Below are 126,454 nucleotides of genomic sequence, written 5' to 3'. Positions count from 1 at the left end.
TCATAGACCATCATAACATAACGTTTTCTGCCAATCAACGAATGTTGGCTAGCCCCGCTCAGCCAACTTTTGAGCCAGAACTGTCGGTAATGAGATGGTCATAGCTACACATGATTTGAGACCACTATTCCATTTGATTTCCACACCACAAATTGTTAACGCAGTCGTCTGCAATTCTGCTTTTGAAGCTTAGGGAAGAAGCAGTCAATACATCAACATTGTATTGTCGTGGTAAGCTCAAAACGCGGCTGATTGGCTCCGACCAATCATGTCATTTATGTCGAGTATTGGTAACGTGACAAACCGTTTGCAGAAATGCTCCCAAGATGACAATAATACCAACCCGCGCCCGCGCCGGTGCTCGGCGCCAACCGCCCCGGGCCCTCCCCGTCTAACTCGGCTCCTGAGCCAGGTAGCGACACGCAGTAAAAGGCATTCGAAAGAGCGTCAAAAATGATGACGAAAATAGTTCGGTCATTTTCTAGCTAAGGTCAGGTCACTAGAGGTCATAAAAGGTAAAATGTTGCCTATTTTAACTTTTTTTTTCGAAGAAACAAAGGTGCATAACTCGAGAACCAATAGAGCTACGTTACCGCGGAAAAGCGCATTGGGTAGCCCTATTAACGCTCTTTTTGGAATAATTTCTTCGATTTGACCAAGGACCGATGTTTTTTTTTCTTCAGAGGGCAGTTAACTCGAAAATAACCGTTTTTACGGAAACTGGTTTTGTGTAATAGCTTTTGACTAAAAAGGGGGCACGACATTTGTTTGCCGGCACCGTGTTCCTCTTGTCGAGGCGCGTCGAATGAACTATAACTTGACCTCGAAAGGTCATTTTCAAAATCTGACCTTGGGTCAAGGTTATGATGTTGCATATCAGTCGATCCGTATCGAGACCCTGAACACACCTGAGGCGCTTTCATCGCTCTAGCATGTCTATCAAAAGCTATTGCCAAAAAAACTGCTAGGGCCTTTCATGACCTTAGATGACTTTGGGAAGATGAGGGGTCACAGGTGCAATTTTCCTATTCAGTGTGTCAGGTTAACTTGCATGCCGATGTTTGAGAAAGTCTAGAATGACGTTCGTCCAAACGAGACGCCTGTCACCTTTTAATTTTCTCCCATTGACTTGACTTATGATGGAGGGACGAAAAGTTAAACTGACCTTAGGTCACCGATATCGAAATTCCGAGCTATTTTTTTTTTATAGACCTTGTTACTCCCATCAATCGCTGAAAGTTTCAAGGTAATCGTGCGGTCGGTGTAGCTATGACCAGGATTCTATTTTTCTGAGGTGAGGTCACTTGACGTGGCCGGGTGACATGACCTTGAGCGACCTGGGTATGAAGTTTTCATAACATGTGCGGAAAAGATGCATGAACATGGATGCCAAAACAGAGCGCCAGAGCAGGGTGTCAAGAGCGCCGTTTTTTAATATATCTGCGAACAAACCGTAGGGCTGGTAAAAGGGCTGGTTCAGAAAGGGCTGGTCAACACTAAGCTTAAACCTCGCACCACTTGCACTGTTAAGGGAGATCGCCGCACAGGTTAGTTAGAAAAACCCGTTGCACTTCTACAAGTGCGTAGCTTGCTCTCTCGCTCGCTCGTTTCTCGCCCCAAAAGGCACCTTGCTGTGTTCAATTTCGTATTTCAAAGTAATCAAGAACGTAATACCACGGCAAGCTTAAGCCGATCAAACCTCATTGAATTCCCAGTTCACAATTGCATGTAAAGCCCCTCTGAATATCGTGAAAGTACGTGCAGAAAGAGTAATGCAACATTTGACAATGAAATGAAACCGGCTCCAATCGCAAGATAACATTACAAGGATCTGGTCTTGCACGTTTCCTGGTGATGTTTCACAGATGCTTTCCAAAAATAACGCCGTCGCCTTCCGACCCTGTTCAAGGGATATTTTCCCGGTGGCAGACAGTAATATCGGGTAATTTTCCCGAGAGCTGGGCTGTTCCGTGCGGCCTACGCCTACACGTGATCACTTTCCCGGCGGTGCCAGCAGGTGCGGCACGTGCCGCGGTGTGTAGCATGGAGAGGCACTAAAGGCACTCTCTTCAACAGCGTTCAACATGGGGAGGTACTAAACGGCGGCAGGTCCATAATGCAAGCTACGAGCGAATAGCATGGCCCGGTTCTCAAGCCCGATTTCATGAATGATATAATATTGATATATGATATGAAATCGGGATGATAATTATGAATGATATATGATATGAAATTGATGAGTAATGATATCTGAGAGCGAAACAATAAAAAAATGTAGGACGCAGCCATAGTCATCACAGAACAGCCCATTACTGCATCTCCCGCTTCTGTCATGAAATTTTCGCACGACATATAGGGCATATCAAAACACACTACACGATAGCGCTCCTACACGCCGTCGGCGGGTCAGCCGGACGGCCGTGACTCGTGAACACCCGCGTCGTGACCGTCGCGTGCCCTGCGTCTGAGCGGCGCGGCCGGGGAGGGGTGGAGCACGCCGGCCGGCCGTGCCGCCGCGGCCCGCCGGCCGTGGCCCGCAGTGGAGACAGTGAAAGTGACCAGTCCAGTGGGCACAGCGGCCACCGCCGCCGCTCTCAGGGTAGCCGTCTCGGGTTGCATCACGCCACGGACGGATTAGTCCTGCCGCGTGAGATTCACGCCACTCCGAGAGACGGAGATGGCGGCCCGACGACAGCTGCAGCTCCCAGAAGACCGCAGGCCGCAGGACTAAGGTCATTCAATAGTGAAACATACTACTTGCATCATATTCAAAGTTTTCATTCATGTTTTCAAGTTCGCCGAAGTATTGAATTGAAGGGCAATAAGAATGACGACTTGTATAGCAGGCTAGCCAACAACAGTGTGTGCGTTTCTAAAAACCATTGGATATTTGAATAATCCTAGACATCAATTGTAAGGTGACAATCCTTCTAATCAATTTAATCTCTGTACAGCCTAACAGATCCCAATCGACGAGGAAGCTGATGATGCCTTATTTTAAGGTCCTAGGTCGTTGGTTGACCTCCCAGGTCAGGTCAATGCCCCAAAGGTCGGGAAAATCGGGACCTGCTAAAACTTCGTAAAGTGAAGCTGTTATGTTTTTTTCGGGGTGCTGATCACGACTTTCATGTTAGTTTTGATCACAGATGATGTCTTCATGCATTTAGGCCGGGTCGGGTCGGGTCATGGTCATGTCAATGAGTAGGTGTCCTGCCGGCTATTCATAATAGGTGTCAACTGTCAGCCACTACTGACGGCGTCGAAACATGTTACAATGACACTAAAAATATTTCGTAACTGTTTAAATGAATGCTAAATTCAAAATCAGCTATAATAACTTCCTAAAAATATGCAAAACTCGAAGAAAAGAACCAAGTCATCAAAGGTCAATGACCTAGACCTGACCTTCACGTGACTTTGACACCAACCACAATGAATAGGACCAACACCATTTCACATGTTTTAGCGTTCACAATCACAAAAAAAAAACTGGAAATGCGCGCAAAATGTGATATGACATACGCCGAATCGCAATTCCGGCCAAACATGGTCCCAAAGAATAGGCCACAGGTCAAAGGTCATTGGGGTCAGGGTCTTAAAATTTTCAGAGTACCTACATGTAAAATAATACCTAAACTCGAGGGCGCTGAAAGTATCGTCGCGAACAGGCGCTTTTTGCGCGAGTTATTCGCAAAAAAAAAAACGAGGAGGGGAGGGTTATCCATCAAGTGCGGGGGTTATTCCAAAAAGAAATAACCAATATACGCTGATACGAATTAGGACCTGAAAGAACGAACCCAAACCTCCAATTTTTACCAAAACAGCAGGTTTGAGCAGATCCATTTAGCTAGCTTATATAACACCGACTACCGAGCTTCGTTGCCGTCAGTCTAATAGCTACCAAATTGATGTCATTTGTCAATGTCGCGTTTAACCCTATTAGTGGCAGGCTCCTGGCTACCCCTATTAGTGGCAGGGGGGGGGGGGCTGTTTACGACCCCCCCTTGTTATCTCGAGATCTAACGGGCCGATTTTCAAAATTCAAACGGCATTCGATTTCGCTCAACGTGATCTACATTTCTAAAAAATAAAAATTAAAAAAATGTCAATAGGGGTAGAGGGGGTAAAAACGGGGAAATTGCAGATACATTTTAGACTGTTTATAACGGCCAGGTTTCTGAACCAATCTTAACGCAACTTTTGCCGATCGATAGAGAATGAACCAGGAATTCACATGGATCCTAAAGATATGCATTTTCAAAAATCATAGGCGGATACAGATCATTGAGATTGGGGGTACACAAAAAGTATAGTAAATAAGTTTTTTGTTGGTACTGTTTCTAAAAAGGGTGGTAATGGTCTTGTTATGTTACAACTTTCTTATGAGAGAACGACTACAATTGTATTGGTCATGCATAGGCGGTGTCAGGGCACCTATGTTGGGAGGTAAAACATAACCCCCCTTTTTGGACGCCTGGATCCGCCTATTATAGCAAAAACGTGTCAAAAGAGGACGCACAATAGCTTTGTATATATGTTATCACATGATACCTTTCATTCACTGTTCGTAAAACTGGTGCATACAGTTATAATACATCAGCATCGTGATCTTCGCCCAAATGACTCGCTTCACGAATAGGACCCCCCAATTCACAGTGCTCTGGAGCCGCCCCTGGTAAAGGTATGACCTTGAAATTGTCAGGGAATGTGCACAATTTAGTTTTAGGAAAAGTCAGAAAATTTCAGCATCGTAGCTTCAGCGGTTTCGGAGATATTCCCGAAAAACCTGAGGGGTGGATGAAAACAACCTCCCCCTGCCACTAATAGGGTTAACCCTCGCATGTTGTTAATGGAAAAGCACTTAGACGTAAAACTTTGGTTTATTTTCTTAATTTCCATTTCTTGAGAAACGCAACAGTTTCGTCCTGTAATATAACGGAATGGTCTGAATAAACACAACAAACAGAGATAGGTACGAGCGTTGTCAATCACAGACACTTTACATTACATAATCGCATATGAACGAAACATATAGTCAAATAAAACAAATATGGTACTTACTACAGTGCGCTAATTTCAAATCTGACAAGATAAAATACTTAAAGGAAAAGGGCCACCTTCGTGAAATATGAAGATATCGTTGTTTTTCATTTTGACATTATTATTTTTCATTTTCTTTTTAAAACTGGTGCCAGAAGTGCACAATTCGCTAAAAAGTATTTAAAACTATTTAACATATTGGTACTATGTTGATACTCTCTACGCCACCTACTGTATGATGGCATAGCGATGACGTCACACTCAAGCCAATCAGCGTTCAGAAGACAGACTCGTCGGATTGTGTCAGATAAGCTGATTGGTTAAAGCTGAGCTGGTTGGAGCTGATTGGTAAAAAACCAAAGCCTCGCCGCGGGTGGCTGTATTGTCGGATAAGAACGCATTCCTGGGATAAGGACGCATTCCTGGCGTATTTTCTTTTAAAATTGCCGATAACTACGAATGGAGGCCGAAATCGGCCGTAAGGAGGTAAACAGGAAGGTTTTCGGACACGGGCTACAAGATGGCTATCTCAGTTTCAATCCCCATGTTAAAGGTGGCCCTTTTCCTTTAAGATAAGACAGGAAATTTGTACAACAGCGCGCGGAAATCGGGCACAGGCCACTGACATGTAAAGATATATGAAATTCCCGATACACTCCCCCCACCAGCGCCTGATCGGGTCTCGGACGCCACGACTAAGATGAGACGATGTGTCGACCTTTTGATCACGATGTCCGGGCGCCCCCGATATTCTTTGCCGTCTTGTTGTGCCTTGTATCTGAGAGATACATCTCGGACGTGGCCATCAGTGCTCGGCTCGATTCTATCTGGTAAATCGCCCTCGTAAGGGGTTTGGCTAATCGGCCAGTGTTCCCGCGACAAACGCAGAAATGGAGGCCCCGATTGCCAAACGCCACCAGCTTCCAGTAGATGCGGCTGAGTATATCGAGTTGTCATATCTGCCGGATTTCTACTTCCCTCTATCCACCACCATTGGCATTTGGCTGGGACTTGATTTACTCTGAATTTCTGCAATGCGCGTTGCCACAAATGTACCGAATCCGTAAGACTGTTTTTGAATTTGCGAGCGCACAATCATCGAATCCACTATGTATAATACTTCACGCAAGATTACTTTACTACTCAGGTTGGTTCACTAGGGAAATAAAGGCGCCGTGATGACGTCACGGATTTGGTAGCAATCTGGTAGCAATTTTTGCAGACATCAATGGCGCACGTGTTGTTTGATCGTCGCCAATACTATTTTACTGCACTATTTTGTTATTTCACTGCAATGTATTGAACATTACATTTGAAAATTAAAATAAAGAAATATTCGTAACCCAGCAAGTCAGTTATTCTTTGAGGCAGCACTCTGTCAGCATTGAGCCTTCAGAATGTGTTATTTGATAGACTTTCCCACATTTTCTACTCTTGTGGAAAACTTTCTTAGTCATCAAAAATGTATGCACATATGAATAATTATAACTTCATTTTCAAAGTTTTATTGAAATAAGATTTCACATTACATTATCATAAGGCTACCTGTCCATTTCGTCCAACCAATTAAATATTCATCCAGCAGAAGGCAGGTACCTCTGAGAAGGTACTGATATCTCTTATCTACTGTACACCAATATTTCAGGAAAATGACAGAGACTGAGAAGCTATTAAAACTTCAGCGTATGAAAGGGATGTTATGGCTTATGCACATTGAAAAACATCAGATAATGCTTTTGAACCATCTCATTCACCAGCACACATCAATCCGGCTCCTGGCTTCTGTCAAGGAAACATTCCAAAATAATGCATTATTTTATTTCATTGACCACCTTGCAAAAGACAAACAGCAAACACATCACCACCAAAAACAAAAATAGTCAACAGGTAGGTACCAGCTGATCTAGCCGAGCTGTGTCATGTGCCTTTGAAAAACTTGAGCAGTCAGGGTTGAATAAACACCCCAAACTTAGCCATTCATGCATGAACAAGTGCAAATTCTGGTCGAGCATTTAAATAAAAATGAAACTAACAGCATTGTAGGCTACAATTATAAAAAAGACAATTACAAAAAAAAACAGCAGAGCTTACTCTACAAGGCATAACCATTACTTTTATAACTGACATCCAAATTCGCATCTCCGAAGTTTAACCCACCTACCAGCCACCTGCACATTTCTGCGCACATGTGCTGCGCAGTGTGCAGTCACTACACATTACACAATTATGAGAATTAAAATAGTTTTAAACAATCAAGCAAGTCAGGACTGGTATGCAGATTCACAAGTTCTCTCCACATCTTCAATTACCAACAATCAAGAGCACCTTGTGATCTCAGTAACTCCGCAGATCCATCTTCTGTTTTCCATTTTCAGTTTTTAATTGAAATATAAGTTCCATCTGGGAGACACATGTTGCATCATTATGTTTAACCCGCGCCCTGGTGTGGGTCTGAGCCACCTTCGCCCTGGTGGGGGGGGGGGGGCCAAAATGACCCCCCCCGTCTAACTCGAAAACGAAGAGGGCTAGGAAGACGCGGAAAAAAGCAAACGAAAGCCCATAACAAGTACGTTCGAAAGTATTTCGGTCATTTTTTCGCTAAGGTCAATATTGAGGTCGCTAGAGGTCATCATAGGTCAAATTTCAGTGTTTTCGGTGTTGCCGGACATATTCCGCTGTAGCTCGGAAACTAGAAGAGCTAGAGAGCCGCGGAAAAAAGCAATCGATAGCTCTTTTCAAGCTCTTTCGCCAAGGTTCGTCAGATTTGACCTCAGCTCAACGGTTTGGCCTACAGAGGTCATGCAAGGTCAACTTGGCAAATTTCGTTGAAAATGTTTTTAACTATAGCATGCATTCACGAGAAAATAGAGAAACGATTCATGCACCATCGTGCTTGGCTCGTCGAGACGCGTCGAATGATATATAGTTTGACCTCGAAAGGTCATTTTGAAAATTTGACCTCAGGTCAAGGTCATGACCTTACCGAAATAGGTCATGCTGCATATCATTCGATCCGCATTGACGAGACAAACACGATAAACGTCGAACGGAGTCTCTATCTCTATTCAATAACAAGTAAGTGCAGAAAAACCGCTGGTGACCTCTGGTGACCAGGGAGATGACCTAGCGTGACCTCAGCGAGGTCACAAGCAAATGGTTTCACATGGGCTGTGATTTGCTGACCCAAGACACTTCAATAACGAAATATAGGAACAATCACGCCCGATTTAGCTGAAAAACAACTACTTTTCGATTCTCCCATTGACTTATAATGGGGAGCAGCGATGACCTGACCTGACCTTAGGTCACATTTATAAAAAATCCGAGATAGCCATTTTGTAGAGCTGGGTGACATCTTCAAGTACTGTAAATTTTACATCGATCGGATAAAAGCTGTGCCTTTGAGAGAGCTTTGAACTTTTTTAGAGGTGGTGTCAGTTTTGGTGACCTTGTGACCTGACCTGACCTGACCCGAACCCCCAAAAAAAGGACATGATGTAAAAATGTTGAATAAACAGCTATACAAAGTTTCAGGGCGCTAACTCAAGTGGTTTCTGAGTTATCGCTGAAAAACCACAGGGGGGGGGCCAAAATGGCCCCCCCCCCCCACCAGGGCGAAGGTTAAACAATTATTATGCTTGAACTTTTGATTTTTCACGTGAACTTCACTTCAAAAGTTGATTCAATTTTTAAAGTTGATATAGGTAATTTGTATAATGCTACGATCACGGCGCACCAAATCACAGATAACTTGAAAATAACCAAGCAAAAGCCACATTCTTCAGCAAACTATGAGAGCTATCTGATCCATGCTGCGTTGAAATAATTGAAAATCGCCAAAATCAGTCGAAATATGACAATTAAATTAATATAAACTTCACAAAACTCTGATTTGTGAGGCAATGCGCAACAGAAATGCGAGGGAATATGGTAGTAATCTGGTAGCAATTATGAAGGATTTCCCCTGTAGCTTATAAAAATCACAAGAAACAATTTTTTTAACGCAGAGGAAATCCTTCATTATGAGTTGCAAGGACCATTTGATAGGCCCATTTTAGTCAAATATAGGCCGATTTTTTTCGATTTCAACCCCATTTATCGTAATGAGACGAATCCATTGGCTTAGTGGTACGTCTTTTGAACACATGTAGGCCTTAGATTTCTCCTTAGCCCGCCTGAAACACACCATGCTTTGCATGCATTTCTATGGGTGAAGGAAAATACATGCGCCGTGATGACGTCACGGTAAAGGAATTCTGAAGCTCGTGAACGGGGGCTGACTTCACGGAACTTGTAGGTCATTTCCTTTACGAGTGTTTCAGCTTGTGTTTCAGCCAGTCGGCAACTCTACCCTATTTTTGAAGAACCTAGTAAGTGTCAAGGTGACGAAACGGAGAAAAACGAGGAAACGTTAACGTGTGCTAGCCTAAGCAAATGCGCATAACATGCATCAACCTGAATAGTGTTTCTGTATGTATTTTATGTGCGCAATTCAGAAATGCTATCCAAATTTTTCAAATGCTTACCAATAATGTAAATGTGGACTTGCTAGATTAGCTGTGGCATTGGACGAAGAGGGAAAACCTAGCATGGTTACTTACTACGTTTTTCTGTGCCAGATGTGCTTTATCTATGAAATAGGTTGTCAACAAAACTGAAAGTTGTCATTTCAAGAATGCCCCTATGAAGAAATTCTTTGTAGTTTTGTGCTCATCTTACCTTGCTGAACCATTTCCTGCTCTTAGTTTTGTATTTAAATCAAAAATGAAGATTTTTTCTTAAAAAAAGGCTGAAAAGTGGGTGGGGCTCCGCCCCCCCCCCCCCCTGTTCCTACGCCTATGGACCAGACGGCTCATAAAGAAGTGATTTTCACGAGTGCTGTTCACGGGCACCTGCCGTAGCTGCAGCTCGGTGTTTACCCGCGGCCATAGATCCCGCGGTTGACCGCCGAGCCGCAGCTACCGCAGGTCCCCGTCAACAGGGCCACGGTCATTTTTTTTAGCAGTTACACCTGCATATCTGCAGTGTACTGTAGGTCCACAAAATAAGTCCCCGCCGTATGCGGGTCACCAGTGGGCAGTTAGCGCCTGAGCGCTACTCAGGCGCCACCCGCCCGCATACGGAGGAGACTTATTTTGTAGACCTACTGTACGCCATCTCATCATCATGCTGGCTGACTACAGTGCCTCGGCATGCATCAGTATCTCTCGCTATACTTCAACACAACCCAAATCAAAATGGTTTATCCCACTAACGCACTTCACACACCCTGATATCGTGCTCTTTAGAGTAGACGCATTCGGTATCGCAGACGCAGACGTAGATTACACTGGGTCCCTCATAAACTCCTCGGGAACGTCAGGAAGAGGTGCAGGGATACTGGATCCGGCACCCCTGCCACTCGTACCACCGGGGCTCGGCGGCTCGGCACACGCTGCAGATGTCGGCCCGCTCAAGGACACCGCGAAAGTTTGTCAGTGTGGCTCTCCACAGTTCAAAAATCGGGGTTCACACTGATAAGTTGCAATAGGGACTCCGGGGCGGTGAAGCGAAGTTTAGGTTTTCTAGAGCACATCAAGTTGCTACATGCATAAACCTTGATGTGCCATCAAGCTCGCTCATGTAGCCAGCAGTAACAGACAGACCCAACCAGAGGAGTGGGCTTCCTAAAGCGCGTAAGTCGCGGATGGGCGAAAACCTAGTATGCGACACTTTATCACGATGCACATCAGCGCAAAATGGGATGTTCGGGTCTCTTTGGTCGAGGTAAAACCTAGCATGCAGCAACTTGTCACATGCTGTGTTTTTCTTTGCCAAACAGAAGACGCCACTGGACTTGCTATATTCTACCCCTTTAATATCTCAGTTTTGGAGAAAGTTATGAAAAAACCGATACCAGAAACGAATCCGTCGTTCCCGAAAACCCCCGTTAGCATCTCTAACTCATTTTTGTTTACATTGGTGCTTACTGTTTTTCCTTGACACGGTAGAACTATATACGATAAGACAGGAAATTTGTACAACAGCGCGCGGAAATCGGGCACAGGCCACTGACATGTAAAGATATATGAAATTCCCGATACACATGTGTAGGGGGGGGGTCGGATGGACCCCCCCCCCATGGTTTTTCGCGAATGACTCGCGTAAAAAGCGGCCGATCGCGACGAAACTTTCAGTACCCTCGCATTGATCAATTTTACACCGACCCTGAAAATTTCATGACCCTGACCCAAATGACCTTTGACCTGTGACCTCTTTTCCGAGACCATGTTTGGCCGGAATCGCGATTCCGCGTATGTCGGCTCGCATTAGCCGCGCGTTTGCAAGCTTTTCGTGGTTTCAAACGTTCAAACATGTGATTTGATGTTACTCCCATGCATTAGGGTGGGTGTCAAGGTCACCTGAAGGTCAGGTCAGGTCATTGACATTTGGTGACCTCGGGTGACCTCGGTTCACTTTTTCGAGTTTTACATGTTTCTAGGCTAGTTTTTGGAGCTGAATTCGAATTTAGCAACCATTTGAACATTAATGAAGCAGTTTTGGTGCCTTCGTAACATGTTACGAAGCTGTCAGAGGCGGTTGACACGTACTACGAATACCCGTCACGACGCCTACTGGTTGACCTGACCTGACCTGACCCGACCTGGTCTAAATGCTTAAAGACATCATCTGTGATCAAAACTAACACGATATTCGTGATCAGCACCCCGAAAAAACCCTTAGCAGCCACACTTTACGACTTTCCAATAGGTCCCGATTTTCCCGACTTTGGGTCATTGACCTGACCTGGAAGGTCAACCAATGACCTAGGACCTTAAAATTGGGTATCATCGGCTTCCTCTCGTCACGGGCAACACGCTCGTTTTTTTCCGCAAAGCTCTAGCTCGATCAGGGGCCAAACGGCAAGGGGGGGTCCAACCGACCCCCCCCCCCCCTACACATTAGAAGCTGGCAAACGCCGCACACATGCGAGGGTTAAGCTACGCTATTGCGTTATTTTCTTATAAGGGAACAAAAATTTGACGCCCTACACTCTACAGGGACCAGAGGTGAGCAATATCCACAAATATTATTCTGAGCCATGAGCACAAGGCTGCGGAATCAGTCTGAGTTGGAGTCGGTCGGAGTCGACAGTTCTGCCCGGAGTCGGAGTTGGAGTTGGTTTTTGGAGGTCGTAGTCGTAGTCGCCGAAAATTGATCTTCTCCGCAGCCCTGCTTGGGTACGTACTACGTACCGTGCCCTATTAGCACGACTCACCGGAGACAGCGATGCTGCATATGAAAATAGCACATCGCAGGCCGTCGTGCCATACCTATTGCCCGTACGGTGTGACGGCCCCACACGAAACTGAAGTGCTACGAAAAAGACAGTAACTGAGCCGACACACAGACGACAGACAATCGCAAAATACAGCATCCGAGAGTTTTCCAAGAGGGTCTTAAACAGTACAGTACGAGGAATTCGTAGGCGACCGACACGCATTTCTTCGAAAAGCATTTATGTAACATACGTCTGCGGTTGAAACTGGTTTATGGGTGATCATTACGTCGCTTCAAAATGCTGCTGAAAAAAACTGTGACCCTTAAGCACACAGGTATGAGCATCACCTTATTTAAAACAAAATACCGCGATAATGTTGAGCATGCACTGCAGCGTGCATGAACCGATCATCGGCATTATTAGCTGCAGAGACTTCATAATGAAATACAACCGAATCGTTTGACCTCTGTAACACCCGATTACCGATACCAGTGGGACACGGGCATTAGCGAGGACAGCTGACGTCGGTGATTTAGCGACGTCAGCGCGGCCCACCCCGAACACACGAGAGAACGGCGCAGTGGCTGGCGGCCTTGGACAATTTGTTCGGCTGTTGGTGTCCCCGAATGCCGTCCCGTCGGGTAAGAGATTATCGTCCGGCTGACTGCGGTCAGGGGTCGGCCGGGACCGCCGGCGGCGCCACGGTCACCGCAACCCTTCACAGGCACACCTGCGGCCGTCGCGGTCATCTCCATTGAGCGCTGACGTTACGTGACCAATCCCCCTGGGATGCGGGGTAGCGGGAGGTGGTCGCCTACTCTGGGTCAGGTGGAGAGATCAGTCGGATGCACGGATATGAAAAAGTTCGACACATTGAGCCGAGCGTAGTTGTTGCATGATAAATTACCGAATACCGAAGCTAACAATACGAGGCGATTAAACGATTCCAGAATTATCCAATGTATGTATGTTCAAACCTTTTGCTTTTGTCAATTATCTTGAAATACCTAATGAAGAAAAAAAATGGTGCATCGCGTGTGAGTAAATAATCTCTAACAGAAGAAGCAACCGTACAAGCTAGAAATTCTCCCGTCCAATCCTAGTTATCCTCGTGCTGGGACACTCTGCTATGACTTTTCTAGCCTTTTATGGATTTTTAGCCTGTCCTGTAGCTTCTTGTCGAAATCATTCCCTCATATGCGATGCATCTTTTTTTTTTGATAATTTCAAGATCACTGACAAAAGAACGTAAATTACCGAATGATTGTATAGCCTGTCTTGTCCAAATTTTCATTAATGATTGCTTATCATGGCGGTTCCTTCTCTACTTTTAGCAACGTATATTTCCTTCAAGGTGTGGTGTCCGGGAGTGTGGTATTCATTTTATCATTCAAGCAAGAGGTTTGAGTAAAGCAATAAAGCATGTTGAATCTGGAGCTAGAATAATCACCAGCTTTTGAATATAGTGCGATGTTTGGTAACCACCTTGGTGATATCTGATTCCTTGGTTATATCTGACTACTTAGTGATATCTGACTTCTGGAGAATGTGTGGGAGAAGCAACATGTACATAGAATGGCAACGGAATATGGGGACAATTCTTCTCAGACATTTTTTATGCCAAATAACCTGCAGTCAGCACTGCACCCAAGGACAAACCAATTTCACAAATATCAAAAGAAATGAAAGTCGTCAAAAGTGGTGGCATATTTCGTCAACCTGAAGGTCATTGCCTACGGTGTGCTCACAGGCCCATAACTCACTTTATTAATTTCAGCACGCATTTACCTTCCATCCCATGATGGATAACCGTATTGACAAATTCAATGACCGGAAAAAAGCAAAGCTTGCTGCGTTGACCATGACCTCAGGTTAATAAGTCGTTGCAGTCTGGAACGCTCAAAAGTCAATTTTAGCGTGCCCGAAATGGCCTGACCCAACAGACTAGCCATCCATTCCTCCAAGGCCTGCAGGCTCAACTAATGATCGACTTTCAGGTTAAGCATATCGTGTACCGAGTGCCGGAAGGATTTCAGCACTGGCTCTTCAAAAGGCGCCCAAACTCTACCAAGGAGTAGGTATGTACGGAACAGAAGATTGCCTGAGTGCTTTAAACATAGCTCCAGAAGCGTCATCCACGATTCGCGTTATCAGCTTTGACATAGCGCGCTCGTATAAGCGCATGCCTTTAATACCAAAACAGATAATTCCTTAATTTATCTTCAGTGTAGGAAGTACAATTACATTAAAAACATCAGGGTTTGGTGTTTGTTTATTTAAAAACAAACAAACAAACAAACAAACAAGCTGTTCACGAACAGTTGCGTTCGCGAAAAAGTGACGTCATCGGCCGAATTTTAGTAAACAAACAGCGAACAGTTCGCGAAAGCCCATGAACTGTTCGCGAACACGGTAAAGAGGGTCAGAGTCAGACCCTCTCCCTAGCCGTTTCGCTCCTAAGTCCTAACTGAGCTAGAACCTTGCAGAAAAACGAGCGTGTGCGTCGTTACGAGACACAGCGACTGGCATCCGATTTTTTAAAGTCTAAAGCCTGAAACACGCACCTCCCGCATGCGATTGATGCGGGCAGAATTATAATACATTTGAATAGGCTCTGGCAAGCGATTTCCTGAATGCGAAAAGAGTCTGTTTCAGCCTTTAGGCCAAATGGTGACCCCCGAGGCCAGGTCAAGTGTCCCAAAACAGGGGTTTGGTTTTTGGTAAATAGCTTCGCCACAAATGGTGGCAGAGTCGCGATTGTGGCATCATTGTGCTTGTCGTGGCCAGGCGCGTCGAATGATATACCTACTTTTTGTATGAGTTAGATCACTTACAAATGTTGACCTCAGGTCAAGTTCAGGTCAAAGCTACTCAGGTCACAAAGCTGCTTGGAGGATGTAACACTGCATATCATTCGATGTGGCAGTTCTATCTGAGTCAATTGCTGGCTCAACCGACTGACTAGCTCAATTTCATCGGGAGCTATCAGCGAAAATCCCCGATTGCACCAAACAACCTTATTGACGTCTTATATGACGTCATGCAAAGCTTGAACTCAGGGGCGTCGTTTTGTATAGGCCTGGTAGGGCCCGAGCCCTACCAATGTTTATTTGGGCCCTACCAGTGTTCGCTGAGCTCTACCAATCTTTTGTCACTTATCAGTTGGTAAAAAATCAAAATAAACAGATAAGCAAATAAGCATATATGTACATTCGTCACAGATGTGTGTGGCCTGTGGGCCGTAGGACTAGGAGCTGCTGTCGCGAACCCTTCGCTTCTTAGGGAACGGCAAGGTGTCCTCACTCCTCAGGCCGGCAAAGGGTCTTCAGAGGCCGGCAGCACCTTCAGAAGTTCAGTGGGGTCCATAGAGAACGGCACGGTACTCTCAGACTCCGGTGGGATCCTCAGAATTGCCGGTGTGGGCCACGCAAAAGTCACTGGTGGGTGTCCGTCAGATGCATATGTCGCCGGTGAGGGCCCTCTTAAGCGCCGTTTCGGGGCCCTCAGATACACTGGTTTGTGGCCATCACAGATATGCGTGGGACCCTTAGAGCTGCTGAGCTGAGTGCTGGTGCGGGCCCTTCATAGGACGACAAGGGGACCTCAGAGGTCGGTGGTGCCTTTAGGAGCGCCGAGGGGGTCCCTTTAGACCGGAATAGTATTCTCAGACGCCACTGGGACCCTCAGAGTCACCAGTGTGGACTCAGTGGAGCCGTCAGAGTCGCTGGTGTAGGGCCTTAGGAGCCTCTGATGAAGACCCTCAGAACTGGAGGAGAAGGGGCCTCAGAAACGCCGGCGTGGGCTCTCAGAAACGCCGGTGTGGGCTATCAGAGGCACTCCTCACAGTTATTGGGGCCCTAAGAGAATTGGTGTTGGACCATCACAGGCGGGCATGCAGCTCGTAGAGCCGGCTCCTAATAGGCCGGTAAGGGCCCTCAGAGGCCACCAATAGGCCCTCAGAGCCGAGGCCACCAATGCGCCCTCAGAGCCAAGGCCACCAATGGGCCCTCAGAGGCCAGCAAGAGATTCTCAGAGACCGTGAGGGGCAGGCTGGTAAGGGGCCCTTGGCGGCCTCTTAGGGCCTTACTGGTGACAAGTGCTCTAAGAAGCCGGCGTGGGGCACTTACGAAGATCTTAATACGCCACTTAGGGGCCCATGAGATGCTCTGACGAGTCCTGTGGGGTCCCTTTGAGACGAAATATGGCCAGCGTGGACCCTCAGCGGCCGATTGGCGCCGCAGGGACCCGAAAGGCCCCCTGGACCCGATGGGAGGGGCACGCGCCCCCTGTGCCCCCCCCCCCCACTTGGCTACGCCACTGGAATCTATCATGCTATGTTTAAGATCTCTGCAAGATGTATCCCCCGTTTGCTGACACTGCAGAGAAAGGCAAGCTCGAAAGGAGGCTTAGCGGGGTGTTTGGCCCCTCATCGAATATCTAGAAGATATTTATCATTGACTTGTCACCGTAAAGGAATTGTGGGCGTCACACGTTGACACTAAGGGACACCGTGCCGAGTTGCGCAAGTGGAAGCACAGTGCACACCGAGTAACGGCCACCAAATGAGTGGTACATACGAGTTGAAGTTAGTCGGCAAAGTGATAGTGGTTACATTTTGGTATGCCGACGGGGCTCTGCTTGTCAACTTTCTAAAACAGGGGCGCACAATTGATGATGTGCGTCCATTCGATAGACATCGAGGAGAGGCTATAGGGAAGCTGACATAAAGTGTGCACCTGATCCACGGCCACGCACCTGCGTACTTGCGCGGGGTGACGATAAGTTAAGTGATGAAATGTGGCTTCGAGTTGTTGTCGCATCCACTTTTTTCCGAACCCTGCACCCTCTGGTTGCCACCTCTTCCCCAACATAAGGAAATCAGCAGTGGCAACTTCGCTGACTGCAGGGAGACTAAAGCAGCCGTCTTGGACGTGGGATGGGTCCAAAACCCAATTGATTATGGGAGACTTTGAGGGCTCTCCCGAAGGCCGAAGCGCTGCGCGAAATGTGTTTGTCTTAGCGGTGGTTATTTGAATAAATGAACTTTTTTTGTCTAATAAGTCGATGACGTATCTCTCTGCTTCTTCATGGTCGGGCATGTAACTTTCTGAATGCCGGCTCGTACCGTCATCCTTTTATTTTGGCAAGCAGGTCTTTCTAACTATCGTGGTGTTTCGAGACCTCGTTAGTTGTCGAACCCTGCGATTGGCGTGGGCCTTCAAAGCCGTTCCTGGCCCCGTAGCCGTCTTTTTCATTCGGCTTGGGCCATCAAAACCGTCCCTGGCCCCTTTCAGCACAGCCGTGCTTTTAAGTCGGCGTGGGCCTCTTTCAGAATGGCGTGCATTCCTCCGACAATATTATAACTGCCTATTTAACTGCACGTTTTGTGCATGGAGCTCGTTGAGGACCTAGACTTCCAAAATGTTTTTTTTTTAGATTTTGGTTTGTCTTGTCAATGACCAGGGCGAAAAAATAAGTGGCCGAAATCCGATGAGAAAGGCAGATTTGGGGGTACCCTACCTTTTAAGCCCCGCCACATGTGGCCGGCCGCCGCCTTTGGGCCCTACCAATCATTTTCGGAAAACGACACCTCTGCTTGAACTGCACAATTTAAGCGTCAGCGTTGCAAGAATCATTATAAATCACGATTCCATGTGTTTGAAATTATATTGCCGCATTTTTATCGCGCATAAAACATGCCTGTAACCGTGTGTATCACTGTAAGAGAATGAATGATAGCTAGAAAGATATAAGAAATGGTGACTTGTTCAACGTTCATGACCGTTCATGAACATTCACGAAGTGTTCGTGAACAGAGGAGCTTTCGTGAACACTGACCTTGGATGACGGAATTCGTAAACTATCAAATAAACAAACAAACGTTGTTCGCGAACTGTTCATGAACAAATATACAAACACCAAACCCTGAAAAACATCGAATCCTCAGCTTGATTTACGCTCTTCCCGTTGATGCGAGATAGTGGACACGATGTGGATCATCATATTATGTCCCGACATCGGGGAAATTATGAGCTCTAAGCAAACATGCATTTATGACGTCACCTCATCATGACCTGACAACACAAAACACCTCAAGTCGCACGATTAAAGCCCCTCTCATATGACGTCACTTGCTTACCTGATGTTAACCTACTGTTAACGCCAGACCCCTTGAGACCCTAATTTTTCACGATTACTTTTAAATGCGTGAAGGAATTTCAACCAAGTTCAGGACATGGCCGTTTCAAGACAGGCCGAAACTTTTACAATTTAGATATTTTATCGCCATTTCAATATTTCAGGCACTTGTCATTGACTCGTAATGTTAAATTTCGAGCAAGTTTTTCATCCGGTGTGTAGAGGCTATCACCAGTCAGTCTGTGATACGTTATGACGTCACAGCTAAGCCCCGCCTCTGTGGTCTTGGCCTGCGGCGGTTTCGGGCCGGCGCGCGGTCACTCTCGCTGTGGCGGGGAGCGGGGACGGGCGACGGTCGAGCGGTGCCGAAAGCCGGCGGAGTTGTGCGTAGCGTCTTGGCTGACAGTGCCCAGAGAGCGACATGATGACTAAGGAGTCATAAATGCTCAATGCGCATTGCTTCTACAATGCTGATATGTTCGCTGATATTTTTTTTATAAGCTGCATATGACGGGCAGATGGCATATAACTGACATAAGGTTAGGAAATATTCACCTGTATTTAAAGCCTATGGCGTTGCAGATAATGCGATAATGGGATGTCGGATGTCACCAAGTAGCTGCCGATTTGTACATTGCTATGCAACCATCGAACAACGCAATAATAAGTTAATTGCCTGAGCTTCACATCATACGGCTCGCTCGTATTTCAAACAGATACCCTACATCGAAAATCGTATTTGTTAGGAATCGTTAACGTTTGTTCGAAGCACGACTGAGTAGTAGGCTGAGGAGTGATGGTCCTCTTGGTCCTATATACAAGAGTCAACAAGAGCCTAACATTTACTTGACCGTCTGCTGCAATTGACTCAAAGCACGTGAAGCGTCAGCGAAATTCATAGTCCTTCACAGATGGCAGGGGTGTCGTTTGTACAGAGGTCGCTGATGGGCACGGGTCAATGCCGCAGTCGTGGGCGGAGCCTAATGTCATATAACGTAGAAAGCCTCTATCCAGGATGGAAAAACAGTTAACATTACGAGTCAATGACAAGTGCCTGAAATATTGAAATGGCGATAAAATATCTAAATTGTAAAAGTTTCGGCCTGTCTTGAAACGGCCATGTCCTGAGCTTGGTTCAAATTCCTCCACGCATTTAAAAATAATCGCGAAAAATTAGGGTATCAAGGGGTCTGGCGTTAACAGTAGTGATGTCTATCCAGTCTTACATATGTGTAGGAATCTTTTTAGAACTATTATCATGGAAAATCACGGTCATGCCGAAAGCCGTCCGGCACGATCAGCCTGCCAAACAAGTGGTATGGTGCGGATAAGTCTGAGTCAGATACCGATGACTTAAGAAGTGACTCATCCAAAGATTTTCGCTCGGTCATAGCAGTGTCCGCACATACTACATGTGTTCGGCTCCCGCTAGAAGTACGTACGCCAGAATCTAAGTGCATTGCTCGCTTCAATTATCGTAAAAACCAGGGCTGCGGAGTCGCAGACGGCAACGACAGTTCTGACCGCAATCGGAGTCGTAGTCGGAGTCAATTTTGGGAGCCAGAGTCGGAGTCACCGAAAATCAATTGACTCCCCAGACCTGCCAGGGCTGTGGAGTCGGAGTCGGTCGGAGTCGACAGATCTGTCCGGAGTCGATTGATTGATCGGAGTTGATTTTTGGAAGCCGGAGTCGGAGGCGGAGTCACCGAAAATCCATCGACTCCGAAACTTTGGTAAAAACAACTGCATGTCACTATGGATACATTCAAATGCAACTTATTCAAAATAATAACATTGGCTGCTTGCCAAAAATGGTGACATTTCACAATTATCCGCCTTTGCTGGCTGATAAATTGACTTAGCATGATGCTTTCGACAACATACGGTTAAGGAAACTTTCCAATTCAGCATTCCATAAGAAATTAGCACGTTTAGTAGTGTAATTAATCACCATAAAAAGAGGCACTGTTTTTATGGTGCTATTTTTCATTTGCTTATGGTCTGCACGACACGAAATAGGCCTGACCTTAGGTCAAAAGTATAAAATCCGAGTTAAGAATACATATTAACTGTAACTGCTGCAAAGCATTTCATGGCCGGGGATGAGCACGTCGCTTTCACTTTCGAGATATCCACAAAAGTCGTTACAGCATTCGTGCCTGCAACGGCGCAGCCGCAGGTTAATTTGCAAATCATGCTCACTTTTCTGAAAAAATGAAGACTCAAAGAAAATGTGGGGAACCGAACCACATTCATGACTGAACCCATCAGTCGCTGTTAAACTCGAACGCTCATGCTCGGCCAAATTCTCGTGGCACAAAAACACAATGCCCCTTGTCTGCAAACAGAAGAAATCTTAGCCCAGGGCCAAGCGTGTTCGATCTCTGAACGAGCAATGACATAATTTGCTCCTTGTGCACACATGGACCGATACCTAGAAAGTTAGGAAGGACGCAAGCTCCTTTCACTTGCAACGCACAATTTCAATCAGAAAAATTGGCGTGTTAATCATTGAGAGACAGTTCGACCTTGGAAGTTCAGCCCTCTCGCTAACCCAAAACACGTTCGCTGGTTTCCGACTTAAGCGGTGGGATACTGCGCAGGTGCGTTGATTGATTCTCGTCATTTCTATTGCGCACATGCCTTTCAAGGATACATCACACATCTCGGGCCACATCTACGGGCTAAGGCCCGTTAAAGGCCCGCTCGTCGTGTTTCATATTGCAAAGCGTGTTCTAGGTGATGACTGTAGATTATGATCGGATTAACCTCTGAGGGCACCTTGTAGGCAGATGGCAGGATGAGTCATTAACGGATGCAAGTTTATGCGAAAAAGGCATTATTGTCCGTGGCGCATTGAAAAAGCATTTGTCCCTAGATCACTCAAAAACAAATGTTTGTTTGTTTGCGACACATGATGGAAAACCGTGAAGATGTGTCGTATGATGTATGCCTTCATTACGCTTGCACAACTGGGTTGAAACACGGGTTACCATAACCAAGCGAGTCAGCAGAAAATAAGGTGGCAAACGTCATATATTCGGATATTCGGATACGCAGTTCCATCCCATATCACAGCAATACGTATTGCAAAGGCCGGCATTCAATGCATCATCAAGCATGCATCAATGTCTTCAAACATCTTTAAATCACTGGACGTAACGTTATCCTAGCCTAAAAGCTACCTTTTTGTCGATCAACTCAAAGCTGTTGGCCTTGCCGCCCGGAGAATCCAGCATACTGGATAAGATTGTGCAATGTACAATGGGCATTCCGCAATGTGCATCGTTTTTGGGTGGCGGTTTTCCGTTATCACTTCGAGAGCCCTCCGGAATACCTGCACGTGCAAGCTCAGCATTCTTATGTGACGTCTCTTCGGATGATCTCTCAAGCACGAATCAACGAAATTTTACGTGAGATATACAGCACCGATTGATCTGATGTGAAATGATACCGTCCTATAAGTACTATTACGATCTTCGTTTCATCATCATGTTTCAGTCATGTTCTTAGCATATGCGATCGCTACTGGTGAGTCCGACAAAACACACGTAGATGAGAGCTGATGAGAACTGATGAGAACCGAGTGCTAGAAGAAGCATAAGGGTTAGTGCAATTAAAGGAAATCGTTTACTTTTAACATGGGGTTTTAAACCTCGCCGGCCGAAGGGGGCGGGTGCCGCCCCACCCCCATAGGTCGTATATCTCGGATTTTTCCTAAAGTTCATTAAGGTCAGGTCATTTTCGTGACCTCACCATTATAAGTCAATGGGGAAAAATGAAAACTACTATTCGGGCGCCGGGAACGATCTCCAACTATCTCAAGCACACAGAATCGTGATTTGATGCACTCCTTGCAAGGTTACATGCGTCACTTTTGCAATGTTGACCTTGCGTGACGTCATTTATGACGTCATCAAGGTCATATTAGTTTTTCGTGAATAACTCCCGATCCAATTAAAGGGACTATCCCACCTTTAACATGGGGTTTGAGTTGAGATAGCCAAGTTTGCGGCGAGGTTCAGAAACCACTATCTATCTAGGTTGCAACCCCCGCGGCCTCTTGGTGTTGAAGAAATTCGTTCCCTTCATTTGAAAATGGGCCTTGTACAAGGCCCTATCTTCAACATGGAGCGACCGTTAGTGTGACGTCACCTCGTTTAGTCATTCTGATTTAAATGGGTTTGTTCGTTGAAAAATCGCTTAAAACTTGGTCTGAACTTTGTTGTGGTGCCTACAGAGTAAAAAGAATCAGCTTTATGACAGTAATGTGGCCTGGGGAAGGAGGTAATTTTGGGCTGTGACGTCACATATTTGAAAGTTTGTGTTTGGATTATGGGAAGCCTAAGATGTTTAATGAAAAATAAATGCCAGAACCGTGTTCCTGGTCATCCAATCTATAAAGTCGGGCACAATTTAACTGGTTTTAACAACATTTTAGAAGGTGGGATAGTCCCTTTAAGCTAGCGAGTCGGGAAAGCCACCAATGGACTCAGGAAGACCTGCCGAATCGAATGATATGCGACATATGACCTCTTTCGACCAACTTCGTGACCTGGGGGCGCTGACCTGACCTTGACCTGAGGTCAACACCCTAAGTTGACCTGACCCAAGCAAAAAGTATATCATTCGACGCGCCTGAGCGAGGCAAACACGATGCTGCCAAAGTCGGCGCTCTACGCCCGTTTTTGCGAAGTTATTCACCAAAAACTGAACCGTACCTTGGGGCACTTGACCTGACCTCAGAGGTCACCGGTTTACCTAGGACCTTAAAATCGGGTACCGTAAAGTGGGGCTATTTGAAACGGATTTTACAGTTTTTGGCCTCTCCCTTTAAGACGGTTCATATTTCTTATAGCATGTAAATTGCAAAAATGTAGTTCTCCGTAAGCTCTTTCATATAGGTGCATTTTGGTTCAGCTAGTAATAATGATTAAGGATATTTCTTTAGTTGAAGCCTGTCTCAAATAGCCCCATAGGGTGGGGCTATTTGAGACAGTCTTAGTTACGAAGAAAGTGAAGAAAATCGGTCACGCTAGAAATAATTTTTTAAATGCCATGCGATTCGAAATTACATTTTGATCATTATGGCAAAAATTATTTTTGCAAAGACAGCTATATTTCCTTTATATTCAATCTTTTCCTTTTTCGTAGGATGCTTCATTTCGGTAGGTTATAGAATTGCATCACTATATGCTAAGGCTGTCATAATATGATGTGACCCTAAACTTTCAAATTTGCAGAATGATCATCAAGGACTATTTTAAAGTCAACAACAGTAAAATTTTGAAAGAAAGTTTTTGTATATGGCCCTGGTGGCGTGAAAACAGACATACTGAAAGTCGGTGGGGCTATTTGAGACAGGCTCGCTACCTAATGAAGCACACCGTAATGAATCAAACGAGCTAAAAGGTTTCCCAAAACATTTAAGTGAATGGTCTGCATGATTCCTTGTTCCATTGCACATCTTCATGCGAAGAAATAACAGAAAAATGTTAAGCGGTTTTGATTTTATGACGATTTCCTCGATCGCTGCATGCTGTATCAATCGGCCGGTTACCCTACCACATCAAGCCTACTTGCATAGGCTCACCTAACAGTACGTTCATGTGTTAAGTAATCTTCAATGGTGTTTTTTTGGTCAACCAAGGTAGACATGTGTTGATTGTCGACTAAGTCAGTGACTGATGAAGCACATTTTAAGCACATATTCATCAGAATAACTAGTTTGGTCACCAGCTAAAGGGTCGTCATGTTACACTACGAACATGTAAATATTGCTTGCTGCTAAATACCATGAACCCACTGCACGTTTATGACCACGACCGATTCATCGGTGTTGCTCATGTCGAACGTTCGATGCACTTCAAGTAGATGGTGGTAAGTCTTTTCGGGTGCAATCGCATCACCATTATCAGTAGCTATTTGGCATATCGGTTGAGGTTTGACCAAGTGGGCATCATCGGGATTCTGAGACAATGGGTTACGCAATCGGCAGTAACGTTAACAATGTATAACATTTTCATGAAAAATATGCTTAGCCTATAAGTAAAACGGTAGTAACGATAGATGCAGTGCCGAAGCTGTTAAAATTTCAACTATATTAAGCGGCAGGTAGGGGTCCTTTTCGAGCAACTTATATTGTGCGTTTTTCTGTATTTCGTATTTTACACCAAATTTCTTTCAAAACTTTTCGAAATTTTCAAAAAAGTTATTCAGGTCATTCATTGTTTAAATCCACATCAGCCTAAGCAAAAATGACGAAAAAATATCGAACGGTTTTCATTTTACAGGGATTTTTCTAAACCACTACCTTACTGTCTCAAATAGCCCCACTGTCTCAAATAGCCCCACTTTACGGTACCAATCTCTGCGTCTCGTAACGGCGCACACGCTCGTTCTTTCCGTGACGCGCTAGCTCCACCAGGGGCAAAACGGCGAGGGGGTCGTTCTCCCCCCCCCCCCCCACCCCTCCGCCGGCGCGTATGTAGAAAACCAATAAGTCCGGCGAGGGTTAAAGGTAGTGTGCCAGCTTTCTTGGACCGTATGGAGTTAATGGCCCAGATAAGGAGAACCGGATTTTTAGAACTTATCCATACCTTCAAAACTCATGGAAACGTCTTAAATTCTTCAAATTTTGAGTACCCCAGTGCGAAATTCGCCCCGACGGGTTGTCGGTCGTACCCCAACCACATTTCACACCACTATGAACAATAAATGCACACACTGAAATCGCTATTACCGATATGCTCATCCAATCAGGTTTCGATAAACCCGTTCATCATCATCTCCTGCAGTTTCGAACACGCCTGTTAGGTGGCTTCTGATGCTCGTCGAGGTCGGAATTTCCAAATACGCGTGGTGCGTCGGGCCGCGCGCTCTGACTTCGGCCAAGAAAAATGCGTCAGCTGATCATTGTCATTTCTGCCACTTGCGTGTGGTGAAATGGGGTCATAACTTATAAGACGGCTTTTTCATATCAATTATTTTACATAAAATCATATTTCAAACCATAAATAATGTTCGACAGCCAAATAAAAGAAACAATACAATACGGGCTTACAGCTTAAGGCTCGACATTGTGTTGTCTACGATTAGACAGCTGATAACTAATCCCCGTACGTCGTATGGTCGTAACACTATAATGACCTTTGCTTATTGTCACAAGTGCGCCGCATTCGCGATTGTTGCCCGACGCCTGTTTGCAGGTGAGCCCACTACAGTTGTTATACATATCTAAAAACCGAAAAACTTTTAGGCGAAAAAGGCACTATTCCAGGCCCATTTTTGATTTTTTTGCGATATTAGGTAAAAACAGAAGCTTCTTATCCTAGGAAAAATAAAATGGGAAATCTTTCAAAGGTGGCACACTACCTTTAAACTGGAATAGCAGTTTCGTAGCTTGAGCTAAGACTAGCACAAATCAGGAGCTATTACGGCCCAACGATCACCCTAGACGAAGATATTCAATTTCTCGTTCCGTAAATAGTGCCTTTGCAGAGGAATGCAGCCACGTCATCGTCAGCCAATCAGCATGCTGCTCACAGCGAATGCAGCATGCGTAGGTAGGTTTGAACAGGAATTACGCAATATGATTGGTCAACTCGTAAAAAAGCTTCGCGTCAAATAATATTTTATATAGAGTATAGTTCATGTTATACTTAAATATAGAAAATAATTTTATTCATAAAAAGGTGTTAATTAATTTTCTGGTCATTTTAAGCAAAATATCATAAATCCATTGCAAAAAACTAATTTGAGGAAAGTAAACTATTCCATTTAAATAATGCTGCCTTTTTACAAAAAGCACAGCCCGCGTTGCACCGTAAGCCGATAAGAGTCACGGAAGATACACCCAGAGTGTATCTTCCATTCATCCCCCATTCACATATATCCGCAATCACACTGATCTATGTTGCATTACACCCTCGCCCGTACTGACGTTTTTACAGCTGCTAACGTACTCGTATGTATGTACGGGGAATCGAGGTCGATCGAGTCCCGTTCCCAGCCGTTACGCCCCTGATTAGCTGGACCTCCGGAAAAAGGAACGTATTGCACGCGAAACTGATGGTACCTATTTCAACATCTTATGTCTTCGTGTACCGTCCAATGTTAATGATCCAAATGCAGGGAAATCAGAAACCGCTAGAACTCTTAAGTGAGCTTATAGATATAGATAGTGTTCCTATTTTCGAGTTCTGACTTCATATTCGCATCTGTTCTATGCAAACACGATGCATTCATGCATTTGGGATAGGTCGTCACAAAGAGACGGTTGACTAGCTTACATTCACACTAAAAAGCTTAAATTTACATTGTCTAAAAAGACTAGCTTACATTACATTCAGGAGGGGCGAGTCTACTATTGGTTGTAATAAGTGTTGAGTGTAAATTATTGCGCACTTTTCGGACATCTTTGGACAAATGGCTGGCTTGGACATTTTGGGCGGACAGTCGACGAAATAATTGGACACTGGGCAGACATTGGACATGCATTTTCTGAAACTGGCACCACTAATTGATACCTCGTACGAAACTCGTTTCAGTCGTTAGTGACTGGGCGTGGTTGGCACGGAACTAGGAAACAATTGCCGTCACGTGTGAAAACCCGTACGAAAATATGTGCCGCTTCTACAGCTGAAGAATGGCTGGGTCAGTGCATTTGAGATTGGCCTCGTCAATGGTTCCATCACGAGACGGACTTTTCTGTTTACCGTGACGGTACAGCTCATTCAATGGTTTTTCCAGATATAGGGAAAGGAACATGACTTTCGATTGTGACTAAGATAAAAGTTCATTTCCACTTCACTCATTTCCACATAAAAACACAATTCATCATCCATGACATAATATATTATTAATAAAGAGCACAAACACAGTCGACTGTTCAAAACAAAAAAGTCCCTACCGCCTGCCCTTGCCCCGCCCGCGTCCTCCGCCTTTGCTGCCGCCCCTTCTCGGCGCACCGCCCCCTCTGCCGCCACCGCCGCCGCGCGACTTTCCCCCGCGGTTCTTGCCGACGCCGACGGTGCTCCGCTTCCTCCGCCGTTCCAGCTGGTCACGCTGCTTGAGAATCTGGTCCTTGGAGCGCATCTCGGGCCGTTTGGAGTGCGGCCCGCCTGCGCCCAGGGCCGGGCCAGACTGATTCTTTCGGTGTCGGATGACTGCGGAGATTGAAATCATACGGTCACAAACGGCACTTGTATGAAACATACAAAGGTTTCACCAATCGTGTGCATTTGAAATGGACGCCATTTAATTGCGTCCCAGAAAAGCTATTTCTGGCACCTAAAAGCTGACTCGCCCCAAAATTGGTCCTCAGCACCTATTTGGTGGATACCAGCACCAATCATGGAAAATGACCTTCATTAGCTGTTTCTGGCACCTATTCATCGGTACGCCTTACTCTTTTTTCTGAATCTGGCACCTAAATGCTGAGCGTAGCACCAATCTAGTAGAAAAATGAACTACTGGCTGGTAGAATCATGTTGTTCTGGTATAATGACCCCTGGAGTCTAGCCTAAAGGTTGCCAGTGCAGCTACACTCTAAGACAGCCCCGTAGTGATCTCAGCATTGTATATGACGTTTAAGTAAGCAAATAATATTGATTTGTTTGAAAAAACAATGTCATTTAAATATTTAAAAGTATTTATTTGTAATGCTTAAAGGGAAACATTTTTGTGAGTAATTGTCTCGATTTTGACCATTAAAACGGGTATTGTACTTTTTGACGTCATCAAATAGCTCCAAAAAAGAAATGTAATGTTTTCATTCCGTTCAAAGCCGCTGAAGAAACGCGGGATCTTGCGTGGGACATTGTCCGTTGTTTGCCGCGCAGAGTTGTGCGGTGGTTGTGCCTTTTTCATCCGTTTCTTACTTATGTCATATGTGTGCATGAAGCTTTGATTTTGTTTTTGGTTATTGTATGGCCGGTCAGTCAAACGCCCCTGTAGAAACCGGATGCTGCGTTTGATCGAGATGGAGTCAGACGATGATTGCAGAAAGCTAATAATATTGAAAAGAGGGCCGGTTGCGTGGCATGTCTGTTCAGAGTTGACATTTTGCTTTACTCCAGTTTATGACCTGAGAGCCTGGCTGGAAGTGACGGATCCAAACTTTTCACGTTAAAATGGCTGAGGGTGCAATAATCTCTAGTCTCTTCTCTACATAGCGGGCTGGTATAGGAGCGTCTTGCTATGCTGCACCATAGCTGGCTAGTGATTCTCTTTTGGCTAGAAATGGCATTAATCATTATCTCCACTGGCGAAAATGGCACTTGACATCACCGAATGCAACGTTCATGTTGTTAGGATACATAAAATCAGGAAGATTACGCGAATTAGGTAGGCAAACGTGGAATAAAATAGGTGCTGGATGTTTTGGTTTTGGTGCTGAATCAGCAAACAGCAAATACGGAGTTCAACTAGACGATCTGGCAACTTTAGGCTGTGTGCAAGCAATTAGGTGCCAGATTCAGATATTAGGGTCGAATAAGCATTTTGGGGCTGATCAGCAATTAGGTGCCAGAAACAGCTTTTTAGGGACCAGAAACAAATATTCCCCATTTGAAATTATCACAGATAAACAAAAACGATTCTAACCAAACTCATCAATACGACTAAAGAACCGTCAAACGTAAGTTATCACATTTTCTACAGTTCCCAAGTCGACCGGTAAAAATGACACCCACCTTTGACGCCGCGGCCCCCGCGCCGAGCCGGCGCCGCGTCCTCTTCGTCCTCCTCCCGGGCGTCCACCTGCGTCTTCCGCTTCCACTCATCATACTTGCCCGCCTTCTGGAAGGTGGCCGGGATCCAGACGCCCGACTCCGTGCGAATCTTTTTGTTCTTTCCGTCCTGAGGAAAAACATACAGCGACATCTATCAGTGAACAGAAGTAGCGTTCGAGTGTAAAAATGACGTAAATGCCATACTGCCCGTCGTTACTTTCGCAGATGATTAAGCGGGCTGATTGGGAAAGCGAATGATAAGCAGTTATATTGGAAGCTCACCAATGCGTTTTAAAAACAGCTTAACGCATTTATCGATAGTTTACCGTCAACTAAAGCCGAGCCACTCACGTTAGACTGCCCGACGTATTTCTTTTTCTTGGGGTCCCAGCGTTTCGTTTGTGATTTGAGTTTGTGTCGCGTGTCGTCATCCATCGTGAGATCGAGTACCGCTTCGTTGGCATCGCGTTCGAAGGCGCTCGTCACCGAATACCTGAAAGAGAGGAAGATTATCAGTCACCCGAATTAATATCAACGATATCATATCAACGATATCAAAACACTTCACTTGTCCCCTTATCAGCAAAAACAAGATGATTGCCAAATAACTAAAAGTAACGAAGTAAATCACCGTGCCCATCACCGCCAAGTTCATTGATACCAAGCTGCAGCACATACCCGGCTTCTGTGTGATGATCCTTGGCCTGATAGGGGATATAGTTTTCCTCATCTTTGCCGGTTTGCACCATCTTGCGGCGTTTATTGCGATCTCGTTGTCGGTGGTCGAACTTGCGCTCCTGAACCACGCGGCTGAATGTGTCGCTGATGTCCTGCTCCGAGGACGCTGCTAGTGCCACCCGCTCAGGTTCGGCCGCTGCGGGGGCGAGGAGAGACGGCACTTAACGTTAAATGGGGCTGGGATAATCAAATGAGTACTGGAATACATTCGACCAGTGACAAAGATGCTTGCTAGAGTTTAGAGAGAGAGAAAAAATATGCTACAGGGTTTGGCTAAAAATATGCTCATAGTATGACCGATGTATGACTAGTATAGCTACTAGCTAGTATGACATCGATCACGACCCATGCATACAAGGTCAAGGGAATGCAAGCGTTACACGCCAAAACGACTAAACTGTCCAGAACACGGCTCTTGCATGTACTTACACTTCTCTTCAGCGGTTTCGTCGCCATCTCCTTCTTCCTCTAGTTCTTCGGCCTTCCGTTTGGCGGCAGCACGCTCAATGACATGCTCGTCTTTATTTCGCTTCTGCTTCATCACCTTGGCACCGTTCTGATGTGTGGTGACGCCGATTTCGAAGATCGTCTGTAATCATAACGTGAATGAGACGCCCTAACCGGAGACCAAAAGATTAAATCTGCAGTTCAGAAGTACCTACATGAAGGCGGTGCACAATTCAGGTAATAAAAAAGGTGTTCTCTGAACATAAACTTGCTAACAGGCATAAGCAGTTTCACACATGTCAACTGTGCATTGTAGTCACCAGTATAACGGCTTTTGGGGCGATTAACGGAGCGAGCGAGAGGGTGGGCCTTGCACGTGCGAAATTGCGAGGGGGTACCTCCAATTGACTTGTGCACGGCGCCCCACTAGCCGGTCTCTAGCGTTATGCCAAATTTGAGCACTATCGGCTCAGCCGTTCTCGAGATCTGGAAGCGGCACCCTGCACGTGCGCACGTGCAAAATGGGTGCCAACTGACTTGTGCACGGCACCCTACCAATTGCTCCGTAACCGTGTACTAAATTTGAGCGCAATCGGTCCAGCCGTTCTCGAGATCTGGAATCGACCCCTGCACGTGCGCACGTGCAGCAGCACCCCCACTCAAGCACATGGATATGCATTGCCTAGTGGGTGCCTACATACATGCTAACTTTCAGCGCAATCGGCCCAGTAGTTACCGAGGTACCTAACGGGTGGTCAGTATGAAACTGGACAAAATTTGATTAAGCATAGCGTCTCCAATTATGGACAGATTTTAATTATTTTTGGTAGGTGAATACTTCCAGTTATTTTGTATTAGCAGCTCAGATTTCAACTTTCTGCTATTAACTAGTAGGAAACATTGCGCCGATAAGTCAGCAAGCGTTCCGGGACCTGTTCGCGCAAGTTTGTGAGAATAACCCATATTACAAAAATGCTTCCATTATGCGTCACATTACGCCATAGGGTGTCACCAGATCTTAAGAATATGTGATCATCGATAACTCCTGAGGACTTGCAGATGTTTTGCATGGTGGGAACGGCAAGATTACCAAGAAAATGCTGATTCAGCTCCTGAAGAAACAAACCGGCGCCGTCACCGAACAGTTGGGGCTCTCCTAGTGATCTCTGGAAAGAAATTTTGGGATCTTCAAAACATATGACTAATTAATATGTCAACAAGCAGGAATCAAGTACAGAAATAGGATAAAGGTGACGGAGACACAATTTCGTACACAGAAAACCCGCCTGCGCCGTCTGTCACAGGGTCCAATGCAGAGTAGCAAAAACATGGAGGTGCATATGGATGATGAATCTTATTTCACCTACAGTGGCAGCCAAATGCCTTCCATTGCCGAATTTTACACCTCATCTGGTGGAGACACTATTCCACATGCGGATCTCACCTCCTTTTTCGACCTGAGAGCAAGTTATCCACCCGAGATGCCCGTCTGGCTTGCCACGAGCCCAAGGGGATCAAGCGTCCAGTTACTTGCCGAGCACAGACAATGTAACGGGCAAACTGTGCTATGAAAAGTGTTTGAATGGCGCGTTGTTACCACTATTGAGTCTCAGAACATAGAACATGATGCTCTGTTAGGTTCTGACCTTGCAACAGCCACAGTACGCGCGCTAGACCACGAAACTTCTTGAGGAGGCTGGGGTGCCCGAAATAGCACATGACATGAACCTGCCATGTACCCCTCAGATTTAGCCCATTGAGGATCTGTGGGGGCTCATCAAACAGAAAGTGTATAAGGGAAGGTGGCAGGTCAGCTGAGACGCACAACTGAAGCGGAGAATCCAGCAGGCCATCCGTCAAATCGACCCGGAGGTGCCGCGAAAGACAAAAGCGGGGCTGCCAGCGCGCGTGCGCTTGGCGGCTGACAGAGGTCCAGTGTCGCAGATCCATTAGGGCGAGCGTGATCACAACAAAATAATGGCACAGTAACGCGATTTCCGTTGCTTTCGCTTGAAAACTTTTGACACAGTAACAATTCAAACTTTGTCCAGTTTCATACTGACCACCCGTTATTGCAACTATTACAAAAGTGACACCTCTTCGTTTTGCACGTGGCACGTGCATAAGAGGTCACCCACATGCATCGGGAATAGTCCAATACTTGGTAGAAGGAATGAAGCTACCCTACAAAAATTACCGCATGTAAATCGGTCAAGTGGTTGCTGAGATATAAGCGTCGCAGAATCGTGACCACGGCTGGCCGGCCGGCCGCTCATACTCAGAAATTTCCGTTATTCTAGGTAAGACTCCGCTCGCTTCGCTCGCTCCGTAATCATGCATCGGTGTCGAAATGGGTGCTATCACGCAACTTCACACCTTCCTTGGCGATTTGTTCTAAAATTTCCATTACTTATCAGAAAGGCAACTCGACCTCATCTTACATTTGTTGAATTAGAAAAAAATCAACGTCCCATCGAGAACTCACGAAACTTCCCTAGTTCAGCTTTATGACAGTAAGATGTTCAAACTCTAATTGAAAAGTTAGACTTCGAAGTAGCCCAGTGACTAACCCGTGATGACTTGTAGCTTCTGACGGCGTCGAGCAGCTGTGCTCGTGTATCGTCCGCCGCCGTCGCCCCGGCCGTCCGCAGGAGGGGGTGCACGCCGAGCGAGCGCGAGCTCTCCTCCTTGAGCCGCTTCACGCTGGCCAGAGAGGCGGCCGGCCGAGAGCGCAGGTACTGCTTGAACGCATTCCGGCTGCTCTGGAGCGCCGAACGCTGGAAGAGAGGTGGCTGATAATAGGCTGTCCACTGTTTTTCATTATAAATCGTAGACCTGTGTACGTACAGGTATACAGAAGTTTACGCATAAATAAGTGCTATTATGGCGAACAATGCTATCGGGAGCACCAAAGAACGCTAAAGTCGTTACAATTATAATATATTACGTATCAAAGAGCACCAACAGAAAATGCATGGTAAAAGGGATGTTTGGCCAAGCTGGCTATCGAAACACACAACACCATCAGTTTTGGGTCAGCGTGAAAGGTAACAACGGTACATACTAGAACACGAGGTCACTTTTAAAGAGCCTAAGTAAGCACACGGTTACTTTTTATCAAATTCATGCTAATGCGCTTTTACAAACTACTTTAAAATCTTCAAGCATAAGTATCTCCGACAATGAGTAAGATACGAGATGCTCTTTGAATTGAGACTTAATATAAAAACACAAAAGGGCAGGAACTATTTCTTAGATTCTTATCTGAACAGCATGGCGAAAAACACTTTGAAGTCCCCTACACCTTTTCACTTTGTCGGTATTTGCGCACCCTTCATGATGCAATGCAACAGGGTCGTGAGTTAGAGCAGAATGTCGCCATATCTAACCCACCTCGATCTGTATCAAACGGGATATCCCACTCATTTCCAGGTTTACCTGACGAAGCAACATCATCTATGCAGTCAGAGAAAATGAAAAGCATGCCAAAAATGAGGGATTAGCCTAATCCAATAACAAAGAACTTTAAGCGAATGCTCTAGTTATTATCAGCCCCCAAAGCCTTATATGGTGATAATCTAAGGATCGAATACAGGGTCATCAAGCCAGAAAAACCAACACCATCAAAACAGCATGCAAAGGGAAACAAAATAAAACGAAAACCTTTCCAGATAACTTACCGTCGACGACTCAGCCCAACCACCAACATGCACTCAATAAATTCAAAAGCGGCATTAAGTAAGCGTGCCAGGCGTTTCCTTCCCTTAAAACAAAGGACGGCGGTAAAAAGCGGATAGCCGAACAACACCATTCTATAAAGCCACCAGTCACCACCCAAAGCATATTTCATACGATGGCACCACGCGTGTAACACCAGCCTGCAGCAGCCGCTAGTTTTATTCACTTAATTTCACAAAGCGAACCGCCCATTGTTAGTTGCATTACTAGTGAACAGCGTCTATACACGTTGTGCACGCCATACTAGTGAACAGCGTCTATACACGTTGTGCACTCCATACTAGTGAACAGCGCCCGGCACACCTGACAAGGCAAGCCAAACCAAAGGTCTTCCAACGCTCCAGCTTTTTATGAGCAATAACCGTATTTTTAATAATGCTTCAATGAGAAATAGCTACTCTACTCTGCTGAGACCAATTATTTGGTTATGAAATAAACAGCATTGATAGAAGTGTCCAAATGAGTCGTCACTTTTAGCAAGACTTGAGGTAAGCAGTAACCACCGCTCAATGGTTAGTTTTTCAGCTGACAAAAGTGTACTTATTGGAATAGAAGCCAGCACGAGAAACGTAATCCCGATGGAGCCCTGATGCCACATGCTCTTCAGTCCACCACCAATAAGTGCACTGCATACAGGGATAAAAGCACAACCGTCCCACGCGCCCCGCCCGAGGCAGGGCGGTTACTCACCAGGTCGCTGGAGCTGCTGTGCCACAGCTGCATCTGCTCCGAGTCGACGTCGACCAGCTCCTGGGGCACCGTGCCCACGTACCCGTGCCAGTCGACGTCCTGGGAGGCGGGTGGTACGCGTCAGTGACTGAGTGACTTGGTGCGATCTTATTCGAACGCGAATTAACCGCGATAAAGCAAATGCTTTAAAAACAAGATGCTCAAAAACGACATAAATAAAAGCTCGAAAGTAATGGGAATGACAACAAATGTTTACATATCTCCAATGAGATACTATTCATTCAATGCAGCAATTATCTGGCCGAACGGTATTCCCGATCCACCCACCTCGTCCAGACTGGTGTTGGGTGTGAACGTGAGCTTGGAGCCCAGAAACAGGTACAGATCCAGCAGGTACGGCATCTCGTTATGGATCAGGATCGAGTAGGCGGTGCCCTGGCGACCGGCACGCGCCACACGGCCTGAAAACATGCAGCAGGTTGGTCACAGTGTGCTGGAAACAGTAATTTGTTACTAGCATACTGCTATCCCCGCCATATAAATAGAAAAGTGATAAGACAGTGGAAACAAAGCAACCAAGAATGAAATCCTTACCAGCCCCCAGCCCTTCATCCCAACCGGCCACCGTACCAGCGACGGATAGTACACGTGATACAGCATGATGGAACAACCCTCCACTGGGACTGAACGTCACGTTGCACTCACCGACTCTGTGCACGAACAGTTTGGGTTTGGCCGGGAAGTTGTAGTTGATAACATTGTCCAAGTGGGGGATGTCGATACCGCGCGCCGCCACGTCCGTCACCACCAGCACGTCCACCTGAGGGGGATACAGGTAGACTCAGTCTGGGCCGGGCCGGGACGGGGCTCGTTATGGTTATCCAGATAAAGCATGCTGCGTTTGTTCTTCATGATGATAGAAATAAGTTTGTCTTTGCCTGACATGTTTAACATCATCGATCGGTCAGCTACACCAAAACAGAGGGCAATAAAATGTGTGTTGATTAATTCTTTATCCGATTTATCTGTTCTGATTCCGATTTATCTGTCAAAACCTTAGCAGCCTACAGTATAATTCCTAGGAATTATTCACCTACCCTCTTGTGTCGAAACTTGTCTGTGTTGATTTTCCGCGCGGCCGGGTCCAGGTCCGAGTACAGGAACGTCGCGCTGATGCCCGCCTTCTCCAGAAGCTGAGGAGATGGTATCAACCAAGGGGTGATGTTAGACGGGTCGACAATCACACGAATAACATATCTAACAAACATACAAATTACAGCACAATGAACGAGCCAGCAGCATCATTACACCAGCCTCATTAACTTTGCCCTGTTCTCTTCCCTCCACGACCACTCCGACCCACCCAGCGGCGGCCTCTACCACCCGATCACCGCTCGCTCACCAGCCGGATGTACTCGACGTGATGTTTGGTGGCGGCGAACACGACAGTCTGCTGTCCGGCGGGCACCACGTGCTGCAGCAGGTGCAGCAGCACCAGACTGCGCTCGTCCTCCCGGCAGCGCAGGTAGGCCAGCCGCAGCTGCTCAGACAGCTTCGACTCCACGTCCAGTCTGACGGACAGGGGGGCAGGCTGTCAGATATAGTCCAGTCTGACGGGCAGGGACATCGGTGGTCAGATATAGTCCAGTCTGACGGTGGCCGTCACAATATATGGTCCAGCCTGACGAGCAGCAATAGCGGTGGCCAGGCGAAAGTGTTTAGCCCGAACCATAAGTGAGCAGAACTTTAGACGTACTAGCTGAAAAGAGATCAGACTAAAAGAAGAAGAAGAAGTGATGCTGTTAACAAAGCCAAAGAATCAGTCGTTTGCGCTTTCTTCCGGTGAAAACATCGGGAAAAAACTGTAGAAAAGGGGAACTAATACAGCTAATAATTAACATGATTCAGTCGAAGCGTGGCCGGTCCAGTGACCACCCCAGACTACCCCGCACCATCATTGATCCTACTCGCCTCACCTGACTAGGACCGGGTCGGTGAGACCGGCGCGGGCGAACTCGACCAGCAGGCCGGGCAGGGTGGCAGAGAACAGCAGCGTCTGTCGGGTGTCGGGCAGGCGGGCCAGGATCTCGCGCAGCTGCTCGGCGAACCCCATCTCGAACAGCCGGTCGGCCTCGTCGAACACGACGTACTCGATCGAGTCCAGGCGCAGCTCCATCTCCACGCAGACGTGCACGAACCTGGAGGCGGATAGGGGCGAACGGTTAGATGCCGGGGCGCAGATGACAAGAAGGCAGATGAGGGTTGCAAAACCGAAGAAGTATTGCATACATCAGCGGCAACAGTCGAAGCAGCCGTGTGTTTGTGCCTTGACTATATTGCCGGTAAATGCGCCTTTCTCAATTTGATTGACCAAACATGCTGAAGAGCCATGCTCGAAGCAGGATCTCTTGTATCGTTACTTGCGAGCACGCGTCCATTATCCCGTATTACAGCTGCAGTTATTGGCGAGACGTTTCGCAAGTGCATTTGGCCAGCGATCATTCCAGCACCCTCACATTTCCCTCCCCACCATCTGACCTGCCGGGCGTGGCGATGATGATGTCCGGCTTCTCGTGCAGTGCCGAGAACTGTCCCTCCATCGAGTCACCTCCGAGCACAGCGGCCGCGCGCAGGTTCGAAAACCGGCCCAGCTCCTTGGTAAAGCGCAGCGTCTATAACGCGGGAAATACGTAAGCTACAAATTGAATTTGAAAAATACTATCGCAAATCAGTTAACCACGGCAATTGATAAAGTTATACCTATTGGTGAATATGAAACATGAAAAACGACGCTATGTTGGTGTTTCATGGTGAAAAAATAATAATTAAAAAGACTACAATCATTCATCTCATTCATCGTTTAGAACTTCATTTCCCGCAGTTTTGACGCTGTCAAATTGATACGTGATCGAGATCAGCCGTAGACGATGTTGCGTCAACTAATTTCACTCCTCGAATCCATGATACCCATTCCCAAAAAACACCAGTCACCACCGTCCGTCCCCGTATCTGACCTGCAGCGCCAGCTCCCGGGTGGGCGACAGGATGAGCGCGCGAGCGCCAGCCTGCGCCGAGGCCACCTGCAGCCGCTCCAGCATTGGCAGCAGGAAGCAGGCCGTCTTGCCGCTGCCAGTGCGGGCCATGGCCACCACATCCTTGCCCTCGAGGATCACAGGGATGCACTGGCGACAAAAACCCGAACACATGTTAGTGGCAGGTTCAATTTTTCCGAAGAAAGAGAACTTGTTCACGGTAAGTAGCTTTCAAAATACCAGATGAACATTCATCACGTCGCTTAAAGAGACGTCTTTGGCCGTCTTTCTCATTTGGCACACGACAAGACACGAGGGATGACGTGGACAAGAACTAAGAAGTGAGAGCTGTAGAATGCAAGCACGTGACTGCTTTGCATAAAAGATGATGGGAGGCTTACAATGCGTGCACTTTCTCTTGTCCAGCTCAAAAGCCATCAAAATGACTCACGTTGAGGAGTCTTACAAACTCGATAAGAACACGACTGAGCTGGTGAGCATTAGCCATATGATTACATTCAAACATGGCAGAATAGGATGGAAAAGCACACAACGCTCAAAAAGACACTGCTTGGAAGGGGGAAACATGTTATCTGAAACATGAACCCTAAAACCGACAGGCTGTATACATCACATACCTTTCTCTGAATGGGCGTTGGCACTTTGTATCCGCGCTTGGTAATGCCCTTGAAGACGCTGTTACTGAAGCCCATGGACTGGAATCCACCGGACTTCTTTTTATTTCTATTCTGCTCGGCCACCAGCCGACGAGTGTCCGGCTCTTCGGCATCCGACACGAAACCGTCCGGCTGCTCATCGTCAAAGCCAAATGACTTGTCATCCTTCTTTTTCCCTTTAGGCTTCATCTCGTCACTCTAAATCTGCAACATTCGGTGAAAGTTGTTAGGTACCTTAATGAAAAAGTGGGTGTTGTAATTTCTATACCTTACATACTGAGATGCGTGTCGGGGCAACTTTCGATATTTTTTGTCGGGCATATTTTCGTCCAGTTTTTTGGTCCGACTCTTTCTCTCCCATTATTTTTTTGTACTTATAAATTTTAAATCATTTTTTACGTCCTTTACGTTCATGTATTATTCCGTTCATGCATTGTTCATCTGGCTTTTTTCATCTCCACATTATTCATAGGGATGTTTTTGTATGTGCATTTTTTGACTTGTTACATTTATTCGTCTCCGCATTTATAATTCCTCTATGCTTCTTACGTCTCCTCGACACGGACAGCTTTTTCGGCAATAAGGTCACCTAATGTATCTAAACTAATATGTCATAGCCCAGCCTTCTGCGATAGGTAGGTGTTATTAAGCAGACATAGTCAGGTGAGGTTCCGCAAGGCTAAGCTAAGTACGACCGGCACCATCTGGGGCTACTTTGATACCTGAGTTCACTTTGATAGCAGCTCTCCTCTCAGTGAGTATAATAATGTCCTTGCTTGAAGACTATCTGATGGCAAGACCACAGGCAAGGCCAAGAAAAGGGGACCAAAAGTGTCACCTGGTGCTGCAGTAAAGGTCACAGACCTGATTGTATTCTCAAACTCAGGAGTAACCAGAGAAGCCACAATTAGACCCAAGAAGTGATTATTTTGTGGCAGTGAGTTCAGTAAAGACTCAGAAGATGATCTGTACACATGATCACACAGATGATCAAGGTGAACTGGGAGGAATGTGAGCGCTGCAACAGATGGTACCATCGCCTCTGTGTGGCCTGTGGGTAGAAAGCCTACGTGGAAGAAGTTTGTGATTGCCAGAGGGGCACAAGAGAGTTCATGAGAAGGGTACATAAAGGATACACAGCATGAGATGCCTCCTTCAGTGCCTTGAGTTCAATTTGTATTGTAAAGGCTAGATAAGTAACTGTTGTTTTGCACTATTCCAGTAATAATGCAGCTAACTCACCTGGTGCTGCAGGGCTTTCAGAAATATGTCATTTTTGTTATTTTATAAAAAAGCTCAAAAGTTATCAAAGATCCCCAAAAAATGATGATTCATTGGCCATGTTTCCATAGGCACTTGAGATCTGGATAGCCAACCAAAGTTCAACCATATAATTTTCCCCAGCTCCTTGTTTCAAGCTATAAGTTCAGACTTCAGACCCATCAGCTTTATATGATACCTAATCCCTTATTTTCATTTACATCTAGCAGCCAACTTCACTGGATTGGCTAATCCACTTAAAAATCTAAAAAAGAAAGTGCCAGCCAAAACAAACCATTGATAAAAAGGGCAGCTTAAGCCATTACAAAAGTTGCCTTGGATCTCAGGTCTTAAATCCCAGTTGCCAGCTATCAATTGGCAAAACTGATAGCTTTTTGGCCAAAATATGAATAATCATGGCAATTTCAAGGCCAAATTTCACATCCATTGAATAGGCACGAGCCCATTAGGAATACCTGTGAAGAGTGTTTAGCTTTCATTCTTAAGCCTCATCCTTTCTTGGCTAGGTGCAGAAACATCTCAAAAAGTTGTTGAGATGTTTTAACAATGTTTTAGAGACAAAAAAAAAACATCAAATTAGCCCTAGATGTCAGCAAAACTAGGTTGGGTCAGGAGGTCAGATACAGTTAAGTTTGGTGATTCCACCTCAATGGATTACCTATATTTGCTGCACTAGAATCAGCATCACTTTATGTTCAGAACAATAAAAATAGCCAAGAATATAACTTATCTTTAAAAGCCAATTCGACCTCAGCTTCAGTTTTACCAATTCAATGGTTATATTAATGAATGCAAGAAGCAACACAAAGAAAAAAGACAAATATATCCCCACAGGCATGACTTTCCAAAATTTATTGGTAAGGCTCTAGCTGTTAACTTTAGAATACCAAATCTATTCTAACCATTGCAGCTCCATAGGGCTTCATGCAAAAAATATGAAATTACTTTTAAGTTGTAGGACTCAGGCCCTACCAAGCCTTTGCAAAACCACACATGCATATTCCACAAATCAAAAATTAATCAAAGAATAAGAATGCAAAGAAATCAAAATGTTTGGTTAATACTAAGCGGACAAAATAATATCAGATTGAAATAATGCTGTACCAAGAAAATGGAATAACTGGAAAACAAAATATTAATGTAAAATATTCCAAGAAAAAATAATGAAGGAGCAAAAAAAAAATCAGACGTGCAGAAGAAAAATACGAAAAAAATACAAAAAAAAACATGAGGCCATAAAAATGCCGGACAAAAATATCCCAACCAAAAATAAGTCATAGTGATGGTACCTCCTACCTACCTACCACACAGAGATTTAGATGAGATGGAGATTGAGATGGCCTATCTGTGAATTGCCTAATAAAATCAGACTAGCCTAAGCGAGTTCATCAATTAAAAGATTGCAAAAACGCAACTGATTGAGTAATACCCACCAAAGCCAGCCAAAAGCAAATGCCAACTTATTTGTATATGAAATTTTAGATAAAATTCACGGCATATATAGAACTTGCTTGATAAAAATTTTACAATCAACATCGGGTGAGGGTCACCCGCCACACCGAAATCAACGCGAACTACCAACACGATCAACAGTCAACACGTGCTACACAGAACTGCATTCAAAATCGACAGTCTGAGGGCGAAGGAAACTTGTTGCCTAGCAACTAGCTGAAATATACGCACTTTACGCCAATCAGGCAGCAGATCGTCGAAACATCTACACTTTTTTGTTGAAATCATGTAATGATTGAACACATTTGGCTCGTGCTTTTTGAAACTTTTGCGCATTTTTGATGCTAGCTCAGAAGCATTTTATATTATTATCTCTTGGCTTTTGGTTCTAAAAAATATTTTCAGGGAATTTTCTCCTTTTTCTTATTTTTTCATCTTGATTTATGTCAGAAATTGAAATATTGTGAAACAGGAGTGAAACATATTCCAAAAAAATTAATAGATATAGCTCTTGATTGAGTTTTCTACAAGGTCGCAAAGGTTACGCACTTGTGCGCCACTTTTATTTTTTGTTGACGTTCTCCTCGCCGGTCTTCCCTTTTACGTGAAGCCCGGGTGTTGTTGGGCGTTGTGAGAAATTTGACGTGCAGAAAGGTGAGCATTTTGCATTATTCAAGTAAAGGTAACTAGTCAGATATCGACCCTGCAATTGGTTAAACACTAAGCTTATTGGCGTCATTCGCTGCAACCGGGAACCGGATGGAACGTCTTCGTTACTGTGCTGAAATCTACCACATTTCTTTTCCACATTTCTTACCACTTTCTTTTCTTTCTTATTGCATTTCTTCTGAAACGTTCATAAGCACATTCCATATTAAATCTGAAACTCACTTACCTAGTTACGAATAACAGATTTTGGATAGGACAGAGCCAGAGGCCTTTGGTCTTCTGAACCCTTTCTAGTCTTGTTCCTTGTGCGTCTGACTATTTGTCCGCAACTTGAACTGCGTGAGGGATGTCATGTGCGAGGTGTGCCCAGTGGGCATCTCTGGTCAGTTCCTGTATAAACTGTCTTCTGCAGCCCTACTTACATTTTTCATTTCTTTTTTAGTTCGGTCTAAACCTTTTGAATGGAAGGATTCTCAAGGACATTGCCCCGCTAAGCAGAGCTTGTTGCATTGGCCCTGTGGCTTGTCCTCTACCTTCCAATGGGGCAATTCCTTGTCTATGGCAGAATTTGCTGCATTGGCCCTGCTCGCAAAATTTAGAGTCCTAAGTTAAATGTAGGTACTCACAAAGCCATGCACAGCTGGTCCCCTCACTAATTTGATTGGCTACAGTCTGCCATGAAGTGCAACCATACCTATCAGGAGTCTCATAAAAATGAGCACCTGTCACGCTTGGAACTTAGACTTTAAATTCATAGTAGTTTTCAGACCGGTTTCGGTGTATTACCACCAACAGTGTCCTGATTTTCGTGAATTTGGGTGGAAACCCACACCCGAACAGATTCTCTTTGTGATGTCCCGGAAAGCCAAACGACGTCCCTGACAGATAAAAGTCAACAGGTATATCGAACACCAAAAGCAAACTAACAAAAAGAAATATCACCTCTGTGGCCTAAAAACACGGCTATGCAAAATGACAATAAATATATCTCAAGGCCTCACAAACCCACTCTTATACTCAACTCCCCTTTCCTACACCGCTGGCCAACTGCCGCAACAGTAAACAACGCGGTTTTATTCATATACCCTGGTTTTATTTTCGTTTTCTGTGCGTCAGATATGTATAGGTTTTTTCCTTTATCATGTGAAGGTAATAGCTGCCATATGAAGGAGAAAATATGTCGGAATAGAGGGATCTGAGGACGTCGTTTTCCACTTTTCAGTTTTAGTAACTGTCCAGTGTAAAGAAAAAAAATTAATCATGCGAATATATTACTTCGACATTTATCTATAAGCCCACAACATACCTATTGTATCAAATCACTGCAACATATTTAATTATTTTTTCCCCTCAGAAGGTCACAGTAACGGGGAAGCGCTGCCCCTTGAACCTACCCTTCAAAAGTAGTTAATTTTGCATATGTTGATAGTGGTTAGGGAAAAACTTTGTGTTTATTCATTTGAATTAAAATAAAGTTACCGAATTTCAACAGTTTTAATTAAAGTATGTCGTCCTTGGCTTAAAAATACACGCAATGTTGAGGACGTAGATTGACCTTGTCATTCCCATTAAATCGACGTCGGTACAAAACTGAAAAGTGCACAATGATTTCACATTTATTCCAGCCAAGAAAAATTCAGCGTCTACCTTGGAGTTTTCTTAATTGAATTTCATAACAGGAAGCTATGGAAATTAATTATCCTAACTGTTTTCCATCTCTTTGTTTGGACGTCTGTTTTTTACGTCACTCCTCTTTCTCGATATAATATCGCTCTTGTGACGTCACTATTTAGTGATAGCCGCTGGCTCTTGGGCTTATTTTTGCTGAAGCATATTTGTTATTGACTGTTGTGTACGATCATGGACAAGAACTAAACATCTTCAAAGTGTTGTTATGGTGTTTGTCTTACCTGGTTGACTTACCTGGTTGGGTTCCTTTTGCGTCCGGGGAGGAAAATGGTGGAGAAAGTGAGAGAGGAAGGTACAAGGAACCCTGCATTTAAGAGACGCGCCAGTCAGTAGGAAGTTTGTGCTGTAGATTATACATGTACAAACTGACTGGAGAAGTGAGTCTCCTTCACAGATTTACAGGAAGTAATTACTTAATGGCTAATGCACAAAAGTTCAGCATGGAGAAATGTTTGGAACTGTCCTAGTTCTTAGTGTAGGTAGAGCTTTCACATTGGGTAAGAGTACAACGCATCATTGATATCGCGATCTAACATAGATTTAAACGTGTTGACATCGTGAGCACACACAGTTTGAGCGGGGAGGGCATTCCATACAGAAATACATCTTTGAGAGAACGAGCGCTTCCTAATGTCAGTGTTTATGGCAGAGGGAAATATTTTGTGGCAATGGCCTCGTGTACGATTCTGAGGCGGCTGTGGAAATAAATCAGCCGGAGATATACAAGATTTTCCGTTAAAGATTTTCCAGTACTGTAGAAGATCTGCACGCAGTAGCCTTCCTTGGACGGAATAGAGACGTAGGGATCGTAGACGTTCACCATAGCTCATGGTCTCCAAGCCACAAATACGCTTAGTCCATCGGCGCTGCACTCTTTCTAATAGCCTCAAATCCTGAATAAAACCAGAGTTCCAGACAGGAGAGGCATATTCAAGCACTGGTCGTATGTGAGTGGTGAGCAGGAACACCATGAACTTTGGAGATCGACACACAGTGGATTTAAGGAAGCTATAGGCCAAAGCGCCAGCTTTATGAGTAGCCATACGGATATGGTCGTGGAATTTCAAACCAGAATCAACCAGTACACCAAGGTCGGAGGCAGAGTGGACATGAGGAATAGGTTTGCCATCTAGGGTATATGTTGGGCGGACTACATTAGTAAAGGACCTCGAGAAACGGAGGATTGAGCACTTCTTTACATTCATAAACAAGCCCCAAGAAGCAGCAGTAGAGTGAAGTCTCCTTCACAGTAGAAGATAGACGTAGGTCTGCACGCAGTAGCATTCATCTGCTCCAAGTACGCACCATCGATTCCCAAGGAGAACTTTTCGGCAGCTGCTTGTGGTGAATGATTGAAATTTATATTGTACTAGGGGTAAACTGGCATTACTTTGTGTCTATATATGATCAGTTGAGGTGCCTTGAGGTGCTATTAGTCAAAATTGCTAGTGAAAATAGCTAATTTTAAGAGATTTAAGGGATCTTCAGTGGCTGAGGCTCCGCACCGATATCGACGTCCTTTTGAAATACTGACGTCCTTGCGGCTTCAATCACACTCTCCGAAAAATCAATTTCAGGACACTGACCACCAATCACCATCATCAGTGAATGACTATAAATAAATACATAAAAATACAGCAAAGTTATTCAGTCGTTCAGATCGTAATATTACCAACTGAATAACTGTGATGTATTTGTATGTTTTTTTTTTCATTCACTGATAATGGTGTTAATACACCGAAACCAGTCTGAAAACTACTATGAATTCAATTCAGTGCCTGATCCTTGACATTATAACCAGGGACGCTGGTCCTCTACAGACTGACCTGTGGGACCGGGGGGCTCTACAAGGGCTGCCAACGAGCCACTCACCGCTGTTGTCGCTCTGTTGTCGCTCACCCTGTCTGACACTCTGTTGTCCGTCTCCCGCAGCCCCAGTGATACCACAATGGCCGCCAAGGAGCCTCTGCGTGTGTGCGTCACCGGCGCCGCCGGCCAGATCGGGTACTCGCTGCTTTTCCAGCTGGCCGAGGGCAACGTGTTCGGGCGCGACCAGCCGCTGATCCTGCAGCTGCTCGACATCACGCCGTGCCTGCCGGCGCTGAACGGCGTGGTCATGGAGCTGCAGGACTGCGCGCTGCCGCTCATCCGCGACGTCATCGGCACCGCCGATCCGCTGGTCGCCTTCAAGGACATCGACGCCGCCTTCCTGGTGGGCGCCATGCCGCGCCGCGAGGGCATGGAGCGCAAGGACCTGCTGGCCGCCAACGTGAAGATCTTCAAGGAGCAGGGCGACGCGCTGGACAAGGTGGCCAAGAAGACGGTCAAGGTGCTGGTGGTGGGCAACCCGGCCAACACGAACGCGCTCATCTGCTCCAAGTATGCGCCGTCAATCCCCAAGGAGAACTTTTCGGCCATGACGCGGCTGGACCAGAACCGCGCGCAGGCGCAGGTGGCTGCCAAGCTGGGCGTGCCGAACGGCTCCGTCCGCGGCTGCATCATCTGGGGCAACCACTCGTCGACGCAGTTCCCGGACGTGTCGCACGCCGAGGCTGAGGTGGACGGCCGCTGGGTGCCCGTGCCGGAGGCCGTCAACGACCAGCAGTTCCTGCGCGGGGAGTTCATCACCACCGTGCAGAAGCGTGGCGCCGCCATTATTGCCGCCCGCAAACTCTCGTCGGCCATGTCGGCGGCCAAGGCGGCCTGCGACCACATGCACGACTGGTTCGCCGGCACGCCGGCCGGCCGCTTCGTCAGCATGGCCGTCTTCTCGGACGGCTCGTACAAGACGCCCGAGAGCATCATGTACTCGTTCCCCGTCACCATCGAGAACGGACAGTGGAAGATCGTCCAGGGCCTCGCCATCGACGACTTTGCCCGGGAGAAGATGGACGCCACGGGTAAGGAGCTGTGTGAGGAGCGCGAGGAGGCGATCGCCGCGTGCGCCTGAAGGTCCGGCCGGGTCCTCAGCGGTCTGTAGCCTCTGCCGGGGGCCCGGCTGCGGCGGCCCGCGCCGGCGCCGGCAGAGTGTGTGCTGTAGCGCGTCTCCCGTGTCGGTGAGAGTAGAGCGTGTGCGGCGCGCTGGCTGGCGGCGGCGAACGAGGCTGGCAGTACGCGTCTGGCAGTGCCCGTCACCCCTACCATCGAATCACACCCGCACTGCCAGTCAGGGATGATTTGGAATTATGTTGATGCACACAGAGGTCTTTTTAGAAAAGTGATATTGTGATGTTGATTGCTTTGGAAATTTCTTTTACCACTTGTTAGCCCCCGATGGACCAGAAATACACGGAGGGAAATAGTCGTCAACATGTTTCAAGGATTATGGTGCATTTTGCATCATTTACAACCGTGCACAGTTGTGCACACCAAATGCATCGTAAAGCGGTATCTATCGCCGCAATCACCGTACGATACACACTTCCATTATGCTGAACTGGATCTTTCCAACCCTGCCACACCTATTGACGTCGCCGTTTGGCCCACGGACTGTCAGCGGGTGGGTGGGGCTCGGGCCGGGTGGCGAGTTTCCTAAGTGTAGAACTATATTTACTCACCCGTCGATTCTCGGGCTCTGATTGGTGACTTTGGTCGGGGGCTGACGCTTATAGCATGACGTCACTCACGTACTCGGCTGGACCAACGGCGCTGCGCAGACGCGCCGAGCCAATTCAGAGGCTCTCAAACTTAATTGTACAGATCCTGTGCATTGAATCGCGAAACTTCGGCGAGTTCGCCTGAGTTTGGAAGCCTCTGCCGGAGAACTGGAAAAGGCCGGATTATTCGCTGGACAGTGGAAAGCGCAGATGGCGATTGACGGTGCCAAAAAGATGATAGGGAGAAAGGAGTTCAGCAGTGAATTATATGCCTGTGCTTGTGCATAGCTGAGTGATTAATTGTAAAATGATTAGGTAGGCTTGGAAGAAATGCAGCGTAGTTTAGCCGAACCAGGGGTATTCTGCCGAGTGGCGAGTTAGGTATGTAAGGCGGAAGGGTCGCAAGTCATTTGTTTCCCTGAATGCACGAATGAAAATGTAAAGCGTAATGTTAAGTTGTTAATTCAGTGTGGTTGGTCATCTGCTCAATCTATTTCTTCTCTGCATAATGCATTCGCCACTAATTCATTTTAAGAGGCACTGGGCTGCGCCGCCTGTTGATTATTCCGAAACACCAGTGAATTCATTTGCTGTCGTCACCGGTCACAACAATACGAATCGTGCAGTCATGCGCTGGGGGTCCGCCAAGTTTGAGTGTGCTGCAGAGTGCAGACTGGGCCGCCGAGAATATAACATTCCCGTCTCCCTGGGCGAGCGGCGCTGCTTCAGTTTTGTTGTGGGGAGGATACCCATGTTTGAAAATTATGTTCGGGAATGATGCGATGTGGAAAAGGTTTGTTGAATAGAGGGCTGTCAAGCAGATGCAGCTTTTCTCATTTGCTTACCGATACAACGCGAAAAAGACGAAAATGTTGCAATTTTTAAGGGCTTTAGTCTAATTAAAGATTAGGGACTTCGTGAATAATGCGTATTGACCGCGACCCAGTTATTTGCCATTGGGTAGGTAGGTACTAGTTAGGTAGGGACCTACTCATTTGTGAACAGAACGTTCCACCACCACTCGCCAGAAATTCAATGAGCATTTGCTTCAGGGTATATTGAGTGAAGGGTAGGACGAACTTTGGTAGGAATTTCTAGTATAACTACTAGAAAACCTACTATATGTGGTCGGAACTAGCAAAAAGTTAGTTCAATCTAGAATATGGTAGCGCTTATGGTTGGCAGTCGTGACGCGCACGTGACAATCATTTCTTAAATTTCTTAAATAACAGGTTTTAAGGGTTGATTAGTGGGCCGATACATTCAATTAGCTATTAATAATTGATTATGCAAACATTCAAGAATCTACATCATTTAATTCTAGCCAAAATCACGCGGCGCTCCCAGGATTTGAACTCACGACCCTCGGATCTGTAGCCCGATACGCTACCGACTGCGCTACCGAGGACCGCGAACCGACGCTCGGAGAGGCGGATCGCGGGTGCTGGCGTGCAGAGAAATCTTTACCCTGTACGCCGTAGAAGATCGGCTGGGTTTCGTGAAAAATGGTAGATGAATTGTCGAAAGAAAATTCATCGATCTATCATTTGAGACTAAGAACTATTGATTCCTTCAAAGGTTGACCGAGATATCGCTCGCCGAAAACAGGCCATTTAACATGTAAACCCTATGGGCTGGTAGGAAATGTACGCCGTGGAGCAGCGGTGCTACCAACTAACTTCGGCGGGGGCCGATTTGCTTATCCTTAAACGTTTGAGTGCACCTAACAACCTTTACAAATGACGTCCTCCCTTTTAATTGTTTGCGCGAAGACACAAAGCCATAATCAACCAAGCAATGGCAGAATCCATTGAGCAGTGTGTCAGATATGCCCCCCCCCCCCAATTCTCAATCCACATAGCATAGCATACACTAAATGTAGGTACACGCACCTACATATTAGGTATTTGAAGGACTTGATAGCTGATACACACGAAAGAAACGCAATGCGCTAAAATTAAACGCAATTAACTAGCTGCAGCAGAAGTATGGCGTCCGATGCCTCTTCGCCAAGTTAAGACCATGCCAATCTCGGCAAGTTTGCCGCCGCGCCGGCACTGGCCGTGGTGTGACGTCATTCGCTCGGCACGTCGTCTATAGTTCCACACTTAGGTAACTCGCGGCCGGGTGTTGCCACCCGACCGCCTGTTTATTTTTGTCTGGCCTCGCGCCCTCTCAGGGTCAGAAGCCGCCAGTGACCTCCGGTCCTGTCACAATCCAGTCCCGCCGCTCACGCGGTCGCGGGCTGATGGGAACTTCTGCCTTCGTATCGTAGAGTCGTCAGTGGCCACATGGGCCCGGTCATTAGGTCGTAATAGTGGACAGCTGGCAGGGATCGCTCATTTCACGACACCTGACTGGGGCTGAGATCGCAGGCGCCAGGAGCCCAGACCAGACGCGGAAACGTGATACACGTCGGCGCCCCAGTCGGCGGGTCTGCTAGGGACAGCTGCCCGTGTTACCACCCACTTGCTACGTTCACCACGCATCTGCGAGCCGCTGGGGTCACATTTCGAGAGCAGTTATCGTTCACGAAAAACAAATATTTCAGTCAATATATTTACAACGCACCATACCATCCGTTCAAAATGGTCCAGCATAATATAATTCATCACTTTGTGCTTGTGCTCGCCAGTCACGGCCATCTTACACATCCTACAATCGGTTTTTGAGCCGGCGAGAATCACAAGATCTCGCTAAAATGAGACAAAATGAAGGTGTAGTATGCGTAAACACAACATCGGTACGCATCCTATGAAATGCCCTCAACGAATTATTGCATTCAGCTTGTGTAAATATACCAGTAAAACCTAGTTGCAGTCCAAGTAGCGGAGTGGAGCCGAGTTTAGAGTAATGAACGTTCAACAAAGTGAAACATCAAATTATACACAGACTATCATTCCATAGCCTCAGAGATACTCACTATCACACGCTGCTCCAAAAACATCTTTTGTGAAATCCATTATACTTCACTTTGCAAGAAGCATGCAAAATGTTATCTTACTTGTTACTGGAAGACAGCCCAGTGTTAAAAATACGTGTTCATTGCTAAATATTCATTGCTATTCTAAATATTCATTAAGCAGACAGATCCTTCATTTCCTGTTATTATCATCAACTTCAAAAATACAATGTCTACATGATCCCCAATAGAGATCTATAAAAGGGCGATATTTAATGTCAACAGCCTTGGTCCTAACCGGCCTCACAATCTCAACTGACCTTTCTGGCCACTCACCAGTTACATAAACTACGGTTGCCGACGCACATAGCAGTCGACTGAGGAAAGCCAATGACTTCCGAGTTCTAACTCGGACTCACGTCTAGTCGCTTATTTGAGGGACTTGAGTAACGTTTCTCTGACGTGAAGACGATCCGCTGACTGTTGCGGAAGGGCCTTGAGCTCGTTATCACAATCAGTTCGTCTAAGGACCACATAAACTGGTCTACGAGGACCGTATTAGTTGGTCTAGGTGGACGACATCGGTTTGTCTACGTGCACCACATCATTGGTCTAGCGAGACCGCATCATCAGTTGGTCTTGGAGGACAACAGGTGGTCTTAGGCACCAAATCACTCGGAATATCACTGCCGCGAGCCGGGCTGTTACACCTCCATCCCTTGCCGCCAGCGCTGACCTCACACACCTCTTCAATCCGTCACAAGGTCATATCTACTCTGACTAGTTCGGGCAATTCACCTCACAGTGAGTACCTCTCCAGTCACACTGCCGTGGCTCTCACAGAACAGCGGGCCAGTTCACCTCACAGTGAGTACCTCACCAGCCACTCTGCCGTGGCTTTCACAGGGCAGCGGGGACGGCGGCCAGACCGGGCGGCGGCGGCGGCGGCGGTGCCTCCTCGGTGGCGGGCGCGGTGTCCGTGCCGGCCAGCTGCTCGCGGTCGCCGGCGGCCGGCGGCTGGACGCGCTCCACGGCGCCGCTCCTCAGCCGGCGGTGGACGTAGTACAGCAAACCGGCGGGCAGCAGCAGCGTGGCGGCCCCCAGCAGGAACACCAGGCCGTGCAGCCAGCCGCGCGTGGCCGGGTACACGCTGTTGTAGAGAGCCGAGCCGAGCACCGAGCACAGGCTCTCGGCCACCATCAGCAGTGAGAACACCCGGCCTGCGGGAGCACCCGCCCCGTCAGTTGGAGCACTGCAGCGGCAGCTGGATGGGTGGCTGTAGCAATTGTGCCACGTGTGCACATGTAGCCAGACTTTAGTATCACGGGGCAATTAACAACGGGTCAGGCGGGATGCTTGGATAAATTCACCCACAACCAGCATACAGACACGGACAGACACATCACGATAACAGCGGCTTATCGGTCTTACCCTGCTCATCGGCCTCCACAAGTTTGGAGAGCAGAGACCGGATCGGCGGGATGCAGAAAGTGCTGACCATCGACACAACCGGCACTGAAATCACAACAACGACGGTTGATGAATTGAGGCATTAGAAATACGGATAACTGTATGACTGAATAAATGATGTCGATTTTCAGTCAACGGTGAACACAATTCCCAAAAGAAGCTTCTGGATTGCAAGATAGATCATGAAAAAATGAACAGCAAAACGCTTGTTTCTTCCAGGATGAGACGATATCCGTCATTGACTAAGCAATGTTTAATTTAAAAAAAGTATCGATCAGCAATCAGCATGTGCTGCTCTCTCGGAACAACCTGCCCTCGGACGTAAGCGGGCACCACTGACCGCAGAACAACACGCCGACGTTGACGGTGAAGCCGAGCCAGATGAGGCCCAGGATCTTGGAGATGATGCCCAGGGCAGAGAGCGTGGTGTCTCGCAGGTCAAAGAAGCGACGACACAGAGGCATACCCACTGAAAACGCAGTCGAGAAACACCGGTAAGTTGTAAACTGCTATTTGAAACAGAGGTGCTGCAACAAGCTAACTTGCTATGAACGGTATTTAGGTATTAACAATTCGACCAAAACTTTCAAATTATTAGGTGCAACGTTTTAGAAGAAAGCACCGGCAATGCTAGCATCAGCGAACAAGTACGGTTGGATAACAGCTACCTGCTTGACCTCGTGACAACATGCATGCAAAATGCATGCATTCATTTGCACATGTCTAGATAAGGCAGCGTCTAGCGTCGACTCCTTTGCATTTCGCAATGACCATTATTTCGGTCTAGCCCTTACCGATAAGAGCCACGGAGCCGGCCGCGTGGTTAAAGGCAAAGTACCCCGAGTACGTAGCGTCCCGTACGCTCAGAGGCTTATCGCTGAGGTACAGATACGTGACATCGTTCACTCCTGGCGGTAGACACGACAGAGGACAAATAATACGCAGTGCTAGAGAAAACGCATGCAGACGCACAGAAGGGCGGGGTGACATGAAACGTCAAGTGTTACGAAAAGCGAACAGTACGCAGTTAAGGTGCAGACTTTTAAAATGCACAAAGGGAAGCCGAGGAGCGGAGCACACGAAAACAAAAAACTCCCAAAGCCAAAACAACATCCCGGGTCAAATCGCACACACCGCAGACCCGTCTCCTGTGCGACAGAGTGGGACCACGTCCTAAGGACAGCATCAGGCAGCCAGTGGCCAGCGTAAGGGCGGATAGTGGCGAGCCGGCGCTACAGAGACGCGGTAACCGCAGGTCGTCCGTTACCGCCACCTGTGACCACGCCGGAGGCCGGCCCTAGCCCGCCAGGCGGCACCACAGACAGAAGCGGAATACCCCTCACCGGGTCAGTACCCTGCACACCACGAGCACCACTCCACTCAAGTAGCAGGATAGGACGGCACTACTGACACAGCCGGCAGGACGACACCCACACAGTGGGCCTGGTCGACACTCCACTAAGGCGGCACTCCCGCCAGGACACCCACCAACGGGATGGCACTCACACAGCAGGACCGGTCAGCACTCACAAATCAGCACCCCGGCTGAGAGCGCGTGCTTGACGCTAAAGTACGTGTCATACAGCGCGTCGTCCAGGAAGATGGGCGCATCCTTGACGTACAAGTACGTGACGTCATTCTCCCCTGAGGAGAGCGGCGTCGTGCTGGTCAGCGGGGAGACTGCCGTCCGCAGACTGACACCTGCGTATGACAGCTAGCAGAAACGCTGCGTTTTAGGGACACTGCCGAACTGTGTCATCGCAGAACTAGGGCTACTTGCGGCGCTTGAACGAGGGAGAAACTAGGCAATGCCTGTGATAGACAGCCTGCTAAGTCTTATATCAGCATTATCAACATCATAGTTAGGTTGAATATGCCGGCTGATGTAGAGTGAATCGACCATTCGTATACGAGGATCTCAGGCCAAGAACATAACCAGAAGCTCTGCTCACATTGAAAGCTACGACGGCAGCGGCGGCGGAGACAACACCAGGCCGCGACTCACCGAACGTGTTGATCATGATGATGAAGGCAACGACGAGTAGCATCAGGATGTAGCGGCGTCCCGAGTCGGCGCGGGGTTTGAACGCCACCCGCACGGCGTCCCACAGGTACCGCAGGCTGAACACCTGGTGAGGGAGGCCGGGGCAGTGAAGCTCTATATGCACAGGCGGCCGGGGCTCGGGGCAGGTCCGATCATGTTTACTCGCTGAGATGTCAATATGGGTCCTCCTACTCTGTGAATTTGGTATTCTCAAGTGCCATAGGAGTTAATCACCAGGGGTTCGCACCAACCCCCCTTCCCCTGGCCGTCCGCGTTATGAAAAAGCCCCTGGCCGGGCGAGGGTTAAGTCCCTCCTCCCTCACACTTCGCAATCACACTTCGTGGGAGAGGGCCATCGTATCGAGCACTGTCAGACAGGGTGAATAATGTTACCGAACGTCCGTCAAACGTGTGAGGGCCGAGCACACGCGTCCAGCCCGAATGTTTGAAAAGTATGAGTTAATGAGGTCAGATACTATACTTCCTACGACGTTTAACATCTTGATACGATGCGCATTTGGAAATGCTACCAAAGCGACGTAACTACAAACAAGAAAAAAATGGTAGTACCGATCGCATGACTTTGTGTAAGGACCGATACGTAAGCATCCTACGACGACATCCAGCTTTGTATGTGCTTGGATAATGTCTTACATCTAAATACAAACGGCTGGTGACATCAAGGTGACATAACCTAGCCTCCTACATCCCATTCGCAACCTGACCCGCCCCACTCACCCTGGCCAGTTTCTGGCAGGCGGAGCCACCGGCGGGCGGCTGGCGCGGCGGCGGCACCTCCGGCACGCGGATCACCACGTACAACACGATGGCCGAGTTGACGATGACCAGCGCAGTGAAGTTCCACGTGCGGCCGGCGCCCTCGAATATGGCCGAGCCGACGAACGGCCCTATGAAGCCGCCCAGGAACGACATGGACTCGAGCACGGAGACGCGCGTGGTGCGCTGCCGGGTCACCGTGACCGCCGACAGGTAGGACATGCAGCACATGATCATGCTGCTGAACCCGCCCAGCAGACCTGCCGTACAGCAGGGGGAGAACGGGCGTGAGTTTATTGATATGAGCTGAAGGAGGTGTTTGATGGGGATGGAAGAAAAATATCCTCCGCCTTCGCACGCACAATATCAGCACATGAATCGAAAACACTGCATCCTCCAAATTCAAATATTTATCAAACATCAGCGCGTCACCGACTATGCTATTAACTTAGAGACCTTCCGTCCTCCCCCACCCCCGTCCCAAGACCCCTTACCTGCCAGCAGGTTGGCCAGCACGTTGAAGCCGACCGGCACAGAGTCATACGCCGACATGGCCATGTAGACGAGTGCAGCCAGCACCTGACCGAGCGGCGGCAGCAGCAGCGGCGCCTTGCGACCGAACACGTCGCTCCAGGTGCCGAGGTAGATGCCGCTGATGACTGACGGCACGGCCAGCGCCACGTTCGAGTACAGCATCCAGTAGGAGGCGCCGTCCTGCACGGCGTCCCGCTCTGCGCTGTACTCGTCCAGCTGCAGGTTGTTGCACACGGTCGGACTGAACAGGCCCTGGCACGTCTGAAGGGCAGCAGGAAAATAAAAGGTGTGATCAGACGAGAGTAAAGTCGTATAGAAATGCAGGCAATCGCCTGTATAGCTATATGACAAGGTAGCTTTACATTCAAGTCCACGGTTAAGCGTGAACAGTGAAATTCAAGAAACAGTTTGGCTTTGAGTAATGCATTTGAACTGCATTATTGGGAGTTATATAAGTTATAACTCACGCAACCGATAAGAATACTAATGCGCGATTGAAGCATAACCAACAACTCACGGTCGCTGGGCATCCTCTCACCTTGGCGTAGACGAGCGACTGCATGGCCGTGTACTGCATGTACGAGCCGACCATGAAGAGAAGCAGCACCGGCTCCACGGTGACCGAGGCCGCCAGGCGGCGGGCTGCCGACACCAGGCTCATGGTGCCGCCCGCGCGCAGATCACTGCCGAACGGAACACAATCAATGATCGACCAGGGCGAATGCACGACGACCTGCACTGATAAGATTGCAGGGAGATGAAGTGTGCCGGTGTCGTCCGGTGCGGCAGGCAGTTCGTAGGGACACTGGTCAGATTTCGCTGATACCGCAGAGACGCAGTACCACCCCGAGTGGTGACTATCAACTGCGCATCCCCGGTTGGCTGATCTAACCCCCGTCTTTAATGTAGGCAACGCGGCGCCTGCGGCTCTGGGAAAACGCACATGTTGTTGGCCGATGCGGCTGTATTAGTGACATCTGTTTAGATAAATCTGTTTAGATAGGGCGTGTGTTTATTTTCCTGCGGATAAATCACGCGTATAGTCTCTTTTTGTAGCTTTTCCTGTGCTCTCGCTGATTTGACTCCAACGAACGAAATGATACGTCGGCCAGGCATGGGCAATGAAAAAGATAATAGGGATGGCTGAAGTTGGTTACGAATTGTCCGGATCGTTTGTTTGGGTCGTGTGACAAAACAAACATCGTATCCTATCAGGGAGGGAGGAAATATCGGTGTGTGAAAAAGCAGAACCCTCCATGCGATAAAATGTAGATGCAAGGACGATGCGTCGGAACATTAGTGGCGTAAATAATCACCTCGGACACATTACTAAAACGAACCGAAAGAGCACCGGCAGACCGACTCAAACAACGCCGTTTACGCATCAATCTGACGCAGGGGCGGGTTTTATAGATAGGGAATCGGGCTCAAAATTCACATGATGCCCGCCCTGTGTTGTGGGATACAAGCCACACCGATGCGTTTAATGCGATAAAATTTGCACACCTTGTGGACCAAGAATGTGCGACCTAACTTTGATGGGTCTGAACCAGATCGAGGCGATAATGAGCGTGAGGCACTTGCCCGAAAATTGTGACTTTGCGTCATAGGCTTTACACATTGAAAAATGGGCTGAAATATGGGTTGAAGCCTATGAAAGCTGGGGACTCTAAGGAGCGAGGATAGGCGGTGGGCCCAACGCCAAGCTCATGCGAAAAGACCTAAACTGAAAGGACCTACAATGGCTTTGGGGCCCTTGCCGGCCTTTGAACGGTGGTGGTCACAAGGGACCATCGGGGCAGTACCCCTGAAATGCGTAGGCATCAGAGGGGTCAGCGCCCAGCATATCTTTGGTCTCATCAGTTATCCACTCCCCAACAGCATCAGCCCGCCAAACTATCTCCTATGAGGACCCACGTCAGCCTCCAAGGGTAGGTACTAACAACGCTAGCTGCCGGTGGTGCTCTGAACTATGAGGGCCTCACAACAATCTGAAGGACCCTCAGTTGTCTGCATGAGATTGCATTGGTTTTTTAGCGCCCCGTGCCAGCCCAATGGCCCCAGCCGATCTTTTACCCGCGCCCCGTGGAGGGAGGGAGGGGGAGGGGAGGGCGAAACGGCCCTACCTCTCCTTTTCTGTTGATATCCCCTTAACCCGGCAGGCGGTGGGCCTCCCGGCCACCTTCCGCGCGGTGGGGGGGGCATTTTTGCCCCCCCCCCCCGTATCTCCGAAACTACTGGACGGATCCGTAAAATTCAAACGGCGTTCGATAGCCCCGTCAAATTGGTCATGGGAAATCAAAGTTCATTTATCTCAGGGTCACCGATGACGTGACAGGTCAGGTCAAAGATAAAATGTTTTACCGTTCACAGGGCTTCTAGAGAATGCGCTATAACATCGAATAAAACGCATTTTATCGAAAGTCCGCAATAGGAAGTCAGTTGCCTAATGCCTAGTACATATGTTGCTAGTGGAGGTCACTGATAATACCAGGTTAGGTCACAGGTGCCAGCGTACATCCATTCCGATCGTGGATTCTCCTTTATGTCCTCTGAGCTCAAAGCCATCCTCGCGAGCAAGGGGATAGCCAGCAGCAGGTCGACCGCGTACAATCCAAGAGGAAACGGGCAAGTGGAACGCTATAACGGCATCGTGTGGAAAGCGGTGACGCTGGCCCTCCGATCGAGAAATCTGCTGCTGTAGAACTGAGAAGTGGTCCTGCCAGATGCTCTCCATTCGGTTAGGTCGCTACTTTCAACGGCAACCAGCGAGACTCCTCATGAGCGCACGTTTCGGTACCAGAGGCGCTCGACGACTGGCAACTCTGTGCCGACGTGGCTATCCAAGTCGGGAGAAATCGTCTTGATGAAAAGACATGTACGACAGAAGCATGATCCACTGGTCGACGAGGTGGAGCTTCTTGAAGCCAGCCCACAGTATGCTCACGTCCGGCTGCCGGACGGGAGGGAAACGACTGTCCACATATCAGACATCTCGCCCCACGAGGAACCATTGGTTTGTCTGACTCCAGCGATGTCTCGGATCTGCGCGATGGACTGGACCGCGATCCCCTTCCAGTGCGGGTTCAAAAAAGGTTATGAATTGGCATAAAAGTGATGTCCCTTGGTTCGGAAAGATCAAAAATGAATATCTACCGAATTTCACAGAAAAATATTCACTGGTTTTCATGTTATTAGGCTTTTACTTTTGTGTACCTTTTGGGATCTCTGCTGTTCCTAGCGACTAATTTGGAAGGAATACTTTGGCAGCCTTGAACAGCGGCAGACCTTGCGCGCAAAGCATTGTATACCACCACGTGCTAACGGTGGTTTTAGTCTAAGATGTGAAAATCGTTAGATCTCCGCTGACGTCACAAATTATAAGGGGGCATTCCAATGCATTAGCTCCTTAGAATCCGAAAACTGCAAGTTTGAAATTCAATATCTCAGAATTAAAGCATTTCTTGATGTTGTGAGTGCCCAAACCGGTATTTGCAGGCCATGACCACAAATTTGGCTATCCTAACTCAAAACTAAGGTAAAGGTGGGATGGTCACTCCTTTTAACACAATGACACGGTGTCAAATCTACAAAGCTGAGGGAACTGAATATTTTTCATATGTTCAGCATTGTAAAGATATTAAAAATGGGTGTGGTTCTGGGCAATGGGCAACAGCAACACCAAATCCTCACCAGCCGAACAGGCCTGCAAGTCTGCACAGAGTTGGAGCACAGACAAGATCTCATCAAAACCGTCATGCTTTGCGGCCTGGCCCCTGATCAAGGCTAACATGGGCTAACAGGGCCACAAAACCGATTTGTAAAAATTTTGGATTTTGATCTCCAAAAAAAATGGATGATCTTTTGGATATAATTCCATTAAAAAATCCGCGAATTTTTAAAATTTGGAAAAAACGTTTAATGTGTGGCTACTTTTGGTAGGCTAGTACACTTGTGACTTGACCCTTTCATTATGAATAGTTTGAAGAGTTGGATGGTATAGTACCTTAATAATAATGCAGATTTTCGTAGAACCTCTTCGGAAAGGCGTCGAGCCAACGTAGAGCCGCGGCCGATCTACACACCTGCGCTCGTTACACACGTGCGCTCCCAAGATACTGCACTCAACAAAAACAAAAATAAATTGTTGCGCTTTCAGCGCAGATGAGACATAATACAGTTTGAGTAACTAAATGCAATAAAATTACGTCATATCATGAACAAAATCAGTATTTCTTTATTTAGACTTATTAACTTACCGCTTTCACTTTCATTAAATGATTTGTAAAAATTTGTTTCGATAAATATTAACCAAATATGACGATCAAAATTCTTTACGTGGTTTAATCGTCAGCTTTGTAAGTAGTTAAAAATTTGACCTTGACCTTGTCGTTTGCGTGACTCCGTGACCCGAGAAATGTCAAATTGACGATTTCGGCTTGTAAATTTCACGGTGAGTAAAGTTGACTACCAAATATAGGACCTAGAATCTTGATTTTGTCTGCACGCAACGTACTACGCAGCCATTCTTTTCTCACCCAATAGTTACTTCTTAGGTTAGGATAGTTACTTTGAGGTTTTAGCTCTGGGTTTTATACGGTAAGGTATTGGTCATTGACCTCAATTTAAACCGGTAATCAATGGGCCCCATTTGCATTGCCAGCACGTAATTTCAAGAACGCTAAGCTGGCAGGTGACCTTGCTTGGCCTGGGTGAGAATGCAAATTAAATGGACTAGTGAAATTGAACATCATCCTTTCAATAATCACCCACCCAGGTCACTTTTTCGAATAGCGGGGTTATCTTCACTGGAAATCATTATCTTTTTAAAATATGCCTAGGGTTTCTCGGGATCTTACCCCTTCTTCCCCCCTTCCTCCAGCGAGGTCGAGGCTCAGTCAGGTCCAAGCATTCCATGCCATAGGCATGAAGGCGGGAGGCCCGCGCCGCCCCATTGCGAGGACTGACGTTTGTAACGCTAATCCAATCTCAGGTTGCCCGCATGTCTCGTGCACGGTCGCCATGCATTAACATAAACGGATTTTAAATAAAGACATCGGATGCAGAAACTTTCATGTATTGCATTCTCTACAACCAGCAAACGTCACAGCTGAGCAAGAACGGCAAGTTTCGACGTACACGGCACCCTGGATAATCCGCCCTGCTGGGCATTCGCTCCTATAGTCCACTGGAACAGTGTGTACAAGAATAGGCTCGGTATGATTTATGTGGATAAGCTGCGAGACAGTTGTGGGATAAGTTTAATCGCCAACTTGAACTTGAGCAAAAGCACGGAAACGACTGAACTGTTCGTTAGTTAGGTGAACAATTCAGGTGCGTTGAATCCTTCCATGCTCCTGTGTTAGAATGGTCACTTTTCTAGACAAGGTCTTAGATTCTCCCGACGACAAATGTAGTGGGCCTCCCCCGTTCACAAACTCCGTCCTCAGGCATCTTCCGAGAGCGTCTGATCACCGCGACAGGAGCGAACAGAGAACAGAAAATACCGGTTGGCGGCTCAGCTCGAGAGGTACACTCATCAATCAGGCCAGAGATCCTGCGATGACCTGACCAACGGTGATCATGTGATCAATGATCATTCCAAACAAGCAAGAAACCCTCAGTCGGCGGTACATAGGAACACAGAAGATAACAGGCTGGTTCGAGTGAATTTCGTCCTATCGCAGTCCGAACGTCAGTTTAGCAATGATCTTCAAAAAGTGGTAATGTAATCGGGCAGCCTAGTCGAGAACGAAGCATACAAAACGAAACATTCGAAACATTCAGTGTAAGCCCATACTGCACGCCTTCAGATCAGATCGTGAATGTTTAAACAATATGCAGTAGCTATCTAAATGAATATCACACGTGATCCTAACAGCCGTCGAACACATACGAATGCTCACCGAGACACGACCACCGGGAATAAATAAGCGAAAACGCGTCCAGATGTAATTACAACCAGCTTGGAATCAACGGGTGTCAGTAAAATAATCACCCCCATCCTAATAAAAGCGGCCACGCAACACGCAAGTAAAGCTCGTAAAAACAGTCAACATGACGGACAATTACAAACTGATAAACACAGACACACACAACGAAGCCAGCAGCCAGACACGCCCACCCTGTATTGACATTGTTGCAATGGCCTCGCATTTAATCTCTACTGTCCTGACGGATTCCGCTCAACAGAGCCGACGAAAATCTCGCACGAAACGAATGATAGCTACCCAGTCGTTTTAGCAAGTAGAACATACCTAGTGTGTTCAGTCTCTGGGTACGTAGAGCGCCGTTTTGCCACGGGAAGCGGACTCGTCCACTTGTGTCGCCACTCGCCAGTCGGCGACACAACGGAACAATGGAAAGGAAAGAATAACACAGCACAACGAGCAAGACTGGGCAAACAGACTAGCGGAATACTTGGAACAGGACGAACACATTTAGTGGTTCACGGCAACCAGCGTCTGTAACTTATCCATCGATAAGGTTCGTACGCGCTTTTTAAGTCATTTAATCACTTGAAGCTGTGATGCAATCGCTATGCAACGATATTGCAGAAACTAAGGAATTTAGTTCCAACAAGGTCCAAGGTAAAAGCGCATACGCTGATTTTCTGCAGCGTAATGTAGCAATGCTCCATTGCTCCAAAAACAACATGAGCCATATACCACGTTCTAAGGAATCCGGGTCGAGACGTGAGAACCACCTTTGGAGATGCATATCAAATACTGTGCAATGAGAATTTCCGTTTGAAAGTCGGTGATATATAAAAATACTGCACATACCACACGTTAAATTAGTACCATTCCTATTCCATCACATTGTTTACGCGGAGCCGATGCCGCTCTCCTGTGACGCACAGGGCACCTCCAGTGTCTCCGTGCGGGGGGCGGCAGGATTGGCGCCGTCACCGGCCGCCAGTCGACTCTGCAGCGCCTCTGCGAATGGGTCGCGGCCCGGCTCGGCGGCCTCGGCGCTCAGCGGCGCCGACGGCACGCCACTGTCCCGGCTCAGCGGGCGCGACGCCGCGTCCGCCGGGCACGAGCAGCTGCTGTCCACCGAGGCCTGCGCCAGGTAGGCCAGCGAGGGCGTGGCCGAGGCCGGCGCCGCCATCGTTAGCTGGTAGGGCAGCTGGACGCCGATGCTGTGCAGCGTCACCATGCCGTCCGGCGGCGGCGGCGGCGGCGGCTCGCTCAGCGGGCTCGAGTTGAGCCGCAGGGTGAGCGGTGGCCCGCCGGCGGCGCCCTGCGCGCCCGTCCCGGCCGCCCGCTCCGGCCGCCGCGGCTCCGTCCGGTCCGCCCGCTCCTGGCGCGCCTTCAGAGCACACATCTGGAAGTATTTCTGAAAAGGAGCGCGCGCTCTCAACACATGCCAACACATTTGGAAAAGTTTGCAAAAATTATGTCAAAAAAGTTCAAACAGGTGCCTGATCAGCTGTGAAATAAATAAGACATCACTCGGATAACACATTCCCGCAACGAAACTGCAGGCAGCTTCAAAGCTTCTCAGAAGCGCACACTCCTTTCAAGAGATCGCTATCAGCTTTTCTATTTGCTTTTAGACACTGGGTGGATAAATTACTACAAGCTGCCGATTGGACACACCTGCTTGGCCTTGACCTGCTCGAGGGCAGCCGGCGCCTCCTTGCTGGTACAGGGCGGCTGCAGACCCAGCAGACAGAACTGATGAAATACATCCGCTGTGTGCGTCAGCGGCCGCACCTGTGGAGCAGGAAAACTCCATCAACGACAGGTGTCTGACAGGACACCTCTCAATGACTGAGGATATCACGGCACAAAACCTACTGCAGTATACTCACTCGTTACACCCAAACATCCCAGGCATCCCACACACACGTACCCTCTGCGAGCCGCGCCGGTCGCGCCGGCGTTTGGGTCGGCTGGGGGGCGGCTGCGGCGTCTCTTCCTCCCGCCGCCGGAGGACGAACATGGGCTTGTCGCCGTCGACGTCCGTCAGAGGCCGGTCAGGCTCCGACGGCGGCTGGGGAGTCCGCGGACTCACCGGCGTCCGGGGACTCAGCGGCGTAGCGGCCCCTGAGAAGACAGAATTATGATATGACGTTAAGTGCCGGATACGAGCGATCAGGCTTCTGTTTTAAACATAACAAAACTGCAGCTTACACGACGAAACGTTACCAAATACCAGCTTGGTCAGTCTGAGACGGAAATAAATTTCCACACGTCCGAAACATAAGCAGCACTCAACGCATCCGTTTCCAACCAGCAATGTTGCTCTGCCTCTTTTCGTAGTCCCAATGCGGCTAGTTATTTCCTCCTGGATAGCACGCTAGCGACTCTCAGGCCACTCACTGCTGAAGCCGACCCTGTCACCCACCTGACGGCGTTAGTAGCGCGGACGGCGTGGCAGGCGTGGCGTTGGGCGTGTGCGCCAGCCGCTGTAGGTACGCTAGCAGCTGCTCGCAAGCGGCCAGCTCGGCGCGGTACGGCTCGGGCGGCGCGCGCAGCTCCGTCCCGGCCGGCGCGGCGGCGGGCGGTGGCGCCGGCGGGGGCGGGGGCGGTCGGCCGGTGTCCTCGCGCGCCTTCCGCCTCCGGTCGGCGGCGGCGCGCTGCCACCGCTGCCACTGCTCCACCTGTTGCCGGTATGACTCGTCCGCGGCCTGCCGCTGCCGCCGCAGGTCCGCCAGCTCTGCGCACACACGGCGCCCGGGTCAGCGAGAACGGGACGGGGACGGGGCACCAGCTGGCTTAGGACATGGACGGAGACTGGACTAGATAATGCGTTACAATTTCGCAGTCAGTGATCCCCACCCAGGAATAAAGCGACTGCGTATGAAAAGCAATGTGTGGAAGAACATCGATATAAAAATCTGTGAAAGGCCCAAAATGGATAAAAATAAATCAGAAGCTTCTTGCAGCTATAGCTTACATTATCAATCTCCTTTGTTCTGGTAATACTGAAATACTAATACTGAATTTCCGTCTGTTGCAGTATATAGAGGAAGTGATGAACCGCTTACCTTCATTGAGCATTTTGATATTGGCTTCCGCTGACTGTCGCTCCCGAAGAATGCGATCCTCCTCCCGCTGGTTTTTGTCGATCTCGCTGAAGAACCGATCCCGCTCGTATCGGAGGCTGCGCTGTTTCTGGTTGAGCGTCTCCAGCTCCCTCTGTAAAAATCGAAAAAGATTGCTTCAAGAAAGATTTCAAGAAAGACAAAGTGGTTACTCTCGTTGCGATTAATATGAATGATAAGAAGTATTACTTGATATTAGTTGCTTTGTCCAGCATTACGTCTCCGATTGATAAGCAGTGAAATGAGGGAGTATTTTCATGGGAACTGGTATATAATTTCAGGTTTATCATATATTTGATTTACTGTGCTATAACAGCGATATACATAAATGCAGGCATAATTAAATGCAGGCATTACTAAACGCATGTGATGAGCATGGGCTAGACTTAACCCTCGCATGTGTGCGGCGTTTGTCAGCTTCAAACGTGTAGGGGGGGGGGGGGTCGGTTGGACCCCCCCCCCCTTGCCGTTTGGCCTCTGGTCGAGCTAGAGCTTCGCGGAAAAACGAGCGTGTTGCCCGTCACGAGACGAAACCGATGATACCCAATTTTAAGGTCCTAGGTCATTGGTTGACCTTCCAGGTCAGGTCAATGACCCAAAAGTCGGGAAAATCGGGACCTGTTAGAAAGTCGTAAAGTGTGGATGCTATGGGGGTTTTCGGGGTGCTGATTACGAATATCGTGTTTGTTTTGATCACAGATGATGTCTTTAAGCATTTAGACCAGGTCGGGTCAGGTCAGGTCAGGTCAGGTCAACCAGTAGGGGTGGTGACGGGTATTCGTAGCAGGTGTCAACCGCCTCTGACAGCTTCGTAACATGTTACGAAGGCACCAAAACTACTTCGTAAATGTTCAAATGGTTGCTAAATTCGAATGCAGCTCCAAAAACTAGCCTGGAAACATGTCAAACTCGAAAAAGTGAACCGAGATCACCAAAGGTCAATGACCTGACCTGAACTTCAGCCTTCAGGTGACCTTGACATCCACGCTAATGCATGGGAGCAACATCGAATCACATGTTTGAACGTTTGAAACCACGAAAAGCTTGCAAACGCGCGGCTAATGTGAGCGGACATGCGCCGAATCGCGATTCCGGCCAAACATGGCCTTAAGAAATAGGTCACAGGTCAAAGGTCACTTGGGTCAGGGTCATGAAAGTTCCAGAGTAGGTGTAAAATTGATTAACTCGAGGGTACTGAAAGTTTCGTCACGATCGGCCGCTTTTTGCGCGAGTTATTTGCGAAAACCATGGGGGTCCATCCGGCCCCCCCCCTTACACATGCGAAGGTTAGGTAATCATTAAAAACTTAGTGACTTTAAAACGTTTCAGGGGCTGACAGGATAAGCCCATTTCCCAGACCTATCCACAGTGTGGTCTTTCGCTCGATAAAATAACGTCAGTGCATGCCACCGCATACAGTGTTGAAGCTTCGGACCCTGGGCCTGGTGCATACCTTTTTGGAGTCATAATCGCGGATGGTGCGTTTGGACTTTTTCAGCTCGTTGATCTCGCGCACTATCTTCTCCTCCTCCCTGAGTCTGAAGTTGTGCGTGTGGATCTGAGTCTCGAGCCGCTGCACGGCGTCGTCCACCTGCTTCTCGGTGCGATATTTCAGCTTGTCACGCAGTTTCGTTATAGCTTGACGCTGAAATGGTAGATAACCATGGTCAGAGGAGAAATGCTACCGACTGTGAAAGTTGCAAGCTTCCTAATTACGTTTTGATGATATTTTTAACTAAGCGAGCAGGGAATCAAGGCGTAAAGTGACACTATTCAAGGACTCATAAAGATGACGTGGAAAGAGTTGCTAAGTGATTAGATAGATAGATAGATAGATATGCTTTATTTCAGACTCTGGGTCCATACTCTTAAATAGATACTGATGATTTCAGCCAGTGCTGCCAGTGAATGATTACTGTAGTTCCACAACATTCTCGTCATTTTCAATTATTAACTTTTTCTGCCAAAAGCAGCGCCTTGTTTTACACCGTCAACACCAAGGCACCACACAACGTTGCCACATTCGCCTGGCCTTCCCGTTTGCCTGGTTAGTGGGGCGGGCACACTACGAGGTGAGGGCGTACCGTTTCTGTGATGAGCCGCGCCAGCGACTTGAGACGCTCGTCGGTCAGCCGGTGCTGCTCGTAGAGGGCTTCCCGCGCGGTCCGCAGCTGCTGCAGACGCTCATCCACGCCTTCGTTCAGGTTACAGCCCTTCTGCAGGTCGGGACGGGGGAGGCTACTGTGAGTCTGTCGCAGGTGTGCAACAGCCTGTGTAAATACAACATTAGTAAAGATGGCTTGGGCAACACAGAGTCACAACCAGAGTCCAAAGGTTCAAATATTCATGCTACATTACTGAATACAATAAATGATTTATGAGAGCTGAAGCATATCCTTCCACTCTGAAAGCAAAATTAAGCTTACCTACTGGGACTTGACAAAAAATGTGAATGACACTACACATATATGAAACTGACATCAAGGGTGATATGGTTTTGAAATTGCTTGACAATTATCAGACACCTACTTAAAAATGAAAAATACAGCATTTAAAAGACAACTTACCAGCTGTTTTTCCAAGTTGTCAATTTGACAGCTTAAATCATGTTTGCTCTTTTCAACTTTATTTTTATCAGGTGGTTTTGGAGGAGCTTCTTCAAGTTCAAACTCTCCACCATCTGGGTCTGCCATCACTGATTGAACTTCTGAAACAGGCTGTGAGTATGTTCATACAATGCATGGTACTTAGTACTTACCCTTATCTTACCTGTGACTCTGTGAGGGCCACATAACTAGTGGAATCATACTGTATCAAACTTATAGATTTGACTAGGATTTGCTCTAAAATGACTTAGGCAGAATTATTTCCAAACCCTCAACTGAGTGGAAAAGGTGTGAGACAACAAACTGCTTGTAATTTAAGAATTGTGGCAATGTTCTTGGTAAAGAAGCACAGTAAGAGTCATGCTGAGAAAATGATCTAGAATGAGCTAGAAAGGTAGAAAAAAACTAGAAGGAGCATACAAGTCTGAGTCAATTTTGTGAAGTAGCAATTTAGGTTGGCAAAACACAGAAAATAAAGTACAATTCTAGCATCAAAAAGGCAGTTACAATAAGTAGTGTACAATAAGCATGTTCCCTTAGCATGGAACAGGATGAGGCACTAGGCAGTAAGGGTACAGCATGGTGCAGGGCGCAGGCACATCAAATCCGTGCACAATTATAGACAGTGTAAATTGTAATGATCTCACTGGCTTGATACTTGATAGCTAAGTATCCTTATTGCAGGCACAGCACAGTCATGCTACTTTAACTCATGCTATTTTAAGTTAAGTCTCCTACGTCTACGTGACATGTCATTGGCATCCTGAAAATGATTCTATTTCCAAGTAAAAAATTATCATTCCTGGTTGAAGATCCCCATTTCAGTTGAGTTTGTTGTATTTTCATTTGAATCAGTTACCAAAATATGGTAGCCAGAATTTTTCAAAAATAAGTAGGTATGCCAGCAATCATTTCCTCAATATCAATATGGTGACTTCAGGTGACCTAATTGACCTTGAAAGGTCACTTTGATAGGTAGTTCACACCAACTGCAATTATCAAGGTCAATTATGAGTCACATTTTAATTGTCAGCCTATTTCTTTATAAATTTGTTTAAGCCACATAACAAGCAAAAATGGGAAAGGACTTAAAAAGTTAAGCTTGCCATACCTTGACCTCAACCTGATAGGTACCTACCATATCCAGCGATCCAACAGACGAACATATAGAGCGAATTGAAATATCTGACGCTTACCTCAATAATGAGAAGTAGGTACCTGCCTGAACGCCTGCAGCTACGCTATATTACCCCAACAACGATTTAAATCCTATCGCCGGGCTTCAATTATCTCCTCTGCGGGATTTTCTTACGCAACAATCCAACAGAAATATTTGTGGTGGATTTTGTCAAACATGCGGCTCAATTGTCCGACTAAATCAAAGCTTCCATATGTTCCATATAGTAGAAATACTTCAACAAGAATACGGGAAAGTGAATCCCATGAGCTCACAACATGCCGCCTAATCAGAACCGCAATACTCACCGCTCTCGAGTCTCGACCTCGTCATTAATCAGAATTCAGACATCAGCAGGGGTGTAAAGGCATAACCACGCCCAAAAAAGTAACGCGGCCGCGGACAAGCTGTCATAAGGCCCGATAAGCAGTGGTCGATAAAACTTCCAACGTACCAACGCTCGTTGGAGCAAGATATTAGCAATACTTGGAAGAGCTGGAGACAGTCCGCCCGTCTACATGGATGCTTCCTTACGCCTAAAATACAGCATTGACATGATTTTCTAATCGTCCGGTGCTGTTATCGGCTGCTCGGTACCGCGTGTATTTTCCCTCATTCACTCCTGGTCACCCTTCGGTCACCCCTCACTGGGTCGGGCCAGTCGGCTATTTTTATCCTCTTTCCGGCTAGGCCACCCGCTGAGCTCCCGCCGTGCCGCGCCGTCTGCGAGGGGCCTGACGCTTCTGCCGGCAGAGGTTTCTCCAGGTGTCTCCAAGGAGCCATCGTAGCGCTAAGGGTGTGCTCCGCATACACATACATTGATTTTCGCCCTTACTAGCAGGGCCGCTGGCACGCGTTGGCAGCGCCCTGCGGGCATTTTTTCGCTTAGGGTCATTTTGTGGTAAGGAGGACCAGAAAATCACCCTTCCAACTTTCTCCAGGCCTGGGTGTTTTATCGAGCGCGCCTGAAAACGCACAGTGGACCGAAATCGCACTTCGATTGCGTTACTTCGTATTAGGTAATGCGATCAAAAGTGCGCTCTTTTCTCAATCAATAAGGACAAATGCGTGTAAGCACACATATACACTTTTAAATTAAAAGCTTTAAAATGCTGAATTTCAACATCACTACGCTGATGATAATCGTTAGTTGTTTCAGACTTTGGCGCGAAAACGTAGGCCTTCAGATCCACCGTGCGGCCGGTCACCGTATGCAGTAGTGTGATGGTGTGAGTTGGGTCTGGGGAGTCATGGCCGTGTGGGGAGAAGGTGAGCAGATACCGGTGTGCCGACGCGGCGGATGGTAGTGATTAGACAGTTGTGACCTGGTGTCCTGACCTGAAGTGACTGACACCTGAAATTTTCAGGATAGGTGGCAAAAGGCTCATTCCCAGACGTTGTGCCAAATTTTGCGGCGCTACGCGACACCAACTTTTACGCTATTCGCGAAAAAACTTAGGGAGGCTGCTTCCCCCCCCCCCCCGCCAGGCGAGGGCTAAGTTGGAGACAGTGATGGGACTAAGATGTTCGTTGGAGCAACTCCAAGCATTTTATCGACCTCTGCCGATAAGGGGGCGGGGCGTTATCCCTCAAGGGCATACGCGGCGGAACGGGAGGGGGGTGGGGCATGCACCGGGGCACCGTGCCCTCCCCCTTGATTTTGTCATTTTAACATAGGGTAACTGTGGGGAAGACGCACCCCTGGGTTAAACGCCTCCCCTAAAAAAATCGTATTTCTTATCGACGGATAGGTGTTTTATCCTGTCTTTCAGAACAGTCAGCTGCTTGTTTACGTAGGTCTCTATTTCCAGTTCTGCATCTTGAGGAGCAGCGTGGGTAGGTGCTGATGTTGGTTTTGGGTGTTGTTTTTGTTGTTTTTACAGAAGATTCCTAACATTTTGATACCCTCTTTATATCACAAAACTTGCTATTGTGCACATCACTCAAAACTGCGTTTTATTGTCATTCTGTTGAACGTATTATGCTGCGGCGTTAGTGGCGCGTTTTTTGTCAATATTCTGTTGACCGGAAATGGAGTGGATGGGGCAAGACGCCTACTCGATGCATGGGGCAAGACGCCCCCAGTTTTCTGAAAGGGGGGCGTTTTGCACGGTGGTGAGAGTGCAGGGTAGCGCCCTGTAGGTCGGGGCCGAAAAGGCCTCTCCCTGTCCTTTTTTGCTGATATATCCTAAACGACTGCAGATATCGTCACCAAACTTTCAGGACTCCTCCGGGCATCGATTTTACACATCGCAACAAAATTTTATTCCAAAGGCTATGATAGGTTGACCACAAATGACGTCAGAATGACGTCAAGTTCTGCCATGTTCATCATTTTCTGTTGATGGATGGGGTGGGGGCGCTTTGCACATGGGTGTGGGCGTATTACCCAGGGTATGGGGCAAAACGCCCTTTTGTAAGGGTATGCGAAAACCTTTTTGGGGGGTTAAATACCACACGCAGGTGTCTTTTCTTGGTCTCAAAGTGTAGTAAAAAGAATGAGCTACATGATGGTGCCCAAAGGTTTAAGTAATCTGTGTTGGGTTGAGTGTCAGAAGGTTTCGCGCTTAAGGGGGGCGTTTTTGACCTATTCACCCTAAGCCCTATTGGCGTTGCATGGAAAGAATGGGACCAAAAGTCGGCAGTGCCCCCCCCCCCCCTCTTTATTGAAGGTGTTCCGCCGCTACTGCTCAAGCCTCAAGGGGACGCCATATAGCTTTAGAGATGAGCGTGAAGAGGCTATAGCTCATCTCTAAAGCTTAGAGGGGCGCTTCAGCCTGTGAGGCCTCGGGGCGACCATGCATGCAACAGAAGGGCACTTATGAAGGCAAAAGGGGTGCTTTCATACTAAAGATCGTTAGCCCTCGTTGGCCTGCATGCCAACGAGGGGTGCTTCTGAGGCCCATAGATGATAGAAAGAGGGGTCAGGGGCGCCTACGACGCTCACGCGACCTAAGAGCTCAGTGGCGCGGGAACCACTTTCAGGCTGGGTGGGGGGGGGGGGGGGGCACCCGGCCGGCACACCTGATACTCCCCGGAACCTAGGGTACCCCCAAATCTAGTTTTTCATCGGTCTTACGCCATTTATTTTTTCACTCCTGTCTCCTTAAACATTTCAGCGACAAGAACAAAACAAAAACATTTGCAAAAAAGTGAGGTATTCCGTCTCAGCTGAGTCTAGGAACTACCTACCTAAGGTCCATTCAATCCACTAACTACCTCCATTCAGTTTTCCTTTGTGACCCATAACCCCTAATTTGGGGAGGACAAGCTGCCTCGACGGTTCCTGGCCCTACGAAAAGTTGTGGAGGCAGGCTGCCCCCACTGCCCCCCCCCCCCGGTTCCCGCTCCTATACCTAAGTAGGAGCTAAATCCAACTATCGTTTTAAGTCGGTCACGGTGTTTTTTATAACTCCCACCAAGTTGACTTAGCGAACCGTAAAAGGCACTTAACTCAAAATGATTCATGGAAATTAACCCGCGCCCTGGTGGGGGGGCTATTTTTTGCCCCCCCCCCTCCAGACTTTTCAATATATCTCCAGAACCGCTGCGCCGATCGTCACCAAACTTTCAGTACCCTCCCGGACATCAATTTTACACATTGTGACCAAAAATTTTTCCAAAGGCTATGATAGGTTGGCCGGAAATGACGTCAGAGTGACGTCATGTTCTGCCGTTTTCGACCCAAAAAAGGGTTTCGCGGGAAGAGCTGTCAGGCCTATAGCTTTGCAAATACAGAAAAACGATAAAGACATAAAAGCTGTAGAATTGACAGGGCTACAAAACTGCTATCTCGGATTTTTAAAATTTTTGGATTTTGACCCCCAAAAATCAAAAAATAGATTTTTTGATTATAATAGCCGAAAAATCCAAAAAGTTTTTTGAATTTCGAAAAAACCGGAATATATGTGATAGTCCTTACCGCCTTCTATCTACATACCAAATTTGAGATCGATACCTCTTTTTTTGGCCAAGTTACAGCGAAAAAACTGTTCAAAATTGATGACGTCAAATTTTCAAACTCAATTTTTAGCAATTCTAGACCTTGTAGCGCAAAACAAAGACCACCATTAGACTCCCCGTGACGAGCTGCATCGAATCAATACCCATTTTATGCAAAAATATCAACTTTGAAATTTGACCTTTTTTGACCTGACCTTGACCTGACCTCCACCAGAAAGTGACCTAAGCCGTACCTGATAGTCTTATAACCAACACCATTGAGTTGGAAATGAAAAATTGGCCATAAAACATGCATCGCACAACCTTAGTACCTAAAGTTAGGTTCATGTGACCTGACCTGTGACCCTTGGTGACCTGACCTGTGACCTGACCTGGTAATGTCAGTGACCTCTTATAGTAATATATGTACTAGGCAACTGACGCCCTATCGCTGATTCTCGACAAAATGCGTTTTCTTCGGTGTTATAGCGCATTCCCTAGATGACCCGTGAACGGTGAAACATTTCATCTTTGACCTGACCTGTGACGTCATCAGTGACCCCGAGGTCAATGAAATTTGGTTTCCTTCAACAAATGTGACAGGCCTTTCGAACGCCGTTTGAATTTTGCGGATTCGTCCAGTAGTTTCGGAGATACGAGGGGGGGCAAAAAATAGCCCCCCCCCCCCCCACCAGGTCGCGTTATAAACAGACCCCACCAGGGCGCGGGTTAATAATATGCTATAAAAATATAGTGGATTATAGTGGATTTATAGTGGATTTCCTCCAGCCAGTTTCCTGACATTTACCGGCTGCGGGCTGAGACCTTTGGGCTAACGTCAACGACAAAGTAAAGCTTTTCAAAACAAAATTATTCCATTCGACATGCGGCTCGAAATATTCGTTCTGCGGCATTTTTGCCGAACTCATATAAGTACATATGTACATTAGAGCGGACCATGCAGACGTCGGCTGTATACCTAGTTATACCTATCTTTTCACTTTTCACTGTGTTTTTCACCTAATCCCAGAGATCTGCGATTGACCTGAGTGAGACCTTAAAACTGTGGATAGTGACGATAGCTACATTCTCCATACCATCAGTTACCTGCATACTTAAGAAAATATCTAACACAAGAAAACGGCTAGTGACAAATTAGCCACCAACGTCAAACGTTGAGGCGCTAGTGAGAAATGAAGTGGGGTATTTAACCCTCGCCGGCACAGGCCATTTTGCGTCCTTCGACGGCACAAGGGGGGGGGGGCTACGACCCCCCCTCGCGTTTGGCCCCTGATCGAGCTAGAGCTTCGCGGAAAAAACGAGCGTGTTGCCCGTCACGAGAGGAAGCCGATGATACCCAATTCTAAGGTCCTAGGTCATCGGGTGACCTTCCAGGTCAGGTCAATGACCCGAAAACCGGGAAAATCGGGACCTGTTCGAAAGTCGTAAAGTGTGGCTGCTATGTGGTTTTCCGGGGTGCTGATCACGAATATCGTGTTAGTTTTGATCAGAGATGATGTTTTTAAGCATTTAGACCAGGTCGGGTCAGGTCAGGTCAGGTCAACCGGGAGGGGTTGTGACGGGTATTCGTAATACGTGTCAACCGCCTCTGACAGCTTCGTAACATGTTACGAAGGCACCAAAACTACTTCGTAAATGTTCAAATGGTTGCTAAATTCGAATTCAGCTCCAAAAACTAGCCTAGAAACATGTAAAACTCGTAAAAGTGAACCGAGGTCACCCGAGGTCACCAAAGGTCAATGACCTGACCTGACCTTCAGGTGACCTTGACACCCACCCTAATGTATGGGAGCAACATCAAATCACATGTTTGAACGTTTGAAACCACGAAAAGCTTGCAAACGCGCGGCAAATGTGAGCCGACATACCTACGCCGAATCGCGATTTCGGCCAAACATGGTCACGGAAAAGAGGTCACAGGTCAAAGGTCATTGGGGTCAGGGTCATGAAATTTTCAGAGAACGTGTAAAATTGATCAATGCGAGGGTACTGAAAGTTTCGTCGCGATCGGCCGCTTTTTACGCGAGTTATTCGCGAAAAACCTTAGGGGGGGGGGTTGCATCAACCCCCCCCCCTGTGCCGGCGAGGGCTAAACACAAACAAGAGATGTGCTATCCCGTCAAATAATTACATAGACAAACATCACACATAAATACGCATATTTACCTTCACAGCCCATTTATGACAGATAGGCGCGCTCGTGCCAGGAGACCGCATATCCGGCGGCTGGGGCACCGCCAGAGGACAGCAAATCATCGGCGAGTGCCGACTCGACGCGCCGAGCGCCCCAGAGGCGGCCCGCTAACGAACCATCAGTGACAGCCATCCCCAGATAATTAAGATTTACACCCACGCAGCCGGCACGCGCCGTATCACCGGCAATTTTTTTGTATCACCGGCGGCATTTCAAAGGGGCGGTGCCGGCGCCGGCGGCTCCGTCAGTGGTTTGTGAGGCCCGCGCTGCCTATGTCCGCCACGTGCCGGGACTCAGTCTCGGGTGCCGCCCCTACTGACAGGCCCGGGCCGCTGAGCGTCGCCCAGGTATCAGGTGACGAGCAGCCGAACAGCGATGACCCTCTAACCCCCGCAGAATGCCGCTGTGTGCCGCCATTGGCCGTTTAGCGAGAGCGACGACAGGCCCGGCACTAATTGTGGGCGTGTGCCCGTCACACTGTCACAGGAAGACGCTAATAGGCTCACACATTCACAGAGAGCAATTTAAATCCCATGAAGATATCTGAGAGCCAGTCAGTCAGACACGGAACGCGCTATAGGGTGGCTTATCAGGGCTGTAGCGGAGTAATGATCTCGTCAAGAGCGTGAAATGTGTTTTATTGTATTGTTGCGTTGTTAAAATAATCCATCGCTTAGATGGCTTGTTTTATCTGCACCGAGAACTGTGCATTTGAGAAGCGTATTTTTGTGTTGCTTAGCTTGGAATTGATATTTTACTTAGTTGTGGTCCTGAGGAATGAGCATTATTGCTGGATAAAAATGGCTTTGGCTTAAACTATGGTTTTGGCTTAAAAGTGGCATAAAATAACCACTAAGTAGAGCTCTATAAGAAATTTCTTTGTGGCGACCGTGTCCAAATCTAAACCACAAAGTTCAGGTAATTGACCGAAACCTTAATCGGCTCTTGTCCTCAATGCGAAATGCATGATGCCTCGTGCTGTATTATGTATAATGTATATGTAAGATGATGATGATTTAGGAAGCCTTGAATCAATTTCCCAGTCTCTATCTTCAGCTACGGATTGATGCCTTTCCAGAAATAAAATTAACAGCGGCATCATTCAGGTTAAAAACCCACTGCGATAGTATGTAAATTAACTTCAGCTTTTTAATCTTAACTGATAGGGCCGTTCATGCAGACGGCAGCTGAGAGAATGCAGCAAGTGCCAAGTGCCGTAGCGGCCGACGCGACGGCAGCCTCTTGTCTCCCTTCCCTTTTCCCTCCGACAGCGGCCGACGTCAGCCCAACTGACGCGACGAGACGGGGGGGGGGGGGGGGCTGGGCTATAATTCCCGGCCTACGTAGGGGGGAGAGAGAGAGAGAGAGAGAGAGAGATACGGTGTATTTAGTTCATGGCTGCGATCATTTGCCCATATAGCGCATGTGATAACAGTACAGCAGTTTTGAGGCACTGCAAATAAACAAATGCAACTACATTGGCGCAATTACGATAACAGTAGCGTACAGGCCATATTCTATCTGGACGACATGATATCCAGGTTAATGAGCGAGGTCATATGTGGAATGCATGACCTCCTCAGGCGAGTACCACAGCAAAACGTTTCAAGAGTGTTAGAACTTCTCGTTTCTCTGCCGGATATCGAGCCTCTCGATTTCGGGAATAAGTCTTGATGTGCTATCGACTTGAGCATCTGTTTACCGAGTCTTAAACATAAAGTCTGTCTTCTATTAGCGAGTGTTTCCAGGTTGAGGCGTTGTAAGATGTTCTGGTAGCTTTCATCGTATCCGGCGATTATTTTGACGGCCCGTTTTTGTACCTTTTCTATTTTCTGAGCCTGTTGAACAGTTAGTCCGGCGTGGAATACAGGGGCGCAGTACTCGAGCAGTGGCCTTATGTATGTGGTATATACCTTAACCAACTGCTCTTGTGGCGGCCGAAACCTCTTCATTACATGCAGCATGTAGAGGGCTCGGGATCCCTTGGACACAATGTCATCAACATGTTTCTGCCAGGACATGTCACCGGATATCGTGATCCCAAGTAATCTTGCGTGGTCAGTTGTTGGTATACTGCTGCCATTAAGGTCTATATCCGGTAAGATAATAGGCTTTTTGGCTGTGTAGAAGTGAAGAATCTGACATTTTTCTGTATTCAGCACCATCTTGTTCGTGTTGGCCCATTCCGACAATTTATCCGTTACTTGCTGTAGGGTGCATTCTTCATTAAATTGATTCACAGAGCATGCTTGGAAGACTGTTAAATCATCTACATATTTAAGCCTCCTTTCGTCTTGGACGGCGGCATCGTTTATCATAGCCAGGAAGGCTACTGGTCCCACTAGGGTCCCTTGTGGCGCCCCACAGGTTATGGGGCTCCACGTGCTAATGCTGCCATCCGGCATCTTCACTCGTTGGTGTCGGTCCTGAAGGAAGGAGCAGAGCCAATGTGCGTAGGCAGATCGGAGTCCCATGTTCAGGAGCTTCTGTATGACTGTAGTGTGATCTATTAGATCAAAACCTTTTCTGAAATCATACATAATCATGGAAAATATTTTGTCCGACTTGTCCAGCTGCGTGAATAGGTTGTGCAGTAGTCTGACCAGGTAATGGGCAGTCGATGCTCCCTTTACGTTGCCGTACTGACGGATGTCGATCTTTGGACTTATGTATGTCGTGGAGAATGAGCGGTACCATAAATCTTTCAAAAACCTTCATAAATGTGGGTGTGAGGCTGATGGGACGCAAATCTCCTGGCGAGCGCGGCTTGTCTTTCTTGGGTACCGGTGTGATTGTAGCCCGTTTCCAAACCGAGGGCACCTGGGAGCTTTTTAACGAGCAGTTGAATATATACGCTAATGGAGTTGCTAATTCTATTGAGAATTCCTTAATCAAACTTGCAGGTAATTGACCAGTGGAGACAGCCATATTTTCTCTGATCCGTGAAAGATGCAGTGCCACTTGCCATGGCTGGATATCGAAAGGAATGTCATTCGCCGGTAAGTAACACGGGAGTTTGTCCACTTGCAGTCCCTCATAGGTCGTACAGACTTGGGCAAAGTGTCTATTTATTAGCTCAGCTGCGGAATCACAAGTTGCTGAGCTAATAAGGGTGACACATGCTCAACAGACAACGGGCGCTGCCCTTCCGATCGACAACAGCGGCGCGGCCCTGACACAGTGCACTCTGCTGACCTTTGTCGTCTCATCACACATCATTACACGTCACCACACGTCGTGACACATCACCACACATCACACAACATCACATCATCACACATCACGCATCGTCACACATCATCACATCATCACACATCACGCATCGTCACACGATATCACGCGTCATAACACATTATCTCCGGCCATGATATCATCAGGTGGCCGCCGCCGGACCGTCACCCTCGCCGCCGGTAGCCGAGCGGACGTCAGCGCTGCCCTACACCGGCTGATCAGACAGGGCTAATGGAAGCAGCCCACAGTGCCTCTCTGTTCCGAGCTGATACCACCTCACCGCCGCAGCCGCCGCCGTGAGCGGGCGCACGCAATAAGTGAATTTGTCGCGACGCTGGCCGGCTCGCCGCCCCGCCAGCTCGGTGGTTAATGACGAGGCTCTGGTCGATGGGTAGATAACCGACCCAGAGCGGTCGGGAACACCAGAAAACAATTATTGGTGCGAGCTCCGTGGCGCCGGTCAGTCGGCCCTATATACTACCTGAGTCGCCGCCGCCGCCGCCGCCGCCGCCGCCGTCTTCACCCCGCATTTGTCTTAACTGGACCGATTGGCCACCCAGCGACTAAATTATTTTATATACCTACCACAATCAACACACTATATCTACCTGAACCACAGGAAATAATCCCCAGGCGGGGGATGCATTTTTATTTTGGATACTGTAGGTAGGTACATTAACGAAGGAGGAAGGATTTCTTTCAGACATTTTATTGTTGAATATGACAGCGTGGCAATGGCTTATTCTTTTCTCTCCAGTGAAATAAGTCCCGCAATAAGTAGGCTGAAGGAGCTGCTTTCCGTATCAAGAAAATGAGTTTGAGATGATGGGCCAGGCCTCATGCGAATGCCTGCCTATGCCTTCATTGGAAAAGGTCTCGCCTGCACTTCCAGGATCATCACATGACATTCAATATTGGCATAGCTTGCAGACATGTTTTTTATACAGAAGAAGTATACCAATGAACAATGGCGTAGCCAGAAATCAGCGAAAGGGGGGCCATGGTGCTCGAGGGGGCGACTTTTTCCTTTGAGAGGGGCGCCATTGTCAGCTAGTGACATGGGCGTCAGTCTAAAATGTAACGTCATGTTCATGCATGATTTACAAGGTGTTGCAAAATACGAGCATAAGAACCAGCTTTCGCTGATTTTTTCATAAAATCCAATAAATGCAATTTGCAGCTCGGTGTTTTTTTTTTTTAATCCAAAAACCTTTAGGGGAGAGTGGGGCAATGGCGACACCATAAGCATTTTGCTCAATAGCTTAGCTATTTGAAGCTATTTTATGGTGATTTTGACTGTGGTTATAGCCAAAGGAATAGGCTTTCAGATAGCACCCAGTTTTAGTATCTCAGATCACTGATGACAGATTCAGAGCCTACGCGAAAATGTGGTGAAAAATGGAGGTGCAAAAAAGCGAGGGGTAATGCCGGCCACTAAGTGCAATAGTACAAAAGTCGAAATATCGTCACTGGTATTCATCCTTAAACCGTTCTTTCGATGGAAATTTAAGTGAGAATTAAGAAACGACAACTGTATTCAGCAGTTAACAGTACACTGCACTGCAACACAACACTGCAATCGCTGCAACACAACAGCGCGGCGCCAACAGAGCAGCAAACTAACACAACCGTAAACACAGCAAGCAAACTAACACAGCCGTAAACACAGCAGCCCGAAACGTTGAGCTTTAACGACAGAAGTCGCAAACTAAACCGCGAGGAGTCATTCCGGACACGTGTCCGGTATTACCCCGAGGTCAGCTTTATTTTAAGAAAGCAGGCAGCAGTCAAAGGCATTGCGCCGCAAACGCCTCACATCCAGCAGTCGCCTAAGAAAGGCTTAATTGAAGGTCATTGCAAAGCAGCTCTTCTGAAAATGCGTTAACACATTTCACAGTCAGCAAATAGATGCAACAAAAATTAAAAATCAGATACGAAAAACACATTTAACGCTATAAAAATGAAAATAATGGAGCTACCGTGACAAACTTGCACCACGTGCTAGAATGGCGCTCAACTGAAATGTAGACAACATCAGCTGATTAGTGATGGACAAAGTACTCACTAGAGATGGGTGGCCGGCATTACCCACCGTCCGCCATTGCCCCACTCTCCCCTATCTTGATGAGTATTTACTATTTAGCATGATATAGAAAACGCGCTCAGGCTACGGACATTTTATTCTCAAAATACGCATCCATGCGAATTCGAAAAGGTAAAAAATACGTTGATCGATAGGCACAATCTTTATTCTTTGCAAAAACAAAATTATACAGGTTCTTTTACTGATCCAAAGTGACCTATCGGCTGCAGCCTGTGGTCGACCGGGGTGGCCGTGCTTAGAATCTCAGACCTCCTGTATGTAGGATTCACGCTGCGACTTACGACTCGCTAACGAAGTTTTGTAAATACAATTGGAAAGCTCCGACCCGAACGATTTCTTGTGGAGTAAAGTCCTCATTCACTTATTTTATTAAGCTTTATTTAGGTACTAATCTTTTTAGCACAAACCAAAATACGTCAGTACCTACTCCTATCCTATCGAGTATCGTTACGGAGTTTAAAACCTAAAAGACCATGACACCTTTTATCGTAAAAATAAACCACCATGCGAGTGGGATATCTCCCAATTAGCCCTCTATCTCGGTCCTGATTATGCCATCCCCGCCGAGTCAAAACTCCGAGGCAGGTGGAATCTGCGGGGGTCGGGTCATTTGAGGGCCGCGGGCCGGGCCATACCTGCGACAGGCTGCCATCCGCCCTGGTTCATGGCTCGCCATATCTCTCCGCCCGATAACACTATCGGCGCGGCTCATGCCGCATTCTGCACGCTGATTGGTCGGTCGGCCGGCGGTCTCTCCGGGCCCGCTATCTGATTGGCGGAGGCGGCGCCGCGGGGTGCAGGCGAGAGGGCGGCGCCGGGCGAGCGCCAGTGCAGAGCACGGGAGCGGGGAGTGGTGGAGCGCCGAGGCGACGGGCAGAGCGCGTGCGTAACGACGGAGAGACCGACGGAGGGCGGCGCGACACAGGTCAGTCCGGGAATACCGGCGTGTTAGTGGTGTGGGAACTGTGTTGCCGTAATTTGCATGTAAATTTTGCAGTCATAGATTTATGTAAGGGTCTTGCAGCATTCATTGCAGCTGAATACGGTGCCTGCGGGAAAAGCGGCACACACACGCCACAGGCCGTATCATGGACCGTATCAGGCAGCGCGCGTAATGTGTATACGGACACTTTAATCAATTACCCTTTCGTTGAGCACGCAGACAAGACATGCATTTATTAGCAGAAGAATTAGCATTAGAAATTATAATTTTTTAATTATAATTATTTAATTTAATTATAAAAAATAGAAATTAGAAAAGAATTAGCAGAAAAGAAGCAGAAGCAGAAGAGAAGAATTTATTTGCAGAAGATATATTTTCTTTTAGCTGTTCTGGATTAGGTATTTTTCGTTTATCATGGCAAACTAAAAAGTAGCATTTCGTGGCTGCATTTCGTATCAGTTCGCTTCATTACTGCAGCTATTCGGAACGAAATGCTACGCTACTGTTTGATTAAATATAGGTACCTACCGAAAGAGTGTTTGGTGCCTATAACTTACGAATTAACTTGACCTCCCTTATTATTCGAATAACGTTACTCGATATAGGTTTGTAATGCAGAATGCTCATGGTCATTTGAGGGATAACCAATAATTCAACAGAAAATAAAACTTGGAAGAAATAGGTATTGCCTATCACACAAAATGCCTTTACGCCCCAAGTGTTTCATTTCATACGAACTACGAAAGTTCATTCAGGTCGATTTGTGTGTGTAGAGTTATCAACCGACCATATGTCTCCAAAACTTGCTAGCAAGTCCATAGATAACATGAATCTATGCTACAACAAATAATAGATTCATGACCGTTCCGTGCTTCTATCCTCAGGACACTGGAATCCTTCTCCTCCACGCCGCAACCCCCCTCCGGGCTGGACAGGCAACTTTATCTCATGCGGGCTGCTCCCTTGGAGCGGCACCGCTGCTCCTGAGGGAGCGCACCCCGTAGCCGGGTGCAGTGAGTGCCTTGGGGCTGGATGGCCTGTCCTCTGGACGGGCTCAGCCCCGGCGACTCACTAGGGTGCCTGCCCAGACCAATGTCTCCCCCTAATTCCTATCATCCTTCCGGCTCTGCAATGGTCTTGTCAGACCGAAAGGGCCTAACCCAACAAAACAAAATAGATTCATGTTATCTATGCTACAACAAATAAGGATTTGTACTTACGTCAGCAGACACGCCACAAGAGGGTGGCTATTACGTGTCAATTGTCAGTGCATAAAACGGTAATGAATGATCATTGATCAATTGGCTTAGCTAGCTCTCTTCGCGCATACCTTGCGACTTGCCTATGTTAATGACAATGACATTGAACACTGCACCGTTTTATATGCGTAGTCCGCATTATAATTTCTAAGCGTCAGTCCAGCCGCCCGCTTCATGTGTTAAAAAGGAAGTCGTTTCACTGCCAGGGCTGGAGATGTTTTACCATACAAATTGCTTCTTGTGTTGTCCTTATCATCATCATCATCATGAATCATCATTTATTTAGCATCGCATTGTGCGACAATTGATAACAATAAGTAATAACAGAGTGTAACACGTCAACTGCAGCGCGGTCAGTAGCAGGTGAGCAGCCTAAGTAGACGCCGTGATGCCTCGCAACTGCCTTGTAAAACAAACTTGAACATATACCGCCACCGGAAAACATTGAACATGTTCACCGACAACTCACCATTTCGTTACGAGCGAACGCGAAGCGCGAAGCGAGTTTTTTCAATATAACGGAAAAATCTCGGTATGGGCGGCCCGACCCGCCCTGTAACCCGGCCGGCCCGGCCCGACCCGACCCGCGCTTTTGAGAGGCTGTTTGACTCAACAACCGCTGGGCTGATTGACCTGCGGTCTTTTTTTATTTGGTAGCTCCATCACTTCTACCCCGTAACCGACCAAAGTTGAAGCATATATGTGACCGTCGACGTGGCACGTGCCACGTGAAAAGCCAAGGGTGTTGAAGTTGTTCTGCTGAAGTAAGGATTTTGAGAGGCCTACATACATCTCGGCAACCGCTGCAGCGGTAGCGGAGTCTATACTCGTATTAGGAATTCTCTGTGTGATTGCGAACATTCGTCAGTGGGCTCACGTTGATTACGAGCGAGCGAGCGCAGCGAGCGAAGCGACCCGGCCTGTAACGCTTTTGAGAGGCTTAAGCCCCGGTCCCACTAGGCGTTGCGACCACTTACGACCGCCTACGACCCAAATCATTGCCGACCACCGCCGACCATCACCGAATGCTGCAGATCCATCGCAATTACGGTCACATATATAAAGGGTCGGCAATCATCGTACGACTAATCGCACAAGCGGTGGCAGACCATCGTACGAAGTTTGCCGAACCAAGAAAAAATTGGGGCATGAGTCGCACGAATGACGTGCGAAACTCGGTGACAGCCGTGAGTACGTCATGCGATAGGTAACGACTGGCCGCCGACGACTGAAGATCTGTTCAAGACCTATCGCCGATTGCCGCACGATTGGTAAAGAGCGGATGTTCCGCTAACCATATTAGTGGCAAGGGGAGGGGGGCTGTTTACATCCATCCCTGAGGCTTTTCGGAAATATCTTCAAAACGACTGGAGCTAGGATGCCGAAATTTTCTGATTTTTCTTAAAACTAAGCTGGGCACTTTTCTTGAAAATTTTAAGTTGATATCTTTATCAGGGGCGGTTCCAGGGCATGGGGAATCGGGAGGTCCTATTCGTGAAGCGAGTCATTTAGTTAAAGATCACGATGCTGATGCATTATAACTGAAATTATTCATTATGCAGGTATATCAACATTATTTGTAGGTATAACAGCTTTAGAAGTGAACAAGAAACGGATCGTAGGCGGTTCCAGGGAAAAGGAAAGAAGGTATATGTCACCTTCCACCTTCGGTGCCCTGATGCCGCCTATGAATATTCAATCTAATTTAGGCATTTTATCACACGTTTTTGTATCATAATGAGATTATTAATTTGCCAGCCCGTTTTGGTGACAGCACCAACAAAACATCCGATTGATAATGTATTTCATGTGCCTCCAAATTTCATAACCTGTAGGAATCCGGCTATTAATTTTCGAAATGCTTTTTTTTGTAATACATGTCAAATTCTGATTCATCCTGCATCGATCGGCAGTAGTTGCGTCAAAATTGGTTGAAAAACATGGCCATGGTGAGGAGTTGAAAAAGCCTCTGAAATGTATAGTTTCTATCCCCCTTCTACCTTTTTGCGTTTATTGGACTTCCTTTCTTCAAAATGTAGATCACGTTGAGGGAATCGAATGCCATTCGAATTTTGAAAATCGGCAGGTTATATTTTGACACCAGCCGCATTTTCGGGTCAGGTCAGGTCATTGACCTATGGCGTCAGAAGTGAACCTCTGCACGATCTTCAGAGGTCGCAACTTCGCAACGCTCTCAGTGCCAGAGGAGCTTTCACAAGGAGAGTAAACTTACAGGACGTAGTAGAGGTCTCACAACTTGTACATCTCAGATTTTTCCTTAAGGTCACATGACGAAAGGTCGGTTACGTGACCTCACCATTTCAAGTCAATGGGGGAAAATAAAAACTACTATTTTGACGCCGGGAAAGATCTTAAGCTATCCCAACCCCAAGCATATCGAATCGTGATTTCATGCACTCTTTGCAAGTTTGATGCGTCACTTTTGCATTGTTAATGACGTCACTAGGGTCATATTAGTTTTTCGTCAATAACTCCCGATCCAATTGAACTAGCGAGTCGGGAGAGCCACCAATGGACTTAAGAAGACCTGCCAAATTAAAAGATATGCGACATGACCTCATTCGACAAACTTCGTGACCTGTAAGCCCTGGCCTGACCGTGACCTGAGTTCAACCCCAACAAAAAGTATATCATTCGACAAGTCTCAACAAGGCGAACACGATGATGTCAAAATCGCGGCTTTGCGGCCTCTTTTAGCCAAGTTATTCATCAAAAACTGAACCCATAACTTTGGCACTTGACCTGACGTAAGATGTCATCGGTTGACCTAAGACCTTATCATCGGGTGTCAATAACTGTATCTCGTAACGGCGCACACGCTTGTTTTCCTGAGACGCGCTAGCTCCCTCAGAGGCCGAAACGGGGAGGGGGGTCGTACCCGCCCCCCCCCCCTTCGCCGGCGCGTAGAAGAAAACCAATATGTCCGGCGAAGGTTAAAGGTAGTGTGCCACCTTCCAATGATTTCCCATTTTATTTTTCCTAGGAGAAGAAGCTTCTGTTTTTACCTAATATCGCAAAAGAAATCAAAAATGGGCCTAAAATAGTGCTTTTTTCGCCTAAAAGTTTATCGGTTTTTCGATATGTATAACAACTGTAGTGGGCTGACCTGCAAACAGGCGTCGGCAACAATCGCGAATGCGGCGCACATGTGACAATAAACAAAGGTCATTATAGAGTTACGACGTACGGGAATGAGTTATCAGCTGTCTAATCGTAGACAACACAATGTCGAATTTAAACTGTAAGCCTGTATTGGTATTGTTTCTTTAATTTGGCAGTCGAACATTAATTTATGGTTTGAAATATTATTTTATGCAAAATAATTGATATGAAACAGCCGTCTCTAAAGTTATGACCCCATCTCACCACATGAAAGTGGCAGAAATGACAATGATCAGCTGACGTATTTTTCTTGGCCGAAGTCAGAGCGCGCGGCCCGACGCACCACCACCGCACCACAAAGTATGAGCAGAAGCCAACTTCGGTAGACCGCGCCCAAAGCCAGGGCCCCGGTAACGTGAGGTAGCCGAGTCGGGGCAGCGTGCGCTGACCCAAGCCGGGGCCGCGGCTTTAGGCGCGGTCTACCGCATCCCCGGGCAGCCCCGGGTTATCACATGACACCGGGAGGACGCGCGGCCCCGGCTTGGGTCAGCGCACGCTGCCCCGACTCGGCTACCTCACGTTACCGGGGCCCTGGCTTTGGGTGCGGTCTACCGCACCACCTAACAGGCGTGTTCGAAACCGCAGGAGATGATGATGAACGGGTTTATCGAAACTTGATTGGATGAGCCTATCGGTAATAGCGATTTCAGTGTGTGCATTTATTGTTCATAGTGGTGTGAAATGTGGTTGGGGTACGACCGACAACCCGTCGGGGCGAGTTTCGCACTGGGGTACTCAAAATTTGAAGAATTTAAGACGTTTCCATGAGTTTTGAAGGTATGGATAAGTTCTAAAAATCCGGTTCTTCTTATCTGGGCTATTAACTCCATACGGTCCAGGAAAGCTGGCACACTACCTTTAAGATCTCGTTCTTTTCCAGAGTCAACTGTTCAGCAATTTTCTTTTTCTCGGTCACGTTCCGTGTCGTGTCCCTCATGTTCTGGAGCTGGGCCGCCTGGAATGGTCGGTATTTTTGGGTCGGATCCCACCTCCGACTCGTGAGAGGCACTATATAGTAGGCGGTGCGCCATTTCTTATTTCTTATTGGGATGTTTTTATTCGAAAATCTACTGAAAATGGACGATTTTTTTACGCATCTCCTTCATCGTCTACGGCTGATCTCAAAGTGAGAGCACTACATATGTTCGCGGCCGTGTGATAAGGGTCGGTATAAGATCTGAGATGTCCGTACCACTGTCGTCGACTAATTTCCGACTAGTACCGTGCAATCGGCCACCATCGTGCGATTGCTCGGCGATCAAACCTTGGTGGTCTCGCGACTGGTTGCTGATGTTGGGAAGAACGTCGTGCGATTATCGGCGTCTTGCATACGACCGCCGACCGCTCCCGACTAGGCCCGCGACCACCGAAACCTGTCGTGCGATACTCGCCCTCCTACTAGCGAACAATGAAATACTTGTTGCGGTTTCTCGCGAACTCTTTGCAACCAAATCGGTCGCCAGGAGGTTTTTAGTGCATCATCAAAAACCTCTTGGCGACCAAAATGACCTCGCGACGTCTGAAGACAAGTCGTTCATATCAGCATCCAATCGTACGAGCTCTTGAAGAATTGCGACAACCTTTTGCCGACCACCGATCGTGGGCGGTCGTAAGTGGTCGCATCCCCTAGTGGGACCGGGGCTTTATATCTCAGCAACCGCTGGACCGATTGGCCTACGGTCTTTTTTGCTGGGTAGCCCCATCCCTTCTACCCCGTAATTGACTACTCTTGACACATCTCAGTGACCGTCGTTGCACGTGCCACGTGAAAAGTCAAGGGTGTTCAAGCTGTTTTGCAAAAGTAGTGATTTTGAGAGGTTCATATCTCAGCAGCCGCTTCAGCGATTATCTTGCGGTAATTTTTGTAGAGTAGCTGCATCGCTTCTACTAATGGCCGGGTACTCTTGATCTTTGTGAGTGACCCCCACTGCACGTGCAAAATACAACAAGAAGAGGTGCCAAATTTGTTCCCATTTCAATAACTCTGTAATTACTGGGGCGATTTCGCTGAAACTTGGCATACAGGTAGGCACCCACCAGGCAATGCATGCCCATGTGTTGCGGTTAGGGTGCTACTGCACGTGCGCACGTGCAGCGGGCGCTTCCAGATCTCGAGAATGGCTGGGCTGATTGCGTCCAAATTTGGTACACGGTTGGGGACCGGTTAGTAGGGTGCCGTGCAAAAGTCATTTTGGACCCCGTTTGCACGCGCGCACGTGCAGAATGCCGCTTCCAGATCTCAGGAACGGCTGGGCCGATTGCGTTCAAATTTGGCACATCGCTAGCGACCGGTTAGAAGGGTGCTTTGCACAAGCCCCGTTGGAAGTACCCTCTCGCCCTTCCGCACGTGCAGGGCTCACTATCTCGCTCGCTCGTTCTTCGCCCAAAAGGCGTTTTACTGGTAAAACGTAGGAGAAAGCGCCTATCGGTATGGGCTACCAAAAGGAAACTGAAATCATTGGCGCCCATAACAGAAAAGCAAAACTAAAAAAGCACAGCGGCAATATAACCACGGATGACAGGTTATTAACGATCAGTTTTTCTTCCTTCGGAGTATATGTGTACCTTCTTTCTGTTTCTGGTGTCGGGAAGAAGAGTTGATTTCCCTACCTAGGACTGATTATTGGGGGAGGGGACGAAAGATATAGTATGTCCCCTCAACATTTTCGTTGGAGCGGACGTGTCCCCCTCTCGTCGCCCGGTGGCGGAGCCCATGAGCCAATGATGCCTAATTTTTAAGGTCCTACCATTAGGTTTTCAGTTGACCTTCTGGGTCAGGTCAGTGAAAGTTGAAACAGTTATATTGAAAATCAGGATCTGCAATAACTTCTTGAATTTAAATTTAAGTACTTTTGCGGGAGGTCCTAGTTCTTATCCTGTCCTGTTATAATTTTTAATTTTATATCTCCTTTCAGCGAGTTCTCTTGGAGCAAAATTTAGGCATTTCCGCATTTTAGGGAAACATGCTGAAGTTAGCGCCGTCGATAGCGGCCTGTTTTTCTTCTTATAGAGCTCAACGTTTGCATAGTTTTTCTGGCAAATCCGATTGTCCTCAGCGTGATTTCTTGTACCGATTGATGGTTTCTTCTGGTAACATTTCTTTCTTTTTGACTATACGGGAGGCTAAAAAGTTGCCTTTTTGCTTGCAGTTATGTTTCATTTAAGTCCCCTTGCCTGGTTCGATATCTGGAATGACATCTTCGCACCAGACACTTTCCGGTCCGGTCGTAAAACTGCTGAAGTAGTAAATGATAACTTGTCTTTCCTTTATTCTTTACCGTTTTTTTTTTCTCCCATTATTCTTGATTGCCATTTTGTCTCCATATTCTTTATCATTATTGCGCAAAGCTTTTTTCAAACCAACGTAAATGACTCGATCAGATAAATTAACAACCAACATTCAAAAGCGTGAAAACGCGTGCGAACTACGGCTGCATGTGTGAAGTAAATAGCTTCAAGGTGAACACATGGTTAACTGAGCAAGAAAATATGTCCTCATTTATATTCATCTACTCATTATCTATTTAACATTCAATAAAATATCTTAATCCGCAAAGTAGACAAAACCATGGGTTTCATTACATTCCAATTTAAAAATATTTTGGCGCCTAAAAAGATCCATAAAAATGCACTTCTTTTTGGGCCTCCAATGCTGATTTCCTCGGATCAGCGCACAGTCCATACATGAATAAGTCTGTGGTGGATTATATACAGACAGCAAACATCTTAAACGGCGACGCCTCTTTCGCTCGCTCAGCTCTAAGCTGATACTACGCATGTAGAAGGCGCACCTGGTCTTCGAACGGACAGTTAGGCAGAGACACGGTTTGACAGACGACAGCTAAGCGTTACAGTCAGTCAGACGGCCGGGGCGGCCCGCAGGACGCGCTTGGTGGCGTGGGACGGCGTCCCGTGTCATATCTGAATCATGACCTGTCACCTGCGATGGATGACTGTCTGTGCCGCCGGCGCGTGTCAGCTGACACGCAAACAGACACATCATGCGGCTGCCCCCGTTCTGAGGCCAATTTGTTCGCGGCGGGCCCGACTGTGAGACGGTCCGCTGTTGGTACTGAAGGCGGCACTCTGTCCACCGCTCAGTTACGCTGATCAGAGATGATGTCACGGCGTTTGATTACCAACTCGTCGGCCACGACTACCTCATCGCTTCCTCTTCCTGCTTCAGCGCTGCACCCGATCATGGGCGACACTCATGAATCACCGCAAAGATAGCATATCTTGCAGCTGAATTTCCACCCCTGCGAGCGACCTCGCGTGGTCTCAGTCAATCACAAATAGGTAGCCATCATGCTCCCGGAGTTCCAAAACCCCGCCGCTCTGTCTCTCAGACCCAAAGCGCCCCGCTGGGCGGCTCGACTCATCGGGAGCGGCGCGGGTCTATGAGTGACGCACCGGCCACTGAAAATAAACCGCCATGCCGACGCGGCCGGCCCCGCTGCGGCTCGTGCGGTCACTGATTAGGTCCGGTTCATTAGTGTCGGCCCGGCCGGTCCTCCGGCGGATGGAAAGGGGAGGGGAGGGGAGGGGAGGCTTCCGATGGCGGTACTTTGATGGGTGAGAGGACAGTGCTGGGGAGTTGTCCGACACCGGTCCAGCCGTCAGCGTGTCGGGAACGGTCGGACAGGGACGGGTGTCAACGGAGCGAGAACAGGGCCGGAGGGGACGGTCAGTTAGTGGGACGGAAGCCGGTACATATTTCCGGTCGAAGTTGCAGCGATGTATCCACAACCACGGCTTATTACGGAGCGAGCGAAGCGAGCGGAGTCTTTCCTTAGATTAACGGAAATTTCTGAGTATGAGCGGCCGGGGTCACGATTCTGCGACGCTTATATCTCAGCAACCACTTGACCGATTTACATGCGGTAATTTTTGTAGGGTAGCTTCATTCCTTCTACCAAGTATTGGACTATTCCTGATGCATGTGGGTGACCCCTAATGCACGTGCCACGTGCAAAACGAAGAGGTGTCCGTTTTGTAATTGTTGCAATATCTCGGTAACTACTTGGCCGATTGCGCTGAAAGTTGGCATGTAGGTAGGCACCCACTAGGCACTGCATATCCATGTGCCAGAGTTGGGGTGCTGCTGCACGTGCGCACGTGCAGGGGTCGTTTCCAGATCTCGAGAACGGCTCGACCGATTGCGCTCAAATTTGGTACACAGTTAGGGACCGGTTAGTAGGGTGCCGTGCACAAGTCAGTTGGGACCCATTTTGTACGTGCGCACGTGCAGGGTGCCGCTTCCAGATCTCGAGAACGGCTGGGCCGATTGTGCCCAAATTTGGCACGTCGCTAGAGACCGGTTAGTAGGGTGCCGTGCACAAGTCAGTTGGAGGTACCCCCTCGCAATTTCGCACGTGCAAGGCCCACCCTCTCGCTCGCTCCGTTAGTCGCCCCAAAAGGCGTTATACTGGTCAGTAATCATGAATGAAAAGGATGACATGCTGGCGATCGACGAACTGAACGGTGAAATTGATAATTTGTTTGCTCAACTATCCTATACAGTGAAAACATCGGGACAGTGGCCAATGTTTATGAGCGTTATGTAATGTAAAGTATTCACCGTTGTGCAATGAAGTAAAAAAGTTCAGTACGATGTAGCTCAATTGATGGATACCTTGTCGATTATCGAGGATCATTCAGCCGTCACCGTCAGTAAACGGGACTCGAGCTGCACTAAATCCGGCGCTCCCTCCGCAACAAAGTCAAACAAACAAAACGGGGCAGTGTGCGGCCGCATTGCAGCCAGGGGGCGGAGTCTGAGCAGGCGGCCAATCAGAGGCCGGCTCTCAAACAGGGCCACCTGTTGCCGTGGCCGTTTGGCTGCGAATGCCCCGAGGCGATGGCACCATGTTGGTCTGCTTCCTATACAGCGCGGGGGCCCAACGGCCGAGAGGCCTCACCTGGGCGATCGTAAAGCGAGGCGATAGAGAGAGGGGCAGCTCAGAGGAACAGGGAGGGCTATGGAGCGACATAATTTAACCAGCCAGCCACTGAAATATAAAGATGTTTGGTGTACCAAACTAGCTGTAAAAAATTGTGTTTAAGCTGCATCGTGTGACAGTAGAACTATTGATTCCCGTCTGTCTCTGATGACTTTTTTTTTGTGTGCATATCTTCATTTATGCTACGAAATAATTACGAGCGAGCGAGCGCAGCGAGCGAAGTGAGTCTTTTCAATATAACGGGAAAATCTCAGTATGAGCGGCCCGGCCCGGCCCGGCCCGGCCTGTAACGCTTTTGAGAGGCTTATATCTCAGCAACCGCTGGACCGATTTGCCTGCGGTCTTTTTTGTTGGGTAGCCCCATCCCTTCTACCCCGTAATTGACTACTTTTGATACATCTCAGTGACCGTCGTGGCACGTGCCACGTGAAAAGTCAAAGGTGTTCAAGCTGTTTTGCAAAAGTAGTGATTTTGAGAGGCTCATATCTCAGCAGCCGTTTGGGCGATTGGCTTGCGGTAATTTTAGTAGGGTAGCAGCATCCCTTCTACCAAAAATAGGATACTCTCGATGCATGTGGGTTATCCCCAGTGCACGTGCAATACAACAATAAGAGGTGCCAAATTTGTTCCCATTTCAGTAACTCGGTAATTACTGGGGCGATTTTGCTGAAACTTGGCATACAGGTAGGCACCCACCAGGCAATGCATTCCCATGTGTTGCGGTTAGGGTGCTACTGCACGTGCGCACGTGCAGGGGGCGTTTCCAGATCTCGAGAACGGCTGGGCCGATTGCGCTCAAATTTGGTACACGGTTGGGGACCAGTTAGTAGGGTGCCGTGCAAAAGTCATTTTGGACCCCGTTTGCACGTGCGCACGTGCAGAATGCCACTTCCAGATCTCAGGAACGGCTGGACCGATTGCGCTCAAATTTGGCACACCGCTAGCGACCAGTTAGAAGGGTGCTTTGCGCAAGCCCGTTGGAAGCACCCTCTCGCCCTTCCGCACGTGCAGGGCTCACTATCTCGCTCGCTCGTTCTTCGCCCAAAAGGCGTTTTACTGGTTGCAGTACGAGTACGTTATATATCTGCTTGGAACTATTGAACTTCATACCAATGACACGGCATTTCGTCGCCACAAATCATGTTATTATTGCATATTGACGATTTACGATTTAGAAATGTGTACTTAAGGTGCGCACTTTAAAATGGTTATTTGGTTTGATATCATATTCGCTGCAAAAAAGAGACTCCGACAGAGCCTAAACGGCGCAGCGTATACCGATACGTTATCTGTGCCCAGGCGTATACCGTTGATTGAACTCTGGCTGTGCCGCTGACTCCTATCTCCACTGTATTGTTACGGAGCGAGCGAAGCGAGCGTAGTCTTTCCTTAGATAACGGAAATTTCTGAGTATGAGCGGCCGGCCGGCCGGCCGGCCGGCCGTGGTCACGCTTTTGCGACGCTTATATCTCAGCAACCACTAGACCGATTTACATGCGGTAATTTTTGTAGGGTAGTTTCATTCCTTCTACCAAGTATTGGACTATTCCCGATGCATGTGGGTGACCCCTTATGCACGTGCCAGTTGCCACGTGCAAAATGAAGAGGTGTCACTTTTGTAATAGTTGCAATATCTCGGTAACTACTGGGCCGATTGCGCTGAAAGTTGGCATGTAGGCAGGCGCCCACTAGGCAATGCATATCCATGTGCCAGAGTTGGGGTGCTGCTGCACGTGCGCACGTGCAGGGGTCGATTCCAGATCTCGAGAACGGCTGGACCGATTAAGCTCAAATTTGGTAAACGGTTACGGAGCAGTTAGAAGGGTGCCATGCACAAGTCAGCTGGGACCCATTTTGCACGTGCGCACGTGCAGGGTGCCGCTTCCAGATCTCGAGAACGGCTGAGCCGATTGTGCTCAAATTTGGCACATCGCTAGAGACCGGTTAGAAGGGTGCTTTGCACAAGCCCGTTGGAAGTACCCTCTCGCCCTTCTGCACGTGCAGGGCTCACTATCTCGCTCGCTCGTTCTTCGCCCAAAAGGCGTTTTACTGGTATTGAAAAGACTCGCTTCGCTCGCTGCGCTCGCTCGCTCGTAATTATTGCATGTTGACGATTTACGATTTAGAAATGTGTACTTTAGGTGCGCACTTTAAAATGGTTTTTTTGGTTTGATATTCTTTTAGCTGCAAAAAAAGGAGACTCCGACGGAGCCTTAACGGCGCAGCGTATACCAATACGTTATCTGTGCCAAGGCGTATACCTACCGTTGATTGAACTCTGACTGTGCCGCTGACTCCTACCACCGGGTATCTCCAAAAGGTATCTTCACCCGGTGATGACTCGGCGTGTCGTATTGGTATCGCCTGGAGCCCGCCTGTCTGCGCCGGCCCGTGTATGGTCAGTGGTCAGTCCCAGGTCTCCTTGTCGCCGTGCCTGTCGACAGACCACTACGACGGCCAGTTTTACCGGAGACTCCTGTCGGCTGTCGCCTTGTGGTGAGACTGGGTGGAGCTGCGCCACGGTAGTGGCTGTCTCTGATCAGGAATTATCGATATGTGAGAGAGAAGACTTGAGCAACTTTGAGCAGGTAAAGACAGACTGGCTTGTGGTAGAGCCGAGCAGGGCTGTAAAGCGGGGCAGGGCCTGAAGCGGGTCGTCACTTCGATATGAGGCAGAATGGGCTGTGATTGTGGCTGGTGCCTGGGCTGGACTGTTGCCACAGCACGGACCGCGGCGGCCGCACTGCACAGTCTAAAATCACCCACCGTGCCCACGGTGCAAGAGAACGGACTTAGCCCCCTGTGCTCATCATACCCACAGCGGCCGTAGCATGCCCACCATACCGGTCCATACCTCCATACCCACAGTGGCCGGGCTGTCATATCCCTCATACCCACAATGGCCGGTTCATACCCCCATGCCGACAGTGGCCGGACCATACCACCATACCGACAGTGGCCGGACCATACCCCCATAACACAGCAGTCTGATCCATACCCACTATACCCACTGTGACCGGACCATACCCGCATACCCACAATGGCCGGTCCATACCCCCATACCGACAGTGGCCGCGGCTCGGCGCCGTCTGGAGCCCGTCAGCGGCTCCGTCCACTAATGATCACCGCCCACTGTCCGTTCTTTACTCGCAGTCGGTGTTTACTGTCCGCGTAAACACACCGCCCGGATGTGCAGATACGGCCGGCCGATAGCCCAGATAAGCGCCGATAAGGGCCGTGTAGCGGCAGCGGACCGCCCCGGGCGAACCGCGTCCCGCGTCGGCCATGTGCCTGCCAGTCGGCTCCACGGGCCGACAATCGCCACTGGGTGGCCACCGCGCGTGCGCAATGTCAGCAATTTGTTGTCATGTTAATTTAATTGTTTCTTTTTGCGATCTAATCATGGGAGTGGTAGACATGTTCCAGTCGATGTCTGATAGCAAACAAATGCCTGACTCTGATAGAGGACAGTGGTATGTCAAATAAAAGATAACCAGCGTTTTACTGTACGCTGAGCCTTGTGTTAGAATATTGGTCCATATTTTGGTGCTATAAATATAACTTAAATATCAGAAGTCTATCTCATTTTATCATCTTCATCACGTCGTGAATATGTCGCATTTGTATAAGCATTATTATTAATATTCGAATATTATTCTTAGGATTTTTACTGTTAATGTTCTTGTATTAGTTTGCCGCAAGCATGCTTAACATCTCATATTCAAATTTTCTGACAATTATTTATGGAAAGATTCGCTGAGCATCAAAAATATCAATAACAAGTTAAACATCTGCAGTCCATGCACCTCGACCGGGATTGATTATGTCGATTGTGCGCACCAGTTCACAATCGTCTGTCGAAGCTAGCTAGCCTATTATATCTGATATTTATATCCCAAGCCCCAATCTCTAAATATTCTGAAACTTACGCTTACCCTAACGCACCTTGTCGGAGCAAAATTACTCGTCATGTCGACAGTGGCCGGTCAGGCCGGTTCTTTCCTTTCTGTTGTATGTGCTGTATGTTTTGTTCAAGCTCGACTTCAGCTTCGTTCGTTTTTTTTCTTCTCAGGATAGGTGCCTAAATTTAAGCCGGTAGGCTTCTGCACCGATCCTTTGTGTCACTGATTTCTGATGTTTTCTATTTCTTACCTACTTCCCATGTGACGCAAAAAATATATGATGATGATGATGATGATGATGATGATGATGATGATGATGACAGTGCGGCATTTCTGTTGATAATGTTCTTGCATGACATCCCGAATGACAAACCTCTTGTACCCTCTCAACTTCCTCACTGTTGGCCCGCAACACACCCTGAGATGTCACCACGCCACGCCGGAAGCCGTAGCACACAACTCACGCGTCCTAACACAACACTGATGCAGACGGCGCGCTGGTGGCCCCGGCGGCCGGCGCTCGTCAGACGGGCCTGGAGGGAGGATGATTAGTTAGCGCGACTTCCACTACCCTTCCGGACACTGGATGAGCTGGCGTCGACTGAAGACTTCTCGGTGGAGAGTGATACAGAGCGCTGCTGACCGTATAACTGGAAGATGAAACTGGCGCTGAAGGAGAAGCGTGGGCCATCTATCGATCTAAATTCACAATCACAGAAGCAAACCTGAGCCCAAAAGCTTATAACTAACTTTTTTGACAGCCCGTATGCCATAAAACAACAAAGGACATATGCAGTCACTACAGCTACTGCCTGCTGCAGTCACTTCAGCTCCTGCTAGCATTCAGCATTCCTGCTGCACTGCAGCCGCCAGCTGCCGCTATCACTGCAGCTCCTGTGACCACTCCACCGCAGCCATTGCTGTCACCGCGCCGCGCGGACTATGCAGACGGCCATCGCCAGCCGGGCCCAGGTCGGCCATGGCACGTCCCTAGGGGCGAGCCAGTCAGCTCAGCTGCGCCGCGCTGCGTCAAACCCGATGACGGCCCGTCCCGAGCCGATGACGGCCGCGCTGACGCCGATGACGGCTCGGCGACGGCAGGCGGCACACCGGTGGCGGCTCCGGTGACGCCGGCGACAGCCCCGATGACGGCCGGGTGACGGTGCGATGACGGCTCACTGATGACTTCGGCGTGGCTGTTGCGGCCAGGTGTTATCTCTGAGGTTCGGCAGGGTGTCGGGCCTCGGGTAGACGGCAGGGTGACTGTGGTGTTGAAGGAAAAATAGTGAGCATTTCACGTCGAGCGGATACAAAATGATAGTCTTGATTTATCAACCTCATTCCTTTCAATGCGACCGGACCCGCCTTTTCTGATCACCCAAGCGATCAAACCGGCTCTGTTAAGTGTTTGGACTTCGGTCAACCCTCCGCTGCGACTCGTCATGACCGCCAGGCTACTTTTGACTGCAAGGAAAAAGGAGACCAGAGTTTTTCTGCATATGCGACTGTATGAGAGCTTGGTTTTGTATGACTTTTGTGGAAACTACCTGCACTTGCACATACACCAAACTTATACTGATTTTTAGGGAAAAGACATGCTCCTGCGCTTTATGAGATTCGTCTTATGTAACAACTTGACTAAAAACACATTTTTCGTTCTAAATATTAGCTTAACGAGAAATAATGTAACGCGTTGTCACCATATGCAACGCTCAGCTTCATCATTCGGTAGCAATTTTGTCCTCCGTAACCATAGTCAACATTTCCGGGTTTCATGATTTCATCAGTTCCTCGTACTCTCTTTTCCAAGAACTCTGATCGCCCAGTTAGCAGTCATTGTAGCATTGCACCACACCCATGAATGGGGCACTCAAACTGCTATATGTATGTTCGCCTTGTACTCTCGACATCGACCGATGTAGCTCGGCTCGCACTGAACATAAGCAGTGAGCGGAGAGCAGCGAGTGCCACCACCGCCGGTGTCCCTCGGGAGAACCGCCGTGTCCTGGCGCTGCAGCCTGCAGCCCGTCCACGTGACCTGTACCCACGTCAACACCCGTCGGAAGTGTCGCACCCCCGGACGGCCGGTGGCCGGTGTCAGAGAGCAGCCCGGAGACGTCTGTGTATATGCGGGGGATGTGGGGGTATACACGCGTGGAGACGGGTAACGGTACCCATCAACCCATTTGGAGAAGTAGCAGCTGGTGGAGGGGTGTGACTGAAAGTGAGAGGTGCGGTAGCGGTTGAAACATACGGAACTGCCAGGATGACGGCAACGGGATTTGATTTTAGGAATTATCTTAGGTTGTGTTCTTGCTCATCGTTCAATATTCAATGGCATCTGGCAACGTTATTCGACTTTGTGCGCCTAGAAATAGCGTGATAAAAAGCCCATGTCCCAGCTGCCCATGCCACATATGCTGATTGATGTTCTTGGAACGATCTACTGGAAATTAGAGCTTAGAACATCTGATAGCGGCATACAAAACGCGAAAAACATCTACATTCTGCCTTTTTTTCCCACTTCGTCCAGTGAAGCCCTTTGTGCCTGCGCTGGTAGACTGTACCGGAGAGCACGTCCGCCTGATGGCTATGCTGTACCGCAGTACACAGTGCCGCAGCCAGCAGCGGCGGCTAGCTTGTTGGATAATAGAGCGACTGTTTGCTCGCATGGTATGTAGCAACTAGCAAGCGGTAGAATGATGACTTGCGTGGCCATACCACAGGATGATTACCTACATATGTGACGTGTCATCATGTTTCATTGCGTCATCTGAGGCTTGCGCCGTCCTTGCCGGGCTACCTATCATCTTCATCAACTTCGAATTCGCATCATCTCATGGCTCTGAAATGTGCATTTGAAATATACCCTCTGAAGATTTGAGCACGTAGCTATGACATTACAGGTGCATTTACAATTGAAAAGCATTTCCTATGCACGAATGTCAGTGGGAAGCTGGATCTGCTACCTCCTATGACATTATCATGATGAAATGAAACGTACCCCGATAAGGTGATCACTCGACACTCACAGTCACCAATTTCTAACGAGGCATGTCCAATTGTCCAAGGCACGGCCGTCTCCACCATCCGTTCCCTCAAACAGAGAGCCCTTGCTCAGGCCGTGTTGAGCTCCTCTCTGGCGCGAGCGCCGCCCTTCTTCCTGCCCTCTTTCCTGCCCTCCTCCTCCTGTTTTGAAGGCACTACCTCCGGTTCCGCGGTGCCGCCGCTAATGAAAGAATCCGACGACGATGAGTAATTGTCGAGCTAACGAGCTCAGGAGCGCGCCTCCCGACGATCCGTCGCTGCCGCGCGTCGGCCCGTCACTGCCGGCAGGATGCTAAGAGAGATTGAAGCAAGATTCTTGTTGTCAACATTAAAAACAACTGGATTTACAAGTATCACTGCAGTCCACACCACGATATATCTGTTTATAGTCAGCCGTAGCGGGCATGTAAAACATTTCATATTAATTCATTGAGGTATTTCTTTCATAGAGGAACAAGAGTATCGGAATGATGTGATCTTCCAGAAGCCGCCCAGATCGGGAAGAACTGTCAGCAACACGGCAGTGGCGACAGCGGCCCCGGAGAGTCATCCTGTTCCGTACCAGAGGAGCCGGGACGCGAGTTACCTAAGTGTGGAACTACCCAGCGCCGAGCCGGCCGGATGACGTCACACCACGGCCAGTGCCGGCGCGGCGGCAGACTGGCCGAGATTGGCATGGTCTTAACTTGGCGGAGAGGCATCGGACGCCAAACTTCTGGTGTAGCTAGTTAATCACATTTAATTTTAGCGCATGGTGTTTCTTCCATGTGTATGAGCTATCATGTCCTTCAAATACCTGATGTGTATGTGAGCGTACCTGCATTTAGTGTGTGCTATGCTATGTGGATTGAAAATTGGGGCACATCAGACACGCTGCGCAATGGATTCTGGTATTGCCTGGCTGTTTCTGGCTTTGTGTCTTCGCGCAAACTATTGAAAGGGAGGACAATTTTTAAAGGTTGTTACTCAAACGTTTAAAAATAAGCAACTGCTCATTGAATTTCTGGCGAGTGGTGGTGGAACTTTCTGTTCACAAATGAGTACCTACCTAGTACCTACGTGCAGTGGCAAATAACTGGGTCGCGGTCAATTAGCCATTAGGCATGGTTCACGAAGTTCTTAAACCTTTATTAGACTAAAGTATGCAACATTTGCGTCTTTTCGCGTTGTAGTATCGGTTAGCAAATGAGAAAATCTGCATCTTCTCGACAGCCCTCTAGGTATTCAAGAAACCTTTCCATATTGCATCATTCCAGAAAATAATTTTCAAACATTGGTATCCTCCCCACACACACACAAAAAAAAGCTGAAGCAGTTTCCTTCGGCTCCAATGCGCCGCTCGCCCAGGGAGGCGGGAATGTTATATTCTCGGCGGTCCAGTCTGCACTCTGCAGCACACTCAAACTTGGCGGACTCCCAGCGCACGACTGAACGATTCGTATTGTTGTGAGTGACTGTGACGACAGCAAATGAATTCACTGGTGGTTTCGGAATAATTAACAGCCGGCGCAGCCCAGTGTCTCTTGAAATGAATTATACAGTAGCGAATGCACTATTGCAGAGAAGAAAATAGAAATGGACTGAGCAGATGCCCAACCACGCTGTATTATCAACTTACCATTACGCTTTACATTTTCATTAGGTAATCATGGAAACTTGTGACCCTTCCGCCTTACATAACTCGGTAGAATACCCCTGAGTCGGCTAGACTACACTGCATCTCTTCAAAGCCTAAGCATTTTACAATTTACCACTCAGCTATGCACAAGCACAGGCGTATAATTTACTGCTCAACTCCTTTTCCTCATCATCTTTTCGGCACCGTCAATCCCCATCTGCGCTATCCACTGTCCAGCGAATAAAGCGGCCGTCTCCAGTTCTCCGGCAGGGGCTTCCAAACTCAAGCGAACTCGCCGAAGTTTCGCCATTCAATGCGCAGGATCTGTACATTTGAGTTTGAGAGCCTCTGGATTGGCTCGGCGCGCCTGGGCTACGCCGTTGGTCCGGCCAAGTACGTGAGTGACGTCATGCATGAGCGTCATCCCTCGACCAAAGTCACCAATCAGAACCCTATAATTGACGTACAGTTCCACACTTAGGTAACTCGCAGCCGGGACGGTGCCTGTCCGGAGAGCCCCTGTCCGGATCGCTCGCACGCTGCGTATCTCGGAGATGGAGGGGAGAGGAGCAGGGGGCGGGTCGCATTCCGTGACAAATGTAGCGCGCCGCGGCTCGTCACACGGGGAGGAGCGGGTCTCGGCTACTGACCTGTCGTTACGCGCCGAGGGGTACAAATAGGCAGCCGGCCAGACACGCCCACAGAACACTCGACCGGACGATCGATCGGTAGATGAAAGTAGTCTGCGCAATGCATATAGTAGTCATAATTACTGCAGCATAGTTTTTGCAGTTACCTGAGAGCAGCTTAACAAATAATTTCATGCCATGATCACTATCCTCTTACGTTACTTATGCATCTGTATCCATTGAAAAGTAAGGAGTACTCTTAATTGCACAAAAGGAAAAATAACTTTAAATTGTCTAATTCTGCACATGGTTGACCACATCAAATATATTTATAACCCTGTTAACCCGCGACCGCCTGGGGGGGGTCGGATCCGACCCCCCCCCCCTCCGTTTTTCTTGAATAACTCATGAACCACTTTCGCTATCTACTTGAAACTTGGCATACCTTCTCCCCCATCAATTTGACGTCTCCTGTGCAATTTTTAAGAAAAAATTTCCAATTTTTTTTTAGATAAATCGATTTTAGTGATGTAACTACATGGCGTTTTTAGTCAAAAAGTGGTAAATGTTTAAAAAATCGCCAAAAATCAGAGTTTGAAGCAAATTGCAAATTAAGGATATCAAAAGACGCAACTCAACGAGTTCTTTAAAATGGTTATCTCGGATTTTGCATAAAATGCGTTTTTCACCCCTAAAAATTCAAAAAACTATATTTTTTGGAAAACAGCTAATAAAATCCAAAATTTTGGGAATTTCCCAAAAACGGAATACATGTTGTAGAGCTCTATTGGAACATTAGATGCCCCAAATTTCAACTTTCTATCTTGATTTTTGACCCCCAAATTGTAAAAAATAGCTCCAACATGCATAGGCATGGTGACGTCATAAGCATTTTCGTGAATTAGAGGCACTTCTGAACATCGCATGTGAAAACAAATGGCACCACTAGATTCCTGGGACAAAGCTCGTCTAGAAAAGTGCATTTTTATGTCAAAAATAAAAAGTTGAAAAATTGACCTTTTTTCTTAGCCCTCGTTTAGTTATGTATAGTATAAACGATTTTTATGCTTTCAATGCACACTTATCACCAGCACAGTGACTTGGGGTCACATATAACCATTACCATCGGATTCGGCGTGAAAAATAAGCCATAAAACATGTGTCGCACGCCCATGTAGCAGAAAGTGAAAACCGTGACCTTTCGTGACCTGACCTGACCTTGACCTGTACCTAGTATGACCCCTATACGCACATGGTACCTTCACTAGGCCTTTGAGGTCATTTTTGGTGAGTTTCGAGCAGCAGCTATCGATTCCGCTGTCCGTAAGCCGATTCATGCAAAACCCCTGAATTTCACCTTTGACCTGACCTTGACCCGAAAGTTGACCTCAATCTTAAAACCTTAAGAGTGCTTTGGGAAGGTCTCGTAGAGACCTTTCGAACGCCGCCTCGCGGGGCTCGATACGACCATTGGTTCTCGAGATAACAGGGGGGGGTCGGATCCGACCCCCCCCCCCCCAGGCTGTCGTGGGTACGGAAATAGCCCAGGCGGTGCCGGGTTAACCCTCGCCCGCACATGGGGGGGGGGGTTGCCACCACCCCCCAGGTAGTCTTTCTGCTCTGCACTCAGCATTTTTAGAGCTAGAAGGCTGATTTTTCGTATAGCTGCTCCTCTATCCTTTCTTGATGTTCACTGAAAATTTCAGGTTTCTGTGACTTTTGGTTTCGGAGATATGACCTTGTTTTTCAGGTCATGTCATGACCCAAATGGCCAATTCTCGACATCTTTCGTTGGGTTTGGGCCTTGTGAGCTTTTGACACCTTGATTTCGGCCTTTTTTACCAGTATTACCTCCCACCTATCATGGAACATGTTGTTCGACGATGTACAGATGTCAAGGTCAAGGTCAAGGTCAACCTAGGTCATCTAAGATAATTACGTTTTAGGCAAGCGGAATTTACTTTTTGTGAAGTTTTTTGACTGCATTTTTGGTAAAAGCTTCTCAGATCATGATTTCATGTAATATGGACACATAAACAATCGGTGCACACATCAGTATACACACAGACACACACAGACATACAAACACATATAATTGACCTTGACCTAACTTGACCTGAAATGACCTCAGCAGCAAAAACCTGGTCGGGTAGTGTGAGAAAGAGGTTCTAGCTGGCTTGGCACCAGAAAACGGCATCGTCATCGGTATATGCTAAGCAGCGCACTTGATATCAAACGGTGACCCAAAACAGCAACATTTTTTAGTTTGACCTGACCTGGAAGGTCAATGACTGACCTGAGAAGGTAAAACTGGGTATCATTGGATTCGTCTCTTCCCAAAGAATCTTTTTGGTCTTTACCGCTAAGCTCTATCTCCAACAGGAACGAAATGGCGCGGGGGGGGTGGCAACCACCCCCCCCCCCCATGTGCGTTCTAGGATGGGAAAATGGCATGTGCGGGCGAGGGTTAAAGGAACCCAAAAATTACCTCCTGGCTGATAATAACGATGCTCTGATTTGAGAGATTCATTCAAGAAATTGACCCTTCCTCAAACCATTTCTCCGAATGAGTGTAGAACTGTCGATTTTCTGCAGGAGTTATCACTGAAGTCAGCGATTACACATCACTTCCTGAGATTGAATATCTCGTGCGAGTGCGGTGCTGTCGCGGCAGCACCAGAGATTGGATGTCTCGCGCCATATCGAGTGTCGGCGCCGCCGGCCTAGTGGTAGCCGGGTGGGTGTTGGTGCGTACTGGTATCACGTCTGTCCAGTAATCCAGCTCTACTTAATACCCAGATAACACTGTCAAGCTATCAACATCTCCAGGACCTGCCAAGTTTTTGAGATAAACACTTCATTTCTGCATGCGGCTGGACCACTGATGAGGTAAACTCATCGAATGTTTGGAGCGCAGCTTTCAATCATACGCCGGCTGTGATCGATATCAGAGGGCCAGCGATTCCCTAAAAACCGTTACACTGCCAGACGCAGAGCGCTCCGGGTATCTGGCCGTGACAAAGGTCAGATCGACTGCGGACGGGCTGTCCTGACGTGCAGGCGGCTGCGGCTAACTCGGCGGTGACATCCGCCGCAACAGATAGTCGGCGGTTGCTACAAAACACGAAACCCTGATAAAAAACAGCTGACATGCCCGCTGTCCGTGAATGCACGCAGACGTAATTCAGAAAGGAATTTGGATAAATCAAAATATAAAACTATCCATCTGGTATCGGCTTGCATGTGCTATTGCTGTTGCGTCACTGAAAAAGAGTAAATTGCATAGTAAAATGTTCATTTTCATTGTGCGCAACGCATTGACTAGATTTGTAAAATAGGCCCATGTAGGTACGGGTGTCTGGGTCTAAGTAAGTGTAATACTACACAGTACAGTAGGCTAAATAAAACACGGCTTTCATAGCTGATCTTAATTTGACACATTTTCTTGGGCAGGTCTTTATATTGATAATTGGTCTACTTGTAATAAACTCATACCATACCTACTCATACCTAATTATTGACTTCCAGGTAAAAAAAGCTCAAAAGCATTCACCGTGCTATTCAGCAGCCACTGAAATACTTTTAATCTGTAAACAAGTGTCCAGAACCCTTCAATGTAATCCAATACTCTGTGATGATTACTGTAAATTCTTCCAAGTGTATAGCGCAGTAACGCGCAAAAAGATATCCCAAATATTGACGAAGTTGTGGCAAATCGCAGTCCTTTCTCGCTAGGTGCTCTTGTGGGTCAGTTCGGGAATTTTCCTTATGAACAGCTTGAGAGTCTCCGGTTTTCGTTAACGACTAAAAGTAGAATAAGGGTGTTTATCAAAAGCAGCGCGTCATTCATATAAGCTGTGAAGGATAGTGACGCATCTGCACATAAGAACATCAATCGTGATCCCTCTACTATATCCATGAGCAGACGTCGAACGAGTGCTTACGTTTCTGGATGCACAGAGCCGATAAGAGCGATGTTTTGCACCATGTTTGCGCCGGAAGCGCCTGTTCTGGGCGGGTGCAGTTCACGACGAGACCAGATGTCCCTAACGGTCCGTCCGACGCGCGCCGTCGCCGATCGACGTCGATGTGAGCCCGTTCGCAGCAAATGAACGGAGTCACGTCTGCAGATATATACCACGGCAGTAGCGAGGGACGTGCGTGCGGAGATGGATTTGAGTCCCATCGAAGCAAAGATGGATGTGAACGATGTCCGAAGTAAATATATACGGGTGAGGCTGAAGACTCGGTGCCGGAACGATGAGCCATCCGTTCTAAGCAATAACTGAAGCCGCAAATCTTTTCCCGGAGAGACAACGCGTCCTCTATTCGGTAGATGCAAGTCCTCTTTCCGAAGACATGCATCTTCTTTCAGGGAGAAGTGAGTCCACCTTCCTTGCTTTCTCTCCAGAAGATGTAAATCCTGTTTTCGGGAGACTGTCTTGGTCCGATAAAAGCTGTCATATTCACCGGCTGGAGACAACTCATGAGTTTGGGTTCCGCTCACAAGTTCGCTTGTAGGCTTCAGATGAACTGTTCAAGGGCTGCTTGGTATGTCTCCAAATGAGAGAAACAGACCTAGTCACCTAGGTAAGCCATGGCGTGTTTCTAAATCATTCCACGAATGGATGCGAGTGCCTAATTCCCTTGTCTGAGAGAGAAGATCTGTATGGGTATTTCTCTGTCTGAGAGAGAATATATCCACAGCTCTCTGCCGAGTGGGGTCCTTGGCTGTCGAAGCGGCTGAGAGCAGCCTGCCGCACCCCGGTCATCTGCGATTTTCAGCCGAGCGGACCAGTTGACACGGCTGAGTGCAAACGTCATGTCGCTCAGTACGGGTCGGTTATGCCGCTCAGTACGGGTCGGTCATGTCGCTCAGTACGGGTCGACCACATGATGGTCTCGCTTGCATCAATATAAGAAGAGTGACAAAGTGACGTGGCTCACCACAAAAGATTGCGTTATATGCACAAAGCAATCGACAATCAATAACTTGTCCATTCGAATGCTGTTGCACTTTATTTTGAGAATGGCAATGATACAAGCTGAATTGAATAAGCTCAGTCGTAACACCAGGCGCGTGTATGGAATGTATCCCTGGACTGTATTACGTTTTTATACTTATTTTGGCCTCTGACTTTATGTGAAACTTTCGTAAAGTTGTTTTCTTTCCCTTTTTGCCTTATCTTCATTTAAATAATTTTGACAAAGCAATCCATTATCCAATAAAGGTGTTAAGATTTCAGATCTTCCACGGTGTATATAAGCGACGCCAAAGACTCATTTCTTGGCACTAGGAAACTAATTAGACTGGCAAATAGCACATACCAGCCCATTTAACCCCATTCAAGTCATGGAGATTTAGATGCAGAGGGCGTTTTTGCTGCTTCTGTTGGCCCGTCTTTTTGTCCCAGCATTCATCCCCAACATGTGCTAGATAAGCCTGATAATGAATTGACGTCTTAACTCACTTTCCACGCTCTCCGCTTGCCCCGAAAATACAACACTGCATCCCTCACCAGCTCGAGTGAAATATGTGTCCATATTTAACTCGGACGACTCCGCAGACAATTTGTTAGTGGAAAATTAGCACAGGGCGCCGTCGGGGATGTTTCATCGTCTCATTAGTCGCGGCCACAAATACTGTCTGGAGTGGTGTCGGCGTCTCCGTCGGAACGCGCTCGTGGCGGCGGCATTTCACAGAGGAAACACGCATGCGGCGTGTGTGTATTTATTTGAATATTTCTGCTGGACGTTTATGCGTTTAGCGACTAAATATGCCACAATGCGGCTGATCAAAGACCAATGTTTCCGGCACTGTCAGTCAAACGGTCCCCAAATATCGGTGCAGGCGAAGCCATGGTTCTTCTGACCACAGCGACCAGTGTCTTGCTATTTCAGAAAACCAGCGTTGTATAAATAGAGCCAACACACTACGACAGCGAGAGGTCCCAGTGGAGTTCCATGAGCAATGGACAATTCCCTGGGCCATACGCCTGTGACTATTGAGACACGAAAACAGCACGGAAGACGGTTAGCACGGAGCACGGTGTGGGTCGATCCTCTGTGGGACGTTGTAATGTTGTCGCCGATCGTAGCCCACGGACCTGCAAACGTCCATCACAATTGTATGCAATTGTCCATTTGCTGATTCATTCAGCTGCTTCATTTTCTGCGCGTATGCTTGCTTTCAATTTCTATTTCACGTTCGTAAGTTCACTAAAAATAGTTTTTTTCGGAAATGTCTTCATTACGGAGCGAGCGAAGCGAGCGTAGTCTTTCCTTAGATTAACGGAAATTTATGAGTATGAGCGGCCGGCCAGCCGGCCGGCCGTGGTCACGATTCTGCGACGCTTATATCTCAGCAACCACTTGATCGATTTACACGCGGTAATTTTTGTAGGGTAGCTTCATTCCTTCTACCAAGTATTGGACTATTCCCGAGGCATGTGAGTGACCTCTTATGCACGTGCCACGTGCAAAACGAAGAGGTGTCACTTTTGTAATTGTTGCAATATCTCGGTAACTACTTGGCCGATTGCGCTGAAAGTTGGCATGTAGGTAGGCACCCACAACTCACAAGGCAATGCATATCCATGTGCCAGAATTGGGGTTCTGCTGCACGTGCGCACGTGCAGGGGTCGATTGCAGATCTCGAGAACGGCTGGACCGATGGCGCTCAAATTTGGCACATGGTTAGGGACCGGTTAGTAGGGTGCCGTGCAAAAGTCAGTTGGGACCCATTTTGCACGTGCGCACGTGCAGGGTGCCGCTTCCAGATCTCGAGAACGGCTGGGCCGATTGTGCTCAAATTTGGCACATCGCTAGCGACCGGTTAGTAGGGTGCCATGCACAAGTCAGCTGGAGGTACCCCGTCGAAATTTTCGCACGTGCAAGGCTCACCCTCTCGCTCGCTCCGTTAGTCGCCCCAAAAGGCGTTATACTGGTGAAATATTTCGTTCTATATGGCCAACGCTTACCATGGGCACAACAACATCCACATGCCTACCTACCGCATAAAAAGATTTCATCTGCAATCCCACTAGCCACTACGGATCAGTTACAACTAAATCATGTAGCGCCATCCGTGATGAGCCAGTCTGATCACAGCCCATCACACGTAGTCATCCTAAACTGTCTTTCTATAGCGGCCACTCTCACACTTTCACTAAAACTAACTCCAGCACTTGTCCCCGCACCGTATCACCGCACCCTCTCCCTCGTCCGCTCTCCCCTCCCTCCCCTCTTCTCCCCGTCGGCAGCCGTCGCCGTCGACAGCGACCATCACGGCGACACGACGTCCCCGACGCGACGTGTCTAATGAAACGGCTGATGGACGAGCATGGGGCTATTTGGGCGCCCGCCGCCCGGCCCCGTCTCCCGCGCCCGTCTCCCGCCGCCCGCCGCCCGCCGCCTGCCGCTCATGTCTTCATTGGAGCCAGATGGCGGCGGCGGCGGCGGTGGCACGCGAGCCTACCTGTCGCCGCTAACGAAGCCGTCGGCCCCAACGCGTCGCCGGTGACGGTGTGACGGGTCAGCAAAGACGATGTGACGCGCAGGGACGGGTGAGGCGCGCTCCGTCATCGGCCGTTGGCGCTGACAAGTTAGGAGGACGGTCATGTGACGCAGCGAGGCACAGAGAGGAGGAACAGGGGACGGGTGGGGTGAGGCTAGTGAGGATGAGATTCAAAGCGCCAACTGAATTAGTGACAGTGTTTGGCGATTATAAAGTAAGCATTAACCCTGTAAAGCTGTATTGTATTTAACGTTTCAATTTTCTTTTCTTTTCAGGAAACAGCGTCAGCGAAGTTTTCTGGAGCACCTTCTGCCTTGCAACCGACGTGCTGCGAACCTGGGGAAGCAAGCAAGTCGACTTGTTGAAAGAATCACTTGTGATTCGAAGTGCCAATCTATCACTTATCAAGAGCCGATTTATGCAGCTCCGAAGCGCTAAGAGAGGTCAGAATAAGGTCGGTTCAGTTCCTGTGATGGAACTGTGATCGGAGCTGCTGGCGCTCACAAAAACGTTACTTGTTCAGTCTGACTGAGCACTGATCAGAGATCTTGATTCTTGTGCGACAAGTGACCCTGATTCAGGAGGCACAAGTGAAGGATAGTTCAGCATATTCGACGACGAAACGAAAAACGAAGTGGACGAGCCTGGTGGACGTCTACCGAAACTGGAAGCTGTAGCTGAAAGATCTCAATCGCATGACCGAGCCATCATCCTGTCCTGTGGACTACGACTTGCAATCCGTGATCTTTACTCCGTAACACGTACGATATATTTCGTACCTTGTGACTTGTGATCTGAGTCCGTATCCCGTGTCCGTGCCCATTTTCCGTGACCCGTGACCTTTAATCCTTTCTCTGTGACCTGTGACCTGCGACCTGTGACCCGTGACCTGTGACCGTGGCCATGTACCACGGCGCCGTTCACGGCGGAGGCGGGTACGGCCTGGAGAGCCCCGGCGCCGGGGCGGGTGGCAGCAGCGGCGGCGGCGGCGGCGGCGGGGGCTACCTGTCGGGCGGGGTGTGCGTCCCACCGGCCCACCAGCTGTTCGGCCTGCAGCACATGACGGGCCAGACGTCCCACATGGCCAGCTCACCAACGGGCGTCACCGGCACCGCCTGCAACAGGTTAGTAGCAAAATCAATGGCGTGGCGGACACAACAGACCTGCGGGGTCGCAGGTGATAAATGGGTGGCTTGTGCTGGCTGGTTTCGGCAGTTTTTTTTTAACAACTCTAAAGAGTTGGTAATTGAAGATTCGTTTGTATTGATAGGGTCTGTCAGCTGACCTTATCCTGTCCATAAAAGTCACTTAGCCCCTGCCCCCTCCCCGCGTGCAGTTGGCAGGGCGGCACCGTGCCGGCCTGCTCGGAGCCCGGCCACCCGCAGCTGGGTATGAACTTTGGCGGCTTCAAGCTGACCGGCGGCCGCGACATGACGCACTCGGGTCTGGCGCAGGCCCTGCCGCGCCATTACGGCTACCCGGCCGGCAACATGATGGCCTGGCCGTGCAACAACATGGCCGGCCTGCAGTCGCTGCAACGCGGCACCTACGGTACGTAAATACGGGGTGCTGGGAGCGGCACCGACGGTACGTAAATGCCGCCACTGGGAGCGGCACCCACGGTACGTAAATGCGGGCGCTGGGAGCGGCACCTAAGGTACGTAAATGCTACCACTGGAAGCGGCACCTACGGTACGTAAATGCCGTCACTGGGAGCGGCACCTACGGTACGTAAATACGGGGTGCGGGGCGCTGGGAGCGGCACCTACGGTACGTAAATACGGGGCGCGAAGAGCGGCACCCACGATACGTAAATACGGGGCGCGAAGAGCGGCACCCACGATACATAAATGCCGCCACTGGCAGCGGCACCTACGGTACGTAAATGCCGCCACTGGCAGCGGCACCTACGATACGTAAATAACGGCTCTGGGAGCGGCACCTACGGTACGTAAATAACGGCTTTGGGAGCGGTACCGACGTTGCGTAAATACAGGTGCTAGCAGCGTTGGACGTGGAACCTTTCGGTTCCACAACTGTTCTTTTCCATAACCTGTAAAAGTGCTCATATAATTGTTCTTTGAAATGCGGCCTTATACCTGTCCGACATGACATTCTCATCGTCACATCCACTACAAGAATTCCTATGCTTTCGATGGATGGGGACAAATGGTATTTTAATGCGCCGTTTGACTGTTGACTTTCATCGAAAATACTCCACTAATGAAGTCTGTGCAATGTAAAGTTTATAACTAGTAAAACCGTTATGTGACCCTGACGGCATTCGAAGCGGCAACAAATGAACAACAAGCGGTCTGCAGTAGCGACCAGCATCCCTATATACGTATTAAGTTTTATAAACAGTAAACCAGCATATAACGATCATTTAGAAGCCTTGTGCTCAACACAGCAATACCGATACTATCGAGTTACGAATACGATGGAATCTGGGGACACCGTACTGCTCCTATACGGTGTTTGTATACTGATAGTGACGGTGTGTCGGCGGTTCGGTTGCAGAGTTTCGGGAGTGCGTGCAGTGCGGCACGGTGACCCAGTCGTGCTACCCGGACGGCACCGGCCACTTCCTCTGCAGCGCCTGCTTCTGCAACCCCAAGTGGAAGGGCATCGCGCACCCGCGCCTCTTCAACACACGCCGCGGGGTCAGTAGATCGGGTCTCCCCCCGCGCCGCCAGTAGCGTCCTGGAACCCTGCTTCTTTTTTCTGAGACGAAACAATGACATTTGTTTAAAAATTTATCCATAAATAGCCCGGCTGCCAGAAGGGATGCGTGGCTGATATCATCCTGTGTGTCTGGTATCGTGACTTTGACAAGTGTTGTGATCAATGTAACGTGTCTATCTTTGGGTGGCATATTCTCCGAATTTCTCATTTGTGTATGTTTATATACGTTCACATGACCACGTCGTTTGATGTCATCCCTCGCTCGGTTTGTTTCCAGTCTCCGTACGCCCGGCGATTCCACTCCATGTGCACCAATTGTGGCACCACGCAGACCACGCTCTGGCGGCGCAACAATGAAGGTAATTAACTACTCATCTTACATCTTCACCAGACAAACCACGCTACGGTAGTGTAACAATGAAGGTACCTACAAACATCCACCACGCAAACCACGCTGTGGTGGTGCAACAACGAAGATAAACAACGGTTGGGGCTAGGATGCTGAAATTCTCTGAACTCTCATAGAGCTAAACTGGGCACATTCTCTGAAATTTTCAAGTTGATACCTTTATCAGGGGCGGTTCCAGGGCATTAGGAATTGGGAGGTCCTATTCACGAAGTGAGTCATTTGGGTGAAGATCACTATACTGGTGCATTATAACTGTAGCTATTTATTCTGTAGGTGGATTAACAATATTTGTAGGTATTACAGGCTCACAAGTGAGTATGAGATGGATCATAGGCGGATCCAGGAAAGCAGAGAGGGAGGTCGATTTCACCTCCCAACTTAAGTGCCCTGGCGCCGCCTATGAATTACCAATCTACTTTTATTATAATAGTCATTCTATCACTCATTTTGTAAAATCATAAGACCATGCCAATCCGTTTGGGTAATTCTACAACGGAAAAAACCCGAATTTTTATGTATTTCAAGTACCTCCCAAATACATTTACCTGCATCCGCCTATGATTTTTCGGAATGCCCATTTTAATGATGCATGCTAATTTCCGGTTCATTCTGCATCGATTGGCAGTCGTTGCGTCAAAATTAGTTGAAAAACATGGCCGTGCGTGAGCAGTTGAAAAGGCCTCTGAACTTTGCAGTTTTTACCCCCCTGCTGCCCCCGTGTTTTACATTGAAGAACATTCATTTCACCTACGAACATGCAGATACATTTATCATTCGACACATTGGTTGTCCTGACCTTCATCGGCGGGTGTGTGTGGCCCGTCCGGCCAGGCAGAGGACGCGGCACCTGTAACATTGGCTCGGACCGTCCCCGCCCCGGGGAGATCTGTAGGTCACCTCCCCGCCTAGGGAGTGCTATAGATTACCTCCCCAGACGTCCGGACGGGCCGTCGCCACACCCCCGCCCGCACCGCCCCGTGATACACTTGCCACCGGCCAGGCCTGCGACAGTGCAAAGGCCGGTCGACGGGTTATCCCGGATGGGTTAGGGTACTGCCCCCGTATTTGAATCGAATGCCGTTTGAATTTTGAAAATCGTCCTGTTAGATCTCGAGATATCAAAGGGTCCTAAACAGCCCCCCTTGCCACTAATTGGAGTGGCCAGGAGCCTGCCACTAATGAGGGTGAAAGCGGAATTATATTGACAAAATTGAAACAAAAAATAGGAAAGCGAAAATGTAATCAGATCAATATGAGCCCCCTTTTGCAGTAGGTAATATTCTCATTACTGCCACATTGGCGGTAAGACGGCAGTGTTTATTCTTCGATTCTGTCGAAGATTGGAAATGTAAAAATGCCATGTGGTAGAACATCACCTCTGAGTAAAACTGAAAAGAGCCTCCCGTTTTTGTTTTCTTCAGGTGAACCGGTATGCAACGCGTGCGGGCTGTATTTCAAGCTTCATGGCATCCGACGTCCTCTGTCAATGAGGAAAGACGGCATACAGACCCGGAAACGCAAACCAAAGGCGAAGAAAAAGGCAGAGGAAAAGGAAAAGAAAGAAAGTAAGTCACACGCATGCCTCACTCATTGCGCTCCTACAAGTGTTTCTTTGCTTAGTACGAGACAACGTATGTACCTATCTAGTATCTTCATCACTGACTTCTTCCCTTGACTAATAGTCTAAGGTTCTTAGGGCTCAGTAACATTTAACCCTCGCCGGCACAGGCCATTTTGTGTCCTTCGACGGCCACAAGGGGGGGGGGATACGACACCCCCTCGCGTTTAGCCCCTGATCGAGCTAGAGCTTCGCGGAAAAAAACGAGCGTGTTGCCCGTCACGAGAGGAAGCCGATGATATCCATGATATCCAATTTTAAGGTCCTAGGTCATCGGGTGACCTTCCAGGTCAGGTCAATGACCCGAAAATCGGGAAAATCGGAACCTGTTAGATTTGAGAAAGTCGTAAAGTGTGGCTGCCATGGAGTTTTCCGGGGTGCTGATCATGAATATCGTGCTAGTTTTGATCAGAGATGATGTCTTTAAGCATTTAGACCAGGTCGGGTCAGGTAAGGTCAGGTCAACCGGCAGGGGTCGTGACGGGTATTCGTAATACGTGTCAACCGCCTCTGACATCACCGTAACATGTTACGAAGGCACCAAAACTACTTTGTAAATGTTCAACTGGTTGCTAAATTCGAAATCAGCTCCAAAAACTAGCCTAGAAACATGTAAAACTCGAAAAAGTGAGCCGAGGTCACCAAAGGTCAATGACCTGACCTGACCTTCAGGTGACCTTGACATCCACCCTTATGCATGGGAGAAACATCTAATCACATGTTTGAACCTTTAAAACCACGAAAAGCTTGCGAACGCGCGGCTAATGCGAGCCGACATACGCCGAATCACGATTCCGGCCAAACGTGGTCTCGGAAAGTAGGTCACAGGTCAAAGGTCATTTGGGTCAGAGTAATGAAATTTTCAAGGTAGGTGTAAAATTGATCAATCCGAGGGTACTGAAAGTTTCGTCGCGATCGGCCGCTTTTTACACGAGTAATTCGCGAATAACCTTAGAGGGGTTGCATCAACCCCCTGTACCGGCGAGGGTAAAAAATGCATAAAATCAAAGATACCTGCGGTAGGTAGGTAGGTACCTAATTGCGGGCATGTCCACTGCGGGCTCGGAACTTATAGGTATGTACCTATAGCTTCGGAGATGCAAGGATATTTTTTTTAGTCAGATGATACCGTTATTCTACATAGTATAACATTTTATCTGATTTTTCAGGTTGAATGAAAATTTGGTCCCTTGTTTCACATCGTGATCACAAAATGTGGTAGCGTTTCAAAACATGGGCATGGAACTGCAATCTGTCTACCTACCTAATTAAAGTCCTGTGAAGTAGTATACAGGCCCGTAATTGCAATCTTTAGCCCGGCCGGGCCCGGGGGTAATCCCAACCACCGCAGCCCGGGGGGGCGTTTTTCGCCCCCCCCCCTGTCTAACTCCGTAAATAAGGGAGCTACGGAAACAAAAGCGATGCCAAACGAAAGGTCCTTACGAGACGATTCTAATGCATCTAAATTTTTGACTTCAGGTAAATTTTAAAGGTCAGAGGTCAAGGTCAAAGGCAAAAACCGGCACATGTGTAGTGATCTCAAAGTAAGCCTTCTAGAGGACGGCAGGCTGCATCAAACCGGCAAAATTGGGTGTCAAACGAAAGAAGAGAATCTGAGGTTTCTGAAAATGTGCTCAAAATCAAAGGTCAAGGTCAAGGTCACGCTCAAAATTGACCTCAAACTTGGCACTTTTTCGCACATCTTGCGTGCTAACTTTCAAGGTGTTTTGAAATGTTTTGAGGCTTCTCAGTTCCCTATTTGTGGTTCATCTTACGATACAAGGCTGCTCAAAGGTCAAGGTCACAGAAGAGTATCCCTGCTAGAGGCTATTTCACTAATTCAAGTTAGTAATAGTAAATAAGACAATTTTGCCATCCGGAAGCTCTAAATGAAGGCTTAGAGGAAAATAGACGCCAGATTCGTGATCAGCGGGTACAAATCCATCATAAACGACCTTTCATGTGTCAAGGTCAACCAGAGGTCATTTGAGGTCACATGAGGTCAACATAAAACTTGACCTTTTCCTAACAAAATATATATCATTTGACGCGGCTTGACAAGGCGAATGCGATGGTACCACTGCCGTAGCTCTAGGACCATTTTTGTCGAAGTTATTTGCGAAAAACTAAAACCACAGCTGGGGGTCGTTGACCTGACCTCTGACCTCAGGTCACCAAAACTATTTTTCTGTTTTTCTCTAGGTCAAACGCTACACAACCGTTCTCGTAATTTGTCTTTATCTCTAAAACTCTATTTTTAGCAGCTATTTGAAGTTTGCGTCTGTGACGCCGAAGTTTGCCGTGCAAGGGTCTAGAAAAATGGACCTTGTGATGTCATCAAGGGGGCTAGGTCCAAATTTTTTACTTCAGAAGATGTCAAATTGATGGGAGAAAAGGTACTGAAAGTTTCGCTTTCCTATCCCTAAGCGTTCGGGAGCTATCGCAAATATTCGCCAGGGGGGGGGGGGGCGAAAAACGTCCCCTCCGGGCCCGCGAGGGTTAAACTTATATACTATTTATATACTATTTTCAGACTCGAGCTCGGAATCAGTGAAGGAGGCGCGGGTGGCAGCATCGAAGTCCGAAACGCCCCCCTCTGAGGGGGCGCCTCGGACCGATCGGCTGGGCACCACCAAGTCCGCTGCAGCCGACTGCGCACTCCGGACGGCCGCTGGTGGCGTCACCTCGGACGTCTGCTCCGCGATGGTCTCGCCACCTGCAGTCAGATCAGTCTCAGTGTCGGGCGCGTGTGGGAGCAGCGAGTTCTCCAGTCTCGGCGGTCTTGGTTACGGAGCTGTGCCGGTCCTGAACAGGCCTATGAGCCTGGACATGCATACCCCTCCTTGATGACACTACAAGGAGCAGCAATTGACGTTTTTGTATTGTTTATACTTGTTATGAGCTTCTGGTTGTCGGTTGAAACTTGAACGCATACATTTAGGACTATGTCGGGAAAGGTTCAAACGGTTGGTGATGTAGTTGCCACGCAGTCAAAGACTAACAAGTAACACAGTCAATTGTGGAGCTTATTTTGGAGCTTATGTCATTACTAGGATGAAATTGATCGAACATTGGTGCTGATTCTTCTTAGTGTTTGTATGTTTTTGCTGGTCAGATATGTCCATGACTGTTAGCCGTTTGCAGACTGACGCAATATTGTTTGTATAACGTTAATGATATATCGGATATGAAATGATATCTGCGGTGCCTTGTTGTGGTAGAAATGAGCGTTTTTTTTCAAATGTCTTGAAAGTGTTAAGGGTAGCTGAATGCTAGTGATATTGAGGACTGATGAGGCTTCCGACAGAGAAGCATAAACGGTCGAATCAAATGAGGCACGGACGGCTGCAGAAACAGTATGCAAATTATGAAGTGTTGGTTGCTGTTGGGGCTCAGATACAATAAGATGTGCATTTGATGATGAATAATAAATTTCAGTGCACTTGTGTGGCGCAGTTCGTATCACATAGACATATTTGTCCATTCGTATTCCGTGATTGCTAGCTCTTTTTATATTATATTTGCGATACAAATTAGGTCAAAACAGGGAGCACAATCGGTTTGTACCGACAAAGAAGTGGACAGTTTTCGAACTGCAACAAAACTGAGGGAAACAAATTCGCTATAGAGTTGTAAAAGTATTATTTGTAACACATAAAAGAATTCATTCGGCGACAAAAAAAGTGACCACAGTCCTTAGTTTCGGATTCAATAGATCACGGACTGTATGGGTGCCTGCTCCCTACCACCTATTGAGTCAATAGTATAGTAGTAAATAGTATTGACCATAGGTAAGGATAGATTTGACAGTTAAAAAAGAGAATAGTAATAAGGACCGTAAATGGGTGAATTGACAGAGCTGCCAGAGGTCTCTGTCAACAATTACGGGAATAGCAATTAGCAGGTATGCGTGAGTTGGAGCTCGAGCAATTACCGTACACTTGAAGAAAATAAAAATATGGTTAACTGTAACGTTTATAACACTATGCAACAGGCATTTTGTTCCTGAGTAACGACCGATTTTTTGGACTCATTGGGTCCCATTATAACCGAAATGGGCATTTGTTTTGATCTGAAAATGCTTTTCTGGTTTTCAGAGACGATTTTCGATTTTTGGCCCCGAAATTCGGTTTTTGGCCCACTGTGTCCGGTGTAATTGAGTAATCGACTCGCGGTAACTTTCATCGCCCTTCCTATGCCACAAGCTTTCGAATGATATCCGGTTTTGCATATTTGCGTGTAAAAATAACGTCATAAATCTATGTTAAAGTAAGAAAATATTGAAATTTTGTAAAAATTTGACATTTTTTTTCGATTTCATTTCAAAATAGAGAAAAACTAAAGGCCCTATCCAAATTCTGAGCCCAGTTCCTTGAAGAGCATTCAATTTCCGTTCGGAAGGTACTATTTTAGTGCATTTTATCGGTTTACTGTGGCGTCCAGATTGAGTCACTTGAAAAACGGGCCCCCAGCCATTTCCATGACAATGTGTTCAGTGCATGAAGAATCATTCTAACAAATGGAGGTACAGATCAAGATTCTGAGCGACAGGGCTGCTCAAAAGTAAGTTCCTGCGTGTGACCCGAGGTCACAAGGGGTCAACAACATGACCTCAGTTGACCCCTCGTTGATCCTATGGCGTTAACATACGTTATCATGCATGCTATGTGATATGACTTAGGATATATGTTTAGGTTAACTCAATCTGGACGCCACAGGAATCCGATAAAATGCACTAAAAAGGTACCTTCCGAACGGAAATTGAATGCTCTTCAAGGAACTGGGCTCAGAATTTGGATAGGGCCTTTAGTTTTTCCTCTATTTTGAAATGAAATCGAAAAAATGTCAAATTTTTACAAAATTTCAACATTTTCTCACTTTAACATAGATTTATGACGTTATTTTTGCACGCAAATATGCAAAACCAGATATCATTCGAAAGCTTGTGGCATAGGAAAGGCGATGAAAGTTACCGCGAGTCGATTACTCAATTACATCGGACACGGTGGGTCAAAAACCGAATTTTGGGGCCAAAAATCGAAAATCGTCTCTGAAAACCGGGAAAGCATTTTAACCATCGCCCATGTAGGGGGGGGTTGGTGCAACCCCCCCTGAGGTTTTTCGGAAATAGTGCAAAAAAGGCGGCGCGCAGCGCCGCCAAATTTTGGGTACATTATGGGGCAAACCTTGCGCATCTTTTGATAAAAAAAAATTGACCGGGTCATGTCAGGTCACGGAGTTATGACGTCACAAAGGGAACAGCCTCCGGCCGGATTTTCACAAACTGAGTGCCAACGCCCGAGGTTTCCTGCCGGTGGTACGGACATCGGTTGATGGATCGTGATGAAACTTCCCATGCATGTTGGGGCAAGTATTGGCTATCATATGGTATAAGAAACTTGACCGGGTCAGGTCAGGTCACGGAGCTATGACGTCACAAGAGGAACAGCGTCCGGTACTATTTTTGAAAAGCGCCCGAACCACTATTTTGATAATTTTTGTCACCTCAATGGGAATATGCAGCAATATTAGCTTCTATAGGGAGCAAATGGACATCCCAAATCCAAAAATACAATCAGATTTCAAAAATTTAAATTTTGATTTTTCGAATTTCTGCCGCCGACTGTGACCTTGCCGACTTCCGGCGCTCCCAACGCGCCATTTTTACAAATGTAGAGCTAGGGAAACGAAATACATACCAAACGATAGAGAATTGATCAAGGAACACGATAGTGAAGATTTCAAGTCGATATCTCCCACCGTTTTGCCGCAATCGCCGCGGAAAATTTGAAAAAGTCTATTTTTCCGAAAATTTGACCTTTGACCGGTCAAAAGTAGGTCAAATGTTGACCTAGGACCAAAAAATATACCACCAATCGCGAGATCTCGACGAGAGCAATCCGTTGGTCTTTTCCGCTAAGCTCTACGACGCTCCGTTTTCAAACGCCAAGGGGGGGGGTCGCACCAACCCCCCCCCCCTGCATGGGCGAAGGTGGCAGATCGCCGTTTACGGGCGAGGGTTAACCCGCGCACCGACGGGGGGGCGGATATCCGCCCCCCCCCCTGAGGTTTTTCGCGAATAGCGGGAAAACCGCGGCGCGTAGCGCCGCGAAATTTGGTATGACTATAACCTCATCAATTTTACAAATGGTGTGCAGGTTTGAACCTCCTACCTTTTAAGGGTGCGTTTCACGCGACCTTTACACCACCTGGCGAGGATCTTGCCGACATAGAGATACGTTTCTAGACCAGTAGATGGCCCTAGCGCTGAACGCCGGTTTGTTGTCACAGGACAAGTATCACATTTCCCCTGTCCATCCATCTGTCAGCGCAGAGGGGTTGGACTGCCGGGCCGCCCCTCCCCATCCGCGCCCCGCGAGTTCGGGGAGGAGTGGCACGGGTCCGCCGCGCCGGTCAGGCCGAGCGGAAAGGACCAGATGTCATGCTCTCAGTCGAACCACATTGGGCCGAACCCGCGCCGACACACACGGATAGGGAGAAACCGGAATAATGAAAAAGCTATAAGGAATAATCATTCATAAGGAATAATGAATGAGGTTCAGGAAAGCAGCTTCAGTCACATTCATAGTGTTTGGTTCATTAATCCTCGCTTGGGGAAGTGGGGCGTTTTTTTTTTTTTGTCAAACTTGCTATTTTTGCCCGTAAAAGCGCCGCGAAACTTGGCATAGCTTATCATGCATCAATTTCTAATCGCGTGTGAAATTGTGGAACCCCGGTCTCAGAAGTTTAGGTCACCCAGTTCAGGTATATCCTAGATGTTCCAAACTCAGGTTATTGCATGAGCCATCAGCATGAGCTACACTGTATAGTGCCGGACTATCGCATCAGAAGGCACAGAAGAATATGTTTTATAAAACACTTTTGCAATTTTGTCACCACTTCAGAGCTACAGTAGCTGCCCGAGTCCTTGAAAGTTGAAGTGCACGATGTAATAAGGCCATTGGTAGCTACCTACAACTTGTATGTCTCGGAATTTTATAAGTTCATCCGGACTTCAATCCCCCAAGAAATCGTTTGGGTCGGAGCTTTCGAATTGTATCACAAAACTTCGTCAGCGTGTCGTAATCGGGTTTGGGGGTATCGGTCGCAAAATTGAGGACGTTTTGCGACCGATTGGATTCCCCGTGATGAGGTACATCGAAATAGGTACTCTTTTTATGCAAAAGTATCAACTTCGAACTTTGACCTTTTTACCAGACCTTGACCTAACCTCCACCAGAAAGTAACCTAAACCGTCCCTCATGGCCGTCTAACCAAAACCATTGAGTTAGAAATGAAAAAAATGGCCACAAAACATGCATCACACGGCCCTAGTAAAGTTGGGTTGTGTTGACCCTTGGTGACCTGACCTCTAGGTTACCTGACCTGGTATCTGTGACGTCTCTTAGCAACATCTGTACTAGGCAACCAACGCTTTATCGATGATTCTCGATAAAACGCCTTTTAATCAATGTAATAACGCATTGTCCAAATTGCTTAAAAATTACTAAGATGTTCGTAGCCCCGTGAACGGTGAAAATTTTAAGTTTGACCTGACCTGTGACGTCATCAGTGACCCTGAGGTCAATGAAATTAATTTTCTCAAGGCAACAGGGCTATCGAACGCCGTTTGAGCTTTGTGAATCCGTCCAATAGTTTCGAAGATACGGGGGGGGGGGGCGAAAAATAGCCCCACCAGTGTGCGTCTTAACCCGCGCCCCACTGGGGTCTGTGTATAACACGCCCTACTGGGGGGGGGGCTATTCATAGCCCCTCCTCCTAACTCCGAAACTACTGGGCCGATCGTCAAAATTCAAACGGCGTCTGATAGCCCCGGAAAAACTGTCGAGCGAAACCTAATTTCATTGACCTCGAGGTCACCGATGACGTCACAGGTCAGGTCAAAGTAAAAATTATTAGCACTTTGGCTTGTTCACATTTTGGGCTCTGGCCGCCGTCATACAAGTCAGATCAGGCTCATTTTTGGTTTCCACACTCGTGAACAGATGCTCTAGATACCTTGAGGGTACCAAACTTGTACTTTGATTTTCAGGTCAGGGTCAGGTCATCACAGGTCACGAAAATATTATATCATGAGTCGGTCACGTGACACATGTTTTATGGTCCATTTAGGCCATAGATTTCGAATTTGATGTCGTCTGTGTCATTCAAGGTCATTTTGAGTCGAAATTAGCTTAGGTCAGGTCACTTTCAGGTCAAAAAAGGTCAAATTTTGAAGTTAAAATTTTTCAACAAAAAAGGTGTCTATTGGATGCAGTTTGAGCTCAGGAACACGATGGTGCCATTTATATTGGTGTACGATGCCAAATACGTACTGAAAAATTGATTTGAAAAATTAATAATTGTGAATTTTTTGCAATAATGCGTATAACTTGGCCATTTTTGAAGATATTTAGCTAAAACTTGCTAGAGTTAGTCATAATCATGCGTTCTGTCACATATATTCCGTTTTTTTTTTCGAAAAGTTAAAAACTTTTTGAAAAAAATATAAAAATATAAATTTTGAATATTATTATATAAAATTTTCGAAATTTTCAAAATTTTGAAAATCCGAGATAGCAGTTTGATAGCGCGGTCAATTCTGAGTCCTTTCATGCAAAGAAATTGGATCTAGCTTAAAAACTGAGCTCTTGGGAGCGATTGCCGTGGTTCAATGTTTTGCGTCGAAATCGGACGAACATGACGTCACTCTGACGTCATTTCCGGCCGACCTATGGTAGCTACGAAGTTCAAATTTTGACACAAGGTGTCAAATTGATGCAGCCGAAGGTACTGAAAGTTTGGCGTCAATTCGTCAAGCGGTTTGGAAGTTATTGCAGAAAAACGGGAGGGGGGGGGGCTATGGGGGGGGGCTATAAATAGCCCCCCCCCCCAGTGGGGCGCGGGTTAAGGTTATGTGATCCGAGGTCAATCTAAAATCTTTGACCATGACCTTTCAAAGTCAACACATATATGCTACGAGGCGAAATTACGAGAGAGGACTACGATGATGCTAATTGCTATTATGCAGTTTTTGCCTAGCTTTATTACTTCAAAAGTGATACGTGAAAAACTATCTCTAGAGACGCTATTTTGACTGAAATTCAATCAACTATACATCATTTTGTTGCTAATTCGTTGAGAAACACGGTCATGAAGGGAAGGTTTCATGTCGCTATCGTTCATAAATTCGCCAATATTGGCTAAGTAATTTGGATAATTGCAGCTTTCCCCGAAATTTGACCTTTGACCTGCCATAACTGGGTTAAATATTAAATTAGGGTAAAAAATGTACCACCAATCGCGAGTAGGTACTCGTTGAGAGCAATCGACTGCTCTTTGTTGCGAAGCGCTTCCGCTTGTCCGCTTGCTTTTATCTTTACCGAAACGTGTTAGAAAACCGTCCCGATTGCGTTTGAGGCCGCTCAAACGTATTCAGCGTGATGCATTGTTTAGTGATTTGTACAATGTAGACTGGTCATGCGTTTTTAGCAGTCGTCCGGTTTCTTTTATGTGGTCTTATTTTACGGATCGCTTCTTATCTGTTTTAGATAGGCATGCCCCGACTAGAGTCGCTACCATCCGGAACCCCACTGCGCCGGCTGTCACCGCGGCGACTCTTAATCTCATGTCACAGCGGAGGGGTGTGCTGCGCCGCGAGGGGAGATCGCCGACCTTTCGCGAACTAGATAGGAGGGTCAGGTCGGCGATCCGGCGTGACTGTAGGGCGGACATTGAGGCTAAGCTCCGTGAGCATGGCAGCAGCTCACTGTACCGTGTGATCCGCCCAATTATCGCCGGAAAGCGTAGCAGTGCCCCCTGTATTCCTGCCGCTACACCTGACGAGATAAACGCGTACTTTGTTGGTGTCGGTTCTCGAATCGCTGATGAGCTGGCCAGCCTTGGGCCCCCGCCCGCGGTCCCGTGTCGCCTCCCGCGTGTGGGCGCCTGCGGCTTCCGCGTGCGCGGCACTACGCTGGCCGGCCTGCGGGAGGTAATGTTCTCCATGAAGCGTTCCGGTGTGTGTGGGCCTGACGGAATTTGTATCCGGATCCTAATCCTATGTTTTGACGCCATCAGCCCCGTCCTTCTCCACATCATTAACTCATGTCTTACCAGATGCGACATCCCTGATTCATGGAAACACTCCCTGGTGCATCCTATTTTCAAGTCCGGTGACCCGTCATTACCCTCCAATTACCGCCCTATATCCATAGTTCCTGTCATAGCCAAGATTGTCGAACGTGTGGTGCAGCGTCAGCTGTATGCCTACATGTCCGACAATCACCTCCTATCCTCATCCCAACACGGCTTCCGCCCCCACCATTCAACCGAGACCGCTCTGCTATCTGTTACTAACAGCATTTTTTCCAACATGGACCGCAGTCACCTATCCCTCCTATGCCTCTTGGATCTTAGCAAATGTTTTGACGCCATTCCGCACTCTCGGCTCCTTAACAAACTCCAGCAATATAACATTGATACATCCTGGTTTTCTTCGTACCTCCATGGTCACACCCAGTCAGTCTCTATCTCCTCTCCTTCCGGCACCAGAGTGGTCTCGAATCCCCTTCCTATCACCACGGGAGTGTTCCAGGGATCCGTCCTTGGTCCTCTCCTATTCACCATCTTCTCCAACGACCTCAGCCTACACGCGCCGGACGCCCATGTGACCCAGTACGCTGACGACACCCAAATCCTGATGTCCGATGTCAAAGCCAATCTTCCTGACCTCATCCAACGCATGGAATCTACCCTTTCCGCTTTGTCTGCTTGGTTCCATGCCCATGGTTTAAAACTCAACGCATCCAAAACTGAAATCCTCCTCCTCGGCACCCGTCAGAACACCCGTAACCTCCCCCCTGTCAGCGTACGTGTCGGTGGCGGGACCGTCCAGGAGAGCCGGACAGTTAAAAACCTAGGCGTGCTATTTGACCGTCACTTGAGTTGGGACGCACACGTCAGTGACGTGGTTCGCCACTGTACCGGCCTCCTGATCGGTCTCCGCCACTTGAGGCATTTCCTCCCGCAGCACGCACTGAAAACTATTGTTGAGGGGTTGGTCATCTCGCGCGTGAGATACTGCATATCCGTTTACGGAAACTGTTCTGCCGACAACTGTACCAGACTTCTCAAAATTATTAACTTCGCTACAAGAGTTATTACCGGCCTCAAAAAGTACGACCACGTGTCTCGCGCGCGGGATGACCTGCACCTCACATCGGCCTCTGACATGTACCGGGTCGCAGCGGTGACCGTCGCGCGCGGTGCCATTGCGCGCGGTGAGCCGACCGTCCTCGCCTCGCTGTTCACCACGAACGCGGGGTCGCGGGCCAGTGGTGACCGCACCACCCGGAACGACCGCCGCCTACGGCCACCGGTTACACGCACTGCGGCTGGGCAGCGTGCCTTTTCATACCAAGCGACCGCGCTTTAAGCGGACTGCCCTTTTAGACCTCGATCCCGGCAGTTTCAAGAGAGCAGTGAAGGCGTTCTTCTGATGGACTGACGAGTGGCTGTGATTGACGGAAGTGTGGTTGCATATGGAGCGTGTGCGTCTGTGTGCGTGGCGAGTGTCTGGTATATGTATAGGTGTGTGATTTGACTTTTTATTGTCTTTTACCCTGACGTATGTTTTTTTTTTTTTACTCGCAATGACTTTAGACACGGAATAGCCACAGTGTATGTGGAGTGTCTGCCTACGTCAATACAGCGAGCTACGACGCTTAATTTCGAAACGCCGGGGGAGGGGTATGAAAAATACTCTGCCAGGGCGAGGGTTTTGACATAACAGTCGAACTGATATGTGGTCTCACGTCACTCAGGGTCCATGTCTCCATGGAATTTGTAGGCATTGCTCATGCTGGTTATTTTCATTATTTATGTTCAGTACGGACTGCCCAGGTCAGGTCAAATACGGGCTACGGACTGCCCAGGTCAGGTCAAATACCTATTGTCAAAATATACCTGTTCGCTGTTCGTAATACCACTCACACAAACTTGTGACATCTTTCAAAATTGTGTTTCTCACAAGTTTCTCACAAGCTCTTCCCGGCGTACTCCCGATCAAGAGTGAGAGGCGCGCGATAGGAGACGCCTGGCTGGGCGCCGCTCATGGATAGATCGTGGGATGAGTCTCCGACCCGTCTGGTCACAGTGAAACTTAGCAGGGAGGGTTCAGAGCACCTCGACGGTGGCCGAACGCCAGCGGAGCGCCGTAACTAATGGGTGTGACACTGTGTCAACAAACGCCGCTGAGTGACGGGCGGAGGGGACCGTCGAAACGCGCGGGCCACACAGCCAGAGACATCTCTCGGCGATTTTATGAACTAGCTGTGCAATGACTTTCAAATGAATAGAACTGCATAGTAATGCATGCAATGATAATTAACTCTACAGGATTGTGTAGAGAATCGATGTCTTTATGATTCCTAGCAGCCACATTTTTGAATTTTTTGTCATGGCTTTCATGCAATGCACTGCAAAATGAAAATTGTATTATGCAAAACATAGTACAAAATTTGAAAAAAGGCTTGCTAGGAAATGTTTTCCTTGACTTCGTCAGTCAAAAACTGCAAACATCACAGTCGTACGACAATCCGTTATTGAGTTCTATTCGTTTGAAATTTTGATTTTGCAATATGTTTGTCTAAATTGCTCAGTATATGTGGATTGCAGAACAACGGTAACCACTCTGTGATGACGAGGTTAACGTCCTTCATAACATATCCAAAAACGAAGGCAATCGAAGCAACGATGCTCTAGATATTTACGAAAAACGTTTCTCATAGCGTTACGCGTGAAACGCACCCTTAAGCTCCGGTCACCAGGTCACTTTAATGACCCAACCTCAAGTCACTTTTTTGCAACTTTGTCACCGTGCCAGAGCTACAGTAAATGTCGGAGGCCTTTGAAAGTCGCAGGATATTATTAGGTCATTAGTAGCTACAATTTGTATATCTCGGAATTTTGATATCGGTGACCTAAGGTCAGGTCAATTTCGCGACCTCCCCATTATAAGTCAATGGGGGAAAAATCAACTCCCTGTTTTTACCACTAAAACGGGTCGGAATGGCCCCATATACCATACATGACTTCATGCACGATCAACCTTCACTACCTTGAGGTCTGTTTTGCTGTTGGGCAGCTGTGAGGTCATGTGACGTCATCAAAGGTCACCAAAGGTTTTTGGCCAATAACTCCGTACAGGAACAAGATACAGACGCGTGGATGGTCTCATTGTGTTCAGCTCGTCAAGACGCATCGAATGATATACATGATGACCTCGAGGTCACGTGACCTGAGGTCAACCTTTGACCTTGACCTTTCGAGGTCAACATATATATATATATATATATATATATATATATGAGTGAAGTTGGGAAGCAGTTTTTCACGAATACATGTTTCAATGAAAATGACAGCGTAACGGGCGTTGTTTTGCTTCTTGCCAAGATTCTCTAGGCTTCTCACAGTTTTTCGATCATCTAAGGAAAATTCATGTAAAATAGTGCCTATATTGCCAGGTAACGTTTCGTCAACATATCCGTTAACATCTTCAGACATGCATATAAGGCACAAAAACAGTCTCTTTTACAAAGGCGGCATGTCATCAGCCTACAAAAAAGACGAAAAAGTGCTACGTGACATTGTACACAAAAACTGTACTCCCATTAGGCCCTACAACAAACTCAACCTCACCATCTACTACCAGTTACGTAGCACGTCACAAATGATTATGACTAATGATCTCGCGCGTGACAACAGTGACTTAAAGGCCACAAATGTAGTGTACGAATACCATTGCCCTGTTGGCGACTGCGTGCGCCAGAAGAATTCGTCATACATAGGCTACACCACCACCACGCTGTCACGCCGAATCACAATGCACTTGCAGAACGGCGCTCCTGAAAAACACACAAGAACAAACCACGGCACCACACTCACACGTAGCATGATGGTCACAAACACCCACATCATAGCTAGATGTAACACCAAAAAGAAACTCACAGTCTTGGAAGCAGTCTTCATCAGAGATAGAGACCCTCTCATAAACAGACAGATGGATATGAAAGGGTCACTCTCGCTCTATGATGGACGGCCCCTAGCACCAAGGTTTTAGGAAGGCTTAGGATCAGATACGAATGCAAATGAGAATGATTGTCATCTCGATTGAATGGTTATTTGTGTTAAAGATGTTGATGGACGATTGTGTTAAAGATATTTATGAACGATTGTATGTACGTTAATGACATCACGGACTGGTAGAATTTGTTCTCGATACCGCAGTGTGGAAGTGTAAGTGTAACCGGAGGTGCTACTGCTACAATTGCTTGCTCTCGTTGCTGTTTAATTTAGTTCTAGGTCACTGAAGAAATGCAAACCTGTTATCTAGCGACGCACGATCCGAACCATAGATGTACTTTTTTCTGTTTTTGTGCCT

General features: G+C 47.7%; 5 protein-coding genes across 14 annotated transcripts; 2 read left to right on the top strand and 3 right to left on the bottom strand.

Annotated features, from left to right (window-relative positions):
- Window positions 1-27,277: 27,277 nt before the first annotated feature.
- Window positions 27,278-41,546, bottom strand: LOC122387579 (ATP-dependent RNA helicase DDX54-like). Of its 5 annotated transcripts, none has more exons than XM_043377916.1 (16): window positions 41,459-41,546; window positions 38,456-38,698; window positions 37,800-37,967; window positions 37,324-37,457; window positions 36,762-36,983; window positions 36,188-36,356; window positions 35,883-35,978; window positions 35,491-35,605; window positions 35,113-35,246; window positions 34,786-34,884; window positions 32,928-33,134; window positions 30,340-30,499; window positions 29,851-30,046; window positions 29,524-29,665; window positions 29,134-29,299; window positions 27,278-27,606 (listed from the first exon to the last, which is right to left on the bottom strand). In XM_043377916.1, the coding sequence occupies exons 2-16, from the start codon at window positions 38,681-38,683 to the stop codon at window positions 27,347-27,349; spliced, it is 2,496 nt and encodes an 831-aa protein (XP_043233851.1). In that variant the 5' UTR covers window positions 38,684-38,698; window positions 41,459-41,546; the 3' UTR covers window positions 27,278-27,346. The 5 variants fall into 5 exon arrangements, with proteins under 5 accessions (XP_043233851.1, XP_043233848.1, XP_043233847.1 ...); XM_043377913.1 differs by lacking the exon at window positions 41,459-41,546 and adding an exon at window positions 41,209-41,409; XM_043377912.1 differs by lacking the exon at window positions 41,459-41,546 and adding an exon at window positions 41,335-41,361.
- Window positions 41,478-46,889, top strand: LOC122387580 (malate dehydrogenase, cytoplasmic-like). 2 transcript variants are annotated; one of them, XM_043377918.1, is made up of 2 exons: window positions 41,478-41,881; window positions 45,518-46,889. In XM_043377918.1, exon 2 carries the CDS (start codon window positions 45,534-45,536, stop codon window positions 46,533-46,535), a length of 1,002 nt encoding a protein of 333 aa, XP_043233853.1. In that variant the 5' UTR covers window positions 41,478-41,881; window positions 45,518-45,533; the 3' UTR covers window positions 46,536-46,889. The 2 variants fall into 2 exon arrangements, with proteins under 2 accessions (XP_043233853.1, XP_043233854.1); XM_043377919.1 differs by having other exon boundaries at window positions 41,761-41,909.
- A 2,832-nt stretch (window positions 46,890-49,721) lies between these two features.
- LOC122387576 (proton-coupled folate transporter-like) lies at window positions 49,722-59,046 on the bottom strand. Of its 3 annotated transcripts, none has more exons than XM_043377908.1 (9): window positions 58,915-59,046; window positions 55,447-55,591; window positions 54,869-55,169; window positions 54,336-54,634; window positions 53,559-53,682; window positions 52,348-52,461; window positions 51,894-52,022; window positions 51,515-51,598; window positions 49,722-51,303 (listed from the first exon to the last, which is right to left on the bottom strand). In XM_043377908.1, exons 2-9 carry the CDS (start codon window positions 55,567-55,569, stop codon window positions 50,984-50,986), a joined length of 1,494 nt encoding a protein of 497 aa, XP_043233843.1. In that variant the 5' UTR covers window positions 55,570-55,591; window positions 58,915-59,046; the 3' UTR covers window positions 49,722-50,983. The 3 variants fall into 3 exon arrangements, with proteins under 3 accessions (XP_043233843.1, XP_043233844.1, XP_043233845.1); XM_043377909.1 differs by lacking the exon at window positions 52,348-52,461 and adding an exon at window positions 53,084-53,197 and having other exon boundaries at window positions 58,915-59,025; XM_043377910.1 differs by lacking the exon at window positions 52,348-52,461 and having other exon boundaries at window positions 58,915-59,015.
- A 923-nt stretch (window positions 59,047-59,969) lies between these two features.
- LOC122387575 (eukaryotic translation initiation factor 3 subunit A-like) lies at window positions 59,970-67,869 on the bottom strand. Of its 3 annotated transcripts, none has more exons than XM_043377906.1 (9): window positions 67,766-67,869; window positions 66,531-66,680; window positions 66,048-66,179; window positions 65,417-65,608; window positions 63,907-64,057; window positions 63,264-63,575; window positions 62,769-62,962; window positions 62,513-62,629; window positions 59,970-62,249 (listed from the first exon to the last, which is right to left on the bottom strand). In XM_043377906.1, exons 2-9 carry the CDS (start codon window positions 66,654-66,656, stop codon window positions 61,734-61,736), a joined length of 1,740 nt encoding a protein of 579 aa, XP_043233841.1. In that variant the 5' UTR covers window positions 66,657-66,680; window positions 67,766-67,869; the 3' UTR covers window positions 59,970-61,733. The 3 variants fall into 3 exon arrangements, with proteins under 3 accessions (XP_043233841.1, XP_043233842.1, XP_043233840.1); XM_043377907.1 differs by having other exon boundaries at window positions 66,531-66,670; window positions 67,766-67,861; XM_043377905.1 differs by having other exon boundaries at window positions 66,531-66,667; window positions 67,766-67,853.
- Window positions 67,870-80,062: 12,193 nt separating this feature from the next.
- On the top strand, window positions 80,063-115,457 carry LOC122387574 (transcription factor GATA-4-like). The gene is made up of 7 exons (XM_043377904.1): window positions 80,063-80,163; window positions 107,575-108,423; window positions 108,636-108,850; window positions 109,820-109,962; window positions 110,262-110,343; window positions 111,815-111,958; window positions 114,545-115,457. Exons 2-7 carry the CDS (start codon window positions 108,203-108,205, stop codon window positions 114,856-114,858), a joined length of 1,119 nt encoding a protein of 372 aa, XP_043233839.1. The 5' UTR covers window positions 80,063-80,163; window positions 107,575-108,202; the 3' UTR covers window positions 114,859-115,457.
- Window positions 115,458-126,454: the final 10,997 nt, after the last annotated feature.

The sequence above is a fragment of the Amphibalanus amphitrite genome, unplaced genomic scaffold, assembly GCF_019059575.1.
Source record: "Amphibalanus amphitrite isolate SeventyFive unplaced genomic scaffold, NRLGWU_Aamphi_draft 000290F_arrow, whole genome shotgun sequence".
Lineage (NCBI taxonomy): Eukaryota > Metazoa > Arthropoda > Thecostraca > Balanomorpha > Balanidae > Amphibalanus > Amphibalanus amphitrite.
Note: the sequence above shows the minus strand (reverse complement) of the source record. Positions and strands in the feature narration are given on the sequence as shown.

Bases quoted from the DNA above. Each gene is read 5' to 3' on its own strand.
- LOC122387579 (XM_043377916.1), bottom strand. From the start codon at position 38,683: ATGAAGCCTAAAGGGAAAAAGAAGGATGACAAGTCATTTGGCTTTGAC. The intron at 36,357-36,761 runs GTGAGGCGAGTA...CCTGTCCGTCAG, and splicing joins ACCGACCCGGTCCTAGTCAG to ACTGGACGTGGAGTCGAAGC. The intron at 27,607-29,133 runs GTGGGTGTCATT...CAATCTCCGCAG, and splicing joins CGGGGGCCGCGGCGTCAAAG to TCATCCGACACCGAAAGAAT.
- LOC122387580 (XM_043377918.1), top strand. From the start codon at position 45,534: ATGGCCGCCAAGGAGCCTCTGCGTGTGTGCGTCACCGGCGCCGCCGGC.
- LOC122387576 (XM_043377908.1), bottom strand. From the start codon at position 55,569: ATGAGCCTGGTGTCGGCAGCCCGCCGCCTGGCGGCCTCGGTCACCGTG. The intron at 52,462-53,558 runs GTGAGTCGCGGC...GTCTACCGCCAG, and splicing joins CATCATGATCAACACGTTCG to GAGTGAACGATGTCACGTAT. The intron at 51,599-51,893 runs GTCAGTGGTGCC...TTGTGATTTCAG, and splicing joins CGTCGGCGTGTTGTTCTGCG to TGCCGGTTGTGTCGATGGTC.
- LOC122387575 (XM_043377906.1), bottom strand. From the start codon at position 66,656: ATGGCAGACCCAGATGGTGGAGAGTTTGAACTTGAAGAAGCTCCTCCA. The intron at 62,630-62,768 runs GTACGTGTGTGT...CCTGCTCCACAG, and splicing joins ACCGGCGCGGCTCGCAGAGG to GTGCGGCCGCTGACGCACAC. The intron at 62,250-62,512 runs GTGTGTCCAATC...GCTCCTTTTCAG, and splicing joins AGCAGGTCAAGGCCAAGCAG to AAATACTTCCAGATGTGTGC.
- LOC122387574 (XM_043377904.1), top strand. From the start codon at position 108,203: ATGTACCACGGCGCCGTTCACGGCGGAGGCGGGTACGGCCTGGAGAGC. The intron at 108,424-108,635 runs GTTAGTAGCAAA...CCCCGCGTGCAG, and splicing joins ACCGGCACCGCCTGCAACAG to TTGGCAGGGCGGCACCGTGC. The intron at 109,963-110,261 runs GTCAGTAGATCG...GTTTGTTTCCAG, and splicing joins TCTTCAACACACGCCGCGGG to TCTCCGTACGCCCGGCGATT.